The sequence below is a fragment of the Takifugu flavidus genome, chromosome 9 (genome assembly GCF_003711565.1).
Source record: "Takifugu flavidus isolate HTHZ2018 chromosome 9, ASM371156v2, whole genome shotgun sequence".
Classification (NCBI taxonomy): domain Eukaryota; kingdom Metazoa; phylum Chordata; class Actinopteri; order Tetraodontiformes; family Tetraodontidae; genus Takifugu; species Takifugu flavidus.
Window position 1 is genome coordinate 13,059,012 of NC_079528.1, and position 138,996 is coordinate 13,198,007.

A 138,996-nucleotide genomic window follows, 5' to 3' on the forward strand; every position below is an offset into this window, starting at 1 on the left:
CTTTATTCGCTCCCCTCCTTTTTTTAGCCATGACTTTTACAAAAACATGCAGTTCTGAAGGCTGGTACGGACGCCAGCCCCAAGTTAATGTCTGAAGTGGTGACGCACAAGACAAAGAAGCCTTAAAATGAGAAATCCCTGAACGACTATCGGCCTTTTACATGATTCATTCTCCACCTGCTTACCAGGAAGGCAATAGCAGCGTACATGTTGAGGTACTTCAGATAGAAGCAGAACAAGCACACGCCTTGTCCGAATGGCCAAACGTGTGTGAAGTAATAGTAGATCCTTAAAGGCAGAGAGAGGATGTGGACCAGATCTGCCAACGCCAAGTTGATCATGAAGATCACCGCTTTGGTGTTCTTCCTGGAGAGAGACAGGCAGTGGTGTGAGCCATGATGACAGGACTATTGTGGACCGGTTCTGGTGTTACCGGCTGCACCTGATGTGTCTGCAGAGCACCCAGAGCGCCGTGGCGTTGAGCAGAAGCCCCGGAATGAAGACCAGCAGATAGAAATAGGTGTACATCTTCTCAATACTTTGTTCCCAGTTGGTCAGGTTGTGTCCACATGGCGAGGAGGAGTTGGCCACAGGCCCCGCCCACTTGTCAGTCACAGTCATTTGGATTAACTCCGGTACCCAAAATACCTGAAAGAGACCCCCCAAAAAATGGCTTGAAGTGACGCAGTAGTTCTTTTAAAAGAAGGCAGATAGTCATGTGGTCTGTGATGGTTTGAATACAGCAGATGAGATCAAAGTGAGCTTCCAACTGTGCGACCGGTTTTAGAATTGTCCAGTTCTCACGTTTGTTTTTCAGTTTCTGTCCTTTTCGTTACTTCCCTTGTTCAGTGTCGCTTTTTACTGTCCCCATCTGCAGAGATGCCATCTGAGATAATATGTGACAGATAACAATGCCATTTATTTACATTTACTTGAAAGTGCCTGAACAGTCATTTTGGATGTCAGAGGCCCTCACAGCTCTCCGTCTTGCTCCACACGTGATATAGATGATCCTGATCCTGAGAGTGATCCTGTTGCTCAAGGATGGATTAAACTGGGATGTGTGCTTCTGTCTGGACACCCTCACCGCTCATTGCAATGTGTTCAGCCACTAATAAACTAAAGTTTAAATGAAGGCTAGAAGATCCAAACTGGCCACTTAGATGGTTTTATTAAGAAAAAAAGCTCTAACCCTGACAAAGCAAGTGCTGGTGAAGGATAAACAGCAGCCAGCGAGCTCAAGGCTGTCAAGCATCTTAAAAATAATGAAACATATAAGAAAATTTAGAAAAACACAAAATGATGTGCAGTTACGCTTGTGTTACACTCATTCCAGGGTGTAAGGTGCCTGCTGGGTATAATTGAGTGATGTGGGGCAACTAATGCTCAGATAATTTAGTGAACGAAACATGTGCTCTGACAGGAAATGTGAAAAGAAAGGCAGCCTATCTGTGCTGCATCAGCCTTCCTTTCCCCATCAAGATCAGACCGCACACATGCTTGACAGGGGAAAAAGGGGGCAGCGGCAGTTGTCGAGCCCTTTCCCTGCGACTCCCGTTGGCTGCTCAGCCCGCAGGCAGCCAACGGACTCCTTTGTTCTACCTGGGTCGCCTCTGATGTAATCTTTCCTGATTACACTTGAAATCCAACTCCCGAACACTTTTTAAGTGAACCGTTTCAAAAATTAGGAAAGGCAGTAAAGGAAGTAACATTGATTAAAGCAAATCAATAGGAATCATTGAGCTGGCAGATTTAAACCCTGCAGAATTCTCTCAGGAGCATTTCATGCAACACCAGTCGACAATGATGGACTGAGAAGCTACGCACAATTGCCAACTGTAAGATTATATCACACATGAGCAAAGAAGTCAATTACCTTGGATCAGAAGGACGATAGCCAGTCAAAACCAGAAGTGTCCAATAACATCCACATGCTTCAGCACACTTGTGGTCCTCTGTGTACAGATTGATGCAGACGGGTGTCCTTCCTCAGTTGCGCGCTCACTAATGCTTCTGTGTCACTTTAGCAGCACAGATGGAAGAAAATACTCGCCTCTTTGTGCATGGTTTCATGCCACTGATGCGGTTTCTCTTATTGTCGCTGGCGTTGGTGTGAAGAATCGAACGGGAAGCTCTGCCCTCATGCGTTTTTTTCTTATCTTTTCTTCTCTGCATCAGAGTTGCAAGAGCCACAAAAAAAAGCACAACCTCAATCTTGGGACATTAAGGGGGTACAGTAGCAGGCGGTTAACCATAATAATAAAACCAACCATAGAAATTAGAAATTTTGATGACACCTGTAGGAGCCTCTCTTTATTCTTGTCCCTTGGCTGATGTTTTTCATGCAGATGTTTGGAAATCAACACAAATGTGCATGTGTGTATAGTGGGAGTGGTAACCATGAAATGCGGAGTCCATCTGCTTCCTCAATTTGCTTTTCACTTCCGTATGCAGGTTTTTGTTTTGGTAATTTCTTTTACAAAATTCAATTTTAGCTGGTAATATTACAACACAGGTTGGCCTGTTTTCCCTCCACTGGCCCGTGATACCACAATGTCATTTCAACACATTTAGGAGCAGCAAGAATAAAAGCAAACATGGTGAATATAGAGAGCACCTGTGTTAAAGTTCTATATTGTGTTTGGTTGAACGCGTCTTCGTCCTTTTAGCCACTAGAGGTCAGCAGAGGCCAGGTTTTCCCACCAGCCTGAAGAGCAGAGTACTCCTTTAAGAGGGATATTGTGTCGTGTTGCTGTATTTCATGACATCCTTGACACAAACTGCTCAAAGGCTGAAGGCCGCATATTTTCGACACTCCTCTTATTTCCTGCCCTGCAGTATTTTACACCAGCAGGCTTCACTCCTCCACTCTCTGACCATGCTGATGTCTCCATGTCGCTGCTGCTGGAGGCACATGGTCACATCAATCACCCCAGAGGCCTCCGGGAGACCTCTTCCCCTTGTGCTATCCTCCCGTTGGTACGCATGTAGGTTTTACATAATCTCAAGTGCGGCCATGAATCTCTGACTGTGTACGTCTGCCTGAAAGAATGAATAAACATCTAGTCTTTCTATATCATATCTGTATATATAAGTGTGGTTCTCCTGTACAGCAAGAGCCTGCGGTATGTGTGCTCTGTACAGTAGCTCCAACGCTCACGCAGACAGAACACAAAGAGCCCACAAAAGGTCTGATAAATGTAAGAACATACAGAAGTGCTGCACCCACATCGGGTCCTGCAAGGCTTATGTTCTGAAACTGGAACCATATTGTCATGCACACACCCAGCCTGCTACCCCCAGAAAATGCTGACTAATGCTGCTGAGGTTTTGCTCTTTGACAGGCGTAGCGTGATGTTTTCAGTGTTCCCCTCTAATTCGGAGCGTTTGCATGTTGCTGTGAAAAAGCTTTGAGCAGATCTGCAGTCTAAAGCCAGATTAAGACAGAGGGACCTCATTCACAAGCAAACAATGGACCATTGCTGCAGTCATAATAAGCATTTGGCCTGTGACGCAGCAAACAGACCAATGTCCTCAACTGGATCAGCACTACCCACGGCTCCCAGAACAGCGGGACAGGACACGAACGCACCCGGAAGGATTCTAAAGACATTTAATGTCCTCACACTTTAACATCAGACACATTCACTTCAGCAGGACATAACGACGGGCCTCACTGCACATAACATCAATGTCTACAAAGGTTCTACCAAAGCCCAATTTTAAACAATTTGAATATACCAAAGTATTAAACACCAGTGTGCATTTGCATGTGCATGTGTGTGTGTGTGTCTGTTTCTCAGTCTCAATCCTGTTAGAGTCTTTTTAAGAGGCGTGGAGGCGTCTGCAGACAGTAAAAACAGGTGAGGGGTGTCTTGGGTCTCTGGTCCCGGAGCTGTTTCGTAACAAACACACAGATACATTCCGCTGCTCTCCAGTCGTGGAATAATCCAAAAAGCCCGGGCCTCACCTCTGGACTTTACTAATCTTCTGAGTTATGTGTTGGTGACTTCCAGACGCAAACAGCTGATTGCTGTTATTCACAGCTCCTTATTTGCCCCCAATGTCCATGTTTTTTAACCTTCTTGAGTCAGAACTGACTCTCGGACATCTTTGAGTCTTTCCCATTGCTAGCCAAAGCGTGCGTGTCTCTAGGAAGAGTGTTTGCTGCATCCTGGGTCTCCGTATCGCTACGGGGCATGCTCTCGGGACGGGAGCCGGTCCCTTTGCCTCCCAGGGTCAGGCTTTTTTGGAAGCTCTCTGAGGTGAAATAGTAAACCACCGGGTCCAGGCAGCAGTTGAGGGTGGCCAGGCACAGAGTGATGGGGTAAAGCGTTCGGGCAAAGCGCTCCACGCCGCAGCTAGCTAAGGCTTGCGTACGCACCAATGCGTAGAGGAAGAGGATGGAGTTGTACGGCACAAAGCAGATGATGAATATACCCAAATGAACCAAAATCATCCGCAGGACACGTCTTTTGCTGTCGCAGCCATGAGCGACGGCTACTGGACGCTGCAGAGTCCGCAGAACAAGTGAGGAACATACCAAGTTAGCCAGGAGGGGCAGGAGGAATCCGACAATCTGCGAAAGAATACAGAAAATTGTAAAAAAAATAGCTTAATAGAGTATCACAGCTGGGTCACCGTGACGACCCCCCTGGGAAATTAATGATCAAATAAATCACAATTAAAGTGCCTTTCTGGCTCTTCCAGATACCAAACCAGGATAACCTGATTCACCGGCTCACTCACCTCAATGAAAATGGTGATTTTGGACAAGTAGGTCCTCCAGGTGCTCTTAGAGAAGCCCTCAAAGCAGGTGGTAGCTGTGCTGGTACTATTAATGGTGGAGAAGAAGGTCACTGAAATCCCCCCTCCGACGATGGTCAACCACACGGCGGCACACACCAGCGCGGCGTTGCGCCGCGTGCGGATGGAGCGGGAGCGGAACGGGTAGACGATGGCCAGGAAGCGGTCCACGCTAATGCAAGTGAGGAAGAGCATGCTGCCGTAGATGTTTGTGATGAAGGCCGTTCCGGACACTTTGCACAGTCTATCTCCAAACGGCCAGTGGCGATTCACGTTATAGAAGACCTTGAACGGCAGCGTGAAAACAAAGACCAGGTCCGATAACGCCAAGTTAGTCATAAACATCGTGGTCTCGTTGCGCATCTTCATCCGAAAGCAGAACACGAAAAGCGCGGCACAGTTGGTGATCAGGCCCAAGACGAAGACCACGCTGTAAACCACCGAGTACAAGTTGTACTTGAAGGAGTCGTCGATGCCACAATCCTCCATCCCAGTCTCGTTGAGCACCAGACTAGCCATGGTTAGAACCCAGCGGAAACCAGTACAGCAAAGCCTTCCCCACAGCGTCCCGAGCCTCGTAGATGTCAGCAGGAGGTCGATTGTCTCCCGGTCATGACGCACAGACCTAAATGGCGGTGGAGGCGGTCAGGATTCACACCCGCAGAGCATCCTGTGGCGAGAAGAGGAAAAGCTCGCAATCACTTCCTCACTACAAACACTCGCACCTGCAGATCTTTGTAGCCCTGGCCTTTATGCACACAATGTCTCACGTAAGAGCCTTTAAGGCACATCTGTCACATCTGCCCCAGCGTGCGTGCAGCTGTGCTCCATGTGCCGAGGCCCAAACGCAGCTCACACACACGGAAGATTCATTTCAGAAGCAGTTAGGATGTATAGACGGCTGATTTACAGCGGGGTGAAGCAGGAAGCGTGCCAGTCGGGGACAAAAGCCGCTTAGTGCTGCCACCAAGGCCATATTTTAGATTCATTCACTTCGAATACACTGGCTTTGGAGCTCAATCCAGCCTCTGTTGTGCTCATTCAGACCACTTTTTACATAAAGTTTTCCACTTTCATTTGGGAGTAATCCAGAAAAACTGCAGCAGCAGACCTTCAAATATGCTAATCTCAGCTTGTGTTGTACACCAGAGAGTTACAGCTAATGTGTAGACTGTGTGTGTGTGTGTGTGTGCGCAGTCCATCAAGCCCGTTCTTTGCTAGCTACGGTGACATCTTTACTGTTTTCCCAGTAAAAGCATCACAATGCGCTCACTGTACCCATCGGCACCAAAAGTACGTGCACAGACCTCTGCACGTGCACACACAACTAGGCAAATATTTACATGTGCCAGTCCTAACAGACTGATATACACTGTAGGCGTCTGTGCATTGTGCCAGGACCTCTGAGAGTGCCGGCCTTCATAAGCAGCAGGCTCTTCTTGAGGCTGCGTCTCTGCTCTGAACAGAAACACGAACTGCGTCCATCAGCCTGGTTATAAAAGAGAGACACTTGAGAGAAGCATGTGTGGTTGCTTCCTGCTGAGGTGAGTCTGCGGTGCACGTGATGGATAGATTTCACGCTATGTTCGCGGACAGCTGCAGCTACAGTGTGTAGTCGCTGATAGAAACAGGCCTCCGGGACCCGCTGGTGCGAGTGGGTCGGGTTCAGACACACAGCGCACATCCAGCTGTTCTTTTCTCTCAAACATGGAGGAAGGAGACCAAAAGCGAGGAGGACGGGGGGGGGGGGGGGGGGACAGCCAGCCTGGCAGTGGACGCTGTCACGTCCTCAGCCATTCTTGAAGTTCTGGACTGTTGCTCAACTACCCCTGAAAAGTTTGGTTTAACCAGCACTTTATTTTTGACACCATGGGTTCAACATAAAATCAAATGATTTCAATTAACCTGTTAATAAAAGTGGTGCATTTAACCAGGACTAAAAATGAGACAATTTAAAAGAATAATTGCCATTAATCTGTCAAACTAATGCCCTGGTTTTAAGGAGCACTGCAGCCTTTAGGTGCTAATTAACCCGCAGTTAAACTTGGTCGGTCTTTGCATCTGTGGCAAAACCCAAACCAAGCCAAAACCAAACTCGAGTTGTATCATTTGGGGCATTTAGGTGCATGTCCACAGGAAGGACGAAAACGGCCGCAGCTTCTCTCCGAAGAGGACACAACGGATTTTTGTCGGCATAAAACAAATTCTTGTTGCGCGGACTTACTGGCATCGGAGTGGATGTTGACAGCTCCCCTCCGGATCCCTGACGTTTGTCAACCTGGCAACCCTGCAGCTGTCAAAGGAGGGGAAGAAAAACTCCGCTCACTTTGTTTCAGATGTCTCGGAACCGAACTCAGCATCAAGTGACGCAGAGCTGCTTTTCGGAGCGCTTTTTTTTTTCTTTCCAGCCCCGAATCCCGCAGTGCCTGGATCGGTGCCGTCCCAACTCCAATACTAATGGGAGAGCGCGGCGCATCCCTCGACGCATGCGCGTGCACGAGCGCGCGGCCTGGCCCTTGAGCAGGAAGCAAGACAATAGCGCCTCAGCGCGCACGGAAAGAGGGGGTCGGACGGACGTTTCAGGAGGACACAGCCAGGCTTGTCATCAGATGGAGGCTGATTGGTTGTAGTTGTTTGTTTCTGGAGCTTTTTTTGGGGGTGGGGGGGCAAAACATAGATAATAAATCTGTGTGGGTTAAAAACAAAAAGTGGTCCTCTGGATATGCAGCTGCTTGATTGGCCCCCAAAGTCCCTCAATTGATGTTGACAACAGTCAGAAATAAGGTCTGTGCTCGTAGTGCTTTTATTTTTAATGTTTGGGGCTGTTTTTCAATTTGTTATTTGACACTTAAAACACCTTTTAAAAGTGTACAGTGCTGGAAAAGTCAGGCAGAAGCCTGTAAACCCCCAGATTTGATATTCTCAAACAATATTTACAGTGTAAATGTTGCAGTTAATACAAGTACATGAATACATGTGTTTTCCTCAATATTTGGCGCATTCTTTTTAGCACTGTGCAACTCTGCGATTATAAAACACTCCCAATAACATTGAGAAGACTTTGTCCTCTTATTTTTACAACGCCACAGTTACAATGAGCCATTTTCCACCAGCACAATGCAGCTCTGGCTGATTTCGCCGATGTTTGACCTTTGAATAAATTGTAACTGTTTCATGATGTTTTGTTTTATACCAGCTGTTTAAATAATGTCCGCACATCGTGTACAACAGCTCCGTTACGGTAAACTGTCTGGAACTGCAGCAAAAAAGAGAGATAAACAAGAAAGTAGGATTGTGGACGTAATGGACCAGCAGCAACGTTTTACATCGATTCCAGCCGGTTCATAAACGGCACTGTGTTGGGGTTTTTCTTAAAATGCTGCCCGACACAGCAGGACATGAGCAGCTCAACACAATGAGATGCACAATGTCTCCCAATAACACAACCATCATGCTGTTGGACTGTCCTGACCCACTATTGTACAATACAATCTTCAAGTAGGAGGCAACCGAAAGATGTATTTTTAGAAAGGTGACAGGGTGTTGGACAAGTTCCCATTGTGTTCATGCTGGCACGGGCTGTGCACGCCCACGGGCGTGTGTATGTGGACGTGCACACACTTTGACCTTTACAGGGAGGATGTGAACTTGAGGGGCATGGGGGTAAGTCTCCCAGGTCAAACGCTCCACAATAGCAACAGGGAGTACAGGATATCCTGCTTACTGCTCTCTCTCTCTCTCTCACACACACACACATGCACACACACTCTCCAACATACGTGATCTAACCTTCATTAAATGGAGATGTATGGTCCCAGTTTTGGGCCCCAGCAGATGCTCGCTACCCCCAACACGTCTGGTGTTTGTTCATCAGTGATCAGCCATCAGTCCCACCGACTCCCAATGCTAGAGAGGATGTTTTTAAATAGATTTCCAGTGACATTTTTTTCAACAAGTGTGTTGTTTTGATGGGTTTATGTTCAATTCTCCTGGCTCGGTTGGAGGCTCTCCGTTGTTAAAGCATCACATTGACAGCTGGGCCGAGCTGCTCCGGTAGCAGCGCTTAACTTTCTGTTTCATATTAGAAATGACAGTTATGAATACACCTAAAATATTTCCATAACGTCTCTGACTGTATCATTTCACAACATTGTCATTACCAAGGCAACACTTTCATACTTTGATAGATCTATGCCGAAGCTTCCCCAATTCTCCAAAATGCTCTCTCTCTCTCTCTCTCTCTCTCTCTCTCTCTCTCTCTCTCACACACACACACACCACACATTCACACTCATTCACACACACACTCCTCCCTCCTTATTCTCTGTGTTTGGTAACGGTAACTAAGCTGTGCTGCCCTGCTGAAGGCTTTGTGTGTCACACCAACCAGAACAAAGACCCCATTACTGCCCCCCCCCCTTCAGCCCCTCCTTCCGGCTACACTCTTCTTCAACCCCTCTGCCCTGCCCTCCATTAATGCTACGATGAGTGTGTTTCCTTTGCTTTCCTCCGGTTTCCCTCGTCCATCCACTCATTCACAGGCTCCAGGAGAGTTTTTAGGGGTAGCCCCGTTGTGCCATACATACCACTGCCCTGACAACAGAGCTGGACAAAGGCAGCGTGGCGCCGCCGCCGAGGAGGCTTCAGCTCTATAAATATTATCGACCGATGTTATCAGGGCTGCAGGCCACAGGGTGTGTGTGTGCATGTTTAGAAGCGACCTTCTCCCCATCTCTGGTGTGGTCAGACCAGAGCTGTTCGATTAACGTGACTTGTGTGATCAGCAGAGAGAGCGAGATGGAGACAGAGATAGAGGGAGGGGGTGGAGAGAGAGAGAGAGAGTGAGGGGGGGGGGAGAGAGAGAAAATGAGGGAGAGGGGGAGAGAGAGAGAGAGAGAGAAAATGAGGGAGAGGGGGAGAGAGAGACATGGAGAGATAGGGCAGCTGTTTTCCCCACAGCACTTATGGCTGCAGCATGATCAGCCATGAGTGAACAGCCACTCTGAGATGATGGGGGGGGGGGGGGGGTCAGAGCGACCCCTGCCTGTGCAGACCAAGTTGTCGTTGCCCTGTGCGATGTAATCGGCCAGTGCTTCTCAGGTTTCGTTGCATGCAGTAAAGAGTCAGCTGTTGAACATTTGATCGCTTCGTTCCCAAACGTCGACTTTTGGAAAGGAAAAGTGTAGATTTGCAAATCCCAACAACCCTGGAACTGAGTTCCCTTCAGTTAGAAGTGGGAGTTTATGCTGGAGGATCAACAACTGTCAATCATGACATCAGAACAGCTTAATTTGCCGTGCAAGCGCATGCTGAATCACACACACACACACACACACACACACACACACACACACACACACACACACACACACACACACACACACACATTTATATAATAGTTAAATGTTGAGTGAACGTGGAGGGAAAAAGAGAACATGAATTTTGGGGTCGGTGCTACTGTAATAACAGACAATAATGAAACAAAGACAAATGTCATTGTTTGCACACAGGCCAGTATGTTTCTTGCTCTTCTCTTCTTAGATTAAAATCATATAGCCCATCTTCAGGTAGCTTCAAGATTACAAAACAAGATGTATTTCAGACTTTAGATTAGATTATTATAAATTTGTAAAAGAAATTGTGGTTTCAGTAAAAAAAAGAAGCGGGGGGGGGGGGGGGGGGGGGCACTTGAAACGACTGAACGTGAAAGATCAATGTGGTCAGAAAAACCATAAACTCACAGCGACACCGTGCGGACAAATGTACAACTACAGTATTGTTGTTGTGATTGCACCTGTTACTAAACCTGTAACTAAAGGCACACGTTTTAAAATGAGCATTTTCGTTCTCATTCATTGTACAGGAAATAAATATCTTTATCGAACAAGAGGAAAATATTTTAACAATCACACAAACACTGGCGAATGAATTTAAAACAGAGATGTCACCCAATCAGAGGTAATTCTTTATTGTAAGAGGCGGAACAGTGATGATTGTGTCCAATTAAAAGGTTATTTTGCTGGGATGGGCGGTATAAAACGGGAAATGGGCCAATTGGAACTTGCCTCCTTTACCCGAAGTTAAATCAGACTTGCCTTCAATTATCAGCCGGGAAAACATGAACAAACAAATAAATAAATGAATATCAGATAGGTTTTGGAGTACGAGATGGACGAGAAACTCTACAGACCAGCAGTGGGGAGAGTGAAGTCCATGAACGGCTTTGCTGTTGTTGACGCTGCTCTCACGGTTGCTGTTGTGGGCGCCCCCTGCTGGCCGTGGGTCGCCATTGTCTTTGTTGAGGACCGTGGTGACCCAGACTGGCGGAGAATGGCTGGATGTCGACTTAATAGACTAGATCTAGGAAAAGTGCCAAACCTTTTAGAGCTTCAGGGTTAGTGTTGAAGGGGGCCAACCTTTTTTACTTAAACTCTAATCTAGTCACTGTTAGGGTGGAGAATAATAATAGGGTGGAGCACTATAAATGTGTAAACGCTTATGTGCATAATGATGGTCGTGGATAGTAGACTGACCTGATCACACGAGCAGTGTGTGTGTGTGTGTGTGTGTGTGTGTGTGTGTGTGTGATGTCTGAAGACACTGAATAACTGTAAAACTGAGGACATGTTAGGTGTGTTGATGAATCATTTTCATTATAATAGCATTTCCTGAAGAAAACAAGGATATTTATACACTGGTCAGAGCTTTATGGTTGTTAATCTGTTTTTTAAATTTATTTTATTAATCCCAGAACAGGAACATGTGTCACTTTTAGGGAACAAATCATAAAGATACAGATGGCAAACTTCTGTTTAAAAAAGTAAAGATCTGCATCAAGGGCCGTGTGTGGCTCAGCTGCCTCCGTCAGGACGCCACTTGAATCCATTTGCGATGGACTTTCAGGCCACGCCGGCCGCTTGAGCTTTGCCTGAGAGGTTAATCAGGATCACATGTGACTTCACTGGAGGCTGGTCAGGTAGGGCAAAGGTCACGGGCTTCTCTAAAACGTGAATTTGTGACATTCAACGATGATCTATTCTCTGATCTGTATGTGCACCATGTAGAATATCTGATTGTAAGCTACCAGTGTGTGCTGTGGACAGTGGAGGAGAAGCATTGATTTCAAACATGTGTTGTTATTATAACACAGAAAATGCTGAAATAGAAGCTGCAATATTGAGGAAAAGCCACCATGACTGCATCATATCCTCTGTACTGAAGCTGATAAAATCTCTAATAAATAGGTCATTTTTGAGTTCCTTGTATTCTTTGGTTTGGGTTTGCATGAAAGGAACTGCTGCTTTACAGAATTCACACCTTACATTTTATTGGTATTGAAATAAACCGGTAAAGGAAGGTATGCTGATGTTTCCAAAAGGAAAGGTTCAGCCAGTGTATTTTATATTTAAACTATAAAAATATTCCATGACAGTTTGGCTGAAGTCTAATTTGATGTAAAACATATCCAAGTAATCCAAAAGTTACTTTTAAAAAAAGCCAGTGGCCCTTTTCATTACATACGGATGTTGGAACGAAAACACATTTTCATTCAGATTATTTGAACAGAAAGTTACATAATAATTTTTTTTTCAACATCAGTTGAGCTGTTTGTGATGTTTGCTTTTTAAAAACTGAATTCTTAAAATGTACATTTTCTTCAAAACAAGCATCTGTCAGAAATCCTTTTTCCTTTATCAAGAGAGCGATTTCCATTAGAGAAAATGAAAATCAATGCAACAAGTTTATGAAATGGTTACCAAAGACAAGGTTGTTTCACTCCATAACATATAGAAGTGAAACATATGATGACTGTTTAGTTTGGGAAAAGAAAAAAACATCATGTGAGCCAAGGTTCTACTGCAACCCCACCCCCCCTCCCCCCCTTTGGAGCGCACTGTAGCTGTCACCAATTACCCAGACCTGACCTGGGTGGGGAAACGCTGACGTACCCACAGATATGAGAGTGAGGGGAAAAGGGTGTCGGGTCAGCTCTGAGGTTATCTGAGACAAAAAAAACAGCCAGATTGTTAATGACAGCTTCACACCCTTCAGAACACGTCATTAGCTTCATTCCCTGGAGCGCCGTATCTTCTCATCACCTCTACAACTACACCACATGTCTCCCTTCTGTGGGCCATACCGCTCATTTACAGCATCCCTGTGCAAATACATTTAAAACCAAACATAATTACACTGAGATCACCGCCACTAAATGCCTGCACAAGAGCAGATCCAGGGGGAAACCAAGCAGAGGCCATAGAGGCCGCTTTTCCACATCAGTGAAACAGAACTCAAAGAGGTGACCTTGGACTTCCCAACTGTAGGTGCGGGTCGTATATATGCGCAGTGTCTGGTTAGTGTCTGCTATCAGTTATGCTGCAGGAGAGCGGTAAACAGTGGTACACCTCTATACACACATTGGACAGGAACACTAATGCTACAGGCCTGCGGACCTTTTCAGTGTGTTCACATACCACAGCGTGATCCTCTGGAGGGGTCACGTAAAGACACAATCTGATCGTGCGTCACGCATAAAACACTTTTCGTACGTCATTCGCAGAGAAAAAACAGACTTTGACTTGAGCTGGTTGGAACAAGGGGACAGAGCTGGTTGTGGGCCCCCAAAAATGATAAGTAGGCTACAAATGCATAATGAGCATTCATGATTAAATGTTTATTTTCCCTGAGAGAATGACGCACCATGTGACCACTCTGCTGTACGATTGTGCTTTAAGTTTAACTTCTATTATAATACATTACAACACCGGAAAACTTTAAGAATGTTTGTCATGTTTTTCCTCCTACAGAAATTATATTAAAACAAAAACTATATTCACACCATCTTTTTCTATTTTCATATTTTTGAAAAAGCTCCAGGGAGCCACTGGGGCGGCGCTAAAGAGCTGCATGCGGCTCTCGAGCGATTGCTGGAGCGACATTGTGCCGCCATGTTGGAGGTGAGGCGAATTTTCACTTAACTGACTTGAACACCAACTTTAGTGAACATGAAGATGACCTTTGCAGATAAAGGAGGCCCACTGGGGTGAATCGCAGTAACACGGGGGAGTTTTTACTGTTTTTATCTGCACACATCAGATCTGTGCAGTGTAGTTGGAAACTAGGAGGCACATGGTTAAGACCATTCGAGCCTAACTTGGCACGTAGCAATGCTGGGGTTTTATGAGATGCTTTAAAGCTGGATCAGAACATTTCTCAAGCCTAGGGAGAGGGTAGATCATGTGTGACTGCAGCTCTGACAGGTAGGAACTAGTTTTATATGCCAGGGGTCAAATCATCAAACAGAAAAAAGATCTGAGGGATGCAGAAACGACTGTACAACTATTTACTAAAAACTGAAGGATAGCGGGGGACCATTGTCTTTGAGGAAGAAATGAGGTCGGGATACAATCCTGAAGGATCGTGATCGGTGATCACTTCAAGGTTTGGTGAAATCAGATCATAGTAACCCAACAGTAGGCCTGAGGGCTGTGTTAAAGAGTGAACTCAAGAGCATTTCTGAAGGAACTGAAGGGACTAAACAGCTGTGGAGCCTTAAGAAACCACTAATCAGTGAGGCTAATCAGGGGGGAAAGGCTTGAATTTACTGGGGAGCATAAAGACCGGACTCAATGGAAGAAGGTCAGGTGATCTGATGAGTCCAGATTTACCCTCCTCCAGAGTGACGGGGGCATCGGGGTAAGAAGAGAGGCCAGCTGACGGGGGGCAGCTCTGATCTGGGGTTGCTCAGGTCCAGGAACATTATGGGCCTAAAGAATGAGATCAGCTGATGACAGGAAGAGACTGAATGACCAGGTTGCTCCATCAATGGACATTTTCTTCTTTATGGCACAAATATAGTCCAAGATGACAATGCCAGCATGCTGCATCACACTGTGGTTGTTCATGTAATTGTTCACATGCTATGTTTTCTCCCCCAAGGCGCTGACACGTTCATTATCCTGAGCACATGCACGTGGGTCCGTGTGCAGGAGGGATGTAAATGCGGCTTTTTCATTGAATAAACATGCGCTTGGATTAAATCAGACTTTTTCTCCATTTTTGTCACCCTCTGTCAGCTGAGTAATGACAAAGTAGGGGCTCATCTGGGATTTGAATCCGCGGGAGTAGAATTGAAAAAAAGAGCTAAATCTTCAGTAATGGCAAAAAGTCTAGTTGGACTCATGTTAGCTTTGGCATCTTGATGCACGTTGTCTCTGTCAAACAGGTGAATGAGGTCCAACAGTACAGAGTTGTAAAAAAAACCAAAACACACCAATCAGACCAAAATATGATGGGAATAATGTTGGTAAAATCTGAACTAAAAATCACTGAAGTTAAAGTAATAAATGATAAAACTGCAGTTGCTTTGTTGTACTCACGCACAGTGAAAACACTGATTTTGAGCTTTTGCACTGTAGTAAATGTGCAGAACTATTTTACTGGAGGGAAAATTACTGCAAAGTGTGAAAGAAACATGTTGGGAAGTGATTGTTATGCAGTAATAAATTGAAAAAACAAAAAAAAACAATAGCTATTTTATGTTTTTCAAATCTGAGTTATTGCTAAAAGGCTGATTATGATAAATGATTTATGCATTGCCTTAATGGTACTTTTGTTTTCATGCTTCCAGGCCAGATTAGATATGATGTCATGGTGTATGTGTGTGTGTGTGTGTGTGTGTGGTGTGTGTGCGCACGCGCACTGACACACACATGCATATTACACACTTATACACATGTTATTTTACTCTCTTTGTCTTGTTATGATTGCTCAAAAGACCAATAATTGATCTAAATGCCTTACTACAGTTGTGAGAAGAATTATTGTTGTTATTACTATTATCGTTTCAATGCTATAGTAAGTATAGTAAGTAGATTTAGAATGTTTAATCAAAAGGAATGTATGAGTGTTTGAACCAAGTATTGTAGCTGTTATGTTCCCAGCACTGGGAGGTATCATGTTCAAGGACACGAGGAAGTCGTAGAGATAGGAGGAGAAGGAATCATGAAGTTGTTTTGATACCAATGTTGTGTGAACCAAATAAAAGAGGAGAGCGAGCAGCAGACTGACGGAGTTGAGAGAGGAAGCTTGAACTGCTCGTCAGCTCTCCCTTGCAAGGCCTCCGGTTGTCTGTGTGGTTGATCTGAGTCTAGTAAACGAACAGCGCGGGTGACCAAACATCACCCTCACAAAAAATTGGTCCTTCGAGCCGGATCCCAAGACCTGGAGAGGAGCGCCGTGGGACGACTGAACGCCGAAGTCTGTGCACAGCCGGAGTCAAAAGGACGTCCGAAGTGAAAGACCTTTCATCACGAGCTGACGGAAGGCCGGTCTTCGTCCCTCCCAGGGCGACCATCTCCAGTGACGGGAAGAAGGCACTAAAACAACTCAGAAAGAAACCATAGCGACAACGGAGTGAGTATAAGACACAAAAAGCGCTACACAGAAAATACCGCGGTATTGCCTGCCTGGTCATCAGGAGAGAAGCAGAGGCAAGATACACCCGCCTCCTCGGAGGTAGAAGCCTGGTGTATACTCTCCTGATCGAGAACGATTGACTATAAGGCCACGGCAGGGGGGCTGAACTAGATATCCTGTATGGATTGAGGGTTGTTCAGTCGGGAGATCAGGCGTCTCCATTCAAATACATAAAAACTGATGAAATAAAGTGCAAACATGGGCAACCAACATTCCACAAAAGGTGCTGAATTCAAAAACCCAGCATCATGTAAACACATGGAAGACAAATATCCAGGTTCATGCTCATATGTTCAGCTGTGGATGACTAAGTTCGATTGGGATGGTAACTTAGACAGGCCAGGCAATATTATAAAATTAAAAGAAGTTACTATACTAACGGTACTGAAACCCAGCAAGTCCTCATGTGCGTTAATGGCAAGAAATGGGGCACTGTTAGAGGAGATTGGGTCCCAGTGGATCCAGCCACTCAACAACCATGGCAGCCTGGCAGCCAAGAACTAAATGACAGACTTGACAGACTGTACGAGCGCATGCGAACTACTTTTACCAGACGAGCTGACTACAGCGCCATTACGGCCACGAGACAAAAGACTGACGAAAGTTTTGAAGACTATAGCATGAGAATGAAAGATGTGTTCCGAAAAAATAGTGGAATTCCGTATGCGGAAGAACCAGAAGGCCCCTACCAACAGCAGTTAAAGCAAGCTATACATGGGGGATCAAAATCAGAGATAAAATCATGGGTAGAGAGACAATTAGTTGATTTCGGAACTTGTAACCTAAACCGCTATGAACAACATGCTATGCATGCTGAAAGACAATGCCAAAAAAGTAAGAATCAATCAACAGGCATGTTTTTCAATGCCAACCCTCTCCCAAGCCGAGGCCGCGGACGTGGGCGAGGCCGAGGCGGAAGGGGAGGAGGAGGCAACTCCCGTGAAAATGATCGGTGTCATTATTGTAAAAATTATGGACACTGGGAACGTGATTGCAAAAAGAAACAACGTGACCAGAGATACAATAGAGGACAGCAGCAAGGTTCTAATCCACCTCAACAATGACTAGAACCGGAAAAAGATGTCACAAAAATTAAAACAAATCAGGGCACAAAATTTGACCAATTTGAAAAAGATGACTTAGAAGATGTTTTAGACTTAGAAACCATCTTCCTGTTTGCTGAAGGCAAACCAGAAATACAACTGACCGTGTTAGGTAATTCTTTAACATTCTTAGTAGACACGGGTGCAGGTAAATCAGTAATTAGAGATCCAATAGCCCTGGCACCAACTTCTACACAGATTTTTGAGATCAGCAAATGGTCTCATAACCAAAGAAAGAATGTCAGTTCCTGTAGATGTTTGTGACCCTGTAAGTGGAATCACACTTAAAGCTCCTTTCGTGATCTCCACCACATGTCCCGTAAATCTATTAGGAAGAGATCTTATCTCTCAGCTTCAGTTGATGATTCGTACCACAGCCGAAGGGATGTGGTCTGTAGATAGAATGGTAAATCTGTGGGTAAGAGAAGGAGAGATGTGCAGTAAATTTTGGTCACTTGACATTCCTGAAAAGCAGCCCCCTCCATTCTCTGACCCAATCACTATGTTATATGGTAAAGCTCTGTCATACTTACAGCCTGAAGCCCAGCTCCACAATCAAGCTGTCCTGCATGTAACCATGCACGTGGAGCGCACTGGTGGATTCTGTAAATCAGACTCACACGGCACATCAAGCTATGCAGAGAAGTTTGCTAAACTCAAAGATCCACAAATGATTGTAATTATGCATCTATATGTGTGTGGTCAGACAGCTGTCTGCTCGGCAGGAAGCCTTTCCACCGAAGCAGCAGCGCTATTCAAAGTGTCAGGTTCTGTACCACATGTTTCTATTGCTAAACCGCTTAAGAAAAGATGGGAAGACTTGGGATGTGACGTAAAACACTGGAGCAGCCTGCCCTATAGGCCTAAGGGTGAGGTTGATTTTAATGATCAGTTCCAGGTGTGGCGTATTCCCCTTAAAACATGGTTGCTGACACATCCAGCAACGCACCTCACAGACCAGAGTTCATGAGAAGAAAACATCTTCCTCACGCAGGAGGAAGAGGAGAAGCTGAAAGAGCTTCCCCCTGAATTATGGTCGGAAGGACCTGCGGATGTAGGTCTTATAAAAGGAGCAGAACCTGTAAAAATAATTCCTAAATCAGATTATAGACCATTTCAGAGACAATATCCCCTTAAAACTGATGCACAGGAGGGTATTGTTCCGATATTTAACTCACTGCTTAAAGCAGGAGTCATCAGAGAGTGTCCTGAATCCCCTGTAAATACACCCCTATTTCCAGTAAGGAAGTCACCACCATCTACCGGCTGGCGGATGGTGCAGGACCTGCAAGCTGTAAACGCTGCAGTGGTCCCTAGGTCTCCTTTAGTCACAGATCCATACACTCTGCTGAATGACTTAAACCCTGAACATCAGTGGTACACGGTGATCGATGTATCCAATGCATTTTTCTCTGTACCAGTACATCCAGACAGCCAGTTTTGGTTTGCGTTTACGTTTCAAGGACGGAGGTACACCTGGACAAGGTTACCTCAGGGCTACTGTGAGAGTCCCACAATCTTTTCTCAGGTAATGATGTCATCATTAGCTAAGTTTAAACCTCCGTGTGGAAGTCAAATCCTCGTCTACGTGGATGACATCCTCATGGCGTCAAAAACAGAGGCAGATTGTTGGTCAGACACGCTAGCATTGCTACACTGGCTAGCCGCTCAAGGCCATAGATTAAGCAAAAGTAAACTGCAGCTGGTGAAGCAGAAAGTGATTTATCTGGGCCATGTTTTGACACATAATGGCAAAGCTATTCTCGAGTCGAGGAAAACAGCAGTGCTTGAAGCCCCAAAACCAAAAACAAAGAAGCATTTACACACACAAAGCAGGCCCTTGTAGGTGCTGGAGTGTTAAAGCTGCCAGACTATCAGAAGCCTTTTGAGCAGGTCGTAGATTGCAAAGGTAATTTTATGACTTCAGTTTTGTTGCAAAAACACGGAGATAAGAGGCAGCCAGTGGCCTATTACTCCCACAAGCTAGATCCCGTAGTTTGTGCACTCCCACCATGCGTTAAAGCAGTGGTGGCAGCATCTGAGGCAGTAAAAGCCTCCGCAGGAGTGGTGCTATATCATGAGCTAACTTTGCTAGTTCCACATGCAGTGTCAATACTGCTGCTACAAAGTAAGATAGCATTCCTGTCGCCCGCACGTCATCTTTCCTGCATGGCAGTGTTGCTGTCTCAGCCGAATCTGACGATTCGTCGCTGCACGACCTTAAACCCAGCAACGCTGCTACCCACCGCAGAAGAGGGACACCAGCACAACTGCTTGGATGAGGTCTCCACCAAGGTCCTGCCGCGACCAGATCTCAGTGATGTCGCGTTGACTACAGGACAGACACTCTTTGTGGATGGATCATCGAGAAAGGATGACTGTGGACGTACTAGAACTGCCTATGCAGTAGTCACAGCAACCGAGGTGGTGGAGGCGAAATCACTTCCCTCCTCCTATTCTGCTCAAGCTGCAGAACTCGTCGCACTCACACGTGCGTGTGAACTAAGCAAAGGACAAGATGTTACCATTTATACAGATAGTCAATATGCTTTTTCCACGCTGTTTGTGTTTGCTCAACAATGGAATTTAAGAGGGATGAAAACGTCGACCGGCAAACCGGTCATGCATGCAGAACTGTTAAAAAAGTTATTAGCTGCAGTACAGCAGCCACGCAAAATAGCTGTATGTAAATGCACTGCACACACTAACAACACAGACGCAGTCTCACAAGGCAATGCCTTTGCTGACAGAGCCGCAAAGGCTGCAGCAAATAACAACACACTTCTTGATAATGAGGAATCATTTAGCCTAGAACCTGCAGATAATGATATTCTAAAAGAAATGCAACAAAGTGCTCCAGGAAAAGAAAAGGCCACGTGGAAGAAGCGAGGAGCCAAACTGGATGACAAAGGACTGTTAACCATAGGAAACAACCAATCCTTCCCCGGAATATGCATAAATGGGCAGCATTAGTGAGCCATGGCCATGCCATGTCTCAACAGGAGGGATGGTACAGATGGTTAATGAACATTATTACACTATAGGATTTCATACATACTCAAAAAATTTTTGTTCACAATGTGCTATTTGTGTAAAACACAGCCCACAGGGAGCCCTTAAGGCCCCTGCAGGCACTACACCATTACCAAATCATCCATTTCACACAGTTTTTCTAGATTTTATTCAGCTAACACCATGTGAAGGTAAACAATATTGTCTAGTAGTGTTAGATGGATTTACTAGGTGGGTAGAAATCTTCCCCACAGCAAAAGCAGATGCACTGACAGTAGCAAAAGTCTTATGTAGAGAGATCATTCCCAGGTTTGGCATCCCGAAGGTCATCTGGAGCGACAATGGAAGCCATTTTGTAAATGAGATAGTGAAAACTGTAGGAGTAACTTTGGACATTGATTTGAAGAATCACTGCCGCATACCACCCTCAGAGTGCAGGGTTGGTTGAAAGAGTCAACGGTACTATTAAGACAGACTGAAGAAATGTATGGACGAGACAGGAAAGAACTGGATGTTTTGTCTCGACCTGGTGAAATTATGGATGCACATAACACCACACAAGAAAACAGGCATCACACCCTTTGAAGCATTATATGGGCGGCCTTATTGCCTACCATACTTTGCAACAACAAATGAGCTAAAACATGTTGAAGAAACAATAGCAGATTATCTGAAAAAAGTGTTACTCAACCGATGTGTGAATACAGTAAATGTTCTGCCTAGTCTTGTGTCTTCCACAGATTCCACCCCCCAGGAACCCATTCGACCGGGCGACTACGTGTGGGTGAAGAAGTTTGTGCGGAAGAGGTGGAACACGCCTAGATGGGAAGGTCCTTATCAAGTACAGCTGACCACAAAGACTGCAGTTCGAGTGGACGGGAAACTGTCGTGGATACACCTTTCCCATTGTAAAAAACAGAAAATTCTTCCAGGTGAAGGCGAGGGAGCAGTGGCGGACTCTCCGTAAACGGCTGACGGCCTGTATAGGTCAGCAAGCACCGCTGAACCCCGTCGGAACCTGTGAAGAGGATCTAAAAGGAAATGAAGTTGTTCTTCCTAATTGTGGTGAGTGCTGTGACGGCAGGGCTCGTGAGTTTTGGTCTTTGGAATTTCCGACAGGAGGGAGGTAATCAGGGACAGAAAGATGCTCTGAGACAGGATGAGAGCTACGCGCGCGCTAAACGCACCGTAGTTAGCCACTTAGAACATTCATGGTTAGAACAAAATCCAGAGTCCTCACACACTTACAGTTTGAATACATGGTGGCGCTATGCTAATTTCACAGCTCGGACACAGAATCATTCTCGTTGTTATGTTTGTTCTATGCTACCAGTTTCCGTGCATACACCGCGAGTAACTGCTGAACCGATGACAGGGAGTGTAGGACAGTGCTTTGTCCACATAGGGCTAAGCCGTGACACGAACTTCACACTCAAGTTGTTGGACGGAACGTGGTTCACTCGCAGCAACTGCACCCAAGAGCCACTACGGACAATGACAGGGAAAGCCAACAGATTCAGATTCCCTGTGCTAGGTGCAATAAATCACACATACTGTTATGCACGGAGTGGTGGTAGAGACTTAGGGTCATTACACAAGGATGTCTGTAAAGTTGTTTATACGTCATGCGCACTGGGAGTCAATCGTGATGTGAGGTTTAACACTCCAACTGGTCGGCCTTATCGGAGAACGTGTCTACAGCAAAATAAAAGTTCCGAACAGTGTGAACAGGAGTGTATTGATGACCCCCGGCACTTATGTGGTGCATATACCTTAGATGAAGCAACACAGAGGTGTCCAGAAGGTTATAACTGTACATGTAACTATCCCGCTTTCGCGCCAGGAGACAAAGGCACGCAATTAGTGGATAAGGGATGGTGGTTATGTGGACACAATGCGTATGCAGACCTACCAGCAAACTGGTCAGGAGTGTGTGCTCCAGTACACCTCAAGGATCACACAGTCATAATTTATGCTGCTAATGCTAGCTCTGCACCACAGTTGCGTTCCAGGAGAGATTTGAATGACGAGTTCAAACCACATGACTCAGTGTGGGGCACAGATGTACCACGAGAGTTTAAGCATTGGCCAACCGGAAATAAAGTGATCATGACACTCTTTCCGTGGCTAGGAATAGGAAAGAACATATTGAGATTGGAAACAGTTGAAATTATTACAGGTTGAAAGTATTTACTAATTTGACAAAAGTTGCTCTCACAGGAGTCAAGGAAGAAATGACAGCGCTAAGACTGATGACCATGCAGAATAGGATGGCCTTAGATCTCATAACGGCCCCCCAGGGAGGAGTTTGTGCAATGGTAGGAGATTACTGTTGTACGTTCATCCCAGAGAATGATGCGGACGGTCACCTGATAGATAGCGCATTGAGAAATTTAACTAAACTACAGAGAGCTATGATTGATGATGGTAGTCCCCCACCAGACTGGCTTACAGGGATGTTGTCAAGGTGGAGGGAACTGTTGTTCAAGATAGGAATGATGATAGGGATAGTGCTGCTAGTATTAGCCATACTAGCTTGCTGTGTAGTACCTCTTGTTCGGGGTTGCATTGGCCGGCTCGTGGGATCAGCTGTTACTAGTACTTTGCTGCAGGTGGAAGAACGATCTCTACTGGACAACGATGAAGAGGAATCAGAAGAAGAATGGACAAATGTGATGCAAGATGTAAATGAAATGTTTAAGATGTCTTAAGCTGTACACATGTTGAACTCTGAGTGTAGAAATGTGTTTCTAGGAAAATGACGTAATGCATTTAAATTTCATGAAATGAAATGATGTAATACTGACAATGAGAATCTAGACGCATTTAACGATAAACAGGAGGGAAATGTGAGAAGAATTATTGTTGTTATTACTATTATCGTTTCAATGCTATAGTAAGTATAGTAAGTAGATTTAGAATGTTTAATCAAAAGGAATGTATGAGTGTTTGAACCAAGTATTGTAGCTGTTATGTTCCCAGCACTGGGAGGTATCATGTTCAAGGACACGAGGAAGTCGTAGAGATAGGAGGAGAAGGAATCATGAAGTTGTTTTGATACCAATGTTGTGTGAACCAAATAAAAGAGGAGAGCGAGCAGCAGACTGACGGAGTTGAGAGAGGAAGCTTGAACTGCTCGTCGGCTCTCCCTTGCAAGGCCTCCGGTTGTCTGTGTGGTTGATCTGAGTCTAGTAAACGAACAGCGCGGGTGACCAAACATCACCCTCACACAGTTGAATCGTTCATCCCAATTTCCATCCGTCCATTTTCCATGACCGTATCCCATAGCGATAGGCTGGAGTCATCCCAGTTAAATAAGGGAATTGAGAGTAAACCACAACAATAATAACATGTGACGGCCCGCCCATGTGTCTTGTTTTGTTTACCCAGAGACTGGGTGGGTCGTCAGTGAGACTGGTTTCACCTGCGAGCTGGGAGAAGCCAGAGGGCATAAAAGGGGCGGTTCTCCTTAGTCTCTCTCTCTCTCTCTGGCTGGCCTGCTGCCACCATACCTCATGGCTGTCTCATCATTTTAGTTTGGGTTTGAATCCTTATTGCAGCACTCTCACATACACCCCTATCCAAACACACCTGCACTACATTACTGATTACAGATTCATCATCCTGTTTTCTCAAATTTCTTTGGGTTTCTTGATAAAAAAATATCCAGATAATTTGATCTTTCTGTGTGCTGATTCCCTCCTTTTGTTACAACTTTGAGCCAAGTTGTAACAAATGGGAGCTCGTCCGGGATTTTGAAAATCCTTGAAGAAATGGTTGTTAGTGTTTTCTTGGCAGTTGATGTTTTCCAGGTTTAAACACAAATGTTGGGAGTTTCGCATACCGTTGTTGATGGTTGGGTTACCCAGTTAGAGAGGTTTAGTGCTTTGTCCACTTATGGTTTTAGAAGTTTTTGGCCTGGTGTGCTTCAGGGCAGGCACTAGATGTTGGAGATACCTTTCCCAGTAGGTCTAAGGTGGTCTGGGTGACTAGACCTGTTGTTTGTTATTTTGGTGCACTAGTGTGGTTAGAGCATTTGTCTCAGGGACACTTCCAGGACTGTCAAGGTGGGCTGCCAGCGTGCTGGTTGCTTAACCGAGTCACTGGGCTTTGTGTTTAATCTTCCCACCACAACTTTTGCATGAAGTCTAGGGGTTGAGTTAGCTAGTTAGGTAGGTAGGTAGCTAGGGGAAAGTTGCTCCACATGTGACTGCATGTGACTGCTATTCAACCTGGTGACACCAGGTTGAATAGCTTGTTGTGTTGGTGGTGAAGGTGCTTAATTGCCTTTACGCCGGGCACAACTGTTGTTGGTTAGCATGCTAGACTTGGATTTTGGTTTGGTAAGTTTGTACGGTTTGAGAAATTCAGTGTACTAGCATTAGTGTTGTGGACATGGCTTCAGTAGATGAGTTTTTGCAGAATCCAAACTGGGAGTTATTAAAGACTCTCAAGAAAGAACAACTGTTAAAAGTTGCAGAGCATTTTGATGTGGAGTGCCCTAGGCCATCATGTAAAGACACCATATTGTCTACTTTAAAGGCAAACCTGGTGCAGCAGAAGGTTTTGCCTCAAGTAGAGGAGTTGAGCTCTGACATGCCTCCAGTAGTGGGTAGGTCTCTGGAACCTCAAACAGGTTTCTTAGCTTAGGGGGATGTGTCTAAATGTTTTGACTGTTCCTTTACTTAACTTCTGTCTTCAAATCTAATGCAGGGTGAGGTTTCACTTGGGGTGTGTCCAGAGCTGCATGTAGCAGCAATACAGGTGATCTTGGAAAATGACTCAGCCAGGACTCATGTGCGGGGCGGTTCACTTCCTACCCTTGAAGTGGCTACTAGGTCTGACACTGTGGAGGCCTGTAGTGGAAGGCATACAGACTCGGCAGTTCATCCAGTGGGGGTAGTCACTCGAGCTCAGAGCCGTTCTGGTTCTGAAACAGAGGGAAAAGACAAGCTGAGAAATTCTTCAAATGTACGTTTTCCATTACTTGACTCTTGTCTGTCACTCGCAATGAGTTGATACAGGAGCAGGAAGAGGACTCCTCCTTGCAAGAATTGTTTCATCAGGTCCGGTCAGGGTGAGTTGGAGAATACCGTTCAAGGGTATGCGAAAAGTGGGTACCCCAGGGGGATAATTTTGTTGGTGAACCCATTTTTCAGGTGGTAGTTCCAATTAAATTCAGAATGCAGTTTTGCAGACAGCTCATAATGCAGGGGCTGGACATTTAGGGGTAAGGAAAACATATGGTTAAGTGCTACGTTATTTCTACTGGCCCAGACTAAAAAGGGATGTGTCAGCTTACATTAAAACGTGTCATATATGTCAGATCACAGGTAAGCTGAACCAGTCCATCAAGCCATCTCCTTTGTGTCCGGTACAGGCAGACAGTCAGCCTTTTGAACGTCTGCTGATTAGCATGTATTTGCTAACAGTGATGTGCTTAAGTACACGCTATCCTGCCGCTTACCCTTTGCGCAACATCACCACAAAATCTGTTGTCAAAGCATTGTCCCAGTTCATTTCTGTATTCGGCATTCCAAAAGTCATTCAAAGTGATCAAGGGACAAATTTCACTTCACATATCTTTGCTGAAATTTTGAAACAGTTACATGTCAAACATGCTCCGTCTTCTCCACACCATCCTCAAAGCCAGGGAGCTATTGAGCGTTTTCATCAGACCCTGAAGTCCCTGTTACACTCTTATTGTTCAGAGCTTGACTGAGATTGGGAGGAGGGGTTGCCCTGGTTAATGATGGCTGCAAGAGGTTACTCAAGAAAGTACTGGGTTCAGCCCAAATGATTTGGTGTTTGGACACACAGTGCGGGGCCCGTTGGCTGTCCTGCATGATGATTGGAAAAAAACTTCTCCACCCACAAATTTGACAGATTATGTAAATGGGTTTAGAAGACGTTTGTATGAAGTGGGAAAATTGGCAAAAGCAAACTTGGAAAAGTCTCAGAGGAAAATGAAAGGGTTATTTGACCGTAGAGTAGAAAAGCGGGTCTTTAGCCCCGGTGACCAGGTGTTGGCACTTCTTCCTCTGGTGGGTTCTCCCTTTCAGGCGAAATTTGCAGGCCCTTATGCTGTTTTAAGGCAGAACTCTGATACATCATTGCAACGCCTGATCGTAGGAAGAAGTCACAGCTTTGCCATGTAAACCTGTTGAAACCTTATTACGCCCTTCCGTCTGTGTCTAGTGGTGCCATTCTGGACCTCTTCCTTATGGGGGGGGTGACGGCCCACCCATGTGTCTTGTTTTGTTTGTGGGTCGTCAGTGAGACTGGTTTCACCTGCGAGCTGGGAGGAGCCAGAGGGCATAAAAGGGGCGGTTCTCCTTAGTCTCTCGCTCTCTGGCTGGCCTGCTGCCACCATACCTCATGGCCGTCTCATCATTTTAGTTTGGGTTTGAATCCTTATTGCAGCACTCTCACATGCACCCCTATCCACCCACACCTGCACTACATTACTGATTACAGATTCATCCTGTTTTCTCACATTTCTTTGGGTTTCTTAATAAAAATATCCAGATAATTTGATCTTTCTGTGTGCTGATTCCCTCCTTTTGTTACAACTTTCAGCCAAGTTGTAACAAACCAAGAAAAGCAATTTCAACAACACTAACATTTTAAGGAGAACCATTTCACTTCTGCAATTGTTCACACTTCAGGTCTAAAAAACCCAAAATGAAATCAAATCAGCCATCTGGACACACATCGCGTCTGTAGGGAACCTGTTGTTGCATCTCTGGCCACAGACAAGAGCTCAAACACTCCTTAAATCACTCAGCATCATGTGATGTTAGTTGTTGGCTGCAAAATGCATTTGCGGTGCTCTGATAAGACTTATTGCTGCCCTTGTAGGAGTTGTTCATCCTGCACCTAATGCAGCGTCGAGCAATTAGTTCAACCATTGTACAGTGAGTCAGTGATGTTGCTTCAGACAAGAACCCAAGCGGAGAAGACGGCTGGTCTGTGTTGGTGCATAACAGCTTCTCTAAAGAGATTAACTTGCCACACAGCTGCCCACTTCCTCCATTTCCTCCACTCTGATTAACAGATTGCTCTTGTTTTCGCAACACAGTGGCAGGGTTAGACACTTCGTTGTGAAGTTGATGAGGATTAATGGACGGGGACGGTGTTAATGTAATGGAAGCCCTAAATGAGATGTAAGATGGTTGTGATGTTTCCAGTAATGATATTAGATTTAATGCAATTCTTTCTTTGACAGGACTCATTTCAACAGCCGTGCAACATGTGTGTGTTGGGTGTGTCTGTAATGATGTCCTGAGCCATTACCAAGAACTTGTTGGGCTCTGACCAGAAGAGCTTGTTTTCCTCCTCTGCTGATGCCTCCTCCTCCCACTGGTGCGACATCAACGGATGCTGCAGGAACAGAAGCATTTGCATTTGCATCAATTCAGCCGGAGAAGAATCAACGCCGAGGCCGGACTGCGCTGAGACCACAGCTCAAGTTAACCAGTAAGAAAACAGACACATGGAGTTTTTAGTGCTTTAAAGCTCGTTACTCTAGAATCTCTAGATCCGATCAGCTCTAATGTCACAGCCAGCCATCTTAAATGATGAAAGTGAGTTAAAGTAACTGAATTAAAGCGTCACAGATAAACCGGTTACAGGTTAGGCTGCTCACTGGCTGCATTTTCTACACTGTTTAGTTGAATTTTCTTAATTCCCGAGCGTGACTCTCAGTGCGTTCACCCTCACTGCTCATTATGTACCTGTTTCCTCTCGCATCTCTAGCAGTCCTGCTGCTAAATACGTATAGAATAACGTTGCCCAAGAGGGAAGAGACGCCAGACGGCCACAGAACTCAGCAGACTTCCCTTTCAGGATGCAGATTTTGCGTTGGTCTTGTAGCGCTGTTTCGCACTATTTTCTGCACATCTCCATGAAGGTGTTTGTGTATCAGCAGCAGTCGCCGCCGCTGCTGCAGATGCGGTTTGATGGCACACGTCAATGCGACCAACATCAGCCAGGACCATGCCACAGTCTGTCCCTCCATCGACGACTTCCGTAACCAGGTTTACTCCACCCTCTACTCCGTCATCATCGTGTTGGGCCTGGCTGGCAACGGCCTGGCCCTCGCGGCGCTCAGCAGGCCCCGGCGCCAGAGCTCGTCATTTTACATCTACTTGGTGAACCTGGCTGTGTCGGACCTGCTGTGCGTCATGATGCTGCCACTGCGAGTTGTCTACTACGTCAAGAAAGGCCAGTGGGATTATGGGGACGTGGTGTGTCGCCTGACCTCATACTCCCTTTATGTAAACCTCTACTGCAGCATTTACTTAATGACCGCCATGTCCATCTCACGCTTCTTGGCCATCGTCTTCCCGATGAAGAACATGCAGCTGGTGAAGGTGAAGTGCGCTCGCCGCGTGTGCGTGTGCATCTGGCTGTTTGTCTGTCTTTCAACCTCGCCGTTCCTCATGAATGGTCAGCATGTCGACAGCAGCACGAATAAAACCAAGTGCTTTGAGCCCCCCCAGGGTCAGGGACTGCACAAGCTGCTTGTGTTGAACTACTTGTCTCTGGTTCTAGGCTTTGCTCTTCCCTTCCTGGTGATTCTGCTCTGTTACGCAGCCATAATCTGGACGCTGCTTTCTCGGAAATACACTGTAAGACAGCAGCAGGGCATCGGCACCAAAGCTATTCGAATGATTGTCGTTATTTTACTGACCTTCTTCATCTGCTTCATGCCGTATCACGTGCAGCGCACCGTCCACCTGAGCTTCCTGTCCCGGGTGGACACCACATGCGCGGAGCGAACCACCATGCAGAAGTCTGTGGTGGTGACGCTGACCCTGGCTGCTGCCAACTCGTGCTTAGATCCGCTGCTGTACTTTTTTTCTAGCAAGAGTTTCCACACCTGCTCATCGTCCACGCGTCAGTCGTGGACCGATTGCACCAAGCAGACTACTTAACAGGCCATAACAGGCTCAGACGGCCACAATTTCTGCTTTTTCTTCTAAAATAATAGATATGTTGATATATTTTTTCTTTATTATTGTCATTATTATTATTTTGAACTAGTATTCTAGAACCATCAGTAATATGACATAATCGTCTTATCAAGCTAGCAGCACAAAGGCAAATGCATTATTTCTGTAATTCTTTGTCTTAAATACCATGTGTTGAAAATATGCAAATTTAGATGTATGAAATGTATGAACTGCTTGAATAAATAATATATGCCCTCAGTGTCCATCCTGGAAAGGTCACCAGTCTGTCAGAGGACACCAACCAAACACTCACATACTCACACCTAAAGGACAACTTGCAAACTCCAGATCGGGATGTTTGGCCCGAAACAGCTGCTGAATCTTTGATGTTCAAAAACTGATTCTTACACATTTTACAGGTTAGCAGCAACCTTATCTTTATACACGACACAATGCACTAGATGGCGCTGTACTGTATACCGTAGTTGAGCGCAGATATGCACGTGAGCATACATACACACACAGAAACACACACACCCAAACGAGGAAGTGAAGCAGATGACAGCTGATATCCGTTTTTTAAAGGATACCTATATAAATCATATATATATTATAAACATTACAAATGATTTTTTTTTAAAGTGCGCACAAAAAGAAATACTAAACAAAAAAGGCAGCACTGTAAAATAATTGACCTGAATATAAAAATGCCAAATTAATAAAACCTGCGTAATATAAGGATATGCTGGATATTATGACGTGCATCTATAAACAAGGACAAATCCTCGTTATCCTGTTCTCAGACCAAAACCTTTGAGGAATGACTGTTGATTGTGTCCCTACTGATTAGAACATAGAAAGGCACTGTATTACCACGTCATGAACAGATTATATCGAGCACATGATCGGCTGCATCCTCCGATTGCACAAAAAGAGGTTTGTTTTCTTCAGTGCAGCATCTCAGGGGCAACTTCTTGTTTATATATTTATATATTTATATGGCAGACAGGAAAAGAACAGACAGGAGTCAGAGAGGAAAGAACATCCGGAATAATAATATTGTTAAATGCAACTGAAATCAATGCAGAATCAGATCCTCCTCCCTTCCTGCCCTACTTTGGTGTCACTGTCTGAAAGTTGTGTTGCCAAGTTAAAAACCCTGTAAAGGAATTTGACCTTCCCTTTCATGAAATGACCCTGAGGTCCCTTTGGCCTACTTTTTACATCCGTCAGGTCAAAATTATAATTTCCTTATCTCCATTACTACCCATATGTAAGCAATTGGGATGCAGTTTGCTTTACGTCAGCAGAGGTTAATTCCATTAGAGGCTCCATCAGTTACAGAGCAAACAGGTCCCGGGTTTGAATCCCCTGGGGTTCAGTGGCTGAATCTCTGTATTGTCTTGACGTTTGTATCAAAATTTTCTTCAAAATTATCTACAAAGTTCTTAAAGACTTGAGACATTAAAGAGATCAGAGCAACCACAAATAGGAGATGAAGATATTTTCAGGCAAATTTTCTTCAAATGGGTCTTTTATTAACTGCTTCTGTCTGAATGTGGTGAAAGGACTCAGTATGTGGGAGGTGTATTGGTGATGGGGCTATCCTCCCAAATTATCACGCAGAATCAACACTCTCATTCTGGTTTAAGTGTTAAACACAGTCCCAAACAAACGGTGGATCAACAGGCTCCCGATGCAGAAAGGTCGGTGCACCGTGTCTGAAATCTCTCCCTGGAGCTGAGCCAGCAGCAGAGGTCCATCAGCACGGGTCTGGTAGTGTTGCCACTCCGATGGAGCCATTTAAAATTAGTCTGCCTCTCCGTCATCTTCCCTACTCATCACTTCACACTATTACTCCATGTTACATGAAAAAGTGACGCGCTGCTTGAATCCTCGTCTAGAATGAGTGTTTTAATGCAGTTCTACCAGCAGGGGTCGCTGTCCCTGCTGAGAATCCATCCTGAGGCGCCCACCAAGCAGCACAGACAGCGTGTTAGCAGCAGACTAAACCAGGATGATGCATCGCTTGCTCTTCCTCTCCCACCTCCTGCCTGCATCTCGTTTTGTCCTCCAGACCACGGACATGTTTCCATGTTGTTGCTGTATGCAGACTCAAGATGCATTCACAGCTTCATGCTTGTTGACTTCAGGGCAGTTATGAGGTCAAAATCTGTCCACTTGAATGCTGATAATAAAAATGCATTTTGATATGAAAGTCACCTTTGATTAACATTAGATGTAAATGTTATTGTTTTTAATTTTAATCATTGTTAATCATTTTTGTAAAGTACATTTACACTCCTGCACACAATATTCCTTCAGCTAATATCCATAGACCTTTGTCTGCCCCACTGTTGTTACCATAGGTACTACACAGACAAAGAAATTAATAAGGTTAAGAGCTTTGTTCTTTCTTTTTTTGAAGAAAGGTCTCTAAATACACGAAAAAAACAACCACGGACTTAAGCCCACATCTTTCACAAATATTGTTTGCATGTGAGTCCTAATAATCAACTAGTAATTAGTTATAAACACTGTTGATGATGAACATGCATTGTCATGTTGTGTGCATGTGTGTGTGTGTGCGCGTGTGTGTGTGTGTGTGTGTGTGTGTGTGTGGTGTGTGTGTGTGTGAGTGCATGCGTGCGTGCGTGCGTGTGTGTGTGTGTGTGTGTGTGTGTGTGTAGTGTTTGCACACTAGGTGGGTCGAGTGTCATCTGGGAGGACTCTGTGTGTGTGTGAGAGAGTGCGAAAGAGACATGCATACGAGTGTGTTGCATATGTCCATGAAATAAGAAACAGTTGATGTTTGACATGAAAAAAATAAATCTGAATCTAGATTTCCACCAAGAGGCTGTTTTCAATCTGCTATATATAAAATAGGGTTAACAAATCATCTCCTCTGTTTTGCATTTTACTGTTTCAACTGGAATCAGGAGGTTTATGTGGACACACTGGGTCTGGATTGTCCCAGTTCTGTTCACATATTTGGAGGGGAGAAAAGTCCCGAAATGTTGTCATCTGACCTAAGGGTAAGAGATTTTAAGATATCGTGCGCATACTCTTGTTAATTACCAATTCTAATTTGTTTACTTTTTAAAACTCTGAAATAAAGAACCTTTGTGGCTCTTGAATCATCTTTTATTTTTTCTTTTCCCCACCTTGAGACATTTAAGATTGTTTTTAATTCAAATTGAAGATTGTTTTTTTGACTTTTTATTGTTGTTTTGTGTTATTGTAAAATTGTATTATATGATTAACATAAATCATATAGACATCTTAATATCGGACAATTAATATTCAGAGCACCAAATGGGCAGCAACATCTCAGCATAGCAAACCCACTTTGTGTTTTCTATTATAACGCAATATCCATTTAATTACAGAGGACTGAAAAAGCTGCATGATGTTTTGAGTTAGTTATTAAAGAAAGAATCTTGTGTTTGACCATCCTTGTTATTAGACACACTACTACTGTTGTTGTTGTTCCAGTAATCATTTACTGTTTATTGTAGTGTCATCAGTCACGATGATACAGTAAAACATTGTTTTTTACACACCTTGCTTTCTAAGTAAGTGTGGTTGGGTTCAGTGATCTGTTTTGTCTCATCGTATACACAGTATTACAGTGATATTTCAGATATGTATGATTTCAGAAGTTAGGAACCGGGCGTCATACATATTCAGGAAAATTGTATTTTCTACTAATAATGTCATGAATAGTTGCATGTGACACATTCAAAGACCACAACCAGTTTCCATGTCGTTTATTTTCAGAGTGATTAGATCGGGATTAGAGAGGGTTCATGGAGGGTTTCATTAGACTGTGAAGGAGAGAATCTGCATAATCATTGTCTCGTGTCTCTTGTGCTATTTAACCCTGATCCCCAGCGTGGACGCAGGAAGCCAATTCAGAGGCAAATGCTTATTTTCTTCCACATTTCACCCAAAATAATTGTCTACTCACACAAAATCATCATCATCATCATCCTCCTCCTCCTCCTCCTCCTCCTCATCATCATCATCATCATCATCAACAGAGCCAATACGCTCAGCGCTGTTGTATCATCACCAACTCAAGTCTGAAATCATTTGATTCAAGTTCACCACCAGACGAGTTTTTAAGCACTTAAAATCCTCGGCAGTGACTAAGGAGTTTGAAATGCTCTACGTGTCGTCATCTGCTCTTTTGACATTAATTAAGCATAATTCTGAATTTGGAAATCAGCCAGCTGCTCCCACACCAGCCATGTTTGAGATGCTGATCGTTCCTCAGATCTGTGCAGGACTCACCTGCCGTCCGACACCTGTTCAGTGGCAATGAAATGTCTGCTACGATGTTTCTTTATCCTGACAGTCCACCAAGTTTGGGGCTGTTTTGTTGGCAGCCCTGCTGTTTGCACAGAGGGAGCTGTTGGATTTCACATGTGCTCCACAGGCAGCAAATCTATCCCAGATTTTTGGGAAGTGAACAGACATGGAGAGGAATGTGAAAACACTTTTCTAGTGACAAACTCTGAGCAGCTAAAACCCTGTAGAGTCTGGATAAGTTCACATAAAACAGATCCACCCATATATCCCAAAGACATCAATATCAGGTAGATACCAGCAATAAAGGTTTAAGTAAAGGGCAGATCTCCATCGCCCATCTAAGGGGTACCACAAAAAGGCTCATTTACTGTTCAGGATTTTCAATATTAAGAGTCCAGGTAAGAGATTTTTTTTTATTTTTATGAAAGAATATCCAATGTTGTTACCTTGAGAAATGTTTCTGAAAGAAATAAAATGGAAATGAGTAGCACAGGACACAGTTGAGGTTGGGGTTTAAGGTTTTGGGTTGAACTTTATTCGTGCTTGTGTGCTTATCTGAGGGATTTGGATCAGTGGGAAGGGGGAGCGGGTTCAAGACCCAACCCAGACAGGCAGAGGTACAGAAAGTCTTTTGGCCAAGTCAAAAGTCAAGTCAAAATTTCAACATACAGAAGATGATTCATAAAATCAGAAAGTGCCACCTGCCCCACAGTTTGAGCATTATTAAAAGGAAGGTAAAAGGAAAAGGTATGGGGGTTAAAAAAGAGGTTAGAGTTAGTGGTTGGGGTTAGAGTTAGAGTTAGGGTTTGGGGTTGGTGGAGGGAGAGGGAGAGGGGTTAAGGGTTGGGGTTGGGGTTGGGGTTAGGGTTAGCTGGAGCTGTCCTGATCCTGACCACTGTTTGGTATTTAATTTTTTTTTAATAACTTTTCTGTATTTTGCGTATAGAGTTCGACCGTCAAATGTACATTTGATTTAAGGTGGTGACCAGAATTATTATATAACCCTAACTCTAACCCTGATACTTGAAAGATCTGAAACATCAACCTTTTTTTTAACCTTCAAAACACTGTTTTATTTCATAATGTTCCCCAGACATGCAGATGGTTGCTCTATGCACAATTAGCCAATGGCATCAGTCTTTCTGTTGTCATCTTTTGAACTTGCAACTTGGGTCTGTTAAAGCAGTTGCACCACTTGTCTTTCTGGCACGGTGTCAGGATGTTTGCTGGGAACTTGACATTAATGTTCTCCCATGACTTCTGCAACTCAAGCCAAAGGTTTTTGTTTAACTGAATAATAGATCCTTGAGTTCCAGCAGATACCCTCTGTCACAGGTGGTTCCAGCAATAGTTAAGATGTTTATTTTAATAGCCGATTTAACAAAAATAACAAACCAAAATAACCTGAAACCTCTGAAATGTGCCAAGAATTCACATCCTGCCACACAACTATGGCCTTGGTAAAGGAAAAGATTCTCTGGATAACATCAGCAGTGAGTGTGTGTCCAGGTTTGAGGATTTCTATTTACCCACACCAAGGTCCACTCACATCAAAGCGCTGTGGACTTATCACATTATGGTACCTCATTATCATGTTTACAGCTTCCATCTTGCCTGTTTGGGGGAAGAGCCGCCCTCTCCCAGGAGCTCTATAACATCACCCATGAAAATAGATGAACCGTCTTCAGACTGGGATGAAATATGTGCATAGTCTGAATAATTTTTTTTAAATCTCAGTCTGATCCAACTTTGTGAATTATATCAAAACTATTTAACATGACCATATAGGTTCATACTGTATATTCTCCCAGAAGCATCTGGACATGATTCTGATAAATTAGGAGCTCCCTCTCCTTCTCCTCCCAGAATCAGGTCAAGCCATCAATCCTGATCCCTGACATCCAGGACACTCTGTGGTGGTACCTGGCAGTGTCCAGAGCACCATGATATCTCCAAATCCGTGCTGAACCAGGAACACTTGAGTGTCAGGAGTTTTATACCATCAGGACACTCTCAGAGTCTGGAGCTCTATGTTCTTACTAGGATACATCTGTGCAAACCATTGCTTACCCGCTGCCAGTCTGACCTTGATGTTCCACACAGCACCATATTCACCACATCACACAGAAGCCTTTTGTACTTTTTGGATTTGCTTAGTCCCTATAGTTGATAAAATAATCAAATGACCAAGAAAAGGTTTTTACATTCTAAATTAAATTTATTTCTTAAAAATAATCTAAATAAATAGCAACTTTAGCTGTAGCACACGTAGCACATGTAACTACATATAAAGTCTGACAGCTTATCCGTCCTGACTGGAAAAAGACAAATGACCTGCACTGAATAGCAATGTAGTGAGCTGTGGAGTTGGATTTAAAATGATACTAAAACTGAGAGGAGCCAAAAGAATCTCTGTCCTGAGTTACCAGGATGCAGTATAGCTGGAATCATCGCAGTCTGTCAATCATTAGATGGAAAATCATTCTGCTCAAGAAACAAAAACTCTCCCAGGAACAGCAAGCTGGTGTTGCTCTGGTCTTAATTTGACCTGCATCCAGTCAGTCAAAAGGTCAATTGCCCATAAACTGTGTAAATTTTGGCTATTATTCAATCTGAATATTACTTACGCTGCTCAACCCTCAGTGGACTGGTTTGGTATCGACCAATTGTTGGCCTCTTCACCCCATAAAAGACAGAATTTTAACTACCCTCTTAATGGTCCGTGTAACATTGAAACAACCCCGTTCCTTTCAAAGGCCAGACCCTCATTGGTGGGGACAGGGAGTCTATTGTCTCTGCAAGGACCAGGCAAGCTTTCCCAGGCATGCTGTATGAACTGATGCCACTCAGGCCTGGAGCATGCAGGAGGTAAATGGCTCCAAGTGGCAAATGTATTGTTGTTTTACTGAACTATGCCAGAACCTACTCAACATCAGAACCCTTCCAAGTAATGGATCATTAAAAAACTTGCTTCTGCAAGTTGGGGAAAGCACCCATGGGCACCATGTGGCCCAGAGGCATTTGCATTTTGTGGGATTTGTTTACTTGTTACATTTGGCATCTCTGTTCTTGTTAACCTTTAGCCAGAGTGATCTTAATATCCAGGATAATTTGGTTAAGTCACATAACCACAATCTTTGTGGGCGCATTGGAGCATTAATCCTTGTTAGCTTAATAAGTTGTCAGCATTTTGTGTCTGACCTCTTTCTTATTTGAATACCTCTGGGTTTACTGACTGTTTACCCATGTTACAAACCTGTTTTTGTGTAATCAAAATGTTTGTGAGTGTACATACAGTATCTTATTGTTGGATAAAACCAGTCTGAACATGGCGTACAATTGACAAAGATGACAGAGACATGTGGAGTGCTGGCCTGTGTATATTTGTGTGTTATTTAGGCACAGCCTAATTGCTCAGGAGGCTTTAAGCAAGAGAAACACTGCTCCAGGCTTGTGTGTGCTGTAGGTAAGAGGTCTCTGCAGCAGTTGAGTGGAGCAAGAAGATGCATACTTGTCTTGTTTTTACTCTTTTCACTCAGATGTCCATTGTGCTCCCTTCAGCCAATCACATGACACCGAGTGACAGACTACTCATCATGGTTGTCCTCGACCTTTCCAATCCCATCGTCACAAACACAGTCATTGGATCATGCACTCTTGCACACACAATGGATCGCTTGTTATCCCCATGAGCTGTGCAAGAAGCCATCCTTTTACAAAATTTGAGTTACTGAAGCTCTAACTCACCAGTCTTTGGCCTGGTAGACATAGCTGCAAAGGGTGACACAAATAATCTGATCATTCAGAATGTGCTTCGTCTCCTGAGGATCACAGCATCGTTGAGGTTTTTTTTGTGGGCAGACATTTACTAGCACTGTTCAGACTTTTAGTTCAATTGTAGGCTTAAAAATCTATTAGATCAGCTAAACTGGAATCTTCTATTCCAAGACTGGGGGCACAAAGTCTGAAAGTTTGATTTTAAAATAAAAAAATAAAGTAGAATAAAAACACACTATTCTTCAACACAGTAATGATTGCATAACATAAAAATACACCTAAAGCAAAAATTGTATGTTGAAGTTTCCACTGAGCTCACAGGAGGTGTGATGGCTGGTACCATAGAGACAAACAGGCTGGAAAACCAAACAAAAACTAGGTGAGTGAGATATACAACACTTCCTAGAGCTCTCAGAGATAGATTATAGTCCCTACATTTACATTTTATCATATGAAACATTGCAGTTTATATTGAAACTCTTTGCATCACAACAAAGAGTTTCAAAGAGTTCTCAGTCAGGATCTTCATCTTTTTTTAGTCTTTGATTCACGTGATTTAAAGTACAACTGTTTTTTTCTGACACAAAGCTGGGGGTGGGGAAAGGGTCGTCTGACAGGCAGGAACATCGCAAACCAGTGAAAATCAAAGGTAAACTTAACATTCCTTAGTTTACAGACAGTTTAGTCAGTAAACAGCCAGTTTTAGTTTACAAGCTGGAATAGCTGAAAATTAGACTTTCTTGTAATATTTATGGAAAAAAGAAGTACATTCTTAGTGTTTTGTCTGAACAAACATACAATCCATCATTATGTCCATTTTTTGCTGCACTATTAAGAAACAAAACAAGTTTTAATATAAATGCAAGAATCTACAAATGCAGCAGCTATGGTATGGATTCCATACTCTCACCTGTCAGCCAATAACATATTGATAATATCATATTGATAAATGTTTAATTTCAAAGCAATGGCTAGAACATAAAGCTGTACATAGACTGTGTACAGCTTTGTATACGACAGGCAAAAGGGAAAATTATATATATAGTATATATACTTATATATATGTATTTTAAAATCAGTTACTTTGCTGTCTAAATAAAATGAGCTGTTTCAGAGCTAAATTTCTTGTTCTAGTCGCCTCCTCTGCTTTTTTTGTCTTATCAGCTACTTCTTGTAATGCAGCTTAGAAATGAGGAAGTAACCACCTATCCTGACAGTCACATAAGACGTGCTGGAAACGGGGACAGGATCTTCACATATTGTTTCCCGTTATGGTGGGCTGGGAGTGTTTGTAGATTCCTCTCTCTTTGAGTCCATCCTTTAGGAGGATGCATTTGTTTAGGCTTATGAGAAAGTTCAAAATCACAGTCAGACTGTAACTGTTAGTGGAGTCATGCAAAAACACCAAAAGATGTAAAAACGTGAAAAAAACAAAAAAGGAGACCACTTGTGATCGGTGGCTCTAACTTTCCACCTTAATTACATAATTATATAGATATTTATTCCTAATGGACAGACAATGATTCTTGTGTAATCAATTGATTTTATGCTGTCACATTTTTACTGGAGTGTGTCCAAAGGAATAGGTACAAACATTTTCATTTCCCTCTGGGTTTGCCTATAAGATAGATATTATAATATTATTATACATGTTATTATAAATGTGCATTATGGTGATAGCCGTTACTTCAAATCATTCTTTATCCAGCTGTCCAACACAAAATGCTTGTGTGATTACCAAGAGATTGAAACAGACCAGGTTTTCTGAATTTGACCTGGAAGGAAATCCCAAATGTTCCTAACAATATACCATTTCTTCCGTCTCAGAACGAACCCTGTAGCCAAATTCAGCACAAACTGCAATTAAAAATCCACCTTCTTGGAAACTACACTTCACAAAAAGATGACAGTTATGAAACCTTCTCTGTCCTCTAAGTCAGCATGATCTGGATTCGATAAGCAGCTCATGCTCAACTGCAATTACAATAAAAATTGTGTGTGAAGGAACGCTGGATTTGTTTTCAAAAAGGGGGAAAAGGAGTTTACGTTATTTCTATTGTTACAATTTAGCCCAAGGCCCACAAGTTTTTAATCAGGTCACGCAAACTGATTCCAGCATCACCTCTGAACACAGAATATTCCCATCGGTGGGGGGAGTTGAGGTCTGTACCTCATTAAACCGGCCACAAGCAGACATTTTTACCACCCAGTGGCCTATTACTTCACCTGGTTACAGTTGTTCATTCTTAGGCTGAATCTGATCAATCAGGTCTTTTCCTTCTTCCAACTCTGCCTCCACGCCTGGATTACTGGATTGGGGGGGTGGAGGTTCCTTAACATAGCAGTGAGCAGTTTCTGTTCTTCATTTATGGCTGCGCCATTCAAACTGCCCTGTCTCTATCAAGTTTTAACACACTGGGCACACACACACACACGTCTGGTGTGTCCGTAATTAGTATCTAGGGGCATTGTAAACCCTAAATAATGGTGACATGTCAGGTTAATCATTACAAAGTAACTGAAACCCTCCAGCCACACTTACTACACAAACAAACTACCTGTCCTGGGAATGTCCTCTTGTTCTCGTGCTTGTTGCACAAGTTATGCATCTGTAGTCGTCCGGTTTGCTGGGTTCTGTTGTCTTCTGCTCCTGTGCTGGCTGCTACCCAGTTGGACTTATTGCTACTGTTTGTTCAACTGCAACAAACTGAAACTTTAAGTGTTGCCTCCTATTTTTTTTCATATCCAGTTCTACTTTTCTGGTCACTCCCAGAAGCTGCTGCAGGAGTCCAAGACTGGTGTGTTGGGCTTTGTTTTTGCAACCTTATTATTGGGAAAATTCTGTTGTTCCGCTCTTAATGGTGATTTCTTTTGAGGGTGCTGGTTTGTAAAAGGTTGGAAGGGTGGGATGTGTTTGGTTGTTGTTCAGCAGAGCCAGGACTAGGTCAGGTGAAAATGTCTTCCAGCATGATTCTAAACGAAACCGCAACATTCTTTAAACCTCCAGGCAGCTATATCCTGTAAATGTGCTCCATCCGTCCATGAAAAACTGCATGACAAATATGCAGCAGATGAAACACAATTCCCGATGGAGCACAGAAACAAAAAGGATGAGCACATGTGTTTAAAACATAATATACACGTATAAAACGGAGACTATCGTGGTTCCACATGACTGATATCTGGTATTGTCTCTGATGCAAGAATTGAAACACAAGCAACATTGTAGCAGGAAGGGCTGAGCTCCAGAAGAGCTCAGAGCTGTTTGTGACTGTGCAGAAGCTCCAAGCTCAAACCGTGGGCCTGTGACACATGCAGCCTTTAAAAATAAACCTGATTTCAAACTGCTGTTATGAGGATCCTCAAGTGTGAAGTCAAAATCACAAGATTGGTGTGTGAGATCACCATGGCAACGCGTGCTGACATCACAACCTGCAGGAAGACATCTTGTCACGTGACAACAGTGCTGCATGCTGAATTGTCTTTGATCCCCCCCCCCATTTTCAACTTTTTAAAGTTTTTTTAAAAGTTTTTTGATGCCTTTATGTCCGTGTTATTTTACGTGTTATGCATATACTGTATATCATCATAAATGCCAAAAGCACGTGAAATCGCACAAAAACAGCAAGCACATAATAAATCTTTAAAACAAAAACGAGAATATGAACACTCGATGGAGCAAACATCCCCTCAGCCACAGCGGCACAACAGTGTATTCATCTGTTTGTCTTTCCAGAATGTTTTCAGGCCGAGCAGAAAGGATGTGCAGTCATGGGACTGATGAAGAGGAGCTGAATTCTTTCATTCCTGTCTCTGCAGTTTCCTCCTGTGTGCTGTCATTTGATGTGTGTTTGGTGGTGGTCATGTTGGGGGGGTCATTGCCTGTAAATGATGTTCATTCAACATCACTCATTTGTTCATTCGGAACCCCTCAGGACATCTTCGTGGACCTCGGTGAGACTCCAACACACTTGCTCTAGCATTAACATGGCTTTGATAAATTAATGCACAAACTCTGAAACATCCATTTAAAAAAGAAGAAAAGAAAAAAAATTTGCAGACAGTCAAAGCATTTTGCAGATTCTGCACATTCTATTATCTTTGAGTGATTTAGGGAAATTGATTCTGAAGCCTGTTACTACAGGACATGAACCTCAGAGTCCGCGGCTGACTCTGCATTAGAACTGAGTTTTTGTTTTCACTAGACTGACTTGTGAGAGCGTTGAGAGCTGCCATGACAGTCTTGATTATTACTTGAGGACTCCAGAGGCAAGATGTCAAGTAATATGAACATGTCCATCGCATGAGACTATATTGCTTTGCAATATTTAAGTTTAATTTGACTGTATGTGTCATTCTACACCCTTTACAGTTTGTCAAACATATACCCACGGGCTACATCTGACCCACCGCCCACCAAACAATATGATATCATTTCTCTGTTATAACTGGCTCGGGCATCCTAGAATGTAATACACCAAACACCAGGTCAGTTTCAGTTAAATTTTAGCTAGGTTTCCTTGCCACAAGAAATGAACTTTCATCAAAGAATATACTATATAAGTGTACATTTTTCATTGTTACAAATACCATTGATTGCCAATGACAGAAATCTTTTCACTGCTAATGCTGCTGATATTAATGTCCTATTATGGTAGGTTATGCGTATATACATATGTACCTATATAGGAACCCATATGGAATCCAGGTAGTTTGCTAAATGTAAGCCGAACACCAGCTGTCATATAAACTGTCACAACACATTTTTATTCATATTATCTCCCTCTGATTGAGCATGCAGATATGTGTGCAGTCCAGGCTGTTAAGATGAATAATACCACAACCACATCAATAATGCGCCTGATTGTTTGGAGGCGCAGGTTAGCCTGGAAGAAGAATATTCTGCGTCACATGCTGAAGTGTAATGACCATGTAGAATTTTTTTTTAAATGGCACTAATGATACCAGCAATAGATACCTCCCAAAATAGAGCAAAGAATGGATGCCCTTATTCAATCTGCCCCCAAAAAAGCTCCATTCTTTGTGTGTGTGTGTGCGTGCGCGCGCGCGCGTGTGTGTGTGTGCGCGCGTGTGCGCCCAGTGTCACAAGCACTTTAAGAAGTGATTCAGTTGACCGTTTATATTTTAGTACCTGCAGTCACAATTCCAGTTTTGTACAGTCTTTATTTCTTTTGATCTTTGTATTAAAATCATCAATACATGTGACTAATTTACTATTTAATAATGGAGTAAAGTGTCTAGCTTTGTTATGACAGACAGACAGACAGACAGACAGACAGACAGACAGACAGACAGACAGACAGACAGACAGATAGATAGATAGATAGATAGATAGATAGATAGATAGATAGATAGATAGATAGATAGATAGATAGATAGATAGATAGATAGATGGATGTCCGGCTCTCTCATATGATTGGCTGTCACTGCAGCCTCGCGGCTCGCCGCTATAAAAGCTCGCGCTGCTTCTCGCAGGAAATTCAAAGGGAAAGCTGCCTCGCGGGACTCACTGAAGGCTTTGACCGCCGGATTCCACTAAACTAACTTGTATTTATTTGCTGAACGCCAAACCAATACGGGGGATAATCGGAATAGAACACACAAATTGCGACCTGGACATCGAATCGACCCGGTAAGTTTGAACGTCACGGATTTAAAGTAAATGTCTCAATTCAGTTTGAGTCCGTAAGTTAATTAGACTGCGCGCTTCACGCACCAGCGGCCGCAGCACATGACTGGAATCACTGCGCCTCTCGAAATCTCCTCTGCTTATTATATTTTAATGTTCGTGTCTCTTATAGACCGATAACTTGCTTCTTGGCGATTTTACTTTTTCTTTTGCGTTTTTGTTTGTTTGTTTATTTTCCTATTTATTTGAGGCTCACGGGATCGCTAGAGTCTATTATGATAAGGGTGTAGTCTTTGTTCTTACTACTGTTTTTAGGCAACAATGAGATGTCAGCCGACCCTCGACAATACAATACATTTTTGAATGATGATGATTATTTTTATTGTTGTTGTTATACGTAATGATAAGATAGTAATACATAATAACAAATACTGCATTCCATTTTTTTTAAAAAGACATGCTTGTCGGTTTTTCCCCATCTTCTTTGTACCTCATAATAAAATGGAAATGTTATTTTTCGTTAACTTTAAGTGTTTAAAGTTTGTTTGTTTTTGTTTTGTTTTGTTTTGTTTTGTTTAAAAAAAGCTGGGAATGGCTCATTTGTGCATCATTTGATAGTCTTTGGATTTTAATAAACCCAGCCTTGACCCTCAGGGTGCAATCAACGCTGCCCTGCAGTGACATGTTGTGCAGCAGCTCCATGGAGGACGCACCAAGAAGAGAATGAACACATCAATAACCTACAGGGTCATTTCATCCTGTAATGGATGTTGATTAGACGCTTTGAACCTTTTACCACAAGTGCGCTACACACTGGAGATCCGTGAAACACATCCATTCAGAAAGCTTTGGAAACTAAAAAACTGAACCGTGATCTCCATCTTATCTGCGCTGGAGCAGAGCATGTTCTGTTTCCCCAAACTGGACTTTGTGGATTAACAAGGATGTAACCTGAACATCTGCAAGCTCAAAATTTCCTTTTTCATCTATATAGGTTTGGACATTTAGGAACACTTGGTTTTATACTCAGGCTCCATTACATCATGCATTACACCCCTCTGAAAGTGCAATAACTTCATGTGGCATAAAACTATCACTCATCTGGGTGCACTCTGCCTCTCCCCCAAAGGCAGCTGGGATGAGCTCCAACTTGCCAGTCTTTATTTGTGCATTATCTCCTTTTAGCAGTGGACAGACTGGTGCCTCTTATTGTTGCAGAGTTCTACAAGACGTTATTGGCTTCTTTGAAGACATTTGCCTTCCAGTTTTCTCATGAGGGTCGATTTCTGATCAGATGGAAAGCATGTGAGGAGTTAAAAGGGGAAATTAGTTTCAGAGAGTTCAAATTATTCAGTATTTCTCAAAATAGATACATCTCGAAAGGGAAAAAACTTCTGGCTTCCAGCTCTTCTGATTTGTCTTCTGATTTTGTTTTTATTGCGTCCAGCCTCTCACCGGCAGAGCCAAAGATTTGTTAAAATTGGGATCAAAGCGGGTTTTTTTTGTTTGCGCTTTGTTCACCCATTCTTCGATCTTGAGGTGATCATCTGATGACAGGGACACCCTCTTTCCTAATCCTCTCGTCACCTCTGAGGAGTCTCTGGGACTCGTCTCCTCTCCGTCATTGCGTCTCAAACCGGGTTCCCTCCTATTATCTTTCTTTGAGTTTTCCCTTTCCTCAGATTGTGTAAATAAACAGTACACTACATCAACCTGTCAGTCACGGTAATCTTTTAACCTCCTTTCTCAGCGCATTGTTCCTGTCTCCACACTTTTTGTTGTTTTCAGTTCCACCCTCTCTTCCCGCACAAACATCCAATCTCCGACCGCCCTTACTGTCCTTTTTATGTCCGCTCTGCTGGCTGCCAAGTTTCCACCTCTGACTATCTAAGAACTTTGGTCATGTGAGCTGAAGTTTGTGGCAGTTTTTGAAGTTTAATCTCATATACTAAGCGGATCAGAGCTGTTAATACCCATCTTCTCAATCTGGTTAGACTAATCTGGATTAATGAGAAACTGTAATTCCTCCTCAAAAAATGACTTTTTAACTGAGTCAAGCAGAAACTACAATTACACTCGTAAATAATAATAATGTATGTCAGTGGCTTCAGGACACTGTGGTAAAATGTTGTCTTAATGTAACCAAAAGGAACTCAAGCGTAACCATCACGCTGCCGTTTGGAAGCCTTGCAATGGAAAGGAGTGAAAAAGCAACATTGTTTGACACAAAGGCATAATCCTGAGGATGTGTATGGACGACGGCCAAATTTTTCAAACTTTTTTTTCCTGTGATGCATGTGAGCTCATGCATGTGATGTTTCTTTGTGTGTGAACAGAGCAAGCCTCTGTTTTTGAGTCAGATAAAGCAATGGATGGCAATTTTTCAGCGTGCGCGCATGCATGTGTGTGTTGGGTTCAGCATGCTCGCTGGCCTAAAGTAGTTCACAGGTCTTTGCCTTCTCAAACTAGGTCTAAAAATACTCGAACCACACCGTCCATGCTGCTCTGATAAGACTTCCCTCAGTGTTCCTGTTATTTCTCTTGTGAGAAAGGGAAATTTGGCGTTTTCTTGGCTTTGAAAGATCAGTAGTATTCAGTTGCTTAAATATTATTTATTATAACATATTATACAGTACAATATCCAGACTTTCATTATGGTTACAAGTAGTCTGCTTGAGTTCCCGCTTGACCAGGTTTGAGGAAAATGGAACTTCCTGTTGTGTGATTGCTGCCGTCAGCAACCAAACGCCCTGAACCCCTGACTGTTGTGCTATGTTACTCTCTGACACGTATTCTATTTTTATTATTTCCTTCCCAGGCCGAGCCGCTTTGGACCAACACCAAGGAGAGTGTGTGCGACGAAGTGCGCATGACAGCCTGTAAGTGTGAGTTTTCTTGAACACTGGTGTGAGCTAGTGCCTGCGAACGGATTTTGGTGGCGGTGAGGAGGATGAAGGCCGTCGTTCTGCTGTGTCTGCTGCTGGCTGGCAATGCCACGGCGTCCCGGTTCGTCCGTGACTCCCAGGCTGTCGCTGAAGTTTCAGAACTCCCCAGAAATGATACTTCTGCGCCACCTCCACCACCACCACCACCCCAAATGCCAGCCGGGCCACGAGGCGCCTCCCCGCCTATGTGCTTGAAGCCCACAGAAATCAGGTACGCCTTCAAGTACGTGAACACCATCATCTCCTGCCTGATCTTTGTGGTGGGCATCATTGGCAACTCGACGCTGCTCAGGATCATATACAAGAACAAGTGCATGAGGAACGGGCCCAATGTCCTGATTGGCAGCCTGGCTCTGGGAGACCTGCTCTATATTATCATTGCCATCCCAATCAATGTGTTTAAGGTAAAAACGTTGATTTTCTTGTCTTTTTTGCATGTGTCTATATGAGACCGTCAACAGTAACTCTTGAAATGGTGGCGACGAAGTGAAAGACCACTTCAAAGGACTAATTTGCTCGAGACATTGCTGTGTTTGCCACATTGCAGCCTGGCTGGTGATTCCCGAGGTTGTCATCACCAAAGCATTGATTTAGTGTTGATTCATCCCTTCCAGATTTTCTCGCAAACGCAACACCCACCGTCCGATCCTCACGGCCCAAAAACATGCTCCGTACCAAAACAATTCCAGATGTCATGTCAAGTAGATGACATATGAAGATTTACAAATCTGGCACATATTGAGGATTCAGCCTCAGATTGTTCTTTGCTCTTTAAGTAGTGGTGCTGAATCATATTCCATTTTGAGATGTCAGATATGATCTTTGGGGATTCAGCTGATTTTTTATCTGACTTTTATCTAAAACTATTTCCTTGAACTCCACAAGCGGCCTTACTAATGAGCCCATTTCTGTTTTATTCAAGCTCATTTTTGAGTATTTCTCTATTAAAACACAGATGAGAGCCATAAGGTTGACGCCTGAGCCGTTTCAGAAGAAATAATGCCTTTGTTGTCTTCTACATGTTTACGCGAGGAGAAACATCCGGCTGGTTTGGGCGTTTGGGCGTCGCTGCCAAACGCACAATTGACATTTGAGCTGCGACTCTGTGGCAGTCAGAGAAACGTCTGAGGGCAAATGAGGAACGCTCTGGCTTTCTTCAAATGCCAATAAATAATCAAAGTGAAATGAAATTAACGAGGCAGTGCGAACCTGCCGGATTTGTTACATTACACACAGATCTTTTAGAAGCACAAAGAAGCTTGCAGTGATAAATGTTCTTTGATCACAACCCAATAATCTGCTTTTTTTCTCTTCCAAATGTTGCATCTGTCCATTTTGTTTTGGCTCAGTTGATCGCTGAGGACTGGCCTTTCGGAGTCTATGTGTGTAAGCTGATGCCGTTCATCCAGAAGGCCTCAGTGGGGATCACGGTGCTCAGCCTGTGCGCCCTCAGCATCGACCGGTACAGAAAAAGCCACCTTCGGGATCCCTGCAGAATGCAGCCTTGTCATGTGTGTTTGCTCCCATGTTGGTGTGCGCAGCTACCATGCGGTGACGTCGTGGAGCAGAGTGAAGGGGATGGGGATCCCCCTGTGGAAAGCAGTGGAGGTGACCCTGATATGGCTGGTCGCTGTGCTGTTTGCCGTCCCTGAAGCGCTGGCATTTGACATGCTGGAGATTCCATACAGAAGCAAAAAGCTGCGCGTGTGCCTGCTGCATCCAGAGCAGACCACCAGCTTCATGAAGGTAATTCCCTCACCTACTGTGACTAGAGCATTTGTGATGAGGCTATAAGTAAAAGCAATAGAATTAAAGGGACAGATTCCTATTACGCAACTGTTAAACATCAGTTTGAAGGGACGGATCGATTTGCGCCGCACATTATTTGATCGTTTTTGACATGTGGTCGGAAATGCCCATTGCACGGATTAGCAAGTGTTTCAAATGTGAAATACAGCTGAGTGGTTCAACACGAAGCAGAGGGCCCAGCCGGCAACAGTCACTCCTTCAGGATCGGGTTTCTCTCCCAAACTCCTCCAGCAAAAAAGCAAATCGAAAAATGATGATCAAGGATTGGAATCACGAAGAGCGGCACAAGAATTTTGACAGATATTTTTTATTTCACAAGGTTCAAAAGGAAACTCTGGTTGACAGTCAGAGTCACTCTCTTTGTTGTTATAAAGTCATTAGACATTCACTTAGTTGAAGGAAATGTGATTACCCAGAAAGGACTGAGCTGGGTTCAGATTCAAACCCACTCGTCTCATCTCATCCCGTGTTCCACTCTGATCAGCGTGTCCGGCCATAAACATCGCCGATGTTAACAAATCTTGTTTTAGAATATTAAAAAACTCATTTGACCTGTTCTGACATCTTGACTGGTTTAAAAGGAATCACATTGTTAATGCTTTTAACGACAACGTTTGATTTCCAGTTTGTGCGTCCAGTGAGATTTTTTGTTTCCCTTTTTGTTTTATTCTTTCCAGTTCTACCAGGATGTGAAAGACTGGTGGCTGTTTGGCTTCTATTTCTGTTTGCCCCTGGCGTGCACTGCATTCTTCTACACACTCATGTCCTGCGAGATGCTCAGCCGCAAAAAAGGCATGCGGATCGCTCTCAACGACCACATGAAACAGGTACGGGCGCCCAGTTCTGACCGCCCCGCGGATGCACGCCGGTGGCTCTTCAGCATGTTTCTGTGTTTGTCCAGCGGCGGGAAGTAGCCAAGACGGTCTTCTGCCTGGTGCTGATTTTCGCTCTCTGCTGGCTGCCACTTCATCTCAGTCGCATTCTGAAGAAAACAATCTACGATGAAAATGACCCCCACCGCTGTGAGCTACTTAGGTAGGCATGCGGATGCAGCGTGCAGCATGGACCATTGTCTTCTGTTGTGTGGGTCCTGCGGGGTTTATTATAAACTTTGTCCCTTTCCCTGCCAGCTTCCTGTTAGTGATGGATTACATTGGAATCAATATGGCTTCTCTAAACTCTTGCATCAACCCAATTGCCCTCTACTTTGTCAGTCAGAAGTTTAAAAACTGCTTCCAGGTAAAAAGGGCACACACCGGTGCTACAAATCTTCCCATGTTTTAAAAGTGTGTATAAATAGATCCATTCTCTCTCTCTCTGTGCTCAGTCGTGTCTGTGCTGCTGGTGCTACGGAACATCTCTCCTGAATGAACGAGGTTCAGTACGCTGGAAAGGCTCCTGTAATGGGAACGGGCTGGATCGCTCCAGTTCCCGCTCCAGTCAGAAGTTCACAAATTCGTCGTAAAACACCCCCATCACGCGCTCCGTCACTGAAACACATGCTCCCATCAGCCGACATCACCGAGCACATTAAACTTTCAACAGATGGACAAATGGAGGGAAGGAAAAGGTGGACGACAAAGAAATCAGTGTAGATGTAGAGGAGTGTGGATTTACGTGATAAATGCATTTATGTAAAGGGTTATTTACATGTAGATGGCATATGTAGTACATGTTTATATTCAGCCTTCCTGTTTCACACACTCCACAAAGTTGGACTCATTTTGTTGTCACATTTATTTCCCGAGAAGAGGTAAATCCTATTTTATACCAACTTTGTGGGCATCTGTGTATATGCAGTAGTGACGACTACCAGTTCAAGATTTAATACCTCACAGGAGAGAGATGGAGGCAAACTGTGACTCTGAAATATTCCACAAAACGCCTCAAAAGTATTTCTGTGGAACTGCGCAAGCAGGCGACAAATGATTCTCCGTCATGTCAACACAGAGCCCCGGTGCAGCCTCGTGTTCTGTGACCTCCCAGCAGAGATAAAACAACCCTCCATGTTGTACAGTAATGTAGAGAACACAGGACCAGAACTAAAGCCAGAAACCACTGCTGATTCCAGTCATATGGAGGGCAGCTGTCGACTGAAGGCAGCCAGACACCAGATGACTCTCCTGCATGTAACGTCATTATTAGCGTAATGGAAGTGCTTCCACATATAATATCTTTAACTCATCCTGTTCTGTGTAGCTGCTGTTTTCCTACACATGAGTATTAAGTGAGACAAGTACCGCTTCACACTGAGTGTACAACTACAAACTACAATGAAGTCATTGGATTGATGACGTCGCACTGTTAAAAGGAGAAATGCAGTTAAAATCCCAATCTGGTGCCTCAGCTCTGCGTGTCTGTGGCAGGCGGTGAGATAATCCAGGACGGAGAGGGAGTCCGGGGAGCCCCAGGATCCTCCCTGTGTGTTCTTTTTTCTCCCTTCCTCTTAGTCTTTACAAGACGAGACTGTCAGATGGAGAATTTTTAATGGGTAGTGAAGCACAACTTTTTTCCTTTTAACATGTAATGATGTGAAATTGCTCTGTATCAGGCTTTATGTGCAACAAAAGAAAATCTGTGCCACATTTTCATATGTAAAAAAGCAAATGCTGCACAGCCAAGATGGTTTTCAGAGACTGTGGGATTGGCTTTCCTTCTATATTTTTACATGTTTTCATTAAATACATATAATCCAGTTATAGTTCATATTTGTAACCAAAGACAGAGGTAAGCTAACGAAGGAGGTGACCCAGGCGTACATCCAAAAACTGGGAGAGATTAAATTTGCAGCCTTCTGAGCTGGATTTTGAACCGGCTCTACAGTAGCATCTAACCATCATTTACTGTACATGTGATTAATCCTGTGAGCAAACAAGAATGTTGCTCTGATTTGGTCAGATAACTGTGTTCAGAAGCGTGACTGCTTTGTTGTTTCAGAGGAGAGCTGTATGAGGATCTGTAGCTTGTGACATTTATGAGGAGGACTCATCAATAAGCTAAACCTGACTGACAAATGGCTAAACTCCCAGGTGGGAATCACATCCTGTTGGACCTGCAGTCAGGCAGCAGTGGGCAGTTGTTTCTAGGTCTTAGTCTGACCACTCACAGCTGTTTTGGCCAAATAAAGAGGTTTGGTAATATGGAGGCATTTTATTGTGATTAAACATGGAAACCAATGACACAAGCAGAGCCAATTCTATTTATATAATCCTGTTTTGTCTTAGTACATTGTAACAAACTTAAGTGGCTGCAAACCTTCAAACTTGGATGCCTTTCAGCAAGCTTTTTTGTGAAAGAGACCATAAAAATTGCTGTCCGCCACTGGATTTGCAACAGTGCTCAAAGCTGATCTGGAAACGTGTCACCCATAAAACGCTGGCACGTTTACAGCTATGCTGTTATTACATACTAGAAAGTCTAAGTATCTTATGGAGGGACCAATAAGCAAAGAGATGTCATAGTGAGGATAAAACGTAATGTGAATATGGTGACCTTGTATTTAAAATTACATCTATACTGTACTTATGTGCTTTAGAAAGGCCGTAATAAAGATGATTTTATAGCAATGATGGTTCTGGTCTGTGCAACATGAAAGTCAGAACAACTTACAACCCATATAGCTGCCTCACAAAGGGCATGTCCACTGTTGCGTTGGCGCCGGAAAGTTATAAAAGTGAGGAAGTTCAAGTTCTCTCTGCTTCTGCTGTTCTCCACTTTCCTTCTACAGTCCAAAAACATGCATGTTGGCTTATTTTTCACTCTAAAGTGCCCCTCGTGCGTGTGTGTGTATGTGTGAATGCTGTGTTGGACTGCTCAATTCAATTCAATTCAATTCAATCTTTATTTATACGGCACTTTTCATACCCTGGGTAGCACAAAGTGCCTCACAAAGGATAAAAACAACAAAGAGAAACAGGAAAATCAAGAAACAAGAGAATCAAGAAGAAAAAACCTGACCCTTTCACCCCCACATATATGCATACATGAGATATATAAGCACACACACTCACATACACACTCACACACAGATACAGACACACACATGCATACACACACTCAAACACACACCCGCACATACAAACAAGCTGAGACATGGCCGGGCACCGAGACCTGAGGCATGTTTAAGGTTCCTGTCTCTTCCCCATCAGCCAACCCCGTTATGATGGATGGATGGATGGATGGATGAGTAGGAGGGTGGGTGGATGGATGGGTGGGTGGGTGGGTGGATGGATGGATGATGGATGGATGGATGGATGGATGGATGGATGGATGGATGGATGGATGAGTAGGTGGGTGGGTGGATGGATGGATGGATGATGGATGGATGGATGGATGGATGGATGGATGGATGGATGGATGGATGGGGTGTGGATGGATGGATGGATGGGTGGATGAGTAGGTGGTGGATGGATGGGGTGTGGATGGATGGATGGATGGGTGGATGAGTAGGTGGGTGGATGGATGGGGTGTGGATGGATGGATGAGTAGGTGGGTGGGTGGATGGATGGATGGCTGGATGGGTGGATGAGTAGGTGGGTGGATGGATGGATGGATGGATGGGGTGTGGATGGATGGATGAGTAGGTGGGTGGGTGGATGGATGGATGGATGGCTGGATGGAAACCTGGTGAAACAGTCAGCTAACAGCCACACTGAACAGTGATGAAGTCTCTGGCTCTGTAAGCTGATCACGATGTTTATAAAGGATTATGAAGATGAAACTGATTTCTGGAATAAGGACTTTATTCCATCTGTGTTTGTTTCTTAAGAATGTTTGAGAGAAACTAAGGTCAACAAAGGTTCTGATCTTTAGTGATTGCTCATTTAGAGCGATCAGATCCAGGGTATAAACTCATCCAATGAATGTTTTGAGGGTTTTTTTTGGGGGGTCATTATTTACTCCATACTTCTGCGTATCATCTGATGTGTCAGTGATGCTGATGGAAAAAACTGATGCCGGAGTAGCAAGCAATATTATTTTCAGAGAGCTGGCGGAACAACGCCGCAAACTGGTTCTCATTATAGACAAATTGTGGGGAAAGAGGCTAGTTGAGAGTCACATGGGGGGAGGGGGGGGGGGGGGGGGGGGGGGGTTCTTCTGAGTGTCTGTCAACTGTGGCTCAGTAACATGAGCAGAAACAGCTCATGCAACGTAGGGATAGAACGCGGATTTGTTTTTAATTTACAATCCGCCTTTTACAAAATTCAGTTTTTCCTGGATACACATGAAGGAAAAGATCAGCTGTACTGTTGCAATTACACGCTCATCATCAGCCTCCTGGTGATGGTGGGTGGGGGCTAGGGATGGGGGGGTGCAGAGGCTGGTGTCCATCCTGCACTGACTGTGTTTGCCGACTGACCTAAGCTCAGCCTGCACATGTGAAAAGCATAAATCAGACTCAGAGATCACAGAGGAACCCCAGCGTGACATCTGTAACAGGAGCCGGGAAGGATGGAGGCGAAACACGCAGAAAGCAAAGCCTGGCGTGGAAGAGGATCAGCGTCGGGGTGTTCAGGACCATGGACGTTCTGCTGGGCGCCTGCAAAACAGGCCAAGGCTAAATATGTTCCTGTTGCTTTCTTAATCGTATTGGTCTTGCCAGCTTTGTCCCCCCGACACACACACACTACTTGCCCTCAACCTTTGTGTAGCTTTAAAGCCTTCTTTCATCTTCCAATCACTGAGATATCTCTCTGATTCATGCTTCTAGGAGCTCAGATAGTCGGAGCTTCATTGTCCGAGTGCGCTGCAGCTTCATCTTCAGCATCTCTGAGGCTTAAGATCTAACCAGGCTTGAGTCGTCAGGTTCTTCAGCTCCCTTTCGCCATTGCAACATTCGGAACAAGCGGCAGCATGTGGACGAGAGCGGAGCGGTTGTTCAATCCAGCAGGGCGAGCTGATTAATGCTGCACTGGCTCTGTGTGTGTGTGTGTGTGTGTGTGTGTGTGTGTGTGTGAGGGGGGGGGGGGGGGGCATGCTTGCAGCTGCATAGGGGGGTTAATCTCCAGTGATGATTCAAAGATCCTCATTTCCACCACACATGAGCCAACGGAGCCACGGCAACAGAGACCTTTAACACAGCTGCGTAATGTTCATTCTGTGGGGGCTCTTTTCAATAATCACCCCCACCGGGGTCCAAATCTCAGTCTTTTGGGATGCTCACGGAGGGATTGCTCCTGTTTTAATATGCAGCCTGTTGCCTAGCTGGGAGGACTGAGCAGACTGGAGTCAAGATGGGAAGAATTAAATGATGATCCTGATGAGAGTCGTCGCCTCGGTAGGGAATGAACACCCAGACGCCGTCACCGGTCCGGCTTGTCTTTGTTAAGAGCTTTTTTTCGGATCTCGCCAGCGTGCGGTCACAGCTGCCTCGGCGAACTTCAACGGGAGCAGCCAGATGACAGCACATACTGTAAATAAGCGCGCGTGTAAAGCTCTGATGTCATCAGATGTGAAGCTGTTGAAGGAAAAAAAATAGGCCACCTGCCGGGGATTTTTCTGGTTTCCTGCTTTGGTCAAATTCCAACAAGTTGGGAGGAAAATCTTGTTACTCTGCCCATTCAGTGGTTGCTTTTTATTGCCAATAACACATCAGTGCGTGTGTGTGTGTGTGTGTGTGGAAGGGGGGGGGGGACATGCTTGCAGCTGCATAAATTAGCCAAAGAGAGGATTTTCTGCCTGAGAAGATTTGGATGGATAGTGGGAATAAATCAAAGACATCATGTGATAACTGCAAGTGCGCTGAGGAACCAAGCGTGCTTTCATACCAGCACAATTCACACGATCATCTCATCCAGCTACACACAAAAGAAGCAGGACGGGTCATCAAAGGTGCATTTGGTGTCTTTAAATAATTCATTACTTGCTGCTAATTGTTTTGTTTGGGATGAATCTCAAGATCAGACCCCCCAAGAAGCTGATTTTTTAGGTTTATAACCAGATCTCCCACACACAGTCTTAAATAAATTAGCTTCTTCCATCAGTGCACAGAACTTTCATTGCTTGTTTTTAATCATGTTTTAACTGACAACATTAACCCCATTATTTACACCGTCTATCCTCAGTTTTCCTCTGGACTCCTGGCCAAGCACCAAGGCTCCACATTCCTCTACTAATAAGGATATTCTAGCTTCGGCCTCCTCCATAAACGACTTTTGAAGACACAGGCGAGCGCTTCACACATCTTGTTAACAGACATCGCAGCTCCGTCCGCTTAAACTCTTTAAATTTACTGTTAAAGGCTCGGAAGTTCAATAAGCACCGTTTGTTTTCAATCAGAAGAAGGAAAATAGTCTGATTATGATGTGGGGGCAACAACAACAGTCTTATACAACAGTCTTGAGTAACCACTTATCTTAAATTTGATTGGACAAGAGATGAGGGTCACACCACTTTACAGCTGCTGTTCTATTTACATTAACACGTTGCTAAAAATAACTTCCCAACTTAATATCTGGCCATCAGAAAAGGACAAAGACGACTCTTTGACACTGTTTTCATTTTCAACCTCACAAATGAGGAAAAGTAAAGACTCAAGCCAGAAGATGAACTCCCTCAGGACCGGCGCCTCATGGTTGGACCTAAGGTCAGGGGTGGTCGTTCAGTCTTAGCCCGCTATTTATCTTAAAGGCAAACATGTTAAGACACACACCTCAAATGCCACAGAAGTATTTAGCGTTTGCTTTTCGCTTTGTTCCCTCTGCTGTTTGTGAAGATCAGCCGTTCAGCCTGTATCATAGCAACGCTGCTGCTGTCTCAGGATTTCAGCAAAATGGTTTCAGGTGCATCGCTGCAACCTTCTGATGGCAGAGCGGATCAGGCTGATTTTTACTTCCCAGCCTCCCAGTAAACATGTCAATCACTCCCGATTAGGTGGGTGAAAGCAGATATGCAGTAATTTGTGATTTACTCCAGTCAGTCCCTCACTCTCTCACACAGACACACACACACACGGAGGTTCACTCTGTTTTGCATTTATTGCCACACCATTTATTGCATTCTGCAGCAAATACACAATAACAGCCATTAAATATACACACACTTTATTATTGTCTGTTTCTTCTGCTTGATAAAAATTAAATCCAGGAATGTGGAAAATAAGAGTAAACAAACTGCAAATGTTTGAACATTAAATTAAATGAAGAGGCATTAAACACAACTGTTGCAGTCATGAGTGCTCATATGATGTTTTTCATTCCATCGGCTGCTCCCGACACTCTTTGAACCCACTGACTTTCGTCTGCAAACACAAAAAAGCGTAATGAGGATTGGATCCGAGTCAATGTGAGCAGTGTTAGGGTAATCAGGCATACAGACACAACTTGCTATTTTATACTCCGCAAAAAGAAATTGTAGAAAATTATTCCAAAATTGGAAAATACGTTTTCATGTTTGAGATATAAATAAATGAGCAAACATCTGAAAAATCAGACTTCTGATGGCTGAGACGAGACTATGCAATCCTCAAGGAAGATGGCTGTAGTTTGACAAGTATTTCTACTGGCAGGGGTAAATCAATAACATCTGGAGCAGGACAGAAATCCAGCCTCATCAAACATTACCAGTAGAAATGAGAATGATGGCCAGAAATCCGGGAAGATTTAAAAGTTCAACATTCTACAGCAAGTTATTATCACTAAAGATTTAAACGGGCGTCAGACGCTGAAGGCCTCAGCTTTTAAATGACCGAAATTATTACATTTAAGAAAAAATGTAAGAACAAGAACAAAAGCTAGTTTGGGCGAGAAGAAAAAAAAATATTTTAAGTCCTATTTTAATATGATTAACTTTTTTTTTTTTTTTTTAAACTATCCCCTATTTCTGGAACTGTGGTCTAGAAATACAAAATGGATTAAACAAAGTTTCTCAGAAGAGCAGCACTTGAAATAGTTTAGCTTCTTCAACAACAATAGCTTCAGAATATTGGGCATGTGGGGAAAACTTATCTTTGCATATCTTTCCAACAAAAGTGTACGTTAATGTGCAAAAACCCCCCACAACGCACAAATATTCCTGCGTGAGGGTCTTTTTCTTTCCTCACGGAAATAGCGCAAACGTGTGTGCTGCCAAATATGCAGAGCGGCTTCTAGGTGAGGTCAGAGTTTGTCTCGTGAATGAGGCTGGGAAACGTACGGTGGAGCTCAACCAGCTCCATCTGAAAGGTTACTGATGTGTGTGTGGTGTGTGTGTGTGTCAGCTGCAGTGGATTACCGACGGGGTCAAAAATTACATTTCTGCGCTGTGTGAGCTCAGTGTGTTCAGTTTCTATCAGGAACTGCACAGCAGGGGGCTCAGTGGTTGGGACCTGCTCTTTAAAGGCTTGGCAACAGAAATTATCCCAAGTCTGAGATTCTTCGGCGTAGTTTGGCTGTCGTTGCCTCGTCCTTGCCTGTGAATGCACGGCCCTGTCCCCGATGCTGGACCTGAATCTGTTACTGAGGTTCCTGAATCTGATACTGCTGCACCTGAATCTGTTAAATGTGTTAAAAAAAAAAAGCCCAAACATTACAAACATGGCAACTCAGGCCCACCTAACAAATGATTATTTTGTTTGGGGGCCTAGATCACGTGCTGGACCGTACCATCATCACACACTACTGATGAGTTAACAGAGAGGGTGGAAATTGGTCGTGGCAGCACCATAGTGCATCATGGGATTTGTAGTGTAACAAGTGTAAGTACTATGAACTGACATTAATAATAGACATAAAAACTATCTTGTGAGTCAAAATAAAGCCCCATTCACACTGCAGGCAAATTCCAATTGTTGCTCAAATCTGATCTTGAAGCTCAAGTGCCTGCGCTGCTGTTTGCTAGTGCTAAAATCAGATTGCGTTGCATCTGCACTACAGGGCCGGATCTGGATTGGTTGTCGCGGTAATGACATCACCTTCGGCAGAGACACAGTATATCAACACGGTGGCGTGTGCAGTGAGTCAATGGACGTGCAAACAGGCTCGCTGATCCAGACTGCACGGGCAGACGCGTCCACACTGAAATCAGATTTTCACCAATCCAGACAGGACAGGAATCAGATTTGGAGCTGCAGTATGAACAGGGCTTAACTGTATAGTCTGAATATGGCCACTGGCCTTGATAAAACAAAAAACAATACAGCCTAAAAGACTAGATTGAGGAGAAAAGATTGATAAGATGACTGGTGCTAAGGATGGTTCTACAAGGTAGTGAATCAGAGTGTTTGGACTACCGGTATATTAAATGATGAAATGGGTTAACAAGGTGCTGATTCAATCAAACACGTCCGTCCTTCTTCAGGTTACCATTGACTACCCAGCTGGGGTCACTCATGACCTCACATACCTGTTATGAATCTTCCTTTGTAGAATTCCCCTTAGGCTTACCTCAAAGGTGTTGAGAACATGTTGACAAACTTCATGGAGATCACTCAGACCCTTCCTCAAGACTTCTGCTGCTGGGACGCCTCCTATAATGGGCGGCAGATGGTGTTAAGCAAAGCAAGAACAAAAATGAAATGAAGGAGAACGGATTGTTAGGTATTGCCACTTTTTTTTGAGATTTCAGCATGCTGCTCGCAAAGTATTGTGAAGCTTCGTGAGACTCTACAGTTTACATTGTTTTCTCAATCTTCCACCCAACCACATGAGCACATGGGAAACATATTTGCACACCAAAATTGAGATGACACGATCACAATTTCCTAAATGGTTTGCAAATGGTTTGAAAAGAGACTGAGGGCAGCAGAACAGAAATAAACACAGATGAATGTGTAAAATGTGTTTCTTCAGATGAAATGAAAGATAGTTGAATTTGTCTGCGTAGAAGCCATGAAGACACAAGTCAGACCCTCAGAGCTGAATAATAAAAAAAGTTTTCTGTACCAGAATGCAATGTGACCAAGTTTCATGGCTCTTTTGTTGTATTTTATATATTTATTTTGTTAAAAACAGAGTATTTCAATAAGTAGTTGAGTTATTTAATTGCCATTTTAACAGTGACAGCAACAACTATATCATTTTTGTTAAGGTCCACCTCTCAGTGATAAAAAGAACTATATCTACTTTAAAAAAAAGACTTAACAGGTTCAGAATATTAATTCCACAGCTGCTCAGATTTTTATCATCTTCAAGACTCATAAATAAACTTTACCACGCTATTAACACCCACGTTGAAGGAGCAGAAAACAAGATGATCAGCAGATTTTTGCATATCAACCTAGTTAAATCAACTCTGCGTAGATCAAAAAGAATGCCCAGTTATTTTACTTGGGAAAACCTGCATTTATATATGGCCAAAATATGCTTTCAATGCAACTAATTCTTGTCCTCTAAGGAGGATGCTGTTCCCCTTTTCTGCTCCTGGCTGCATTCTGGCAAACCTTGGTTGAAGGCTGGGCAATGAGCCAGGGAAGAACCCATTAAATTGATGCAGGTCCTGGGATTTAATCTAAGGGGAGTTGGAGCCTTGGCAAGGATCTCAGCTCTCTGGGTGCTTCTAATCACATAAAGAGATGTGTGTGCCATCAGTGTGTACTGAAAAAATGTGTGTGTTGTTCAACCATTTCAAACGGTTCTATGTTTTTAGGGTTTTTTTTTTTTTTGCAAGAACTGTCTGACATTTGCAACTGTACGCAAAACCAAACCAGGCACACAAAACAGGGAAAATGACATAATAAAGGTTTAAGAGCCATTCCTTACCTCTTGTCTGAATGCGGAAATTGATCTTGTTTTCAGACGGATGGGTGATAGTGTAGCCACAAAACTCTACATCCTCACTGCCAGAAAAAAGGAAGGGATACGAGCAGAAAATGTGATTATTATGGTCAGCGTTTTGCTGAGCATCGGTGTGGCTTCTTTTAGGCCAGCCCCCAACCATCAACCCACTGAAACTAATGACCTGAGACAAAAACTGCATCAGCACGTGAACGCTTTCTGACTTAAACATTATACTCAGAGTAACTTGATAACTGTAAGAAAAGAAAACGGTTTAAACATGGACATGTTGACTTAGTTTTGATGAGCATGCTGTGTGGAGGAAGGGCAAACAAAATACAACTACCGACTTCTTCATCACCATGTATCTGAGGGAGTTGCCCAGGGTATGATCTTCATCATGCATCACAAATGTCACACAGCCTTCATCAGCCCCATCAGCCTGGACCTAAAAGACAACACATCTATCTTAAACACACGATGCATTGCAAATACACCCATTAACTACTCGAGCTCAGAGCTAAATGAGTTTATTTATGTGTATAAGGCGCCCCCGGTTGGTAATCAGGAGAATAACTTATAGCAAGAGAAAAACAAATGAACAGGTAACGCTATACAGATTTCGGCAGATATAGATTTCTTCGTATTCTAACGCCACAAACAATGTTTCATTTAGGATTAAGAGCATTTAATGCAATCCTCCTTTTGCTTGCGTTGTTATTGTAACTGCTAGCTTCTGTGGCGTTAGCTCCCCACGCGAGAACTGTGTTAACATGCTGGTTTTAGCATTCAGTAAGTAGTTTAACAAATTAGTCTCACAACGAAAAGAGTATCAGATGTCAAAAAATCCCATTAAACAAACTGAATTTTGAATTTCTAACCATCTCTAGCACTGGTTTCGCCGTTCCTTCTTCAGCCATGCTTTCCAGTCCCGATTATGTCCTGGTGCATTTCGATCGGAGTAGTTGTCTGACAGGCAAAAGATGGCCGACCACGTTATCCATTGAACTTAGATGTACATCTATTGACATTATCAACATTACTCACATTTCACTACGGGATTAGTATAAGAATGATTTTTTTTTTAGCTTCTGTTAACTTTGATGGAAGTCGTTGCACTTGCTTGTGATTTTTTTGAGAAGAACTTTCTTACTGCCTGTAAGTCAAAAAGGAGATTTTTTTTAACCCACTCTAATCTGAAACCGTGGCGCTTCCAGGAAGTTGTGATGTAGTTCATAAAACGAAACTAGAGGGTGGCGGATTTTATCAAGAACTACATTTCCCAGAGTTCAGGGAGAGCGATGATTTGCAAAGCAGAAGTCACTCGAAAGGGATTAGCTATTTTGCTAGAAGAAGACATTCACATCCTGGAATTTGCGCTAAATGTGCAAATTTAAACCACACTGAGGTATCGTTGTCATATCACGCTACTAAAATTTGTAGTGTCAAAGCTAGAAACAAGTGCTGGAGTCGTCAAATGGTACGGTGTGATTTTATTATGTTAGCTCTGCATTTCGCAACATTATTTGCTAACTAGCTGGTTGTTTTCATTCGCTCAAGATACCCGATCAATGTTTTCTTAGCTAATCTCTTCGGCTTCTGTTCTTGCGACTTCCAAACATTAATTCTTCACCGCTATTGTGTTCATAACGTTGCTAGAATATTTCATCATTATTTCCTCCAGCTGACTAGTTTCCTCTTCCCCGAGGCCATTTGATTCCACCGTCACTATGTCACTCTTTTTTTGTTCTTGTGTTAACAACAGTCACTGAGCTGAAGTTCCAGCTGTTGCCATGGCAATTTTGTTTGCAGTGGTGGCCCGGGGCACCACCATCCTGGCAAAACATGCCTACTGTGGTGGAAACTTCTTAGAAGTAGCTGAACAGATTTTAGCTAAAATCCCATCAGAGAATAACAAATTGACCTACAGCCACGACAGGTAAGACATGTTGATAACCACACACTACAGACAGCCACGTGGATAGAATAATCTATTATTGGTATTATTATTACTACTATTATTATTATTAGAGCCTATTTGACTCTCTGATAATCACTTAAAAATATATATAAGTACTCACTCTTTTTATCCACATCACGCTAAACGATGATGTTGTTGACATCACTGATGTATTTTTAGAATCTGCAGAACCCTTAAAATAGAAAAGCGGATACATTTTTGCCGAGCCATGTTTTTAATAGTAATACTGTACATCAAATAGTAGACACCAACGGAGCATTTTTAAAGTGTTTATAGAGTAAACATTATAAAACATGCAGCTCTATTCAGAAGCACCGGTTATTACTCATCCCTGAATCAAAAAGCATTGTGAAAGATTAAATTTGTCATTTTTAATGTTAAGATCTCACAGAATGTAGACTATAACCACATTTGGATACAGTGTAAAGCCACTAAAAGCTGACTTGGTATATAATTATAATTTATATTGCCTATTGTTATTTAAATGTAGTGTCATTGCAAGTCATTATGTCAATATGTTTAAAGCAGTCCTCTCTCTTAAATTGGGTCAAAAGTAATAAGTTACAAAAAATGTTTATGAAAAACATTGAAAATTACTATAAGTGGCAAATAGTTCAGTTTAGTATGTATGAATGTGTGTGTATGTATGTATGTATGTATGTATGTATGTATGTATGTATATTACAAAATGATAAAACTTTTCTCCCTTTTATCTGTTGTGCTGACCTATTTTGTCTTTTTTGGTGTAGCTATCTTTTTCATTACATCTGCCATGACAGAATCATATACCTGTGTATTACTGACGATGTAAGTAAGCCCATCATGTAAGATTTCAATTAGTTATTTGTGATAATTTTGTTTGGTAAAGACTATTTTGTTGTTAGCTCTTGTGCCCCATCATATCTAACTTGATTAAACACCTAAAAATGAATATATCTGTATCTGAATATCATGAAGCACAAGTTAACATTCATGCGTACCAAAGGTTTGTTAAAGTTATTGTTATAAAGTTATTGGACAAGGATTTAGCGTAGACAACATTGAACTTATGTTTATGGACTTTTCTGTGGGTATGTTTCATATATTGTGCTTTGTACAATACATTTTAGGAGTTTGAAAGATCCCGTGCGTTCAGTTTCCTCAGCGAAGTCAAGCGGCGCTTCCAGACAACATACGGGTCGCGAGCACAGACAGCTCTGCCTTATGCCATGAACAGTGAGTTTTCATCGACACTGGCAGCTCAGATGGTGAGTGTGATGAAAGCCTGAGATTAAGCAATGTTGCCCAATGTTGTCTCATGCAGACTCTGCAACTGCCGTGTAGAAGAAACATTTTAACTGTAACAAGCTACGCCTGGATTCTTTCATGTGACCTTTTTAACTTCTCCGTAGAAACACCATTCTGACCCTCGTGGTTCCGATCGTCTTGCTGACACTCAATTGCAAGTTGATGACCTAAAGGGCATTATGGTCCGCAATATAGGTATTTAATGGAAGCTATATACTGTTTGTTGAAGTCTTTGGTTTGCTTGTTTTATTTTTTTTATTTTAATCTTGACAAGGATATTCTGTTTTAATATTCTTCAACAGTGCGTATCATTATGTTCATCTCATCAAAGTTCCTGTGTTTGGTTTTATCCTGGAATGTTGTTAGTTGACTCTTTTTTTTTCTTTTCCAGATTTAGTCGCTCAGAGGGGAGAAAAACTTGAATTGCTGATTGACAAAACGGACAATCTGGTCGACTCTGTGAGTTTAAGACTGTTCTCCCATGTTATAGTTGCATGTAAAAGAAAAAAAGGTTGAGGTTGAATGTTAAAAGCCACCCATCTCCGGTACTTTATGTCTCTTTGTACTGCATGTAGTCGGTCACATTTAAGACCACGAGTCGGAACCTGGCCCGAGCCATGTGTATGAAGAACCTCAAGCTGACGGTTGTCATCGCTCTGGTGTCTCTGGTGAGTGTGGTGGATGTTGGCAATCAGTGCTAACCTGAATGAATGAAAATGGCCATTGTAGCTTCCAGAGCGTGCTACTGCCTGATGTTGAAGTATGTACAATAATTTTAGCGTGGTTCCAAACTGGTTTCTCTGCTCATTACAGGTGATCTTGTACATTGTTGTGTCTGCTGCCTGTGGAGGCCTGAGCTGGCCCAGTTGTGTCAAATAGACGAAAGGAGAGGGGATAACAGAGGGAGGGGGACAGGAAAAAAGAAGAGGAGGATGCATCCACATACAACTCTGCCTGAGCATGGATACAAGATTCTCCCCTACCTTCGGCATCACCGACGAAAGAGACGTGCCGCCACTCCTCCTCCTGTCTCCTCCCCCCACCACGTCTTACTTCTTGTGCACATTGACTTGCCTTCTGGACAGGAACTCCCACCACATACCCACCCTAATGGCGGCATCTGTGTGGGTTTTACAGATGTGGCCTGCTCTTATATGTAACTCCATGCTCTGATGAGTGGCCTGTATCGTTTTCTGCCACTGTCATGCATCTACCTGTGTAAGTAATCCATTTATACCCAGAGGAGAATGCTATTCTACAGTACCTTAGTGAAAACATGCAAGCACACATGCTTTTCACCTAGAACTCACCCTGTATTTTGTCTTGCTCTCTGCTACATGACTAAGTTCATTTTGACCTATCTGATGCAGTAGAAGTGGTATTTGCCAAAGTTTATTGTTTCATTAAAATAGAATTTCCTCACAACAAATGTTCTTGGGAACATTCTGAAATATGCAGATTGTACAATTAATATGGAAAATGTAATCTATTCCTGATATAATTGGTCTTCTTTTGATCTCGCTGCATCATTCACCTCAATGGATTTGTCTCCTAACAACCTTTTCTTTTAATATGGGATGTTGTCTAGGTCCATGCGTCTTCTCCACAATGCACTTTTTTTGTATATATGTGTAGATTTATTTTCTTTCAGACAGTGTAATTATTTAAATATCATTGTACCTTCAAAATTGAAATAAAATCTAATGATGTATCATTGTCGTGCACACATGGGAAACCACTGTCACTGTGTTGGTCACCTCTTCTGGTTTATTTTAACCTTTTCACCTGAGGATCGTTGACTTGGTGGATTATTCTTTCATTAACTAGCACACTGTGACTGAGACGCCACCGCCCTGTGTCAAAGTTCAACATATATAACCCCTATAGGACATAATGGACTGGTCTCCAGTCAAACCAGTCGAACGTCACTGATGTGGGAGCCAGCAGGTGTGCACAATTGCTGATTAGGACCAGGCCAGATGCGCGATCCCGCTCTCTGCTCGCTCCCGCGTCAGGTAACGTTAAGCTCCATCAATTTACAACTTTAGTTTAAGTTGTATTAAAAACGACGAATACGAAGTATAATTACTTCTACTTAAAAAAAAATGTCTTCACGTTTTTAAACGTGATAAATGTTTAATTACGTTCCTGCTTTATTTGACTTTCAGGCGTGTAGTTGGGCAACATTTAAGCTAGCTTAACTGCGGTTTTCCTCTTATGTTTATCGACAATCAAGGATAATAGTTGATTAAATGTTGGCCTCAGTGGGCAGCTTGTTAATGTTTACCAACACTGGGTCACTGAGATTAGTAATTCTAAAATCCGATAAACCTTTCTTGGCTCTTTTACAGTCCATTTATGGACTTTAGAGAGTGTTTTCTTTGCTATTTGTGGCTCCCTACCGTTTCTAATAATAGCTGTAACGCTGAGGGGCCTCACAGATAATCTGCCCCATCAGATGAGGGGCAGCAGTTTTCATCAGAAAACTCTCTACCACGATCCCAGAGAGGACCAACAAAAAGAGGCTTCAATCTAAAAGGACAACTCTTTTCACCAGGGACACCTTCATAAAATCTGAGGAACTCCAAAGTTAAAACTGCTGAGTCAAAGCTTCATACTTTTAGACAGGGTCATATTTGGTGCATCAAACATGACCACAATGAATGAGATTTACTGAGGTCAACTAACAAACATCAAGCATCATTGACTCGCTGTTCCAAGCCATGCACATGAATGAAGGACGGGAACTAGTGAGGTTATTGTTCTAAACCGATATTTTGTAGAAATGGTGTGTCTTTGGTCCACTGGGAGGACCCTCAGCCTGTCCTTGTGCCCCGTTGGGGTGTGTTCGGCTGTCTGTGCTACTCTGTGCTACTCCTGACTGCAGCATTATTCACATATCCAGTAACCTGTACAGAGGAAGGAAAGATGTTTGGAAAAGATCTGCACAGTTAATAAAAAACCCCAAACCTTACCTTAAAAAGACCTCACTGTTATAACAACCTCCATTGATAATTGGTTTGTGTGCAGGTTTGAAAGATTTGAGGTATTTGCACATTGTCTCTCTTGTTGGATTATATTTAATTTGTTGTCTTGTAACGAGTATATAGAAAAAAAGATATTTACAAGCAGTGTTTACTGCTGCTAGTTTTACTATGCCCCTCACAAGCTTAATTGATATTTGGCTATTTGTGCTCCAGAGCATTCATTACTTCATGTCTGTAGTTAAAATGGTCCTGTAGTTTATAGGTCCAGAGGTTATAGATTATGCAGAAATAGCATAGGTCTTCTGGAGGTTATAGTCCGGTGTCGCTGCACTACTCCAGTGTCAGGATCAGGTGTCGACATCTTTGTGTAGTGCACGAGGCTGTGTCATCAGAGAGTGACAGTGGCAGAGGAGTCAAAAGCAACAGTGTAACTACAAAGTGCTGCAATTTTGTGCCATTTTCGGATGAGTCTCAGCTCATGTTCTTGATGAGGCGCAGGACTTTAATACTGCCGTTTTCTCCTGCATGTTGGCCTCCTGTCATTCCGCTCTACTTCTCACTTTTCGGTTAATACAAGGCGGTCTCACGAATCCCCAATAAAAGGAGGACTTTGGGTGCTAAGCAACAGTGAATGCTAACTCTGGAGTGGCAGGCCAGGGCCACTCCCCCAGTCCCAGGCCCAGCATAGATAAGGAAACGTGTTGCTTTCTGCCTTGCTTGCTTTGTAAACTCAGGAATAGAGCCCTGCACCGAGCAGAGTCCTCGAGGACCTTGACATGGGAGCGGCGTGCAGCCAGCCAGGTGTCTGATGTCGTGCACACAGGCTGACAGGAGCGACTGCTGATCCATGACCACAGTAGATTAAAGGGACTAAGGTAGAATATCTCAGGGTGAGGAATCAGATGCCTGCACACGAGGCTCTGTTACACTGCCTGTTATGTTACTGACGCTCCGTTGACTGTGAAACCGTGGGGGTAGGAGCAGGGCTGTCAGGCTAAAGCAGACTTGTGCAGCATTCCCTACAAGTCAGATGGATTTAGCGCTTCGAAAGAAAAGCAGAAATGGGTTTGTTGCTCGGGGCAAAATGAGCCGAGTGAACCTCCGGAAGAGTTCTGGCTCACTGCTACAGGAGACACCGCCGACTGTGGGGTTTTTTTAAACTCACTTTGTGTAGAAAATCATTTGTTTTAATTCATGCTTTTTTGGCAAAGGTAAGTGCAGAAACCTGCTTCTTTTTTTAAGTTCCTTTTGCCATTTAGGCACTATAGTTTGACAATATATTTTAATTAACGTTTGTTCTTTGACAGTTGTGACCTGTGGAGTTTTGCTGAAGCGGTTTAGAACACTGGATTTGATATTTAGATGTAAGAATTAGCATTAGGTTTTCTCTGGCAGCACTTATGATACCACGTTAGGTAACGTCACAAAGTCCTTGACGTTTGTAGGTTTTTTAGGGAAAGAAAGTGGCACGCAACTGTTGAATAAAGTAAGGGCTTATTTCTGCTCCTAAAAAATGAAATGCTGGATTCTATTTTGATGTGACTAAAACTAACTAGCTTTCATTTGTTTGCCCAAAGAATACAGTAGCCAAATGTTTGCCACTCAAAAATGTGAAGCCCGTAATGTGCTGCGTGATGTAAACTGGACCCTGTCGTCTCCGTTTAGGTATTTGGAAATCATGTGAACCGTAGGATGGGCAGCAGCTACTGTATTTGAGCCTCGTCACCATGCAAAGCTGTATTTTAGTTTAGCTGTATGGCTAAAAGACAAGATGCTAATTCAGTGTAAAAAACACAGCCTTTGATCCTCTTTACAGATGTTGCCAGTTCAGGAGTTTGCTGGATTTAGAGCGCATCTTATCGATTGTGAGACAAGTAGCCCAAGAAACATCAGAAATGTCTAATAAGACTTTCAACATCTCCATGAATCAAGTTGATTGCCCGCGTCCGTCGCTGCAGCTGGCCCTCGCATCTGATGACCATTACAGGGAGTTAATTTCCCCTTCGCCTGACTCGCCACACGACTGGACTTCAAGTCAGAGGGAAGTGGCCAACATGCAAGCGTGCCCTCTCAGCAAAGATTCCCCTGATGAGAACCTCAACCCCAGCCGCTCGCCGCAGGGAAACCTCCTCTGCAGTGTGAGCACAAACCTAAACCAAACCTTTATCGCCACACCTGTGGAGGGAACTCTGCACTTCTGGAATGCGAACTTGACCCCTGAGTGCAATCACGAGACGGGATTAGAGATAAAACAGGCTTTCCATAAGTACACGGACAATGGAAGAAATGGTAACACGATGTCTCCGGACTCAACCAGAGGTGAAGGCCTAGCGGGTTTCTGCGAGGCCTCTTGTAGAGGGTCTACCGGAAATGGGTGCTGCTCCCTGAGCTCTGAGGAAATGATAGTAAGGAGCAACAGTTTTGGTCTGGAGGACCGCTCTGCTTTGGTGGTGTCATCACTGGAGGATTCACCAATGTGTGTAGCTGCTGGCTGTCAAGTATTGGCTGCTGACTCTCCGTTGAGTGAGGGAGACAGTTCCCCAGGAAAGGTGAGTGAGGAGCAGACCGGCCACCCAAGTCTGGGTCTGACTTTCACTCAGGCAGAGCTCCCTACTGTGGAAAATGAAGTGGCAACAGAGGCTCCTGTAGATCTGCCCAGTGAGAAAGAATGTCTTTTCATGACCTTTGTCTGTGAACCCTCCCCTGTAGACCTTGGAAAAGGGGCTCAGTTTCCAAGTAAATCAGAGGTGCTTTGCCCCACATCAGTTACACCAGAACAAGGCAAGGCTGTCCTGCCCACTCCATCTGCTGAGGGCACTAATAATATATACACGTCTACTCCAATACAAGATGTAGATAACAAGACACCCAGCCTACCTTCCTTTTCAGGGTCTCCTGGATCTGGAAATGCTGCTCATCCCATTGAACAGCAGCGATTGTCTGCAGCATCCAAGCATGTATCTGATCAACTACCCCCTTCAGAAGGCAAGATCAGGAAACTGCAGCTTAAGAAATTTCCCAAAACAGACTTCAGCAATATAAAATCAAAGGTGGTAACAAGAAATTCACCCCAGATGAAAACAGGCCCAGTATCAGAATACAAAGCACCCAAATCTAATATGGACAACAAGCATGTTGAAGGAAGGAGAGGAGGAACCATCAGGATTAGTCCTGCCAAAGCGAGAGGCACCCCACTTGCATCTACTACCACTAAAACAATAAAGGATGCTCAGAAGGGGCAAGTGGCTTCCATTTGGATCTGAAAATAATGTCTCCATCTGGGCATTCGGCTCTGGAACAGGACAAGAATGGACCAGAGCTGCCTTGTCAAAGCCCAATTCAAGATAAGTATGCTTCAGCAGGCCAGTGCGGGAATGCACGCACGGAAACAGAACATTTAGTCCCGTGCCAAGCGGCAGATGCAGCAACACACCATGCTGGCAACCAGACCTGCCTCTCATCCCGAGAGAAATCCCCTGATGGGAGTGGCCAAACTGATCCCAGACCGACTCCGAAAAAGCATGTGTCAAACAAAATTGAGGACAGATCAGGCTCAGCGTTGGGTCGGATCAAGCCTTCATTCTTCAAGACACGGCTTCGCTGCTCTTCAGAGACATCCTCATCCTTATCGCGGCCACCTAAAGAGAAAAAGATTAATGTAAGACTCTCAAATAGCTTTTGCGTTCCTACCCCGACCAATCGTACAGACCTGACTGCTTCCCAGGATAAACAGGCCACGCGGGCTGAAGACAAAAAGGTACAGGAAAAGCTAAAAAGAGGAGCAAAGAAGATCAGCCTGTTTGTGAGTAGGAACCTGTTACTGTCTAAATTGAAATGATGGCTGACATGGTTTCACAGTTGCTCTTTTTGCAGGCAGCATCCAGCAAGTTGGCAAAGTTAAAATGGGATGAGAGTAAGACTAAACTCTGGGACCGGCCCTCTCCAAGGCCAACAAGAGAATCGCCCCATTTAAAAGCTCCAGCTGCCAGACCCAGAACAGTGACTCTCCCACCCAGAGAGAGGCAGACAACCCTGGGCACAGATGAAGGCAGGACCTCCAAACCTGTCACCGCCCCCCCGTCCCAGCAAAAGCCTTCAAGTAAGACTCAGCGTAGCATAGCAGCCTTAACTACTGTGCAAATATAGTCTGTTTTCTTGTTGAAGAGGTAAAAGGAGCTTCACATGTTACAGCATGTAATAACATGACTCGCTCTAAAAGTAAAGTTTTACTTAATCTGTATCTCAGCAGGGAAAATGTAAACCTGAATAAACAAACCACATACTTGCTTATGCATCTATATGTTGTTTGACCTGCTTTTAATTAAACAGAGAGATAATGATCGATATATTTGCTGTTATGGAACCAGCATTTAGTATTGGATTATATTTGGAAACAAGTAAAGTTGGAAAGCAATGTAGCTGACATGTGTTTTGTCTTTTGCACAGAACACGACAGCAAGTTTGTGGAAATAGGCAATATTTATGAGGCTTCTGGCCTCATAAATGCCTGACAAATGACTTATTGTACCAAGAATATTATACATGAGAACCAGATGGGTTTTGTTTGTTTTGTTGTTTGATTTTCGATGCCACGCACAAAACTTCTCTGCATAATGATTCAAGAAGACTAAAGTTGCACTTTGTGAGGCACCAGTGTCATCTTAATGTATTCATGTAGTAGTCCAAAACCAATGTTTTATATATTGGGTATCATTAAAATATTGAACTCTGCAAGGAAAAACTTTTGGGGGGGGTGGAGTGCATTTTCCAGATGGGTGGTTTTGTGCTTCAGCTCCTGTTGTGTCAGCTCATGAGTGTCTGTAGTGACTCGGTGTCCACAGTAGGGGGCGACATTGACCAGGGCCTCGAATCAACCAATGCCTTCGTGTCCATCAGGGGCAATAATGTTTACAGATTTCAGCTGGGGCTGTCAGGGCATAAAGAGCCGCCTCCCGCACTACTTTTCATATTGAGAGGACATTCTGATGTGCACGATTTGAAATTTTTTCAACCCTTTTCATTAGGAGTTTCAGCAGTGTTTTTAAAAGGACATCCAGCTTGAATCTTTTATTAGTAACTTTCCCTTGGTGTTTTACCAAAATGTGTAATATAACAGTTGTTTTAGATTCAGCATGTGTTTTTAGTAATATAAATGAAAAAAAAAAACAAGCACAAACAAAACGTGATATTGAAATACTCTCTCATAGTACCTGAATGTGCCAGCCATTACAGCACCTTAAATATGACCTCAAATATTTTGCTCTCTGCTTTATCCCAGGTAATCAGAAAGCAAAGGTAGGCTGGCAGCCGTCATTTGGAGCTACAAGTATTAAGCCCAAACTGAATGGATCCCTTCCTCCTCCGACTCCCACTCGCACCTCTATAATGGGCCTCCCTCGTACTCCTGCTTACAGACGCAAGACCCTGCAAGACGCTAAGCTGAGTGAAGGTATTCACAGTGTCCTTTTTAACAAAAGCTAAAATTTACAATGTAGATTATCTTCAGTAGCTACAGGCTTCATATGTGGTATGAAGTCAAGTGCGCAGCATGCTTTCCATGTCAGGACACATTAATTTAGTTTGAAGGGCACATCAGGGCAGAGGTGGGGAGGAGCCTGAGCTTTGAATGGTGACCTACTTCAGACCGAGGATGGCTTGAATCTCTCCCTCAAGAAATCTCCTGCAGGCAAAACCCATTTTAATTATGAAAAGAGTGCAGATTTAATGCACCAAACTCTGTGTTTGCTACCAATGTAGTGTACAGGTATTTCCATTTTTTTTATTTACACTTTTGGATGTTGAGCGTGTCTCTAAATGCCTTCACTAGCATGCACATCTATGATTGGCTGAAAGGACCTACTTTCCAATCGCCCCCCCGTTTTGGTTCTCATGGCAACCTGGTCTATTCCACTCTAGTTCACACAAAGTGTTGCCTGGGGGACAGTGTCCAGACATAAACAACAGCCAATGTCACTTGAACAGCAGAAAAGGAGCAGTCTCCCTATTTTCATCTTAGTTAAAAGCCAATGGCTGATTTTATGGGACTTCGAAGCTGCACTTGGACTGAATATCCAGCTCACCTGGTCCACAACTCTTCTTCTGTTACTCGGGACCACGCAGCATCCAGCTGTGATCTTACACTCTTGACATGCCTACTGATTGGTTCCTATCGATTTTGTATCATACCTTTGTTGGCTGCTATTAATGGAGAGGAGAAAATGCTTTGGAGAAGTAAGTGACTTTCAGAGATAATTCTTGTGCCTGGTTGACTGGTTCTGCTGTGATTTTGACCTAAAGTAGAAATTTGTCAGTAAAAATCTTTGTAAATTGGTTCTGATTTTGCCCCTTTGGCACAAAACATTAATGTGATTTACCAATTAGCAGAGGTGTGTTTGTGTATACATATACAGACACACACACATTTATATATTTTTTTCTTCAGCGGTTTCTGGTGGAGCTGGACAGAAACAAAACCCTTTAAAAACCGTTGTGCCAAAAGCGAGGAACTTAACAACGCCTTCAAAACACACTGGACAATGTAAGATCATCTCTGCGCACACGGAAACACTTTAATTTGATTTAAAGTGCAACAACCTTCCTAGTGTCAATGAAAACCCAGCCCCTATTTAATGTTTTCCTGTCTGTAACAGCTTCAACCCCGACATGCAAACCTGCTGTTCCTGTCAGCAAAGCAGCTTACAGTTCCACAGCCAGTCCCTGGAAAAGGACCAGTTCAGGGAGATTTACTGGGCTACCTTTTTGTGGGCATGGTAAGTTTTTATGCGTCTTACAGTATTTTTGTTACTCCTGATTCATTCATAAATACGAGCTGTAATACCCGGTGTTTTTTAAGCTTTATAAAGCAATGAGTTTGGTGTCAGACTATGTTGGGCTGCTGTGTGTTTGACACTTCAGATCTTGGTGTTTGTAACCTGTTTTCTAGTATTGTTCAGAACGCGGCTGTGCTGGGTCAGCTTGGGGAGAATAGATGGTTCTGTGAGAGCTGAGAACATACGTGTGCAGACCTGGGATACACAGTAGTGTAAATTCATATTTCTCAGTCACGTGAGGCACAGACGTCGCTAGGAGACGAATCACTGTCGGTTTGGGCTCCCAGTGTGTATTCAGCTCCTATTGGTGGGAGCTGCTGTTTGTCCCTCCCACTTCCTCTCTCCCCACTGCTGCTGATCCTGGCTCAGCCTCAGCGCTGCCACCATCCAGCTGGGGGATGCTGCTTTGCCCTTCAGTGAGAGATTCTTGTTTGTTGAATAGATGAATCCAGGCTTTACCAAGAGGATTAAGGGATTTTGACTTTATTTTTTTCCCCTGTCAGATCTGTGCCACAACACACCAGCCTAGATTTGAGAGCTGGAAGGACATTTTGACAACTGCTTTACTGGATGCTTTTGCTCTTGTTTTCTTTTAAGGCTTTCAGATCCATGACACACTTACTGCTTTTTTAGCATATTTGATTCAGTCCTTCTGTCATTTCAGCCATGGTGCACATGTAGACCATGCATTTTATAGACAGTTTTTAGTTTTAGCATTTGGACACTTTTTTCATCCTCCTTTTGATTTCTTTTCTTTCTAAATCTTTTAGCAGTTGTGCTTTGTTATTGAGAGATGTTATGGGCTCCAAAGCTTTCCCTCTCCAACATCCATGTGCGTCTAACGGCCAAAGGTTTGCTCCGCATTCAGCTGCTCTCTGGATGCAGGGAGAACACTGTGGTTTTTCAAACAGGTCTGTTATTTCTGTTTAAATTAATTCACGATTGCTTGGTGTAAATGCATATTAAATTTGTGACGATTCAAACCAAAGCTCGCAGCACTTTCCCTGCGGTGTTTCTGAGATCTATTTTTAGCACGAGATGTTTACTAGCTGGTGAAACCGGAGGTTCATCTTTCATTTTCCTCTGTCAGTCGCTAAAACGTTATCCAGGGAAGAAGCACTTGTTAAAACTTCCAATCTTCAATTTTGGATTTTTTTTCCCAGCTTTTGTCAGTTTTATTAATAATTAATTGTTTAACAGATTTGACAACGCCCTTTTATATACCTTTAAATCCTGTTATTTTGCTCTTCCACTTGACACCAAATATTTAAACCTGAACTGTTCCAGGGTTATTTTCACTCCTGGTCTCTAGGTTGAGTCTTCCTAGGAAAGTAGCACAAGCCTGTCATAATGGCCTACTTTCTCCTCTATACACAAACCTGAAGGATTTTTATGTTTGTTTATTTTAAAGGTTTTTAATTAAATACATAAACCAGGTTTTTCGTAGCAGTTGTGATTGATGCGTGTTTGAGATGAACGTTTCAGTAACTGTAATAAACAATCAGAACAAGTGGTTGATTGTGAGGGGTCTGGCCCCCTGTGCTATGGTGTGATGTCCCCTTGTCAAATACTGGTGACCAGTTCTTTCCAAGTGCTTGGTTTAAAAGTGCAAAGTCTTTCAGTCTGGGTGCTTTTATAAGAGAGCGGCAGCTTTATGACATGGGAGTCCAACTCATTCTGTCATAGAGCAAACAGAAAAAAACAACTTAATTTAAGAAGGTTATAGAGTTGTTTGTTAATAAGGAGAAATTAAACTGTGCAGGTTATGTATGCCTTTCATATTGAATGAGGAACTAGTCAACTGGTGACCTTTTTAAAGGACACGGATGGTAGCTATGGAAAAATAAACACAAAAGAAATATTGTCCTCTAGTTCCTTCTAATATGGACGTGTTTGCCTTACGTTCTTCTAGGATCTTTCCAGTATGGCCAAAAGACAGCAAATATTCGTTAAACGCAACAGCTTCATCAGGTTAATGATAATCTGGTTTTGTTAAGTGGACCAACGTGTGTCAAAGTATTTAAAACTCAGCAGAAAGACTCATTCTAACATATTTTATTGTATCTCTTTGTGCCACCAACAGGGGGCAGCTTGCTTTTTAGAAACCCCTTTGGTGCAACTTATTTAAAAGAAGTAGAATTTTTTATTTTATTTTTTCATTTAAAAAAAACAAACAGTGCTGCATAACATGAGTTAATGGCTAATCTGGCTGTTTGTTTCAAAAGTTTAAGAATAGTTTAATGATCAAGCTTTTAATCTTGAATGTTCTTCAGTAGTGAATCATCTCCACATGAGAATATTAAAATCAGTTGGGGTTGACCTTTGAATTTGTGTACTAATTAAAAGTAATGGTATACAAGTTTGATAGTGTGGTGTTAGCTGTACAATCAATCCACACTCTGTGTTATTTGGTGTGTGTCTTGAGGGTTGTGGTGTTTTACACTGAGCTATTTACATAATCTCTGGCACACAAAAGCAGCCTTTCAAAGCATCAGGAAAGACATGTTGTTGAGAGGAAATGCACTCTTGATTGGAACTATGACTAGGGAATCTAAATTTAACCTGAATATGCTCCAGGGTGTGTAGTTTATAAATAACCTGATAATACATTTCATGTCAAGTGTATTTCTCTCTTACTGCCATGTTTAAATAATCATGTAGTCCTGACCTCAACTAATCATGCTGTGGAAGGTTTTATTCTGAAGGCCTATAGAAATTTCCCACTTAAGATAGAAATGAATGCTATACATTAACAGCATTCCACGAATCACATTATCTTACATCCCATAAATAACGCTCTTAATTCATTTACACTATTGGCGTTTGTTCTACTCTTATTTAGCTCTAGCAGCAGCCACTCTGTCCACACTATGGCACAATTTCCACTAGTTGGTATTCCTAATATCTGTCACACTATCTCCACAGTAGTGTTGCGTAACACTTTGGACTCCCCTCAGGAACCGTGTTGGTTGAATTTAGCATCGTTGTTTGTGTGTCGAAACAAAGAATACATTGGAAATGTTACTGCTGTGGATGTATATACTGTATATAAAGCTATGCTGTAAATCCAAACTAGACATTTGTCCCTGAAGAGTCGAGTCTGAAGAGTATTTTAAATCATGTCTGAGGATTCTGACAGAGGGCAGCAGGGGGCTTCGTCACACCAGCTGATTGGACAGAATATTTCCATACCAGAAAAAGATCCAAGGCTTTTGATACCGGAGCTGCTTATAATTATGACTGTGGCAGTCCACGAGGTAGTAGAATGCTGCAGTCTGACCCGATACAGTGGCCATGGAGGGGGGTGTGATGACCCTCAGTGTCGTCACTACACTCAATTCTTGTTCTTTCACAGTGGACAAGAGCAAAGCCAAGGCCAGCTCACGGCAACAAACTCCTCAGCAGCCAGCGACGCTACCCAACCAGGCTAATGGACCTCCGGATGTGGTACCAGGGAGCGCGTCCAGCGGTCAGAAAAGGGCCCAGAGCATCCAGCAGGTCAAGGGGCTCCTGGCAGCAAGTAACTGCAGATTCGAGGCATTTGCTGTGGCCCTGCAGCACTGGATGGCAAAGGTTAGTGCCTGGCTTTTGTTTGTGTCAGGGAAAGCTGTTGACCCCGAAACCTATTTAACTAAACTTTATTCAGACTGAAACACAAACGGTGACCCCTGCTACCCAAACATCTGCCCAACACCCTCAACATCTGTTCATTGTACAAGGCGAACGCGTCTCTTAACGTGCACAGTAATAACAGGGGTGCACCATGTCCCACAAAGAGTAACCCAAGTGTATTTGGATTAAAGGAATTCATTTCACGTTAAAAATAACTGTTTGCATTTAAAGTTGCTTTTATAGTCAAGGAGGACTCTCAAAGGTTTGAGAGTTATGTTTGCTTAAGCTTGCCGTTTGCTTTGGATCTGTTTTATTAGCAGTGTCATCTGGTTGGCTGATTGTGGGAGTTTGATGCCCAGAGGGATTATTCCTCTCACGCTGCATCACCTTTCTGCAGAGCCCAACCTTCATTCTTGTTCAGCGAAACAAATGAAAATATGTATAGTGCAATGCAGTCAATAACAAATGAGGGCATTAATGCTGTTTACAGTCCCACATCATTGGAACTAGAGGCTCCCCACATAAATACACATAAATACATCATCACCCCTTTGCATTATATTTACAGTAGTAATATTGGAGATGATTAACTATGCATTAGTTCTGCTATACTCTTGGGCTCATTCTTTTGCTTATTTGGGTCATTTTATGCCACATACACACTAAACAATTCAGTGCAGTTTATTTCAGTTTGAATTGGTCAAAATGAAAAAGGGACCATCTAAAACTAATTGACAAGGCAGGATAAATGTTTGTATGTTAGGACGTGACACTTGTTGTTGTTCAACACTCATCGTATCCAAAAATATCATGAGGTCATCAGATTTCAACAGCTAACTGTCTGCTGACCTTGATCCTGCCCTTTTGGGAGAACTGATCAAGTGGCCTAATGTGCAGACAACATGTCCTGTAGGATTTTCCTGTGAGGTCGTTGGAAACTTTTATCCCTCTCCTGTTCTGTTGGACCTGTTCTGATGCTGTTGCATAAGCACCAGGAGCAAATGCATCTGAGCATCTGATGCTGACATTAAGGTGTTGCAGAGCAGAATAGCATGGTTCTGGAGCAATGCTTTCAGCTACCTAGTGTCCATCAGCCACATTGGTGTGTGTGTGTGAGAGAGAGATTATAACACACTTATTACTGCTGTTTGAGTCTGTCACTACCTATGTTGGTTTTGGTTTGAACGTCGCAGTAAGTTCCATGGTCCTGGTGGATTTTGCCGCAGCTAATTGAAAGCTGTGGTTGGCTCTGTTATTTGTTGCCTAACACTAATACAAGTGCATGTATTTATGTTTCCAGCATGTTGTGTAGAACAAGAAATCCATTTAATCCAACGTCAATAAAACCGATTCCTCAGGGCAAACATGAAACCTTTGGCTAGCAGAATGTTCGACGCACGGAGAAAGATGGATCCTGTATATTTATTTTCTCCCGAACAGCAGCACAGTAAATCACGTGACACCAGCGTGTGCATGACCGTAGAGTGGGATCCATACATGAGCTAAAGAGGTTGTGATCAGCTTCTCACTCCTTTTTATCATAAAACCTATTTAAATTGAAACTCATGGCCACATCAACAACTGAATGTCACTGAGAGGTGCAGTAACTTTAATGGGATTAAGAATTGCTGCCCAACCATTCTGGGATTAATTTAAAGCTTTTGAGCCCAGTCCATTATTATATACAGGTATTACACTATTTCTAGCCTCAGCAGACACCAGGCCAGTAGTAAATAAGGGATTTTAGAGTGAATTATTTCCCTTTCAGTCTCGGTGAGCTTTTCCAAAGTGTTGGACTTCAGCTGTGCTACTGCTCATAAGGTTGAAATTTTAGGTATTTTAATTATGCAGTCACGCATCTAATTTATTTGACAAGTGCTCCTCTGCTTTGGAAGTCATCCCTAAAACCTGCAGGAACTTGAGAGTTCATTCCAGATGTTGGAAAACATTACTAAGATATTTGTGTGACAGCAGTGTGGTCTGTTACTGATGGATATATGATGTCGTCATATAAACAAAGCCTGGAACATTTGTTAAAATCAACCAACAGCTTGTAGGATTGTAGGATTGTGGCCATCTTTAACGCACATATTTATTTAGTTGACAGTTGTGAAACACTGTGTCAGCGAGTCTTAAAACAGAACACAGATTATGTCAGCCTCACTCACTTTCAGATCCTGCTTTTTTACCCTATTAGTGGCCATTATCTGAGATATGAAAACCTTGTTTAAACATTTGGTAGAAAACATGAGGTTGTTTTGCATATCTGCACTGTGAAAAGGTTTATTATGATTAGTTTTAACCAGGAATGTAGGAAATAAAGCAGCGTGTTTCACTCTTATATTTCTCCTGACTGCAGTCAAAGAGACAAATGATGCAACTGATATGTTTTACTGGCATTTGTGGTGTTGGTGAAGAACAGAAGTCGTCATTGTGGAAACTGACTGAGGATTTCAACATGACACAGTTGAACTGGGTTTTGTAGTATAAATCCTGGTGTAGTTGTGTGGATGTGTGTGTGATCACTGGACTTGGACATACTCGGTCTCAGAAAATGATTCTTTCTGATTCTTTCACTTTCCTGAACAGTTTCTGAAGAAATCGACTTGATGGTAATGAAATGGTCATTGATCTTAATCCAGTCTGAAGTTATTCTACACCTCAGGTGGTATCACTAGAAAGGAAGGTGTCGAGGGATATTTAATCACGATTATTTCCTCTCCCCTGCTGGCTTCATCAACCTGCAGAAGGCAAAAACATCTAGAGTCAACAAACGGGGAACACCACCCTTCTGTGTGACGCACACACGCACATCAAACAAATGTCTCATTAGTCAGAAGGCAGGAACGCAATTGAATCATTTTGTAAGATATTACATCCAGCCCATGTCAGATCCTGAGGCAGCGGCGCAGCAGTGTGGGGGATGGGGATAATCAGCCCCTCCGTATATCCTCTGGGGAGGTCGCTGCATAGCACAAGTACTTCTCCATCAGCCTGACGTCTGACAGCTCCGTAATGTATCTGTTTGCTCCTCTCACTGGCTGGCTGTGGTGCTGGTCTTAAAGTGACCTCACCTCTGCGCTGCTTGCGCTGCAGCCCGCCCCTTTGTTTTTTTAGGTGTAATACGGTAATACACGCTGCAGTCAGTCACCACAGCCAGTGGAGCGGCTGTTTCAGTCCTGCCTCAGATGTAGTTAGAGCAGTCTGTGAAGAGGTGGTGGATCCACCTGGATTACCGTTTTCCCTGGAATTCTGCTCCCGGAACAGCTGTGGGGGCACTCCAACGTGCACGCCTCGCGCTGAGGCTGGATCATGGGCTGTACTGGGAGCAGAGAGTGTGTTAGCAGTCGCTGTGCTGGAGGGAAGGTAACTGTCTTCTATACTCTACGCTGTATTGATGTAAAGATACCGAACTGGAAAACAGTGCTATAGGATATGCTGATGTAAAGTGCTCACTCCTCTTTAACCTGCCTTACTTGATTACTTTGTGAGTAATGTCATCAGGCTGTATGATCAACAGATCCATCTGAAGGGGTCGGGGTATTGCTGCTGCATTGCAGCTCCCACTTCAGTAGAAAGCTGCATGTGAAGGAGCCCATCTGGCAGAAGATGTGGCAAAACTCAAGCCCGGAGTTGATATTCAAGTTTTCCTTAATCCACTTACGTCTTTCCCTTCATGTGCTATTCGTGTTTTTATATTTATCGTGCAAATATACTTTGCTCGAGGGAGGGAAACACATGGTTTGGTTCAGGTTACGTTTGCAATATTATTTGCTTTGTTTCTTTGCAGCATGACGATGCTGCAAAACAGTGTCGGGATCTGTCCCAGGAGCTTGTCAACCTGCGGGGAGAGCTGGGTAAGCTAGTTCGCCATGACCACACTTTCGTCTTCAACTCTACTCTTCGTTCTATCCCACAGTGGCCATTACATTTGACTTACCTACGTGTGTTTTCCATAGCAGCGCCATTTTTACATGGTGCTGCTATGAATTAGTTTAGTCTAACCATTTTCCTTTTATATATAAAGCACTTATAGTGTTCTTTTGTTCACCTCAGAGCTTTTTTCCATCACGTCATCACTTTGCTGGACAGTGAGACCTGGATGTCTAACAGGCTTGTATGTTGTGTAGAGGCTGTTGGGCTGACCTCTGGTCCCAACAAGAGCTGGGCTGAAATGCCACCCAGCCTGTGACCTTGTGAAGCTTGTGACACTTGAGCATGCTTAACATCCAGCCTGTCAACCAGCAGCCGCCCTCGTGCACAGCTTTTATCTCCCACTGAAGGCAGCAGCACTGTGGCTCCTCCCTCACAGCCTCGAGACTTCCACATGACTGCTCTTAGACCCTGAGTTGCATATCAGCCCCTACATACATTCTTCACATCAGGACGTCTGTAGGACCCACACTGTTTTACTAGACTATTAAATATGTGTTTGAGGTATTTGGAAATACCGATAACATTGTTTTTTGTGCAGAGTCAGTCATGTTTGCAATGATCTCACTCGTACATAAATATCAGTCCTGATGAAAACCACACCCAAACTCCTCTAAGATCGTCATCATCGTGACGTCATCATCTCTGTGCCATCTTTTCAAAAACAAAATGCAGCCGTCTAGCGAACCCCACACTGTGGAGCTGGATCTTCTATCACTCCATATTCTGTACATTGAATCATGTGTTTAACTGCAGGCAGCATTGAAGATACACACTAGTCGACTCTCTGAGCAGCACAACATTATTCCACTAATCACACTCTATTAACATGTAGAAAACAACAAATGTAGCCTCAATAATATAATAGAATTGCATCCAGAATGTTGTATAAGTATTGCCAACGAAAAGTAGTTAGAGCACTTACAAGCTCTGTAAACATTATTTAGCCTGTCAGGCTTCAAATATGTTTATGCAAACCACAATGTGAATTATTGGCATGAAACCGATCACGCATCACCACCTTTTCATTATGAAGAAGATATTACATATTGTCCATCTTTAAGTACAGCTTGTAAAATATAGCCGTAAAGATGCAAACCTGCCGTGTGATCCTCATCTTTGTCTGAGCTGGAGATGCTAAAAACAGCTCGTCATTGCTGGCTCTGACCACATTAACGTTACTCTGCACTACAGCTGCATAGTAGATTAGTAGGTTCTGATGTGCTGCCTCTGGCTGCCATGCACGAACTGCCAGGAAAATACAAGTACATCACAATGTGCTGAAACCTTTTACTGCTTTAATCATAACAGCTGAATCTAGAAGATCAGTTAATATTTCTGTTCAAGCACAATGAGGATTATTCGATGAGTCTGTTGCTTCTGTCCCTCTCAACCGTGCCAGTCAGTGTATTCTGGTCACTCATTTGCATCAAATCATCACAACTCAATAGACAAACTGTTTGGCCACAGAACCACACTTTTCCTCTTGTTTATTTTGTCAATAATTCCAGGACATATGGATATTTCCCCTAAACTAAAAACTGGCCTGTTGTTTTCATTATGCAGTTTGCTCCGTCCAGTCATCAGAACTTCTGGAGAAGGAGAAGGAAGAGCTGCAGGCTGCCCTGGAGGAGGCGCTGCAGAACGTGCAGGAGCAGCACCAGAAGGACCTGGTCCAGCTGGAACAGAGACTGCAGGCCTTCTATCAGGCCGAATGGGACAAAGTCCATCAGTCCTACCAAGAAGAAGCCGATAAGTGCAAGGGTCTAATGCAACAGCAGGTTTGTCCCATGGCAGTTTGACATTGTTGGTGTTCTGATGTACATTCATATTCAATATATTGTCTTTAGTTCATACTGTGCCTTTAAAATCTTTTGGAATTTTTAGATGTGTTTATGTTGCTTGTTTATTCTGAGCTTCAGAAAAAGTGACAGAAACTGATGTTTTTAAAGATGGTGGAGCTTAAAGACAAACATGAAGCCATGAAGCAGGAACAGGAGAAGGCTCATTCAGAACAGCTGGAGGGTTTAAAACGGCAGTATGAAATATCGCTAGAAGGTAACTTGGTCCTGTGGTGGATAGATTTATTTTTCATGTTTCACTTGAATTTTAAGGTCACAGACCTTTGTTATACAGTTTTACATGTTTTTAATATGTTAGAAATATTTCTGCATTCATATTTTTACCCTCTTTAGAGCTCAGCAAATCCTACAAACACCAGCTGCAGGATCTGGACAAAGATATGAGAGAAACTGAAGCTGCTTTATCTGTAAGTTGAACTTTACCAAACATTCCGAAGAATGAAGAGCAAAGGAATGAGCCTTTCTGTCCCTGCAGAGACAGATCGAAGAGCTGAATGTGCAGAACCAAGCTCTGCTGGAGAAGTTAAATTCAGAGGAGAACAGGAGGAAGTCCGCTGAAAAAAGTCAGGTACTCTTTTTGCTTACTATCCCTGAAAATGTATCTACTACGAGAGCAGATTTATAGCTGCAGCGACTACCAGGAGGATTCGTCTGTAAAATTCCGACTGTGAGGATTATCGGATCCTTGATCTTCTGACTCGTGGCTTTTCCCAACAGAGAGACTCCCACACACTGTACCTGGAACAGGAGTTGGACAGCCTCAAAGTGGTTCTGGATATCAAAAACCAACAGCTCCACCAGCAGGAGAAGAAGTTGATGGAACTGGAAAAGCTGGTAAGATGAGGCGCAGATGGAAACAACTGTTGTCCTCGACTGTCCTGATTCCGTTTTGTTTCTTTTCACTCCAGAAAGACAAAAATGTCAAGTTGGATGAGAGTCTTACGAAGGTCCAACAGGAGAATGAGCACCTCATAGCCCGCATGGACAGACACGCGGCACTCTCGAGGTAAGAGTCACCCTATAAATGTGTGTGTTGCTATGGAAACCAGAGTTTGAAGCGCCCCTCTGAGCCCTTTTCCAGCTGCTTTCATCTCATTCATGAAATTACTGCTGCACACGTTCTTTCCACTCCGAAGTGTTCCGTCTCTACGATGAATTCAGTCACTGAGGGTGACTTTACTGAATCACTCACATAATCACACGTTGTCAAACTTGGATTCACACAGAGCAGAAGCACAATAAAGGTCCCACACGTCTTCGTTTCACTCAGTCTTTGTTCCAAACTGCAGCGCTGATGTTTGTGGGAGCTCCTGTTTGTGTTAAAGGCAGTGAAGTGATTCCCAGGATTAACTGTTTTAAGATAACAGCTGGGTGTGAGTGAGTTTTTGTAAGAGCAGATGAACGTTGTTTCCCTCTAGCTGGTCTTATGAATCAGGTTTTTCTCAAATCTGTTGAACATCTGGGTGAACATGTGTTCTCGGTGCTCACCTGCTGTGCTGTTTGTGTAACAGACAACTGTCAACGGAACAAGCCGTGCTGCAGGAATCGCTCCAGAAGGAGTCAAAGGTCAACAAGCGGTTGTCGATGGAGAACGAGGAGCTCCTCTGGAAGCTTCACAACGGAGACTTGAGTAGCCCTCGCCGGACGTCCCCTACAGCCACAGCCTCAGCCTCCCCCTCTCATGCCTTCAGCCTCCAATCACCTCGCAGCTCTGGCGTCTTCTCCAGCCCTCCTCTGTCTCCCAGATAACCCAAGCCTCCTGCTCCCAGTAAGCAGATCTCTTCTTTGGAGCAGCTCCCCTCCTGGAGTTATGAGCCAAGTTTGTTTCCATTTCGGTTCCCTCGGGACTGGATGAACTCTGACCCTTTGCATACGGGGACGGGAGAGCGTAAAAGTTGCACAGACGCACTTGTTAAGCGCGGTCGCCTTGTTCTTTGCCTTTCATCTCTGCTGGCTCGGGTACGGAAAAGGAGAATCTCAGGACTTTGGAATGAATGAAAGCTTTTTTGTTAGTTTTCCATGTTGACAGAGGTGCATCTGCAGACATACTTGTGTACTACATGTCATTAAAATACTCATACTGTATACAGATGCTGGGGCTGCGCAGGGTTTCTGGACAGCCACGCAAAGTGAGATTAGCCAAGAGCTGAGGCGACTGTTCCTCACCACTTTATTTTATTTGAAATGTGTTTGAAATTTGGGATCACCTGAGACTGTTCTATGGTGACACATCGAGATTATACTCCTGTCTGCACGGCCTCTCTCTACTGTATCTTCAGAATTCCTTTCTTCTATTTCTAAAAGGGTTTAATTTAAAGGTGTTTTTATTTCACATCCGTGTTTTCATGGGACCAATCCAAGTGTGCGTGCACGTTGTTCGTCTTGTTGACCCGTTAATAGATCTTCCCAATTCAGCTTTAAAGTCAGAGTGTTTGCAAACCCAGAAGCTTTACAGTATTTGTGTGTAAGATGCTCCCCGTTGGAAGCATCTCCAAAAAGATGAATTTGTCTGGAACTGGTCTTTTGACCCCTGTTAGAAATATGCAATAAAGTCTTGTATCAAAACTTCTATATTAAACTTTTATTTTAAGATCCGTGTGAATTGATTAAAGCTCTGGGTCTCCGAGGAAATCGGAGGGCCGCAAAGCTTGAACTCCTCAGTGTTTGTGAGTGTCGGATTTAAATTAATCCAAGGAAATTTTCTAAAGATTCAGCAGTAACCTCAGCAGATGGAAAGTGCAGCAGCAGAGTCCTGGTCTGGGCGTCGATCACATTCCTCATACGGAGAGCATTAGGACGCCCACCTGGCACACAGCTGAGCCCCCGACCAGACTCCTTCTGATGCTGCAGAGCCTCAGCCAGCGGCTGCGCTCGCTCTGAAGATCAATATATGGATGTTGGATAGCTGAGAACTTTCAGTATTGACTGGATCTCCAGCTCAGTACCTGGGAATCAATTGATCAGGCTCAATCCTCACTCCATTAGGAGCACTTAATTTATTAACCTTTTTTAAAAATCGATTGATAAATGTGTCATTTCTGTGGAAAACATCACCTCTGGAAGGATTCACAAGCCTGCTATTAAATTTGTTCAGTAAAGTGATATAACGGTTCTGGTTGGATCCAGATGTTGCCTTTGGAGGAACTAAACCCTCAACAATAACCCTTTGTGTCCTGCCTTTGTAGCACTTAACTACTGTATATCGATGAGGAGGCGCTCCTGCCGCAGACAGAACTTTCCATTATCCAGAACTAACTTTAAAGTAGATAGTCTAAAAATACACCCTTTTTATCTACATGCATGTGGGTTTCTCATGTTGGAGGATCTCTCATCAAGCCAGCCGTCGTGCTCCTCAGAGGTTTTTGGGGACGATGTTGGTCGTCACGATTGTTTCACCGTGGCCGTTCTTGGCTCTGCAGATATAATTCCCAAAGTCGATGGTCTCCATGTCCTCGACGGTCAGGACGCTCTTGGACACTCGCGTCGTCTGGCCCGCGCCTCTCTTAACCAGCCTCCAGGAAGTGTGAGTTTGAACTGGGCGCTGGTCCTTCACAATAAGAGCACGAGTAAATGCTGAGCTCAATGTAAAGATAAACCAATTGCCTGGAGGTGCTTTGAGCCCAGTTCTGTGTTTACCTGACCAGGATAGATCCAGGAGAAGTTCATGTCCTCCTCTGGCTCCCCCAGAGCTGTGCAGGTTACATTGATATTGTCTCCACCTCTCACCGACTCTGGAGACACTTCAAGACTCACGTATGGAGGTCCACTAGGAACTGTCAGTGAGACGATAGCATTGTTAGCAGCTCTCTCTATTATTACTGGACAGCTGTGGATCTCTACCTTCCACGTAGAGCAGCTGATATTTGGTGGAGATCTGAGGGGTTCCCCTGGTCTCGGCCTTGCAGTAGAAGACCCCCTGATGCTCTTTGCTTGGATTCTGCAGCACAAATCCCTTGGTGGGGTCATAGGTCACCAGCGTGTTATTGGTTGAGATCTCCTCTGGGGGGACTTCCCTGTGCAGGGACACCTTGGCCTGGGGGTTGGTCACGCGACAGGGGACCACAGCAGGCTGGTTTGGCCGCAGGTAGATGATCTCAAAGTGGATGGCGGAGGGGACGAACAGGTTGTCATTGTCTGTTATGAGGGTCAGAAAGGTGTATGCTTCTGTTGCTGCTGGGATCTTTCTCAGGGATTAACCACAAATTGTGAATTACCTGAGAAGTAGATGTAGGACACATAGGTGCGTTCATGGTCCCTGTCACACTCCGAACCGTCACACACTATGACCCAGCAGCTGTAGGGACCCGTGTCAGCAGCAGAGGGCGACGTCAGGATCAGCTGACTGTATTTGTCAGTGTGTTTAATGCTGCAGGGGGGAGAAAGAAACACGGGAGATGTTCAGATCTTCAACGCCGGAGCAGAACAGCTGATGCCAGCGACCAGCACCTGAGGCGGGAATCGTTGAAGGTGTCCAGGTAAGGCGGGTAAGACCATCCGATGGAGTTGCCTTTGCAGCGCAGCTCGATGGGTTTCCCAGGAGCCATGGTTGCGGTCGGGCCCAGACGTATAAAGCGTCCCTTATCTAACACCTGGGTCAACAGGGACTGGCCTTTCACCGCCCCCTCCTTCACTTTCGGGTATCTTAGCTTCACCCGCTTTCCCCCTGGCCTGATGCGGTTGTCCCCAATGTCTTTTCTTCTCTTAAGTTGTTGTTGGCAGGAAGCTGATTACATGTAGCAACACAGAAAAGGAGGAAAACCATCTGTTGGGTTGGAACATGTAAAAGAAGTAACAGGATGGCCTGATCACTCTGACACCTGAAGATACCAGGCAACAGCACTGAAGCCATCCCTCCTGGGACCTGACCCTTCAACACCAATGCCATTTAAACACTGCTTTCCGCCCCAGTTATTAGTTTACTGAGCTCAAATAAACTGTAAAGTCTTTTAAAAGTGGCTTTGTCTGACACAGTCTAGTTGCTTTAATTTTCATGCTATTTTTAACATTAGTTCTTGTGAGTTCTGGTATGGCTCGAAAATCTCACCATGGATTGATCTGCAGGTTTTTTTTGCAAACATGCCGACATGTCGCTTTCACTCACCATGTTGGAGCTCCAGGCAGAGCAATGCCAGCAGGGAAAACATGATCCAGAGCTTCATCGTGCTCCTTCAGAGGATACTCTCTCTGCAAGGTCTGGCAAGTCAGGAGGTGAAGCGGGACAAAGCAAGTGAGACAGCCGTGCTGCTTTCCTGGAACTCTGCAGGCTCCAACCACCCAGAAGGGACTGCCAGCTCCATCCTACTCGCAGACTGAGAGCAAAAAGGGAAAATACATATTCTAGAGTTTACTCCTCCTTCCCAAGAAAGAGCAGAAACATGTACTCTAGAGCCCCCTGCTGGTGAATGTGTGAAGTCCACGTCGCAATGCTAACTCCCTGTTTCCACTGTTGAAACTAGAATATTCTAAATGTCATTTTTTTTAAAAAAAATATATCTTCATATGATTGCAAAATGAATGAGAAAAATAACAAACACTACTACAGGTACTTTTTTGTCTTTTTTATTTCTATTTAAAAGACATGTCAAAAAGGGAATCAGACCATTTCTTGAATTCCCAAACCTATATTAAACGTTCTTAAAAGCGCACTAAATAACAGGGGGGAAAAAACATACTGTGAGAATGTGAAAATGACAAAATACAAAATGTTTGAAAGGAGTTGCATGCATATAAAAATAACCATTCATTTCAGATTGTAACAGTTCAAGTCCAAGACACACCAACGTAAAGAAACAAGTCTAATTTTAAGTAAATTGGCCCCAAATTTTATTATAAGTATGACAATGATGATCTGACACCTACAAAAACCCCAAAGGTCAGATCCTATATGATAGGTTTAGTCCTGATGACACTTAGCGACCTTTTTATGATGCAGTTACATACACGTGTGTGTGTGTGTGTGTGTGTGTGTGTGAAGCAATTTTTCATGAAGCTCACCACTGACGTGACAGCATGTGTTACTATATTCTTTAATCCTTGTACCATTAATAGTAAACGATTGTGAGCTTGGAACAAAACACGAGGCGCTGCAGAGCACACGCCAAATTTTAACACTGTTTCAAATGTAAAAAAAATATGTGTTTTCCACTTCCTAAAATAAAACAAAGCCACATTTTCACAAGTGTTAAAGAGAATAATATGTCTACTATCTGCACGCTGTTATCTGGTTCGTCTCGGTGTTGTCAAAAGAAAAGCCTTGTGGCCTCTGAGATTTAGTTGCACCACACAGAGAGAGGCAGGTTCTGGCCTCTGTGGTATAATACTGACGGCGTCCTCGCAGAGTGAACGTGCTGGTCACTGAGGTCGCCCTTGCTCAGCTTGTACAAGGAGATAAGGCAGGTAGACGTACAGCTGCACATGTGTTGCCCTACAGTCCCAGGATGAGCTGGTCAATCTTTAACACTGACTGGTCTTTTCTGGACCCATGAAACGCTCCTGTTCCTTTCCCACAGCACGCCCGCTGCTTTTCTTGTCTCTGGGCTGCTCGCTGCGGCTGTTCGCAGGGCTCTGCAGCAGGCGCTGGCGCTCCACACTGTGCCACATGCCGTAACCAAAGTAGATGAGGAAGCCTGAGAAGAGAGCACGCGAACGAGAACAGAGTTGATGGGGGAAATATAAGAGTCTGTTTTTGTAAATTCCTGCTGGAACATGATTTTCTGTTGCTGCTGGAGTCGAATTTTAATTTCTTGATGGAGGGGGGCTGGAGCTGTGAAGCCAGTCGTGAAGTCTGGAATTGATTTCTCTATATACAAAGTCATCATAAACACACATTTCATAAAATTCTGCAGCCCCTTGGAGTGTTTTAAAAGAAGCAGAAACTCACCGACAGCCATCCACACAGAGAAACGGATCCAGGTGTCCCCACTCAGCTGAAACATCAGGTAAATATTGACTAATACGCTCAGAATGGGCAGATAGGGCAGGAGAGGAACCTGTGATTCGGAGGGAGGGGAGAGAGAAAGCACGTCGGTGTCATTCGAGAGTGTCAGACTCGGTGTAAAACCAGGTTTCTGCTGCCACCCACCATGAAAGAGACCTTCTTGCTGGTCTGAGGCTGCCTGCAGATCAGAAGGATGCAGCAGCTGAAGAGGAGGAGGCACAGGGACAGCAGCACCAGGGCCCACGCTTGTGCTCCAAGGATCGCGCTGATGTGGTACGTGGTGAGATAGCTGAGCGCACACACGATCACCACTGTGGCGAGGGGCGAAAGTTAACCCTCACATCTTTGCATGTTCAGGGACACCACAAAGAATTCGGTCACTGGCCTACCGAGCACGCAGATGGACATTTTCACCACGCCGGAGGAATGCTCGGACGGCGAGCTCGGAGGCTGCAGGACGGCTTGCAGGGTGGAGCTGCCGCCTTTGAGCATGTTAAGGTGGGACTCGGACTCCGTCAGGTCCGACTCCCCTCCCTCAGAGGTCAGGTATTCTCTCTCTCCAGGGCCTGCTCGCTGTTCAAGGGCTCCATCTGGCTGGTACCTGCCCGCCGGTCACACCAGGGTCACGAAAATACTGTTTACATGTGTGTTTACTTAACGCAAACCACGTTCAACGTCCAGCAGCTGAATTGTGCAGCAAGTAAAATCAAATAGGTTATAGCTGAATTGCCCCTTGATCTATATACATACCCAATAGCAAAAAAAAAACAAAAAACTACCAAAGTATCAATTTTCACCTCTAGAAGTAGCCCAGATATTTCCTGTAGCTGCGGTGGTGACGCAACAGGCGGAACTACAGCAGGATAGTTAAGAAAATCTATCACACTGAAAGCTTTCAGCCACCAAGGAGCTCCTTCACATTCATATAATAGAAGCTTTCATGGCTCTTACACAAGCAGCGTGACGCAACAGCGTGATGCAACAGCTTTGAGGCTAACGCTGACAGCCCGCGGTACCCCTGGACTCTATACTAGCATATAAGTCAGAGCTTATTAATGCATTCATTTATCAGCATGATTCTCTTTTTCTAATTAATGTATTTATTCTTTAAAGAATGTTTGGCAAATACAACAGGAAGAAACCTCTTAAATCCAAGGGGGAGCCACCAATATGTGTGTAGTGACTTTGAGGTTTCATGTTTCACTTATCTTTTCCTCACTGAATCAGGAAGGAGAGAATTTATCCAGTACATTTATAAACAACAGCTCTATCATGATGTGTCCTCATCTGGTCTGCATTTCTTCTGATTGAACATTAAACCTCAACCCTAAATTAGAATTGGACCCACCTTAGAATCAACACACACACAGCAACCAGTGAGTAGGCCAGCAGAGTCCCAATGGACATCATGTCAACCAGCGCCTTCAGGTCAAACAGGAAGGCCATGATGGCTGGAGCAGAGGAAAAAACAGTTACTACACTTCTTTGGAAAAGAACACACATTAACGCTAAGAGGAAACAGCAGGATTTTGCCAGATGCAGATTAAAAGCTCATGCAAGTTTTCATGGAAAAAGGCCCCGAACTGAAGGCGTCCCTGGTTTGACAGCTGGAATCGGCACCGTGCGGAGCGTCATTTGACGTGAGAGGCGCTGCGGTGCTTATCACATCACCACATTGGAACAGGAACAACAAAGAAAGCCCCCCTCACACGTTCTACCAGCTGTGCAGCGCACAGTCTGATTTCGGGGTCGACTGGTTGTTTTCATGTGTTGCTGCTTTTCCACCGACAGTGACAAGAACATTCAATTACAAAGCCCTTAAAACCCACTAAGTTAGAGTCTGCTTGCATTCCCGCCTGCTTCTAAAAGCTACAGCACCTCCCTGATATTCTTACCGTTCCGCCTGTCGATACCGCCCGACGCCGCCTCACAGTCGTTGGAAACGCCTACTCAGCTCAAATGCTGAGGTGTTTAAAGCAGACTCAAACACGGCTGCAGTGACGACACAGAGGAGCTTCTAACCCCGTCAACACCCCCACTAGGTTCACCAGGTGAGCGCCCAAACTAGTTAAAGCTGCGTGTACGCTGTGTGTCAAACCCTGACCTCTGCACCGGTGCAAGAGGAGCACAAATGTGGATTTTCCAGCTTTATAATGGGCGGAAACTCGTCAAACGCTGAGAATGTGAGGTGTTAGAAAATGCGAGATGCTGCCCTGAGGATCATGGGAGTCGCAGCAGACGCACCAACACCTGACTGAAGCTCACGTGGTTTCAGGTGTGATTGGTTGTCAAGGGACAGCAAGAAAACAACCATATCAGATCAAAACCCAAGTGCCTGGCTATCCACATGCTGCTGTAGGTCCCATCACCATGGTTACCATGCAGTCACCACCACCACCACATGCATTCACAAGCTAATCACGGGCCGACGGCTGACTCCATCAGAGGCGATCGCTGGTCCCAGGATCTTACCCGCTGTGGTACCCGCCGCCATTGTGGCAGCCACCGGAGACTGGCGCTTACTCACTTTGGACATAAATTTGAACAGAATGCCATCTCGTGCCATGGCAAAGAGAATGCGCGGCAGAGGGAACATGCAGCCCAGTAGGCTGGAGAGAAGAAGTTTCATGGTTAAGTTCAGGCCACAGTGGAAAACAAACATACATGACACCAGCGCAACTGTGAAAGGACCAGAACTTTCAAGGTCGTCAACGAGTCAATTATAGGTTAAAGCGGGGGTGCCCGGACTTAGGCCATCGTGGGCCAGAGTCGGGCCGGGTTTTGTGTCATACCAGGAAGAAAGAGCTTCCTCCAAGCAACAGAGGATCCCAGTTGAAGCGACGTCTACCTGGTAGGACAGAAAACCCGGCTCAACTGCAGCCCTTGAGGACTGGATTTGGACCCCCCTGGAAGTGACAGTGGGTCAAATTTCAGCAGGAAAAAAGGGAACTGTTGACTATTGGGGCTTTTGACTGGTTCTTTCACGGGTGACTGGTGGATCAGCAGGAGCACTGGACCCTCCCCGGCTCTCACCTGCAACTAAACCGGAGGTCATAGTGGCAATGAGAGGGGTCTTCGTCTTTGGATTGATTTGGGCTAAGGCTTTGAAAAGCACCCCATCCTCTGCCATAGCAAAGATTACACGAGGCATTGGAAAAATGGAGCCCAGCAGACTGAATGAGACAGCAGAGACATGCGAGACAAAGAATTAATCAATACACACACACACAAAACCACTTTACAGAGCGCGATCAGTCGCCTGTCATGCTGGTATCATCGTCTCTCACTGATAATCCACTATTAAAGCAGCTTTCAGAGGCCATGGCGTTAACAGTCCACTCTTCTTTTGTTTGTTTAAGAGTATCTCATGACATGATTTGGTTTTGTGTTGTTGTTGACCTGTACCATCCAGACCTAATCTGATGCAGGTTGGTTAGCGACTGTTAAACCAGGCTATTCTGACCGAAGGTGAAAGAATGATACAGCAAACCATCAGGGAAGAGAGGCAGAATTACCACATCGCACCAGTACAACACACTTAAACCATTAACGCAACATCATTGGTGAGGCTATAGGACAAAGACATGCGGCTTGTCTGAAATTAGGATTAAGTTCTGTGGCCCCCAGTAAATGACAAATCAATCCAATAACAAGACACAGGGGCGTGAGGCCATACTTTAACTATCAAGGTCATTCTAGAAGCATAAAAATATAAATGTTTTTACCTGGCGGACAGGGCGCACAGTGACCCTGCAGCCACCACGTATTTAGCAGGGCCCCAGCCCACATATTCAAAGGCCATGGGCAGGGGGCTCTTCTCATCCAGCAGGTAGTAGGGCATCATCAGCGTGAGGGCGGCCGACACCCCGAAGTACGCCAGGAAGCACATGGTCAAGGACACCACGATGCCAATGGGAATGGCCTTCTGAGGGTTCTTCACCTCTTCACCTGACACACACACACACACACAGCTTAAAAACAAACACCTTGAACACGACATCTGAATAAAGTATGCATCCAGTTCCCTCACCTGTGGTGGCGATGCAGTCAAAGCCCACGAAGGCGTAGAAGCAGGTGGCAGCGCCAGCTAACGTCCCGCTGAAGCCATACGGCATGAACCCCCCAGCGCCATAATCACTGCTTACGTTGGTCAACGCCGACAAGTTCCTGAAACACAAAAGATTGAAGCTCACTAAAATCCCGAGTGTGATGTTAAAGCAGCGTTTTTGCTGGGTGGGAAAAATCACCTTGTTTCCCTGGTAACGTTTATAAGCGACTCTTCGGTTATCGTCCAGTTTTCTATGTCCCCTTTAACAAACCCTGAGATGATGACGAACAGGAGGACGAGCACGTTGACCGAGGTGAAGACCTTGTTGACGGATGCTGACTCCTTCACCCCAAATGACAAAAGTCCTGTGAGGGGAAAACAGAACTCACTGACGTACTGCCAAGCTTGAACGCCACGCTCCTTTAATGATCCGGTACCCCACTGATCTGGATTGTGGAAATACCCACAAAAGGTGTCAGACCTCAACATCTTGGGAATATCTGCCTTTCCTACAGTGTTGATTAATATTCTGTTTAGAGCTTTGATGAACACCATCCTGAAGAAACACCAGGATCAGAGTGTCTCTGGAACACTGACATAACAGGCCACTGACAGAGTTCCCAGTCTCAACTTAAGCAGTGAAGGAGAGCAGAATGTCTGGACCGTCATCAGCCCGACCACAGGATATTAGTACGCACTAATGATCCGTGTCTCTGTGGCCTCAGGCTGAGTGTGACTACGAGAGAGAAGCAGGATGTTTCTGACCCAAAAAAAGGAAAAAGAAAACTCCCCCAAGTGGATTCCTGGAGTCTTCAGACTGTCAGGACACACAATATGCACCAACTCTCACCGGAGAGCAGCAGGATGAGGCAGACGGCGAAGAAGTCGGGGTACTGGGCCAGGCCAGGCCAGTTCATGCTGAAGTAGGTTTTGCAGAATTTCTCTATGTGTCCACCGATCATTTCATCAAAGGTGCCGCTCCAGGCCCTGGCAACCGAGGAGGTACCTGAGACAGAGCCGCAGTGGGTATCTCCGAAAATACGCACGACCCCAAAACTGGCCCCAACTCACCAATCACGTAGGACAGAATGAGGTTCCACCCGGTGATGAAGGCCCAGATCTCCCCCACAGTCACGTAGCTGTACAGGTAAGCAGAGCCGGTCTTGGGAACGCGCGCCCCAAACTCGGCGTAACACAGGCCGGCCATGACAGAGGCCAAAGCCGCGATCAAGAAGGAGATGACGATACTGGGGCCGGAGTCACCCTTCGCCACCTCGCCAGCTAACACATATACTCCAGCGCCCAGAGTGCTGCCCACTCCCAGGGCGATGAGGTCGACGGTTCCCAGGCAACGGCACAGCTTGGAGTCTTCAAGGCTACTCAGGTCCACCACTTTCCTCCGTACTAGCGACCGGCCGAACGACACAACCTGCTCCAACATACTGGCACCTGCAAAGAGACGGCATATTGAACCTGCTTGGACAAACAGTCGGGACCAGCCGACCACTGAGATTTGAGGGTTTCACAACAATATAGTTAAGATTTATACACAAAGTACTTCAGTTCTCTTGAAATATGGTAAGAAACAAAGGAGAATGGTGTTAAAATACAAACAGATTCATGTCAGTTTGGGGTACAAATTTGGTGTGTGGTTTTTTTCAGAACTCCTCCTTTTATGTCAAGGACAAAAAGGCAAATGATGTGGGACAAAGAGTATGTTTGTATGTGATCGTGACCATACTGTACAGACTTAATAACAGGATGTCCCTTAAAACTAAACAAGCCAGACCAGCCACTTAGCTCAGAGTACCTCTCCAATCGGACACTAATCTGCATTTTACACTTGTTAGTCAGTGCACACATGGTTTATAGTTTGTTGGGTTAGCAGAAATTGCACATTATGACACTGAACAAGGAAACAGACAAACAGAATGAGACAACAGATGTTTAGGCAGCTTCACATGCAGTTCATAGTCTCATCCTCTGCTGTGCTGTACCCTCTGTAATCTACAACCGGTCCAAATGTGCCATTATGTGTTAATATGGGACATATGTTAATCCCAGTGATGATGTAAAACAGTAATCAAAGAGCTGCATTCATAAATGCATATGGCTAAGTGCCATAAATCCACAGCTATAACAGCCTTCTTTGTTTTCACTGTCTATTGATTCTATGCTCAAATTGATGCTATATTATTCTTATAAAAGGGGCCTCAAATTTTCCCCCATTAACATTTTCTGGTGAAGGCTTGTTCACCGAACATAAACTGATACAGGCTGTAAATTTATACTGACGAGCATTCAAAAATGCATTAATGTCGATTTAAGCGTGACGTTTTATATCAAGAGAAAGATGAAGATCAAGAGTTTGGATTCTGGCAGCTCATTAACATCACTATAGAGGCTGTTTTACAGCATTCCAAGAGTGTAAGAAAAGCCCAAACTTTGGAGAGCAAAATCCAATCTACTAACTTACATTAAGTTTTGTTTTTTGGGGTTGTTTTTGCAAAGATTCGCATGCACATGGGTTGAAACAGTATTTTAACCACAATCACCACTGTGCTCAGTTTCCAAAACTGTTTAAACAAGCAGTTTTTTGCATATTTAGTTACTTTTGTATGCGAGTTACACACCTACCTGTGAGAGTAACGCTGTCTGTATATGATGGTCCAGGTTAGCAGATAAAGGCGTCGGAAGAGTTGCTGTTCCTACCAGCTGCTTTCAGCAGAGAGCCACACCTGATCAGCCGCACATGAAGCACAGGTAACAGTCGGATTTAATCCCAAAAACTGCTGCCCGTCCTTTAACGCTGCGCTTGGCGCTTGTTCATATGCTGGTATGTAGCCTGCAGAGCACACCTCCCCTCAGTATTTCATCTGCCCACACTTTCCCCCTCCACTCAGCCTCCAGTCCCTCCCCCCAGCCACCAGGAGAGTCATGTCCCTGTGAAAAAGGGGGAAAATGGGAGGAGCAGTCTCAATGGAATGAGGGTCAGGTTGTGGGTGGTGTTTCACCTCAGTGCTCCAGGTTTGACCGAAGATCTGCAGAGAGAACCCTCCGCGAATTAGAGAGACAAGAATTGAAGAAATTGTTTCAAAATAATAAAAATTTCAGTGACTTTGGAGTCATTTGTAGTGGTTACGCAGGGCAGGTAACCATCACAGATGATTACTGACTGCTGATAAATGGTTGGGCAACTAGCGCTGACAAATATTGAGGCAGACACTTGTGTTTGCTCAGTGCAGCCCTCAAGTGTGCTGCTAAAAGCCTGGTGCTGATTGGTCAGTGAAGGGTGGACAAGCTACAGTGGAGGGCTTTTGTCCATCTAATGGATGACAGGTATTGCTCAATGCACCCCAAGCTATTGGACCCATGAACGTTTCAAAATCAACAGTACAGTTCACTGTAGGTTGCCCAGAGGGGAAAGAAATAACGGTTTTGATCTCCCAGAGGAGAAAAGTCACATATAGTTCTGCACCTTCAACAAGGATGGCTGCAGTAGCGGAGGGGTTTTTATGCCAGCACTGGTTTCCATCCAGTGGGAAGGTGGCAGCTGGCCCCCAGAGCCACTGACCTGTTCATAGATCAGAGGCTGGTTGGTGTGACAACAGCCGCCTTTCTCTGTTTGTCTCAGAGCCCAGCAGCCAAGTATCATTCTCCATCGTCACCTGAAAAAATGTTGGCTGTAGATGCCGATTAGCTGACCAGCATGCTGATGAGGAGACCTTTTATTTGAGGACAGGAGGAAGAGACCTGGCCAGCGGGGTTACATATGTGCACGCACAATACAAAAAAATAAAATTGCTTCTGTAACATATGCTAAACTCACCAATGTACTTAATATGCACATTTCTAGGGTGTCCATTTAGGATTAAAAACCACAATAATCCCACAATCACCTCTGAGTCTTGAAAAACTCCTGCCCTTTAGAAGCTGTTTTTCACACATACGTAGACACTGTAACCATGGAAAGAGTGAAACGGCTCCGGGTATAGCTCTATGTTGACATGAGCTAATTCTGTCAGGCCAATTGAATGCATTTGCCCTCCAATGGCTGAGTGACCCAGGTTCAAAAACGCAGATATAGTCAACAGATTGAGTGGTGTTTACCTTGCAGACACCGGGACTTCACGCTCCAGTTAACATCGGTATCACCAGGAAATGTTAGAGTGATCAATTAGTGATAAGGGTGGTGACAGCTTTGAGTAAAATCAAGGTGGCAACAGAGGCCACAGATAACTTGGGGTGAAAAAAGCAGCAGTTGGTGTAGAATAAATAACAATTAAATGAACCATATAAAAGTTTAATGTCGAAGGGATAATGTCTAAAAACCAAGTTATTAGTTGTCGAGTTATCCAAGGCTCAAAAATATCCCATGGTTTAAAAGTTCAATTTAATGTAAAGACCGAAAGCCGGTTATTATTACATGTTAAGAAGAGTCTGGGTACGGACGGGCGAAGAGAATACTGTTGTTCGAGTGACCTAATACTTTCATTATTAGCTTGGAGGAAACTGCTATCCATAAATTTGTGCACTCTCTTTCTTTGCTACTACAAATAATTCCAATCATTTGGGACTGCTGTGAAATGAATTTCCAGGGCAAATATTTCTAAAGCACCTCTTTGAGTATTACTTTTATAAGAAATCTTTCATAGGTGTGTGAGTGAAGTACACGGCCATACTGCCTGTAAAGGTTGGATTCCGCAGTTTTAATACCGTTTTGTATGTTCTTCCTGACACAGAGCAGAAGCGAGTGTGCAGCAGGTCTGCCAGGTGTTAATAAGTCAATCCCTTCTGCTCCAGTGGAGAACCTGCTCTGCAGAGTTCCTCTATCACTGAAGGTAGCAATACCTTCCAATGCCCTCCAATGTGTTATAAATGTGTCAGTATAATTATTCTAATCATTACATGTGAAGAATCTTACATCTCTGCTTGACTGGTTTATAGTAAATGTATATTAATTCAAATCAGCATTTCAATGTCTATTCTTTAACCTTTTAATAATCTAGTGTCTGCCGTCTAAAACGTAACGAACTGTAGAGATGCATTTTTAGAGTCTCATTGTGACTTTGTACACTTAAGAGTTAAATATTTACATACTCTGTCCTTCATACGCTATAATGTTCCAAAAATGTTGCTGCACTTTTGCAGTTTAAAGACTTGTCGTTAATCATTTCGGTTTATGTGCTGTTTTAGGGTTCTTCGCTTGTGTTCCATTAATTCTGCCCTGCAGAAACCTGCTGTGAAACATGGTACCGGGCGGACCTTAGGACCCGGCGGCGCAGCCACAGGCTGAGTCAACGCAGCAGCGGAACCAGCGAACATTATGGGCACCGACACCTGGACGCTACTGGCTAATTTACATATTTAATATTCTCAAAAAATAAAACCAAACACATTATAATAGCACTAGACACATGTCCTGTCGACAGGTGTACTGGGGCAGGGTCTGAAATCCAAAGAGTGCGGTTCGTCTGTCTGCTGATGGAGCACATCCGAGTTCCAAAGGTAACCGCGGCACTGATAGCGGTGATTTAATCACTCTGTCGCCGCTTGCACGTCCACATTCCTGCGGCGTCACCTCGTAATGAGCTGAGATGTAACTGATGTGTTTAAATAAGCACTTAGGTTTGCTTAACGGGTGGGAATCTCGTCAGCCACGTAGTCAGTCCTCCTGGAGCCGCGTTCGGGAACAGTGTGTGTTTATCAGTGCAGAGATCACATGAGCACACCTGGGATCACCGCTGCGATGAAGGGGAGGCCCTTTCATGTCGCTCTTCCTCTTCCCTCCTTCAGGTTGAGAAAGTCAGGCTGCTCGACCGAGTGTCCCCCAGGAGGAGCAGGGTGGGCACGCTGTACCTGACAGCCACACACACCATCTTTGTGGAGGAGGAGGCTGAAGTGCGCAGTGAAACATGGGTAGGCACCCAAGCAAGGGCCAGAAACTAAACACTGGGATTGCAGATAACACACATTCAGATGTTTTGGCCTTAAAGGAGCTTGTGTTTCATGCAGGATTTGTGGTCACATTTCAAAAGAAATGCAATAAAAGCACAATATTTACCCCCCCACCCCCACCAGGTTCTGCACAGTCTGGTGTCTTCTGTAGAGAAACAGTCTCCCACGGCCTCAGGATTTCCTCTGATCCTGCACTGCAAGAACTTTCAGAGTCTCCATCTGATCGTAGCTCAAGAGCAGGACTGTCAGGATGTTCTTCTCTCCTTGCAGCGCCTCTCCCAGCCAGGTAAGTTGGGATTTCAGGCCAGAACCAAAGCTGAACGGTTTCCTGGATGTTGCCGGATGGTGATGTGTTTCCCGCTGCTGCCTGGCTTTGCTGTCTGATTTTCAGAAAGGTACGAGGAGCTGTACTGCTTCTCCTTTAACTCCAACACTGACGAGCAGGAGCGGCGACGCGAATGGGCCCTGTTGGACGTCATGGCTGATTACACCAGAATGGGACTCCCCAACTCCCTGTGGAAACTCTCTTCTGTCAATCAGCAGTACAAGGCGGGTGCACCCAGGCCAGAAGGGCTGTGCTACGGCCACGTGAGCTCAGCCAAACTAAGAATTTGGTGTTGTCGTTCACAGGTGAGCGACACGTACCCAGCAGACCTCTTCGTTCCCCAGTCTGCCACCCCTCCGGTCATCGTTGGCAGCTCCAAGTTCAGAAGCAGAGGCCGATTCCCTACTCTGTCGTACTACTCCAAGAGAAATCACGTATGTCGGCGGCTCTTCTCGTCCCTCTTCTAACCTCATCTCGATTCTCTGATCAAGGATTATAGCAATGCTGACCAGGTTTGACCTAGATTTAAGTCACTTGATGATCGGCGTAGACCTGACAACACATATGCAAAAGCAGTTATTGGGTAGATAAACTTCAAACCATCGTGGATGTTGACTTTTGCCAAACGTACGGCTCAAATCCCAGACGTGCGCACAAAAACGGAGGCCCAGTTAAAAGTTGGACCCAATAAAATAGTCCTGAATTTCTCCTACAGTGGGCCTGCAGGCTCAGCAAGACCAAATGTTAATTGGTGTTTTGCCCCCTGACATGTTTTTAATTATCACATCGAGCCGTTTTGCCAAGTAAGGGTTTATTAAGATTTTTTTTTATTATTATAGGTTCTCTAATGCAAAACAAGCAGAAGCCACACGTGCGAACAGCTGAGATGCTAATAAAACAAAACCGAAAATGGTCCCACAGGGAGATGTCAAGAAGATATTAAAAATAAGGCGAAACATTCCTAATGTGTATTATTAATCACTGGCTGGACAGCTGGGAGTGCTTTATGAATGCAAGGTCAGCTTCCCAGGCTTTAGGGCCGAGTGTGGAGCCCAGAGCATCAGGAGGGAGAATCGCACGAGGAGTTTTGACCTTTTCCCTTCTGTCTAATAAATGCAAGAATGCAGCTGATTGAGATGAAATTATACTCCTCTGCCACGATGTTTCATTTTCGTAATAATGCGGCTGAATTGACAAACATCACTGAGTGGCGCTTTGTTCTCCCAGGCCGCCATCTGCCGCAGCAGTCAGCCGCTGTCTGGTTTCAGCGCTCGCTGCTTGGAGGATGAACAGATGCTGGAGGCCATCTTGAGGTCCAATCCCCACAGTGACTTCCTGTATGTGGTGGACACCAGGCCCAAGGTCAGACCTTTGTGCCTAAGGAACTGTGAAAAACAGCCGTACAGTATGTTTCTGTATATTCAGGTGGGCTTTATGTTTTCAAACTGCTCCCTGTCAGCTGGATCTGCACACAGCAAACGCCTCGGAAACACGCCGGCTATGTGCTTGTGGACGAGCATCAGCGTTGCGTAACATGCTTGACCTTTAAATTACTCAGCTTCTCCTGTAAAATGTGTTCCGCCGGTCTTTTCTAGCTGAACGCATTCGCAAACCGGGCTGCAGGAAAGGGCTATGAAAACGAAGACAACTACGCCAACATTAAATTCCAGTTCATCGGCATTGAGAACATCCACGTCATGAGGAACAGCCAGCAGAAAATGTTGGAAGGTAAAATGCCTCGTCACAAAAATGATTCCTCGCGTTGTGTGTTGTGCGTTCATCGCGCCGGAGCGTGTGAAAAGAGCCGCGTGTTTTCTGCGTGTCATTCGAGTCCAACGCTTCTCCACTTTACCAGAGCGGTGCAGGACCCCATGCTGCCCCTGTGGCTTTCGTGTGCACTCATGCAGACAGGACGCTGCTGCAGTCGGGCCCAGATGAGCCCACAGGAGATTTTCTGAGTATTGTGCAGGGGTGCTGCTCTTAGAAGACTCCGCATCCATCTGGGTCTTATTTGAGTTATTTCGGTTTCCTGCAGTGGGCAGTCCAGGACCGTATTCCCCAAAGAAAGACTGAGGGCATGAGAATGATGTGATTTAAAGTCTGAAACTGTTCTTAGCAGCGATAGCCTTCCCCAGCAGTGCGGGGGGGGGGGCTTTAGAACTGCTGCAGACGGCACCTGCCGTTCAGACTGAGTGGAAATGAAACCTGTGGTTTCCCTCCTACATTTATGCTCAGTGGAAGTTTGTCCTACAAAGAGGTTTAAGAGAATCCGATGAACCCGTTCACCCTCTCGCTGGCCCGTCGGCAGCCACAGCGAAGACCACCGCTGTCAGCATCCTAACGAGACGGCCAAAATTATGAACGTCTCCATGATTAACTGTCCCAAGAGAGTAAAAACTTTCTGGTCCCCTTGTGAGCTTGTAAATATTTACCTTGAACCACCCCCCCTCCCAAAAAAAAATAGAAAAATAAACTTTGGATGCAGTTTTATGAGACAAACAGAATGTAAATGGAGCCGTTGGCCAGCTTGTATGAGCCATGTTTATCTAATAGCAGTGCTGACACGTTTATATTCAGCAGGTATTGCGAAATTTACCGTATTGTAGCCCGTGAGCCTACTACTGATTGAAATTAGAGTCTGTTTTCTTAAACCAGACACAGATTCCTTGTGAACTCATTGTGATAATTATTTGGGCCTTGAAAGGGAATGTGAAATTTAATATAGTCGAGTTTTGATGGACGCCGGTTGCTTCCTGCCAGTGATGCAGCTGTGTTGTGGTTGCAGTCTGTGAGCTGCGCTCCCCCTCCATGACTGATTTCCTGGAAGGTCTGGAGAGCTCAGGCTGGCTGAAGCACATCAAAGCGGTCTTGGATGCAGGCATCTTCATCGCCAAGGTCAGTGTGGAGGGTTAATCCCTGCTGTCTGCCTCACGCTTACACGCAATATTAGCTTAGATGCGTCTCTGTGTGTGTTTACAATCATAGTGAGCACAGGCATCCTCATGTGGACATGGGTGTGAATATAATAATGATATAATAACAAATAGTCAAGTGTACGAAACTCTTGTTGCCTAAAAAGGGTCAGCAAAACCAGAACAGTGTTTAATGCAGCTTTTAAGTTTGTAGATTTAGAACTGCCCATGCATTTTCAAAAGAACCAACTCTCTTTCTGTCTCTTTCTGGTGGCGTGCGTGTGCAGGCTGTTGCGGAGGAGGGGGTCAGCGTCTTGGTTCACTGTTCCGATGGTTGGGATCGTACTGCACAGGTTTGCTCCGTGGCCAGCCTGCTGCTGGATCCGTACTACAGGACGCTCAGAGGATTTATGGTACCTGCTGCCTGAACTCCCCCTGCTGTAATGTTGTTTCTCACTCACCGCCCCGCGCTGCGCTGTACCGTGATGCTGAATCTCTTCTACACTTGGGGGTGATGCTGTACTGCTATCTGTGCAACGCTGTTTTTAAACATTATCCAGTCTGGGCAATGAGTTTAGATGCCGTTCTTTAATCCAAAGCTTTTGAGGAGGTCAGCTTGGAATCCAGCAAGAATTACTGCGGAATATTAATGTCATAGTTTGCTTTGGGGAATTTCCCCCTAAAATACACTCGGAGATAAAGTGACCGCACACGGAGGGTGAAGGGGTTCAGTTATTCTGCAGGATTTAGCTGGAGACAGGGCTAAACTTTTAATCAGGACAGCAAAACCCTCCTCCATACTGACCGTCTGGGTGCATTTTCATGGCTAGACTGTTCTGTGCTCTCAGGTTCTCATTGAGAAAGACTGGATCTCATTTGGGCACAAGTTCACGCACAGGTTTGATTCTATAAAATCTACCTAGGATGCACGATTGATGCTAACTGTGCTAACAGAGCTAACTGTGCCCGGTCCTGTGCAGATGCAACCACCTGGCTGGAGACCCCAAGGAGGTTTCGCCCGTCATCGATCAGGTGTTGGAATGCACGTGGCAGCTCATGGAGCAGTTCCCCTGCGCTTTCGAGTTCAACGAGAGGTTCCTCATCACCATTCACAGCCACATCTACTCCTGCCAGTACGGCAACTTCATTGGCAACAACCAGCGCGAGAGGAGACAGTTGGGGTGAGCGTGACAGCATCAGGCACATCAGTCCTCAGACTTCTGCTCTGATCTACTGTTGTTGAGATGTCGAGACGTTGCTAAGATCAAGACGTCCACTCTTTTTTTGTGATGGTATTTCTGCCCATTCCTGACTGCAGCTCTGTGTTTTCAGAGTGTGTGAGAGGACTCACTCTTTATGGAGTCATCTTTATGCTCATCAGACGGACTACTTGAACCCTCTTTACCGACCCAGACACAGCCAGACCCAGGGGGCGCTCCGGCCATCTACCGCCCCCCACTGTTTCAAGTAGGTAATCACAAGAAGGGCCAATATGGAGTTGAAACTGTTGCCATGTCTGTGTTCCCTGTTGTAAATCATCCCCAGCGTCATCAAAGGAAGAAGCAGTGTTTGAAATTCCTGTTTCGCGTGCAGGTTTTGGAGAGGGTTGTACAACCGCTTCGACAGAGGGATGCATCCTCGGCAGTCTGTAGAGGACTACCTGAGCGCCATCAAAGAAGAGACGCAGCAGTTGGAAGAACAGCTGGCCTCCCACAAGCTGGTAAGACAAAATTAAATAAGAAGAAAAAGTGTTTTTGCCCTGATCGTGCAAATCTGTCGCCTTAGAGAATAGCTCAACTGGAGCAGGAGAAGGGAAGCAGGAGCGTCATCTTTGATAAGAGCCCCACAGCATGGGCCCCCGGCAACAACCTCAGTATGGCCAACACCCCACAGGACTATTATGGGGGCTTCATCACCAGCAGTCCCTGTCAGGCTAGAGGGCCAGACAGTGGTCTGATAGTCCTCCCAGAGGATGGACACCAGCTGTCTGAAACCTGCCTCTCAAACAGCAGCGACCAGGAATCAGGGATTGCAGACCTGAGTTGTCGCTCGCCCGTCAGCGAGGACAGCGCCAGGGATCAGGACTCTGACGAGGCTGCCTACTCGGCTTCTTAATCACATGTAGCACGCGGAGAAAGACCTCTAAACACACCTCCATCGGGTAACCTGGATCTTAGCGTTCCTCTCAGGTTCCACAAATAATTTTGCACTTTGATTTTTGTGTGGTGTCATGTGTGACTGTCCCTTTGTCACGCGAGTAGCTGAGAATCGTGTACTGTTGCTGTTCACATTCGATGTTTTGTACCAGAAATAACATGTATGACATTAATTCTAAAAATATTGTAAGCTGGATTTTGTTTACTGCAATGATTTTGTTTTCAGTGTAAGAACTGACAAGTAGTAGGTGTATGTGCGCACTTAACATTCAAGAATGTTCCCAGGAAGCAGTTTTAAGACGAAAATATAACAATAATTGCTCACCAAGTAGGGTTTAATTCAGCAGGGAAGAGGATGTTTACTTTTTATCATGATCTTTCACGGAAAATTGCAACGCACACTAGAGATTTGAAAAGTAATGCAAAAATAATTGGCAGAAAACAAAATAAAAGCAAAAACAAAATATATAAAAGAAATCAGATTGGAAATTCAATAGTTATTCTTACTTACAGGAATATTATGTCTGTCTGGCCCTAAGGAACCATAATTTTGAAAATAAGAACTGTTCTGGTCCAAGATGATGATCATTAGGCCTGAACCTCCCTCAGCACATCAGTGACCTCTGCTGGTACCCAAAGGTATTACAATAACTGACTAAGGAGGCTTCAGTGAGCACATCAGACAAAAAAAGATTAAAGTATTCAGGAGCATACAGACACAAACCTGTTTTGGACAGTAGATAATGGTGCACACACTAGTGGCATACAACATTTTAGATGCACTTAAAAGAATAGTTTAATAAAGCACGTGATGTGTTTTTGTTGCCGCATGTTATTTGTTTTTTAGATCAGAAAGTCTTCAATTTAGATCCTGTATGAGAAGAGAGAGCTTTAGTGTACTGAGTATTTAATTAAATTTTAAAAATTGCTTGTTTTTTTTTAAATCTACAGAAGATACAATTAGGACTGATATATTTAAAGAAAGCAGGGAAACGCGACATCTTTGCTCCTGCAGTTAGTCTGGTTTCTGCTGAAAGTGCAGTCAGACATCACCCGTATTCACTGACTCCATCAGCCGGATGAAGCTTGGTCCTGTCAGATTTTGCAGTATTTGGCATTATTGCAGCAGAGCGTGCACACCCTGACCACCTGAGAATCCATCCCAGCGTAATTCACACACAATGTGTGTGACAATGGAGGAGGAACGTCTGCTTAGACGGGTTTGGTTGAGAAAGAGATGGGAGCCAACGCCACTGGTGCCGCACTAATGTTGCACATACTGTGAGACCCCCAGAACAACTAAGAGGGCAATTTTACATTCCTGCCTTATTTTCACTTTGCCTGAGCTTTGAACAGCTGTGACTTTGATTCTTATCGTATCCGTGGTGCTTCTATGAACCGAACTGACTGCTTGGTTTTGTGTGGTCTCACGTGCAGAACTGCGTATCTACTCACACCTGAGGATGGAGCCTCAGTGAGGATTTCTCTGTAGCATTTTGGGTTTAAATCAAATAAATCCATAACATGGAAGTGTTTTTTTTTCTTTGCTCTACGGTGCTAGTTTCTGTTCTAGCTGCGTTTCTTACGATGCTTCTGTGAGATGGCATGTTTATGGGTTTGATCCAGTTTCCTCCCACAGTCCAAAAGCACATTAGGTTGATGAGAGGCTCTAAATTTCTCCCGTGTGTGTGTGTGTTTCCTGTGATGGACTGATGACCAGTCCAGGGTGCTGAGGTAGACTCCAGCATGCCTCACCATCCTGATGAATAAGCAGTGGTGAACAGAAAATGGATGGCCCCCAATCAAGCTAATGTGTTTGTAATGGTTTTGGACTGTGGGAGGAAAATGGGCCTGGAGCCTGGAGGAGACACAGGAACACAGAGCTGGAATCAAGGCCTCTGTCCTGGTGATGAAGAATCTGTGTTTTGCTTTCAATTACAAGCATCTACAGGAGAATAATGTGTAATTTCTAATATTATAGCCAGTGGATGATGTCATATTCACACTCATTAGCTCTTGTATTTAAGGCGATGAGAAGCAAAAAATGCATAATTAATGCTTGATGATTATTTGGATCCACAAGGTTCATTTTCACAGCAACTCTATTTTCTCTTTCAATCATCCGCCTCCTCAGTCCTGACTTGTTGCTGTTCAGTGATTCAGATTTCATCATCTCATGAAAACTTTTCCTTTTTGCTCTTCAAATCTCCAACTTTGTCTGTTGCAGTCGGTCCAAATCCCTAAAACTTGCTGCACTAATTCGAAGAGAAGACGTTTGCATCTGAAGTCCGAACAAACAAACAAAGAGAGGCTGCCACATGGCCTCTGCAGGATAGCTGCACTGATGATGATGATGATGATGATGATGATGATGATGATGATGATGATGATGATGATGATGATGATGATGATCCAGATAACAGTATCTATATTTCTTCATTTCCAATCAGAAACTCCTGAGATTTGTAGAGTGAATGGGAATTTGTCCTAAACATCAGCCAGTCCACCTGATTAGGCTGCTATTTTAATTTTTGCTCTTTAATTTAAGTCTTCTGCCTTTGACTGCATGTGAAAGATGAGCAAACTAGTTTTTTCTGCCTTCCAAAGGCGATGAGATGTTTTCCTGGAGAAGATTGTAATGTTCCCACAAATTTCCAAGGGTTCCCCTCAGCGTTTACGGCCGCGTCGATCCGAGAAAGTCCTGACAGTTAATTTCTCCAGAGGACGGAATCGTTTTCTTCGTTTCATCTTCCTCTTTCTGCTGCTGGAGAATCTGCACAGACGTCGGACAACAAATCACGCTGCAGCTCCTGCTGAGGTGTGCGTGCTCCAGTTTACACGGAGTCGTAAAGATGCAACAGCAGCCGAGTTCTGCTGAGTCCAAAGGCTCCCATTCTTCCTCAGAAAAGCACTCACTTTGCCAAAGTGATCAATTTATTTCCTTCAATTAGCATAAAATGTATTGATCACTTTATTGATTATAGAACATAGATTAATATGTAAAGAGTGTTTAGCTTAGGTTCTTGTTTGTGTGTGTGTGTGTGTGTGTGTGTGTGTGTGTGTGTGTGTGTGTTGTGTGGTGTGTGTGTGTTGTGTGTGTGTGTGTGTGTGTGTGTGTGTGTGTGTTACTGGGTATCAAGATTCTCATTCCACTAGCAAAGTGAAGACATTTCTGGGAAGTAAGGACATATTGGCTGGTCCTCACAACTTCAAAGGACTGTTTGAAGGTTAAGACCTGGGTTTAAAACAGGTTAAATTTGTGTTGAGGTTTGGGGTCAGGGGTCAGGGGTTAGTTGGGATGTTTGGTAAGAGAGCTGGGCAATGTGGACTGTGTGTGTGTAGCTGCTCCAACCTCACCTGCCTGAGGGTTTTCACCAGTGTACAGTTGCTCCGCCTCCCTCCCCCTGTAGATAAACTACTTCCTGGTCCTCAGCCTCCCCAGTGTTCGTCCTTTCCTTCACGTCTGTCTCGGTGTCGAATCAGAGACAAAAAAAAGAATCGGATTAAACACAATGACATGTTACTCGTGTACAAGATATCAACTGCTGTTTTACACACTAACTTTATTTCCCCTCTATTTTTCTCCTCTATCTCTTTCCTGGTGTACAAAAGGACTAATGCAACATTTTCTACAGACCGTCTGTGTTCCAGCCGATCGGTGCGTCTCTGCCGTGTCTTTGTGCACAGACGGCTGCAGGAACCAGGTGTGGGAGGCCACAGCTGAGCCCTCCGGATAATTTTAGCCATGTGATAAAAAGGGAATTACAGTACAACCTCTGGAGCTGATGAAGTCGGCTGATGCCAAATTACCAGAACGCGCGACGGTTGGATGGTTTCCCTGGTAACCTCGGGGAAATTAGCAACTCTCGGCGCACGAACCCTCTCAGAAACAGCACTGGCAAGGTCACGAGAAAAATGACCTTTCATTTTTTTAGGTTTATCGAGGACACGTTAGGTTTGGAACAGCACAGCTGACATAAGAGAACCTGAACTTGTGCCTCTGTCTCCAGCTGTGGTTCCACAGCACAGATGTTTCTGCACCTGTCAGACACTAAAACCCGCTCAGGCCTCAACCCCCCCGCCGATGGATTTAAAGTTTTTCTATAGTATTTTTTTTACAGCGTGCCGACTCACAGCTGTGGCCGCTTTAATGTCCCGGTGCTTCATTTATCCCGACCACAAAGGCAACACGCTCGCTGCCACGTCTTCGGAAGGGTTCATCCGCCTGTCAGGAAGGTGCGGATACTAAAAGAAAACATTACTGATTTTTTGTATCCTCTTTTTTCTGCTTTTTTTTACAGTGCTCCATATCACATCTTTATAAACATGTGCCTGATTCCAGACAGGTGGCAGGAAATCTGCTGCAATTGTGAGTTTAAATGATGTTGGAAAGGCAATAATAAGAAAGAGAAGCCCATCAGAGGGTGGAGAATTGCAAAGGGGAGTTGGTGAAATGTTTGGTGATGTGTTTAATCACTAGTGATGAAGGGAAAAACACCAGCGGTGCACATTTGATGCTACCACAGATCTGTGATTGAGTGCTGAACATGGAGTCGCTGCAATTTCATAAAAGACCTTTCAGGGCAACCGATCAGAGCCCCCGTAATGGGCACCTCGCCTTTCTTTTTTTCCCCCTCCCTCACAACATCCTTCTTCTGCCGCGCACGGCTTGTTGCCGAGGTAACAGGCCAAGACTACTTTAGTATTTCCAGCGTTGTTTCTTGATTTAACTCACAGTGACATGTGACAGACAACAGCGCCGCTGCACCAGTGTTTCAGGTGTTTCCTCCCCGGATACATCGGCAGATTCGACAGCAGCCATGGAGCTAATCTGTGAGACCAGGACTGCGTCACAGGACACACACACACACACACACACACACACGACACAACAAAGTGATGAGACAGTCTGTAGCACGCTGAAATGGACACTTTCTCTACAGCTCTCTCTAAGATTGGTGTAAACTGACATACTGTAGTCATCCAGCAGAGGTGTGTAGGTGTGTGTAGGTGCGTGTCTGTGTGCGTGCGTGTGTGTGTGTTCTCCCATCATATCTGCTTTTTGATTTGCTTGTTTATGTTTTTCGGACTGAAAAGGTGAAAAGGAAGGGTTAACGTTACAGATTAGGACAGATTAGACCTACTCAGCCTTTGACTAATCATATCAATGATGAGTGAGTTTGCATATTTGTGCGCACTAATCACATTAAGTGTGATTTTTAATCACAGTGATGATGGAGGGGATCTTGTTTCAGCCCCACACACACACACACACACACACACACTCTCTCTCTCTGTTAACAGCTCCACACATTCTGACTCCAGCCATGCACGAGGCTGCTTCCGAAGGAGCGAAGATATTCGCCTCGACCTCTCAGCCTGTATTGTTTACATTCCAGTGCGTTGATGGGATCAATAATCAGCGTCGCTCACTGGGCTCAACGGAGACGCACTCTGTCATTCCAGTGGGCTGAATGTGATGTAACGACCAGCAATATCCAGTTGCTGTAAGAGTGTGTAACTCAGAAGTTCGCTGTGACGCCAACACACACACAGACACAGACACACACACACACACAGATGCAAACACACTCACACAGATGCAAACACACTCACACATGCAGAATAAAGGAAGACTGATGGACATTTTGTCTGTCCTGTCCTCGGTGTCCTTCCTGTTCCTCCCCCGGTCTTTTATACCTGCTTTTGTTGTGGTTGATTACACACCTGAGGGTCACCATCACCCAGATGACCTCATCGATCACCTGTCACAGCCGTGGATCAATGAAGCAGCGTTCTAAAGCACGGCGAAGGAAGATGGTGCCTGCTCGATAACAGTCTGACCCCTGACCACGGGTCTGTCTTCATCTGTGTGTGTGTGTATGTGTGTGTGCCTCTGAAATCAGCTTATTATTCATCATCTCTCCTTGATGCTCTTCAACACTAACTTAGAAAGCAGACACTGAATGAATGACGAGGATTGACTTCTTCTTCTACTAATACTGATATTTTTTTTAAGTTGCAGACTTTATGTTATGAGTGCGTGTCCGATCTGTTTGGCTCGTCAGGCTCGGACGAGTCAAAGAACCCGGAATGGTCGATTCCAAACATGCCACATCTCTATTCTCGTGCGTGTGTATTCGTATTCTGAGGGAGGAGGCTTCCGGAGCTCGCTGCCTTTAGGACCCTGTGCGTCTCCTTAGCCTTTGTAGATTCGGTGTGGAGACGAGGGAGACCGAGATGTGCTCCTTTATCACGAATCATATCGAGCTTCGGAAGCGTCTGCGGGAGGAGGGACGCTGAACGGGGTCATCTGATCCAGGGTCTTCTCCACCGCTGCTCCTTTGCTTTCCTTTTTTTTGGAAAAAACAAATTTTATTTAATTTGATTCATTCATATATTTTTTTTAACATTATATAATTCAGTGTTTCCGATGAAATGTGGGGCACGATGGCAGCCCGTGCGTTGGGGGTGCGTGTGTGCAGCTGTCTGGGACTATGATTTATCAGCTCTGCTCTCATGACAGACGCGCACTCCTTCAGCCGAGCGCGCTCATCTCGCTTTAACTTTCACGCATCTTCGACGATTCCAGCCGCCGCGGGTACTTTCCGCACTTGAGGTGAGTCTGTTTTAAATCAACCCCCCCCCCCACCACCACCACCACCACCCCCTCCGTCACCCCCGACCCCTCAGACACAAAGGAGACCTTTATCATCATTTATTAAATCCAAAATCGTCGGTGAGAGAGCTGTGGGATATTGTCGCTTTTGGTCCAGTTGCTTCTTTCCTTCATTTAAATCATTTGATCATGGGTGGGAAATGAGATGCGCCTATTAATCTTGATATTTATTTTGGGGGGAAGACAATAATCCCGGTGAGTGGTGGCGTGGGACGTGTCGGAGAATACTAATTCCGCGCGTCTCCGTCGCTGCGCTTCTCTCCATCGTTTTAACCGCATTTGAGCGGAATCCCCCTGAAACTGCTGATGGATGGAATGCCTCTGTTAGACACGTACGCACCCACTGACACGTCCCTGGGTTAAACAGGTCTTCCATTTATCCCTGCCATCCTGTGTGTAGGTGTTGCAGCAGCCATGTGGAGACGGGAGAGCGCTCCTCTTCTCATCTGCCTGCTGGCGCTCGCAGCTCTCTGGAAAACCAGGTGAGTCCCCTGACCGGGCGGGGAGACGCCTTGGGCCGTCGATACGCGCGACCATCGCCATCCACTGTTTTCTAGAGCGCCACCGGGGGTCTGTGTCAAGTTCGTACCCTGGCTGGCTCATTATCACGGCACACAGGAGATTCCATTTAGCGCCCTCGGTTTCTTCAGCATATGTCGGGAGGGGCCCTCGCAGCTCAAGTGCAATTTCTGGAAGCTTTTCCAATTGTGCCTTACTTGACGGTGGGATTCCCACAGACCAGAGGCAAGATTTTCAGCCATCATTGACAACAAAGCATCAGCCTGTTTGCAGCCGCCACCTGGCAGCTTTGCGGCTTTAAATAGAACAATGTGTACAGTAAATGTCCCAAAACAGAGAAGAAATGAGCTGAAAGGTCTGCTGTGCATCCGCGTCCTGTTTGAGACGCTCAGGTGTAAAGTTTAGTCCGTCTGAGAGCTCACATGATAGAAGACAGGCAGGCAATGGGAGCGAGTGCAGCCAATGTTGCAAACACAATTTAAATAAGGCCAGTGAATCCCTTCCAGGCTCCACCACGTCCCCACTGACTCGTCTCGGACGGACAAACGTCCACCCATCTATCACTCGGCTTGGCTAAACATGTCAGAGGAGGAAAAAAAGAAAGGGAATTCATTCAATTCCACCGTTTCGGGCTTCGCTTAGCCTGGCTGACTGATTAACAGCAGCCCGTAACTGAGGAGACATTGCTGCTGTCTTATCACAAACATCTGTTTTTCTTTTTTCATACTGAACCTATTTAAAATTCCTAGTGATTGAAAACTTATTAAACAATACTGGCAAAGCCAGAACATTTCTGAGGGCATCACATCGCCTCGTGAGTGGTACAGGCCACTATTTTATCCTGGAAAGGTTTGGGAACGTTGACGCTCTCAGCCAGCATTAATGATCAGACCAGCAGACACAAGATGAGACAAAGCGGATTTGTAGGTGCGCAGGATCAGAAGCCGGGGAGCCTCCCGGATGAGAGATGCAACGTTTTCTAATAAGACAAGTTGAGTCGGCCTGGATTGGAGGCGTTTGACCCCGTGACCTGAGCGCAGCGTGAGTTTGTTCCCGTTTGACTTGCGGTGTTGAAAACGACATGCGCTGTGGGACGTGTACGTTTATGTCTTCGAAGAGACGTCCGCCCAGGAACCTCAAATGGCTTCAGTTCAGTTCTGCCCACATGGAGAGGAACACGAACGACGCTCAGTCACGGCGCCATTCCTCATCCACCAATCAGAGGACACCATGTTTAGCTCTGCTCTTTACATTAACAATGTAACAGATGAGTACGCATGAATGAACCATGACCATATAGTTTAGACACCAAAACACCAGCTCATCTGTTGTTGTTTATCTTAATATTGCTCTAATCAGCTGCTGTGCTCAACAAGTCGTGTTTGCAGGATCCCAGCAGCCAGAACCAACAGTGAGTACTAGTGTAGAAGCAGTGTGAGGTGAGCAGCCACCACGCAATGGAAACCTGCAATTACGCGCTCAGAATAAAGCGCACGCTTTGTCTGGGTTCATGATAATTGCTTGATGGCGATTGCGGGAGAGCCGTATCCATACGGCACAAGTGTTGATCTACATCACGCTGAGCCGCTCTGATGTACAGTATATGTTTGGGAAATACTACTGATGTCATCGTCAAGGACACCGAACATGACAGATTCCTGATGTGGTTAGCAGGGCGCTGTATTAAAGGCTTTCTTTAATTAAAGGGGGGGAAACCATAAAAGAAAATATGAAAAATAATACATTTTCTACATGTCCTGCTTCACATGAATGTTTTTTTTTTTTGCATTGATCACATTTGCATATTTAGTTGCGTTCTCCAATATCAGATAGCTTCACATATGTGCTTTGAACTGGGTCAGGTTGGCTTTACGCAGGTCTGCATGTGTGAATGTCAATATTAACGCCACGCCGGTCCTGAGCTGACCACGGAGTTACTGTGTGTCCAGGTCAGTGAGCGCCGACGCCGCGTCCGACGCCTTCAATACTAACATCACCCTGTTCACGCGGATCCTGGACAGCCTGCTGGACGGATACGACAACCGTCTGCGGCCCGGTCTCGGAGGTAGGTCACCTGTGTGTGTACTGTACAGCTTACACCCTTAAACTTCCTCTCCGGGCGTCCCTTTTGAATGAATCTGAATGGAGCCAACAGACTCCAGCTAACCTCTGGTAGCAGTTTCCCCAAAGAATTATGTGACAAAGACACTGTGCAGAACATCTGGGTTATATAACATTTGCTCCACTTCAGTCAGACGGGCCACAGTTGCAGATGGGCTTCTTGGAATCCGACAGGGAGAATGCCAGATATTTGTTAGATATTTGTGCAATTGCACGAATAAACTGCAGCTGTGAGTTGTTGTTTGGTATCGACGTTGGCAAAAGGTCAGTGTCGGGCTCCCCTCATAGATACATCACACCTAAATATTTGGAATAATTAGTATATTGGTGCTAAAATTCTTAAATCTGACTAATCGCTTTGATGGATGAATACACAATGCATTCATTTTAGCAGTCCTAATGTATATATGTACAGTATATAATATGTAAGGCACCGCCCCCTCCATAGCATGTCAGGGTGTTTAGTCCCAGCAGATTCCCACAATGTCAAAGTGACGACAAGTTGAGTTCTTTAAGGTTACAGCCCAGTCCTATATTTGGGTCAGATCAATCTCAGCTTCACAAACACACAACACTATTTACACACGTGCGAGAGAGGTGAGAGGTCACCGGGGTCGTTTGGGGAATCATGTGCAGAAAAGGTGGAAAAGGTCTGAGAAAGGTGTCTCGGTGTGAGTTTGAATGTTGAGAGAACATCAGATCTTTGTGAAACGTACCAGCCTAAAAACTGAAACTCGTCAGCAACGACCGTCTTTGGCTGTAAACAGACGTCCTGCTACATCTCAGGTCCCTCGTCAGAGGACATTTTGTGCGTTGATGGAATTCCCATCCTCTCCCTGAACGCGCTGCCGTGCTTCCTCCTCTCTCCTCACACCTCCTATCAACCTACATATTTGGCATCTCTTTTCCAGCTGGCCCCTCACCCCAAAGCGTAGCTTCTCCCTCAGGATTTGGTGCCATTTGAAATTATAATTCCTGGGGCCATCAGCCCAGCTCAGGCTCCACCATATGGGGACAGACCTTTCATTTGGCAGGGCTCATGCTGCACAATCGAACCTGTCGTGAGTCCTTCTAGCGGCTAGAAAAGGGTTGTTGCGCAAACATGGAGGAACCGTCAGAATTAAAAACAAATAAAGAAATAAATAGGTTCTTCTTTGCACACATTCTTCACAAGCACACAAATATATGGGCCGGTTTTGCTGCAGATTTCTTCTCTTCCGTTGAATTGTTTCCTTGCAAACAAGAAGTTAAAAATAACATTAAGACAATAAAAGGTTAAACATGGACACTATGTTCCTTCTGTGTTATTAAATTCCATCAAGTGAGCACTGTGGGATTCATCAAATTGATTAAGAGAAGATTATTGGAGATGATATAATCAAATTTAAAAGGACGGGACAGTTGAAGGTAGATAACCCCGAATGTCGCCCAGGTGGTGCCAGGAGATTTTTACTGCTTTGAAATAATTCACATAAAATATAATACAGCCACTTTAATCAGATCAGCTGCATGTACACGTGAATACAGAGGCAAATCTCCACGTATTACTGAAATAGTGTAGTGTGTAGGTGTAACGGGCCTCTTAAGGTGGATTAATTCCCTAATGAATACTTGTTAATGAAGTAGCGCTTCTATTAATCAAAGCAGTTAAAAACAGATGAATGTCGCAGTAATTCTTTCATTCATATTTTATATTGGTCGACTGTTACTTTAAGTGTCTGTTTTAAAAGTGTTCCCTCTTAAAGGGAACGTAGTGCTGTTGTATTGAAGCCACAACGAGCTGGTCCCTCCTCATTTACTCCAACTACCTAACGAATGAATAGTTATTTTATTAATTGACTATTTGCTTCTCTTGTTGATTATTCTTGTATAAGAACTGTGAAAACCTTTCAGATTTCAAACATGACACTGTTGTTAAAGGGGAGTTTTGGTTACAGCTGATGTTCAAACATCTTCTTTATGTTGCTACATGTTAGCATCCTTTAGAGCGTGGTGTCCTCTGGTCAAACGGATAAATGTTACACGTTTCTGCTCTCTGAGATGTGACGTAAAGTGACATAATTTGTTCGTTCTATATGGTGTGTCTTTGAATGATCAAGTGAGTGTCGGTGCTCATGCATCCAGAAGAATCGTGCTAGCCCTGCTAACTGCACGTGGACATTACACACGACATTTTGCATACAACTGGAAAAGCACACATGTTACTAAGAAAATATACAACGCTTTGATCGATAGACAAATTGGGATTGCCTCGTGGAAATTTCATGGTTCTGTATTTGCCCCAGTCTGACATCATGTCCGTGTTGATGCCCTTTAACGCTGCTCAGGCTGGTCAGATTTAAGATGACATTTGGGCAGTTTCACAGGGGGAAGCGCTGCCCCCTAACACAGGCAGGTTTCATCTGGCTAGTTAACCATGGTTCACCAGGCCCATCTGTAGCACATGATTCAGATTATATGTGAAAGCACATGTTTAGGACTGTTCAGAATAAATTAACTTTTGTCTGCGCACCTATAAATAGCTGTTGTAACCTCCTCGGGCATTAAAGGCACTGTGGCTATTTTTAACTGGTAAACATGTATGCTTTTGTCCTGAGGGATGTGCTTTTTGAGGTTTGCTTCTGCACTAATGTATCATTTATACTAAAGGAATCCTCTTTACATGTGAATGTAGTGCACCCATTCTATTCTGTTCTGTTCTATTCTGCTGCAGGGTGTTCTATCTAATCTGTGAACTTTTACCTCTACTGTAAACACGCAATTCATTTGTTACAGCGTCACAATGTGCACGTAATGCACTGAATTGCAACACAGAAATAGTAGCTGTTCACTTCCAGCATTGCTGGACAACAAAAACACACAATTAAAATAAAATGGCAAAAAAAAGAAGCTTCAGCTGTTATTTTATGGAGGTGCTGATATGATAAACGAGACCCTCCCAATGAGCTGAAGACACAATACTGCCGAGTGCGCAAGCGAACGTGCGCGTAGTCTAAGTGGCTGTTTAGTATAAATGCTTCTTCTTCTTCATTTGCTGAGGTGATTGTCTGAAATAAAGCCAACTAATGAAGCTCTCTGTGAGCCACAGTCCTTGCAGCAGCTCTGTTCAGTGCTGCGCTCTTGTCTTGCTAAATGGATTGCACCTATTACCCTGCGACCCGCCACCACCTCTCCATTTACATAACCTCATGAATAAGAAAGCATTTTCATAACATGTTTTGGTAGCGCTACACAAATGGCGGCGGGCGCCGCCATGCATGCGGGTGTTTTAGCGGAATAATGATCGCTTTAGATTGTAAGTTTGGGGCCGTTGGCTTTGTAGTCCAGATTGTAGTAGAGTTAAACGTGAAAGCTTTTTGAATTGACCGAGAGCGAGGGCTCGAGCTTCAGTAATTATTGAAAGAGACAGAGTGTAGAGAAGCAAATAGGCCTGATGCAGCAGTGCCGAAGCAGTAGTGCATCATCGCTTGAATAGGAAGCACGTTGAGGCTTTGCTCCTCGTCTGTCACATCAGTATGAACATTTAGGACAAATTTTGCACGCTTAAAATCATAGCTGGCTTGTCTTTGGGGCTGACTAGTTTTAGATTTGTCTCAAGATGACTGAGGCGGTGGTTTTAAGTCGTCTGTTAAAAGGTCGTTTCCAAACGATGCCAGATTTTTCTCGCTTTCTCATTCACGGGGTGACTGCTGGATTTGTGGTCGCGGCGGCGGTGTGGAGACGCTGTCGACGAGAGCTCAACTGGTGCGTCTGTTTTCTGACGGCGAGTCGATAAGTGGCTGTTTTCCACGGCGTCGGGAATGATCCGCGGAGTGAATATTGAAGCAGAAGGGGAACGGCTGCGTGCGGATGTGTGTCTTTGTCTACTCAAGACTGGATGGAACACCGGCAGGGCATCATCAGTCACACTTCCAGGATCCCAACCTGTCCACTTAGGAAGCAGTAATGACTCTGAATCAATCTCACCTGCTGGTGTGTAAATGGGACGGACAACAGGCGGAAATGAGAGGCGATCATCAAGACAACCGCTATTAAGGCTTTTGTTCGGAGCCCTCACAACTAGTGGTAGCATGAGGTGGTATCGGCTGCCCACAGAAGTGGCCAGATGGTTTGCAAAGGCTCCCAGCACAGAGCCAAGGTTGTGGAGGAGATACCAGGATGCAGAGAAGCACCTCCAGGAGAGCTGGAGGGGGCTGCAGCAGCAGCAGGACCACGGTCTGCTCTGTCCTCTTCTGCAGGCGTCCCCTAATAGCCCAAATCATTTGTTTTCCAAAGATGAGAGCAGGTTCAGTGGGGGGAGTGTGTCAGCAGTCCACACGTCAAATATGAGCTGAGTGGTGCCCTGATCCAGGGCTGGGAGGAGATCTCCCAGGAGACCATCCGTCCTCTCATCAAGAGCTGGTCTGGGTGGTGTAGGAAGTGCATAGAGGCAGGCGCATGGAGCAGCATCAGGAGTTGTCTTGAGGAACCTCCCTGATGCTGGATCAGCCTGTCATCTCATGGTTCCCCTTTGATTTGGGGTCTGTTTCTGAATCCCGTCCTCTCTTGCTGGTTCTTATATTAATTTGTTCCCAATGTACACAGTCCGTAACATTTCCAGCCGATCACCCAAATTGATCTTGTTTTGTTCGATGGCTGGATGAGAGCAAATATGCTTCAGCTCAGGGAAATAAATGCAAACACAAGCGTGTTTTAAAGTTCAACAACCTCCATTAACGGAGGAGAAACCAGATCTTTCTCTCTGTCCAAGTGCCTGTTGGGCAGAGTTCTGCTCTCTCCGAGTGCTTTTCTAGTTTTAAATAAGCCTCTCAAAATTGTGCAGACAATATTATGTATTCTGTAGTTAAGTTGCATTTTATAATATTAAAAATGTACACAGTGTATATGTATTTATACATATCGTAGCCTATGATGACTATCCTCATGTGAATGATAAAATGTGATAGATATAATCCAACAAAATACATACGGTATTAAATATACTGTAGAAATCTAAGCTATATTTGCTCGCATGGGTCTTTGTTTCATTTCTAAGTGCTGCTTATTTTGCAGACAGGATAACGGAGGTGAAGACTAACATCTACGTCACCAGCTTTGGACCAGTCTCAGACACAGACATGGTGAGAGCAGATATGAAATGTGCTTTTTTCCTTCACCAACATCTGTTTTATCAACCCAGGGGAGATTCTCAACGCTCCAAAAGATCCTGGATCCTCCCCGTTCGACTTACAGGAAAAAAAAGTGCTTTCTTTGCTTTATTTTTAGTCTCATTGCAGCTTTCCCCCCCTCTGTCGTAATTGCATCATCTCTCCGGGTCTCTCCCCACGCCGCCGTACTGAAGTGGGCCGGGTTTTCCACCCGGCAGCACAATGTCTATTCATCTGACAACTTTCATCTTATAAATGATTTAAAACGTCCTCTTGTTATTCCAGCCACATCTTTGTTTATCCTGGGATCCCCTGTTTATCATGCTGAAGCTTTGCGCCCACCTTCACGTCGTGTCATCAGCGACTGTTAAAGAGCCATTTTCCGAGTGATTGAACCCTTCGTGTAACCGTTATGATGCTTGGAACTCGGCGCGGCGGATCTGTAACCTGGAGCCGCTCGGCTGAACATAAAGCACCATCTCGGCCATCGAATAATGAATTATTCAAGGTAGAAAAACCCATTCCAGGCCGGCACTAATATTAGACAAGTGTAGCGTTGTTGCCTTGGCCTGATAAACGGATGGACGGACAGACGGAACCGCCTTCGCTCGTCATGACCACAACCTGAGGAATCTTGAGAATTAAACGAGAACGTCGACATTCACGGGATCTATATTCCTCTTCAGAGGCAGGAAATGATTTGTATTTGCTGAACATATTTGTTCAGTTGAATCTGAGCAGGTGACATTTTCCAGGTCTGGAACGATCCAAACGACTGCGCAACCTGGTCGCTAAGGTGTGTACCGTTATATATGCACCAATCAGGAATCATTAACGTGCAAAAAACCTGCAACAGTGGCCTAAACATACCGGAAGAAGTGGAAAATACAGGAATTTATTTTCGTTTTTACGCGTTAGGACAGCTGAAGACGCTCCTCTGCAGCTCAGGAGTGTCTGTGTGGAGCAGCGGAAAGTCTGTTTCCAGCATCAATCGAGTTTACACGGCAGGTTTCGCCATTGACCTTTAACCTGTCTTCATCTGTGCTGTCAGGGATTTGAGGTGCAGTTTGGGATTTACTGCCATCATAACCTGCCGTCGCCACGACAACCCCAGTGAGGAAAGCCATTAGATTTGGTTTCAGGGAACAGTTTCTGTGTCTCAACATGTAAATGTCAGAGTCCCTTCAGCTGTGACACACACACACACACGCACGCACACACACACACACACACACACACACACACTGTAGGAGCTCATCTGTCATCCACACTTGCTATATGTGATTCACACGGATAAACACACTCACACCTACACATGAGTCAGTGCTTTCCGCCCTGAATCTGTCTTTGGGTTTGGTTTCCTCGAACAAAAATGGGATTTTGGGTCAAAAGGTTGTCACGTTCTACAAGTCGGTTTAGGAGGACTTGCTCCGGAGTCACGGAGGTTTTAAAGTGGCAGCTCAAGTCACCTGTGAAGGGCTTTCAACACAGGAGCGGGACACTCAGAGTCCTTAAAAGGGTTTCTTTTTGAGTGAATTAAAGCAAAATCATGTTCCGTCCCGCAGGAGTACACCATCGATGTGTTCTTCCGCCAAAGCTGGAAGGACGAGAGGTTGAAATTTAACGGTCCGATGAATATTCTGCCCCTCAACAACCTGATGGCAAGTAAAATCTGGACTCCGGACACCTTCTTCCATAACGGGAAGAAATCCGTGGCCCATAACATGACCATGCCCAATAAGCTGCTGCGGATCCAAGATGATGGGACGCTCCTGTACACCATGAGGTAATCCGAGGCCACGTGGAGCGTCTGACAGACTGTTGTCCCTGTGTTCTGTGTGCTCAGATGCATTTAATGGAGTAGTTTAGGTAAACATCCACAGCTGGGTGTCCAACAGCCATGCAGAATAAGCCAATCACCAGCGTTACGATCTGGCCACACACACACACACACACACACACACACACACAAACCTTGGGATTTCTGCTGCTCTCTGCAGGACCTGTTTACTTCTCTCTGCTGTTGACAGTTAAGATGAATAAATTTTGTTTCAAGGCATTACAGATGGGAAGAGTCTTGAATAGTGCATGAGGCTTGTGAGTTCTTTTTATTTTCCTCTCTTCTTTTGTCTGTCGTCGTTGTCTCTTTAGAGCGTGCCTAATCTGTGCTGTTTACTTTTCATGCATTTGCAAAGTCTCCTTCATTTTCTGTGGATTGGATGCAGGTTAACTGTGCATGCAGAGTGCCCAATGCATCTGGAGGATTTCCCCATGGACTTTCATTCCTGCCCGCTAAAATTTGGCAGCTGTGAGTAACTCTGATGATAATAGCGCCCCAGGCGTCTTTAATTAAAATGCTTTTCTTTCCTGCTTCTCCTCACTCTCGGGCACACGCCCTCAGACTGAGTGCACGCACGGACGGCACCAAAAAGATCAGTGTTTTTGGTTGTTGTGTTGTTTTTTTTTTTAAAAAAAAAAGAAAAAATCTGCCGCAGTGACAGGAGTGACAGGTGAAGGAATGGGTGGAAATGTCAGTGGAAACAACTGGGGAAAGGATTTTTTTCAACTCATCCAAATATATTATTTTCAATTGAAAGTGATTTGACTCAACACTTGATTGCTGTGGCTTTTTTTGCGTTTACATTTGGATGACGGTTTCTTTTTCTTTGGTTTGCATTATACTGCTTTTTGATGTCTAGCGACTGACGGCCATCAGAGCGTCAGTACTGCTGGGTCATGTCTGAAATGCCTTGACTTTTCTTCTTTTCTTGTTCCTGTTCAGCTCTTTGATATTGTGACCTACAGGATTTCCTATTAACCTGTGGCATAATGCGAGCGGCGAAATATATATTTTTTTATTTTTGTATTGAAGGGGGACAAATTTCGTCAGGAATTCCCAGGTTAGCGGGCTTTCAAATTGACTCGTCAGGGTCTGCTGAGGCAGATGCCACTGTGTGTCCGCTGCTTTGTTGCTGCTTTCCAATTTCCAACCACACAACGACCAAGATGCCCCCCCCCCCACTGAAATAAATTCTCCAACAAAAAAGTCATCAATAGTTGCAGCTGCCCCACATTTATCCTCTGTGGACTCATGTTATTCTCCCTTTTTTTTTAGACGCCTACACAATCTCAGAAGTGACTTATTCTTGGACCCGGAATGCGTCTGACTCTGTGGTGGTGGAAGGAGAGAGCTCCCGTCTCAACCAGTATGATCTGCTGGGACAGACGGTCGGACAGGAAACCATCAAATCGAGCACAGGTGAGATGTCGAGAGCTTGGAAACAGGTTAAAGTGGAACTGAATCCTTCATCACTCCCACTTTTAAAGGAACAAGCTAATTCAATTCCTCTTTAAATTCGATTTTAAAGGACCAAATTAAAGGTTTTTTCCTCACTGGTTGGCACACACATTTAAAGTTGGTTTTTAACCTTTCAGACACACACTTTCCTATACTTCTATCTTTGTGAAGGCTTCCATAGACATAATACATTCACCAGCTCCCTACCAGGTCTTAACCCTCAAACAGTCCTATGAAGTTGACCAGCCAAAATGTCCTCAGTTCCCAAATTTGTCCTCACTTTGCTAGTAGAGTGCATATTTTGGTGCTCGGTGTATAGCAAGTACAAGAACACGCACACGTGTGTGTTATCGCAGTTGTTTTGGGGAGGAACTGAAACGGTGTGCTTGTTTGGAGAATGCTAACTCCTCCACCTCCTACGTGTTGACGGAGGCGGCTACAGGTTGCCATGAAAATGCTCTCTGAGGTTTGGCTTTAAAAATGCAGACAAAACATTTGTCCCCAGTTCAGCTTCTCTTTTCATTCGTTATTTGCTTGTGCAAAAAAAATGCACTGGGAGGCCAACGACAAAAATCACTCCTGAAGAGGTTTTATCATCGCGGTAAATTACCTGCATGTGTTTGCATTTTGCTTCTGCTGCTGCTTCCACAACTATGGAGGCTTCTGATGCCTGCCTGCCCACAGCTCCCAACAACGCTGTTGGGGGCTGAGGGACGAAAAAACCCACCCTCGCGCACCTTGAGTGGGTGATTACAGATGACTGAAGGGGATCAGCCCTGCGTCCATGCATTCTTTTTAGGTAAATCTGGCACATGGCTGTATAAAAGGCTGCAAAATAGATGCCGTTCCAGACGTGGAGGGAGAGCATCTGTCGGGTGCAGCTGTCAGAGACACTAAAAGAGGAGCTGCATGAGAAGAGAAGAGCCGCTGTGTTCTTCAGTGATTTGTCTGTCTTACATTGGTGTCCAAAGACTGTCGCTCCAATCATCTGTAAAGCATAAAATGACAAAGACAATTTGTGTTCAGTGCCTGGAGAGTGAATATCACAGTTGATACTAAACGTGAGGGATTTCACTGTGGAGGATCCAGAGACACAAGAGTTTGAAGCCGCTAATTGAGTGATTTGAAACAGCGAATTGACTGTTGCGAATAGTTTTAGCATTGTTCCACCAACTAATGGAGCTCGATTGCAGATAATTTGTTTGTTTTGTTTCCTAAACGTGTGCTACCAGTTAATTATAAAAGGAACGATTTTACAAACAACCATTTCTGCTTTAACACGGTGAATTTTTAATGAAACGAGTAATATGTCACGAAACAATTCCACATTCCTGTGAAGCTCGGAAGCTTTGCTCTGTCTGAGGCTCGTGCAGAAACAAATGTGCTCCTCATCCACAACAATCAGTCGCCACATGTCGCTTATTTAATCCCAACTCTTTAAAAGGGGCGTTGTTCACAAGGCGAATGCAGACAATAAAATGATGATACGTGCATTTGACGTACCGCTGTAGTGTAAAGGAGAGCGATAACAAGGCCTAAAAATAGACCTAACACATTTCATGCAAACAACACAGGAAATGAGGCCAAAATGTGCATGCAGGATTCATGCATTTCTACGTGTGCAACAAGAGGGTGAGGAAGGAGAGGGAAAACCGCTCAAAAGCCCAGACGCATGCGGTGGCAAATACATTTGCAAGGTCTGATGGACAGCATCATGTTAGCTTAGCTGCATCATAAATCAGAGCTGGCAGCCGTTTTCTCTTTCAGTGCCAAGAGAGATGTCCATAGCCTGGATGATCACTGATAAGTCCTCATTACACTTAGCTCTCGAGTTATCACTGTCCCTGTGTGTGTGTGAGTGTGTGTGTGCAGCTGCAGAATGAGTTGATGTGCTAAATTAATTAACAAAAAGGTAGTTAAATATTCTGTATCCCAGATGCAGAACATGCAGAGTAAGATTAGCGTGCCAAGTGTCGGTCTGCCTGCCTAAAAAAACTCCCCGCGGTTATCATTTAGCAGCATGGGGCATCTCCCCTGTGACTCCATTTCTCTGTCAAGGGAATTTCTGCTTCAGTTTCATTGAATAAGAACATATTTTCATGGATCAAAAGCTTCTATCTAGTTTAAGTGGTGTGTGATGCCTTGGTGGGAGGAAGAATGCCTGCCAGTAACTGTTTCTCTTGTTTAGCTAGTCACTCCACATGATCTGATTGGCTGACTTAAAATTAATCATTCATTGCTCGTGTGTCAGTGTTTGATGTAGCGTACTTGCAAACTAGGTCATTTGGCACGAATGAATGTGCTCTCGGGCGTCACAGGGACGGACATCTTGTATTAGCTTCTGATCGTACCGACGCACGCTTACCAAAATCCCACCGTTACGTTCCTTAAATGCGTTTGTCACAATTGTGTTTGGTCGCTCGTTACCAAAGAGCAACAGTGCACCGGTCTGCCATGCATACGTTACAGCAGCATCGTCACAGAGTTTACTTGCAGGGTTGTCCATTTCCATCAGAGCTTCCTGAGCCGAACTGTTCTGAAATGACACTGTAGGTTTTTATCAAAGGAGAAGGTTCACATGAAACACATGAGACTTCCATTGCATAGAGCTGCAGCGTGACAGAACTGTTAAACCAGTGTTTCCTGCACTCGTCTTTGGCTTAATTGCTAATATGTTAATGCGGGCATTATAAGTCTTTGCATGTGTTAGTGAAAATCTAATAAAAACCTTGTTAGCTAAAGTCTATTTAAAAAAAAAAATCATAATAGAAAACTGAAAAGCCCCTCATATGTAGTATGTTAGTACTCCCTCTTCAATACAGCAACGAGGGGCTTATTAAAGAAAGGTTCAGTCACACCTGTCCTGATGCATCCACCTCATGTTTTCACAACATCACAGCTGCAACACAAAGCTAAAATGCGTTCTTCCAGATTCTGGGATCTAAGCGATGTCGTGTCCTTGGATGTGTGCTTTTGTGTGTGCTGCATAAGAGCAAATGAGTCCTCTAAAAACTGCTAGAATACCGGCGATACATCTACAGCGGAATAAGAAGGCGATGAAAAAACCTTTTGGGATTAATTCTCTGAATTCGCATCCCTCCCCCTTCTTCCTGTTGCTGAAAAGGACTTTCCCCTCGCCAGTGTGTATCCAGGCCTTCCTCTCAGAATCACAGCAAATGAGCTATGTTTCTCCATTCTGTTGCCATGGGTAACACACTTTGCCCCCCCACCCCCCTTCTCATGTCTAATCTTGGCTTCTCTTTAAGATATCTTCGGTTTGGAAGGCTTGCCTGCCACTGCAGCACTGGCACAGTTTCCCGTCTTTCTCAGATATTGGGGCTTTGCAGGATCTCTGGGACACCAGAGCTCCTGTTGCTCTGTTTCGGTGATCTAATATGCTGCTTTAATAATCCTCACTTCTCGCACAATCTTTTGTGCGAAATTGTGTGCGAAAGGCATGTTGGTGGTTTCTCGTGCTAATGAGCAGAGGACGCCTGCAGATAAGACATTTATTTATATTATATATATATATTTAAAGAGGCAAAAATCTGAAATCTCGCATTTAAATTAAAGTTTAAGATCGTGTAGACAATACATGAACTAATTAGCTCTTGGTTGAAGTGACAGCCAGGAATTTCCCACCATGCTGTGGGAGTTAACGTCTGTGGAAAATAACATCTGCAGCGCTTGAATCTAAAGTCGGCAGCCGTCTGGATCTCGTGACACTGTTGCTTTTTGACTGACGTGTGAATGACACTGATTGTGTGCAGTTGAATATTTAGGAGGAGGGAAAAACAAAATTGGAGAAGAAGGAGAGAAAAAAAAGAATAATACTGTCATATCTGACAGGCAGAAATTAAGTGGAGGTATTTTGGGACGGGGTGCAGAGATGGCAAAAAAACAGGAAAAGACGCAACCCGGTGTCGGAGTTTGCATGAAGTGGTCGTTTGAGTGACAGCTGTGCTGCTCTGTTAACTGACCCTGGATGGTTCCTCCATAGGTGAATACACCGTGATGACGGCTCATTTCCATCTGAAGAGGAAGATCGGCTACTTTGTCATCCAGACGTACCTCCCGTGCATCATGACAGTCATTCTCTCCCAAGTGTCTTTCTGGCTGAACAGAGAATCGGTGCCGGCGAGGACTGTGTTTGGTGAGCAAGGCCGCCATTTCGTGCAAAATGTGCTTAGCGGACCAGATTAATATTAGTGTATTACTGTATGTCATGATCCTATTCCCATTAATGACATGTTTCGATGGGGTTTTCCATCAAAACACAGAAAACAGCAGCGTAGTTTACTCCACTGGGTTAACCAGCAGTTGTCACGGCGTTGGGGGGGGGTGCTGGAGTCTCCCAGGTCACTGGAACCCTGGACCGTCCATCACAGGGCACCCACACGCTTAAACTAGGGGTGATTTAGAATCTACCCTATGGACTAAAAACAATGTGCAAACTCCACTGTGAGGTGACTTCATATGTTTCTATTCTTACTCACGAGGTTTTCGGGGCTTCTGACCTGGTAACAAACTCTGCTGTGAACTGTTGGGTTGGGCTTGGAGAAGAGACCAGAGAAAGAGACCTTCCAGAAGCACATCCGTACTCTGTCTATGAGGGTGGGGCAGAAATGGGACTTAAAAAAGCGACTTTTTTAACAGCTGTGCGAACTTGTGTTTTTTCCCAGGTGTAACAACTGTTCTGACGATGACAACACTGAGTATAAGTGCGAGGAACTCCCTTCCTAAGGTGGCCTACGCCACTGCCATGGACTGGTTCATCGCCGTCTGCTACGCCTTTGTCTTCTCTGCCTTGATTGAGTTTGCCACCGTCAATTATTTCACGAAGCGCGGCTGGGCCTGGGATGGAAAAAGTGTGGTGATTGACAAGGTAATGGGAGCGAAAGCTGGGCTTCACTTCCAGAGAGCACTCCTTAGTTTAGCTACTGTGTGGAAATGTCTGTAGGACAGAAACACAGTGTTAAACACAGGCTAAAAATAGAAAACTAAATGGATGCATTAGCTTTTTTAGCTATTTCATATATGGTATGAATTAAGTAACTGGGATATTTGGTATTTCTGGCTGGATATAAACTCCAGCATTATCTAAAAATCCAAATCTATGATGTCTGCCTATTTAAAATAAAACAGTATCAATGGATAAACTGCTAGGAGGAAGGTGTAAAATGCTAACATGTCAGATTGGGGACTGAAATACAGCAACATGTGGATAATTTAGATAAGGTATTGGTTAAAAGCTGAATCCTGCTGCATCTGGAGCCCTTTGAGTCCTATTTACCTGAGACAAACCAAACTGTGGAGCAAAGGTAGCTCAGACAGCAGTGGTGCCTTCACAGTGTGCCAGACAGAGAAAGGTAAACAGTTCAAAAGCACACACTTTTATGTACTTACATTACGTATTGACCAAAGAACTAAAATGGAGTCTGTTTCTTACAGAAAAAAGAGCGTTCTTCTGTCATAAAGAAGAATAACGCCTACGCTGTAGCGGTGGCCAACTATGCCCCCAACATCAACAAGGACTCCAGCACGCTGCCAACGATTGCAAAGGCTGGAGCGGCCGACCCGAACAAGGCCAAGGCAGAGGGAAAAGCTCCGGAGAACAAGAAGACGTTCAACAGCGTCAGCAAAATTGACAGGATGTCACGGATTTTGTTTCCGGTTCTCTTTGGCAGCTTCAACCTGGTCTACTGGGCCACTTATCTGAACAGAGAACCTGTTATAAAGGATATGGTTCCCTCTAATTAGATGCTTTTTTTCTGGTCTGGAGACAAAGAGATGAACCAAATACCTCCAGCAACTGTCTACACCTTTGCAGAGTGACGTCCTGGACTACAGCGTGATCCTCTATCTCCGCCTGTTTTCTACGCCATCTACAGCACTTTTGAGAAGCTCGGCTTTTGTAAATGTGTATGTAAACTTACAAACATGGTTCCATGGTGACATATTGTGTGATTAGTTCAGTTAGAGTGCGTACCTGCAGTTCCAGTTTACGACCACTGTACATATGATTAAAACGTGAACAGGTTCATTTTCTTTTGAGGTTACTTCTGTGTTGGATTTGCTATGTCTTAAGCCCACTCGATATTACCGTCTGTATTATGCTTTGGCTCAGAAGAGATTGATTATTTCATGACACTTTCTTCCTTTGCCATCATTGAACAGCGTGTCTATTTATTTTGTGTTGAAGCCAATGCAAACACACATTTGTGCGATGTTGTAGTGTTGCTTTATTGTCAGGGCTGGTATGGGGCTGAAGTTCTTTTTGTTGTTATTGGTGGGCTGTGTGGACGTGTTGAAGCGTGCCAGTGATACATTTTTTTAGTTCCTTGTTTTGTTATCAATGATTTGAGCTGCTTTGCAATGAGAGATTCAAGGGAGGGACACAATTACGTCCTGTGTGCATGGTTCTTTATTTATTCACCCATCTTTTAGTAGCTGCCACTTTTTCCTTGCAGTCTATCCCAGCAGTCAGCAGGTGAGAGGCGGGAATACTCCCCAGACAGAGCAGCAGTCCATCACAGGACACACACACACAGTCAGTCTCAGAGCTCTAAAACCGCCCTACATACCTGAGTCAAAGTTTTATCTTATTCATTAATTATGCTTTAACTCGGCACTGAATTGCCGGTGGTTATAAAACAGATTAAGAATCTCTTTGGTACAATCTGTGTTTCTGTGGAGATAAAACATGTTCGGCCCCATATCAGTACCCTAATATGATATTCGAGTTATTTTTGCTTCATATAAGTGATATGATTTTGACTCACATCAATATTTTACCTTACTTTACCTTTATTAGAACACTGACTTAAGCTTTGCATGGAATAAAATCTAGAAATCTGTTTAATTTGTTTGTTTTTTTTAGCAGTTATTTTGTCAGATATACTGTACAGTATATTTACTTTAAAATTCAGATTTTCTCCAAAACCCTTTTAAAACCGTATGCACACCAGATAAAGTGATTGTTCATAATGTATGCCTGAGTCAGTGTGCAGTTTCTAATAAAACATATCATTTAAATTCTTTAATTCTTGGCTGTGCATGTTTCTGAGTTTAGCCAGACACAAGCGGGGAGAAGCAGCTCAGCCCTCCGAGGTCCTGCAATGATGTGATGCTGTCGGGCACGGCCATCACACGTGCACAAGCCCATGAAGAGCCGCGTGCAGGCCTGTGAGCAGGGTTGTGAGGCTCGCTGAAGTTTCATTTTCTGGCTGGATCATTTCATCGAGCGCTGCGCTTGCACACTCCCCATGAAGACTCTTCCTCTCTGAGCAGCCATCTTCCCAATCCACTCTGGGAGTGACACGTATCCAACCTGTCAGTTGTGCTTACATGCCTGTCTGGAAATGCTATAATTGAAAAAATCTCATAAATGATTTTCAAAGCTCCAGGTTGGGGCACTTTGGAGTGCATTGAGAAGTAGAAGAGTGCATATTTGTATAATGTCCATATGAAATTGCATCTGGTTTTTTTTTAAAGAAAAAAGTTGAATTATTTCAACAGATTAGATGGCGTCATTGAAAAGACAGTCAGTTATTTCACATAAAAACCAAAACACACAGCCAAAGCGAGTCATGCAGACAGACAGACAGACAGACAGACAGACAGACAGACAGACAGACAGACAGACAGACAGACAGACAGACAGACAGACAGACAGACAGACAGAGCCAGTATAATAAACATGTGCAGTCAGGAGGATATTTGATTTTTGCAGATGTTAAAGAATGTCCATATGTGGGAAGTTAGATCCTCTTTTAAAAGGAGGGGGGTGCTTTGTGTTTCATCTGTGCAATCTTCATTTATAAAACTCTCCCAAAAGATGATTACATGACAGGCAGAAACTGAGGCTAATACAGGCTTATTATCTCTGGGTGCACAAAGGAGAGAAGCCGTAATCTTTTACTCGAGCATTGCCAGTGCAAAAGACAGCTTCGTCGTCATAGCAACTGATGTCCATTTTTATCCTTCTTCTGACAGATCGAGGAGGTGGGACTCCAAAAATAAAAAATAAAAAAAATCCAAAGATACCAGAGTCAGTAAAAACTGTGGTTCTTATACATTGTCAGTATCCCTTCAAATCCTATTTTGCAACAATGATATTTAATGAAGCTAATATTGTATGCGGTGATTTAGAAAATGTAATTTATAAAAGCTACACTGGTACAACTGATTGTAAAAGTGTGGCATTATGATTCGCCGGTTTGAGTGAAAGCAGACTCACAGATTATTACATGACACGGGCTATCGTCGCGTTTCTGCTTCGGAAAGTAAACACCATTTCCCAGAAGTCTTTGCAAATGACGTATTACCCAAAATGTCAGCTGCCTAGCAGTTTACACGCCGGGTTTTTACGGGTCTTTTTCTCTTTACATTTTTTGTTTAATTATTTTGCCGTGGCACAAGCGCACCATGACTCTGTTAACATGACGGTGTAACATTTTTAATTCGATATCGATTTGTAGCTGGCATGCTAAATAGCTAGCTAACACGAGTTACTGTTTATCCTTCACCCCTTGAGAGGGACGTGACATCTGTTTTCTTAACCATGTCGCTTTTTTTAGTGAAAGGGTTGTGCGAAACGCATGCAAAGCGTGTCTTCCAACTGAAAATCCACAGGAGAAAAATGCACGACTCTAGCATGGTCTACACACTGATCAGACATCGCTGGAGGAAAAGGTTACCTGTGGTGTCCAGCCGCCGGATGATCAGCACACAGACCAAGGTGACAACCCCGCAGAGCTTTGCAGCGTTGTTTAAAAGATACATCACACATTTCTTTAACATTTGGTCGCATTTGGGGTAGAAAATGGGGGCGTCTTTGTCCTTTGAACTATTTTTTCCAGATAAGCACTTCAGTCACATGCAAAAGTAAAACAAACGTTAAAATAACAAATTCATTTCCATCCATTCTTATTTTTTTAAGGAATCCATCGACCTCTCCAAGTTTCCTGTGGACAAAATCAGGAATTTTTCCATTATTGCACACATTGACCACGGGAAAAGCACTCTGGCAGACAGACTGTTGGAAATGACAGGTGTGTTTTCATCCTTGTTCAAATCACACTTTCAAAATAACATCATTCAGAAGTAAAAGGAGGCGTAAACAAGTATGTGCATATAACATCTAGATCACTATTTTGTGATAAGTGTTTTATTAACTGCAGGTGCTATAGCAAAGACTGACAAGAACAAACAGGTGTTGGACAAGCTTCAGGTGGAGCGAGAGAGGGGGATAACCGTGAAAGCCCAGACAGCCTCGCTGTTTTACAGCCACCATGGTCAACAGTATCTGCTGAACCTCATTGATACGCCGGTAAGAATACAGTGTTTGAGTGTTTTACAGTTTGACTCTCAAAGTAAGAACCAAGGAGCATTTCCCCATGACGATGTGGCAACTGTACGTCATATTGTCCTTTTAAAGTGTTTCATTCTGGTCCTGGCAAATGTTGAATTGAAGTTTGAGGCATATTCTCTTCTGCTGAACCCACCTCCACAGCCTCCTGTGTGTAGCTTCAGTGCATTGATTAATCCCTAAACATCAATGGATCTCAAGGTTTTGGAATGTTTTAATTTTCCAGGGTCACGTGGACTTCAGTTATGAAGTATCTCGATCAATTTCTGCGTGTCAAGGTGTTCTTTTGATCGTCGATGCAAATCAGGTAGAGGCTTTTCTAAACCCGCTTGTCTCAATGAATTATTGGGAGTTGTGTGCACGCATGCTGCTGAGGTGCTCTGGGCAATATTTTGTGGTTGTTTTTTTTTAAGGGAATTCAAGCACAGACAGTGGCCAACTTCTACCTGGCTTTTGAAGCTCAGCTGGCAATCATCCCTGTCATTAACAAGGTAAAAAAAAGACCCATTACTGGTCATTTACAGTTATTCATAGCTAAATTGTGATGTCTCCCATAGATTGACCTGAGAAATGCTGATCCAGAAAGAGTGGAGTCACAGATTGAAAAGGTCTTTGATATTCCACGTGAGGAGTGCATTCGAGTGAGTTGAAGCTCTTGTTCGCTGTTTTTTTTACCCCCTGCGTCACTTCTTTTTGTCTCCATATTGAAGCCTAAACTTGTTCCAGATATCAGCCAAACTTGGAACCAATGTGGAGACGGTTCTAAAAGCAGTTGTAGACCGAATCCCCCCGTAAGAACCGTCATTTACATTTCTTAAAAATGGAGAAATTCGGCACACACAATTGGAACTAATGATCCCCCCCCCATCCCGTCTTTGGATCCTCAGGCCGCTGGCGTGCCCCAATGACCCCTTTAAAGCCCTGGTGTTTGACTCCAGCTTTGACCACTACAGAGGAGTGGTGACCAACGTCGCTCTGTTCGGAGGTCAGGTCAAAAAAGGGGACAGGATCGTGTCGGCCCATCACAGCAAAACCTACGAGGTCAACGAGCTGGGGCTCCTCCGACCAGATGAGCACCCAACACAGAGGCTGTAAGTGTCCATCTGCCGCCTCTGTTGCGGCTCCTACCAGCTAAAAAATAATCATAAAATTGGAAAACGCACAACAGACTTTATTTTTATTTATTTGTGGAAACACAGTCTGACTTCTGTGCTCTTTCATTGACTCATTTTGGAATTAGATGGAGCTCATATTTTTAAGGTCACTCAGGCCAGAACACACTGTGAAATATTCTTGTCTAAACAAAGAGGGCTGATTTTATTCACTAGGTCTTTTTAAACCTATTTTTATGTGGTCTACTGCAACATGACTGTAATAGACTTTTACAAGACTGGTTTTGCAGTGGTTTCACATCTGTTTCGGGCATTCTCCTGCAGTTGTCGCATGGATTTTATTTAACACAAATGCCTTTTTTAATGTCTTTTGTGCAGCTATGCAGGCCAAGTGGGCTACATAATAGCAGGGATGAAGGACGTGAAAGAGGCTCAGATTGGTGACACGCTTCACCTCCAGGATCAGCCAGTGGAAGCTCTTCCCGGCTTCAAACCTGCCAAAGCCATGGTGTTTGCTGGTTAGAGATTATCTCCTCTCACGTCAGAAAACATTGTAACGATTTGAATTTGAAAGTTCTGTTCAAGTCATCCCGTAACAGAGCACATGAAGCTCCTCCATTGTGGTGTTTCACTAGTGGGACATTAAGTGCAGTCAAAGCTTTCCGTGTAAATGAACAGTAATGTTGGAGCCCTGATGTGCACTCTGTCTTTTGTGTTTCTGGCCTTCAGGCATGTATCCAATGGACCAGTCAGAGTACCCAGGCCTCCGCAGCGCCATTGAGAGACTGACCCTGAATGACTCAAGTGTCACTGTGCAAAGAGACAGCAGTCTGGCCCTGGGAGCAGGCTGGAGGTGGGGACCAAATAGACTCGTGCAACAAACAAGCACATACGCATTAGTGACAAATCAAAAGAAAAATGCAAAAGTCCTGCTAAACCGGTCAAAACTCTTGGGGGCTTGGCTTTTTGCAGTTAGGTCGCCAAATGCAGACGAAGCAGCTAAATGGAGCATTTCTCTTTTTGTTTTTTTTCCTCAAACTTGGGCGGTGCTCGAACGCACCGCTCAGAAAGAGTTTATCATTTTGTGTCGGCCCAGATGGTGAAAGTAGGATTCTGCCGAGTGATTTACATGACTTGGTATAAACCTGCAGTGGGAGCGCAGTGAATCTTCATCTGCTATTGAGCTTTTCCCAAATGAGTTCTTTGTAATTAAAAGCAATCTAACACTGGAGTGGCCTTCTGAACTGCCCTGTTCCCTGCAGGCTGGGCTTTCTGGGCCTTCTCCATATGGAGGTGTTCAATCAGAGGCTGGAGCAAGAACACAACGCCTCTGTTATAGTGACGGCGCCCACCGTGCCCTACAAGGCCATCCTCTCCTCAGCCAAACTCATTAAGGTAACAGCCAGACTTTCATTTCAGCCCAAAAAAAAAAGGAAGTGAATTGAAGGAATGATAAATGGCTCTTTAGTATTATTGAGGGGATCACTGATTAAAGATAATTCTCTAATCCTGTTGGCAGAAATGTAACATTTAATCTGGTTTTAATTAAGTGTAATCAAGTCCAGTTTGTAAACACAAGGGTGGCGACTTTAATTGAAACATTTTCACTTTCAAAATAAATGCTTTGCCTTTGTCCCCGTGTCTCTTTGCAGGAACATGGCAGTGAAGAGATCACCATTGTAAACCCCGCTCAGTTCCCAGATAGAGGGGTTGTGTCTGAGTATTTGGAGCCAGTGGTACTGGGAACCATTCTGACTCCAGATTCCTATACTGGAAAGATTATGAGCCTGTGTCTGGTAAGAGCAGCGCGATGTGAAGGACAAGCTGTTGTCAGAATGCTGTTTAGGTTCAATTCTCATGGCGCTTTGTATTTTACATATTCAATAATTACATTTTGTTGCTTATATTTTTTTCTGTTGGTCTGGAGCCAAAGAGAAGCCAGACAAGAACACTGGTCACAGCCTGTTTATTAGATAATTGCCTCTCTTCATTTCCACCCTGAATAATTGTCTTACCTGGATTGTTGAGATTGTGCTGGAGGTTAAAATGATTGTGTGTGTGTGTGCGTGTCGGTGTGTGTTTTGAATAGAGCCGAAGAGCCGTCCAAAAGAACATGGTGTACATAGATGACCAGCGTGTTATGATGAAGTATCTCTTCCCATTAAATGAAATTGTTGTGGATTTCTATGACCAGCTTAAGTCTCTGTCCTCTGGATACGCAAGGTAACCTTTCAGCAGCGGTTCACCTCTCACTACACATAAAGTAGAGCCAAACACACATTTCTTAGCCATGTCTGTGTTGACTTCCTTTACTACATTACAACTCTGGGCTGTTGGCCTGTGTGAGCCAATGGTTTCAGGCTAATCACTCACACACACACACACACACACACACACTTCCAGATTCAGACCCAGGAATTCAAGCCCAAAATGTGTTTAAAGAAACATTGTTATTCTTCATTTTCTTTTCATCTCTGAAATCATTGGAGTTCTTGATCCTCCGCAGCTTTGATTATGAGAATGCTGGCTACCAGACTGCTGAGCTGATCAAGATGGACATTCTGCTGAATGGAAACCCGGTGGAGGAACTCGCCACTGTTGTGCACAGGTAGTGTGTTTCAGAATTTTATGTTCCTTCTATTGGTTATTTTTCTGAAAATATGCACACTTTTTGACGGTTTGATTGTAAACATGGGTAATCCTCCAATCACAGCACAAAATCTAACACTGACTGCACTGCCATTCATAGTCCATTCACCCAAAAATACAATATACTGACTGACAAAGATGGTTTTGTAGTGGTTTTTGCACAGCTATATATGAAGTTTATATTTAACATTAATAGTTCTTTGGGTCCCTTTTGCTTTATATTTGGTTTTGACTTTATTTTGTGATGTCTGGAGATGTTCTGAACACTTTACGATGCAGCTGCACTTCTACAGTCTTTAATGACGGTTGAAAATAAGTAAACCTCTACTGCCACCTACTGCATGAGTATAAATAAAAAGGTTGTCGATATTATCTCCTAATGTGGTAAATAGAAGACTGTGGGACTTTCCTTCCCTCATTCTCTCCCATACATCGTTGAATTACACAATCACTATAAAACATGCAACATACTAGGAATGCCGCAATATCAAACACTAGGATAAGGAAAATGACATCAGAAGGTTATTATCTAATAAAAATAGTAAAACATACAGCTGAAGGGGTTTAGTGCCATCACATATTTCATAATGGACTGATTGCAATTAAGACGTTAAGGACAGGTTTTTAGTGTGTTTTTCTACATGTACTGTGTTATAAACGTATTTGTAAATCTTCTGCTGTGAGAATTGATCACATTCCAGAACTATTTCTTAATCGATTAGTAAAGATGATGGTGAGATTTGTAATGCATGGCTGAGATGATAACTGGCTTTCTCAAAAGTACCTGCAGGACGGTTCTGATGGTATTTGTCTTTACAGGAACCGGGCGTACAGCACAGGGAAATCCATGTGTGAGCGGCTCAAAGATACCATTCCAAGACAAATGTTTGAGATCGCTGTACAAGCAGCCATTGGAAGCAAAATAATTGCAAGAGAAACGTAAGTCCGTTAACATTAAGAGGTTTCATGAATGACGCGTTCATGGTCACATGTATTATAATGTAAGTATAAATGTGTCCAGATGTATTCATTCAGTCTTCTTCTCTTTCAGGATTAAGGCATACAGAAAAAATGTTCTTGCTAAATGTGTAAGTACAAAACTGTCTGATCAACAGTGTGTTCAGGTGCATTACACACAACAGCATAAACCCTGTGTCTGTGTTGGCAGTATGGAGGCGATATAACGCGCAAGATGAAGCTTCTGAAGAAGCAGGCTGAGGGCAAAAAGAAGATGAGGCTAATCGGCAGGGTGGAAGTTCCCAAAGACGCTTTCATTAATGTTCTCAAGCGGAAAGACAAATAGATCGGCTGTCTTATTTTATGCTAATGTCATTATGATCTGCAGCTCTTCCTAAAAAAAAAGGGGTATTGTAGCTGCAGTGTGCTGTGATTTTGCTGATTCACTGTCAAAATTGCATATATTAAAAATAAGCTTTAACTTGGTTACAGTTCTTAGCATGGCAACGCTTGTGTTATTATATTTTAGTTCCACTTCAGTTATCTAAAACCTGGATTAGTGTTTGAAATATGCTAAAGAGAAACTTTATCAACAATTTTAATCCTCACATACTCTTTGATTTCTTGCTAGGACAGAAAGATTAGTGGGTTTGAAAAATTGAATATTTCAATTTTCATCTTTTGTCATTACGCATTAATTGTATACACATTAAATTTGGATAGCTAATGTAATAATTGTACTTACCAAATCAAAATAAATGTATTTGGTGAGCTTCCAGCTTGTAAATAAATTAAAATCTTTCAAGATTTAGATTCTCTTGTCAAAGAGGTTTTCCTTAATCCGTTTCACCAGCAGATGACAGCAGAAGTTAAACGCATCAATTCAGAGCGGAATTCCTTTTAAAAATATATGTTTTTATATTAATCTTACAATGATCATTTTACTGTTTTTCTTTTGACCAGGAGGTGGTATATGATATATGATATGACGTATTCAAGCAATTATTCAAAACTTCCCCAACATTCGGTAAAAATAAAGGATATTTTAATTAGTGATGGCTCGTGTTACAAAATTATAAATAGGCTGTGACGCATGTCATATACATTTGTAATAGTGCAGTAGAAAGGAGATTTCCCCTTTATGTGCATGAACTTTGACCAGTCGTGAAACGCCAAAGGCGTATGTGAGTGTTTTTGGTCCTTCCTTCCATCCGTAGTTGCAACGCGGAAGTAATATGAATGATCAGAGCGTTTGTATTTTTTATATTAATTGCGGCCATATATATAATTTCAAAAGCGGCTTTCTGATTTGCAGGTCATTCGGTCATAGGTCATTTTACGCTCTGACCCTCTACTGTAAATCTTGGGACTCATCTTGCTAGCATAGCAGCTTCACTTAATTGCATCGATTATAGTCATCCGGCAAAATGAAAGTCCGCACGTCTGTTTTTGCAACACTCATTTTAATGTTAGAAGTGATTGGTATTGCTCTTTTTCTTCGAGGGTTTTTCCCTGTGCCTATCAAGTCTTCCCTGGCGTCCAAGAATAGCCTGTCGGATCTCCCAGCAGAGCCGCTCTCAGGTGAGCTCGAACCATCACCTGCTCTCACGTTTGTTAACATCACCACTGTAATCTGTCACCCACAAAAACAGCAGCACATCAGTTAATTCAAGACTCAATTCAAGACTGTCACCCGCTAACATCCACGAAATCGTTGCTTTATTTACAGGAAGTTCCCCGAACACAACTCGCCTCCCCCATCCACTTTTTAAAAGGGTGGTCATCATGCTGGTGGACGCCCTACGAGAGGACTTCTTATTTGGGCCAAATGGTGGCACGTTTATGCCTTACACCAGGCATGTGGTGGAAAGAAGCTCATCCTACAGCTTTGTGGCCAAAGCCAGACCTCCAACTGTAACAATGCCAAGAATCAAGGTAAGTTGGGTGCACTGGCACAGACCTGCACACGTTACGACTAGTTTATAATATTTCCAAAGGCTATTATCTGTCAGGACTGCCTGGTTTGGGATTTCCTGTTTGTGGCAAGTTGTGATTGCTTGTTTTATAGTTAAGTATATATAAGTGATTAGCCAGAATGTTGCATACATTTTGTTATATCTCAATAATGATATTTAATATGAAAGTTTTCAACCTACAGCTGTGTTAGGAGTTGATGACAATGGTCACAATAAGATAATTGGTTATAAGTGATGTTGCTTGTGATCTGCCAAGAAAAGCCAAGAAAGAATTACTGTAATTATTGTTTGTCCGTGTACGTGATGCACTTGAAGCCTGGGGGCGGAGGCCGTCACATTCTTTTTTTGTGATAGATAGATTTTATGAAGATGGTGTTTGGCTGGAAAGTGTGGCTGATCCATCAATGCTGTTGCCGGGCAGTGCCGAGGAAATGGTGGTTATATGACGCTTGGTAAAGTGTTGGGAGGCAGGTGCTGATAGATAAATAGACTCCTACTTTTGTTTTCAGCAATTGGTCAGAAATCTAAATGTGGTCAGGAAGGAGAACCAGATTTTCTCACCAGTGAGGCCTTGTTTGAAAGAGTTGATGAGGAGTGGAAATCTGGCAGTCTGCCTGAATCTTCTCTCATGTCTTCTCAGTTTGCATTATTTACATTGTATTGCTTGTGTTCACCTTGAAACAGTGACAGGTTTTCCAGGATGTGTGTAGTGGCATGTTTGCATGCCTGGGCTGATCAGTATATGATCATACTTATTAATCCTTTTCATTTCAAACAATGAAATGACATAAAATTAGCA

General features: G+C 44.0%; 14 protein-coding genes across 32 annotated transcripts in view; 9 read left to right on the plus strand and 5 right to left on the minus strand.

Annotated features, from left to right (window-relative positions):
* The window catches only part of p2ry10 (P2Y receptor family member 10), a 4,494-nt gene extending 1,048 nt beyond the window's left edge, over positions 1-3,446 (minus strand). Inside the window, exons 1-5 of one of the 5 annotated variants that reach the window (XM_057042856.1) lie at positions 2,271-3,446; positions 1,877-2,169; positions 805-886; positions 443-648; positions 186-366 (exon numbers count right to left, since the gene is read on the minus strand). In XM_057042856.1, the coding sequence (XP_056898836.1) occupies positions 186-366; positions 443-621 (360 nt within the window). In that variant the 5' untranslated portion in view covers positions 622-648; positions 805-886; positions 1,877-2,169; positions 2,271-3,446. Of the gene's footprint in view, positions 1-185; positions 367-442; positions 2,170-2,270 lie in introns of all 5 variants that reach the window. The other 4 variants (XM_057042855.1, XM_057042852.1, XM_057042854.1 and 1 more) reach the window with 4 other exon arrangements.
* Positions 3,447-3,595: 149 nt separating this feature from the next.
* lpar4 (lysophosphatidic acid receptor 4) lies at positions 3,596-7,656 on the minus strand. The gene is made up of 3 exons (XM_057042857.1): positions 7,031-7,656; positions 4,750-5,476; positions 3,596-4,579 (listed from the first exon to the last, which is right to left on the minus strand). The coding sequence occupies exons 2-3, from the start codon at positions 5,323-5,325 to the stop codon at positions 4,091-4,093; spliced, it is 1,065 nt and encodes a 354-aa protein (XP_056898837.1). The 5' UTR covers positions 5,326-5,476; positions 7,031-7,656; the 3' UTR covers positions 3,596-4,090.
* Positions 7,657-25,117: 17,461 nt separating this feature from the next.
* On the plus strand, positions 25,118-29,619 carry cysltr1 (cysteinyl leukotriene receptor 1). 7 transcript variants are annotated; one of them, XM_057043756.1, is made up of 4 exons: positions 25,118-25,370; positions 27,628-27,878; positions 28,330-29,032; positions 29,129-29,619. In XM_057043756.1, the coding sequence occupies exons 3-4, from the start codon at positions 28,361-28,363 to the stop codon at positions 29,336-29,338; spliced, it is 882 nt and encodes a 293-aa protein (XP_056899736.1). In that variant the 5' UTR covers positions 25,118-25,370; positions 27,628-27,878; positions 28,330-28,360; the 3' UTR covers positions 29,339-29,619. The 7 variants fall into 7 exon arrangements, with proteins under 7 accessions (XP_056899736.1, XP_056899730.1, XP_056899735.1 ...); XM_057043750.1 differs by having other exon boundaries at positions 28,330-29,619; XM_057043755.1 differs by having other exon boundaries at positions 25,133-25,476; positions 28,312-29,619.
* A 13,319-nt stretch (positions 29,620-42,938) lies between these two features.
* LOC130531431 (endothelin receptor type B-like) lies at positions 42,939-51,417 on the plus strand. The gene is made up of 8 exons (XM_057043447.1): positions 42,939-43,100; positions 45,916-46,446; positions 47,392-47,504; positions 47,584-47,788; positions 48,529-48,678; positions 48,753-48,886; positions 48,982-49,090; positions 49,179-51,417. Exons 2-8 carry the CDS (start codon positions 46,048-46,050, stop codon positions 49,314-49,316), a joined length of 1,248 nt encoding a protein of 415 aa, XP_056899427.1. The 5' UTR covers positions 42,939-43,100; positions 45,916-46,047; the 3' UTR covers positions 49,317-51,417.
* A 4,400-nt stretch (positions 51,418-55,817) lies between these two features.
* Positions 55,818-60,516, minus strand: polr1d (RNA polymerase I and III subunit D). Its single transcript, XM_057042362.1, has 5 exons — positions 60,423-60,516; positions 59,892-59,989; positions 59,527-59,603; positions 58,213-58,295; positions 55,818-56,090 (listed from the first exon to the last, which is right to left on the minus strand). Exons 1-5 carry the CDS (start codon positions 60,459-60,461, stop codon positions 56,043-56,045), a joined length of 345 nt encoding a protein of 114 aa, XP_056898342.1. The 5' UTR covers positions 60,462-60,516; the 3' UTR covers positions 55,818-56,042.
* Positions 60,517-60,805: 289 nt separating this feature from the next.
* sybl1 (synaptobrevin-like 1) lies at positions 60,806-64,535 on the plus strand. 2 transcript variants are annotated; one of them, XM_057042361.1, is made up of 8 exons: positions 60,806-60,949; positions 61,307-61,480; positions 62,272-62,329; positions 62,632-62,769; positions 62,914-63,004; positions 63,201-63,268; positions 63,385-63,477; positions 63,623-64,535. In XM_057042361.1, exons 2-8 carry the CDS (start codon positions 61,335-61,337, stop codon positions 63,686-63,688), a joined length of 660 nt encoding a protein of 219 aa, XP_056898341.1. In that variant the 5' UTR covers positions 60,806-60,949; positions 61,307-61,334; the 3' UTR covers positions 63,689-64,535. The 2 variants fall into 2 exon arrangements, with proteins under 2 accessions (XP_056898341.1, XP_056898340.1); XM_057042360.1 differs by having other exon boundaries at positions 60,819-61,021.
* Positions 64,536-64,707: 172 nt separating this feature from the next.
* On the plus strand, positions 64,708-69,059 carry LOC130530850 (uncharacterized). Of its 4 annotated transcripts, none has more exons than XM_057042358.1 (2): positions 64,708-64,824; positions 67,613-69,059. In XM_057042358.1, the coding sequence occupies exon 2, from the start codon at positions 67,692-67,694 to the stop codon at positions 69,057-69,059; it is 1,368 nt and encodes a 455-aa protein (XP_056898338.1). In that variant the 5' UTR covers positions 64,708-64,824; positions 67,613-67,691. The 4 variants fall into 4 exon arrangements, with proteins under 4 accessions (XP_056898338.1, XP_056898335.1, XP_056898336.1 ...); XM_057042355.1 differs by lacking the exon at positions 64,708-64,824 and adding an exon at positions 66,468-67,007; XM_057042356.1 differs by lacking the exon at positions 64,708-64,824 and adding an exon at positions 66,468-66,940.
* A 5-nt stretch (positions 69,060-69,064) lies between these two features.
* On the plus strand, positions 69,065-84,623 carry mtus1a (microtubule associated tumor suppressor 1a). Of its 3 annotated transcripts, XM_057042347.1 has the most exons (14): positions 69,065-69,598; positions 69,670-69,895; positions 71,075-71,245; positions 72,239-72,334; positions 72,447-72,566; positions 75,982-76,199; positions 80,029-80,095; positions 81,738-81,952; positions 82,124-82,229; positions 82,367-82,440; positions 82,509-82,601; positions 82,751-82,867; positions 82,942-83,039; positions 83,545-84,623. In XM_057042347.1, exons 1-14 carry the CDS (start codon positions 69,065-69,067, stop codon positions 83,780-83,782), a joined length of 2,373 nt encoding a protein of 790 aa, XP_056898327.1. In that variant the 3' UTR covers positions 83,783-84,623. The 3 variants fall into 3 exon arrangements, with proteins under 3 accessions (XP_056898327.1, XP_056898328.1, XP_056898329.1); XM_057042348.1 differs by lacking the exons at positions 69,065-69,598; positions 69,670-69,895; positions 71,075-71,245 and adding an exon at positions 71,378-72,027; XM_057042349.1 differs by lacking the exons at positions 69,065-69,598; positions 69,670-69,895; positions 71,075-71,245; positions 72,239-72,334; positions 72,447-72,566 and adding an exon at positions 72,964-73,537.
* A 376-nt stretch (positions 84,624-84,999) lies between these two features.
* On the minus strand, positions 85,000-87,325 carry pdgfrl (platelet-derived growth factor receptor-like). The gene is made up of 6 exons (XM_057042359.1): positions 87,135-87,325; positions 86,480-86,756; positions 86,248-86,399; positions 85,874-86,167; positions 85,670-85,806; positions 85,000-85,580 (listed from the first exon to the last, which is right to left on the minus strand). The coding sequence occupies exons 1-6, from the start codon at positions 87,190-87,192 to the stop codon at positions 85,386-85,388; spliced, it is 1,113 nt and encodes a 370-aa protein (XP_056898339.1). The 5' UTR covers positions 87,193-87,325; the 3' UTR covers positions 85,000-85,385.
* slc7a2 (solute carrier family 7 member 2) lies at positions 87,202-95,917 on the minus strand. 3 transcript variants are annotated; one of them, XM_057042351.1, is made up of 13 exons: positions 95,656-95,916; positions 94,090-94,467; positions 93,869-94,024; positions 93,218-93,383; positions 93,001-93,137; positions 92,696-92,918; positions 92,004-92,143; positions 90,319-90,421; positions 89,360-89,571; positions 89,115-89,281; positions 88,914-89,022; positions 88,440-88,659; positions 87,202-87,342 (listed from the first exon to the last, which is right to left on the minus strand). In XM_057042351.1, exons 2-12 carry the CDS (start codon positions 94,457-94,459, stop codon positions 88,487-88,489), a joined length of 1,956 nt encoding a protein of 651 aa, XP_056898331.1. In that variant the 5' UTR covers positions 94,460-94,467; positions 95,656-95,916; the 3' UTR covers positions 87,202-87,342; positions 88,440-88,486. The 3 variants fall into 3 exon arrangements, with proteins under 3 accessions (XP_056898331.1, XP_056898333.1, XP_056898330.1); XM_057042353.1 differs by lacking the exons at positions 87,202-87,342; positions 92,004-92,143 and adding an exon at positions 91,443-91,579 and having other exon boundaries at positions 87,577-88,659; positions 95,656-95,917; XM_057042350.1 differs by lacking the exon at positions 87,202-87,342 and having other exon boundaries at positions 87,577-88,659.
* Positions 95,918-98,281: 2,364 nt separating this feature from the next.
* On the plus strand, positions 98,282-105,899 carry mtmr7a (myotubularin related protein 7a). Its single transcript, XM_057042354.1, has 14 exons — positions 98,282-98,526; positions 98,815-98,937; positions 99,100-99,262; positions 99,368-99,525; positions 99,607-99,735; positions 100,529-100,663; positions 100,897-101,029; positions 102,087-102,196; positions 102,501-102,626; positions 103,062-103,111; positions 103,194-103,394; positions 103,546-103,680; positions 103,807-103,933; positions 103,999-105,899. Exons 1-14 carry the CDS (start codon positions 98,503-98,505, stop codon positions 104,326-104,328), a joined length of 1,944 nt encoding a protein of 647 aa, XP_056898334.1. The 5' UTR covers positions 98,282-98,502; the 3' UTR covers positions 104,329-105,899.
* A 4,621-nt stretch (positions 105,900-110,520) lies between these two features.
* LOC130531372 (gamma-aminobutyric acid receptor subunit alpha-2-like) lies at positions 110,521-129,176 on the plus strand. Its single transcript, XM_057043351.1, has 10 exons — positions 110,521-110,988; positions 111,449-111,530; positions 113,517-113,632; positions 118,741-118,808; positions 120,401-120,621; positions 121,061-121,143; positions 121,951-122,094; positions 126,134-126,286; positions 126,816-127,018; positions 127,585-129,176. Exons 2-10 carry the CDS (start codon positions 111,463-111,465, stop codon positions 127,891-127,893), a joined length of 1,365 nt encoding a protein of 454 aa, XP_056899331.1. The 5' UTR covers positions 110,521-110,988; positions 111,449-111,462; the 3' UTR covers positions 127,894-129,176.
* A 1,266-nt stretch (positions 129,177-130,442) lies between these two features.
* guf1 (GTP binding elongation factor GUF1) lies at positions 130,443-137,034 on the plus strand. Its single transcript, XM_057043142.1, has 17 exons — positions 130,443-130,873; positions 131,075-131,186; positions 131,316-131,464; positions 131,730-131,810; positions 131,917-131,994; positions 132,061-132,144; positions 132,230-132,294; positions 132,391-132,594; positions 132,994-133,133; positions 133,345-133,468; positions 133,878-134,010; positions 134,268-134,411; positions 134,705-134,838; positions 135,122-135,223; positions 136,084-136,203; positions 136,316-136,352; positions 136,433-137,034. Exons 1-17 carry the CDS (start codon positions 130,697-130,699, stop codon positions 136,565-136,567), a joined length of 2,019 nt encoding a protein of 672 aa, XP_056899122.1. The 5' UTR covers positions 130,443-130,696; the 3' UTR covers positions 136,568-137,034.
* A 391-nt stretch (positions 137,035-137,425) lies between these two features.
* pigg (phosphatidylinositol glycan anchor biosynthesis class G) overlaps positions 137,426-138,996 on the plus strand; it is a 32,055-nt gene continuing 30,484 nt past the window's right edge. Inside the window, exons 1-2 of the mRNA XM_057043141.1 lie at positions 137,426-137,802; positions 137,951-138,156. Coding sequence (XP_056899121.1) covers positions 137,649-137,802; positions 137,951-138,156 — 360 coding nt within the window. The 5' untranslated portion in view covers positions 137,426-137,648. The remainder of the gene's footprint in view (positions 137,803-137,950; positions 138,157-138,996) is intronic.

Coding starts and splice junctions, on each gene's coding strand:
- lpar4 (XM_057042857.1), bottom strand. CDS start 5,325: ATGGCTAGTCTGGTGCTCAACGAGACTGGGATGGAGGATTGTGGCATC. Junction 4,580..4,749: donor AAATCACCATTTTCATTGAG/GTGAGTGAGCCG, acceptor ATTCTTTCGCAG/ATTGTCGGATTCCTCCTGCC.
- mtus1a (XM_057042347.1), top strand. CDS start 69,065: ATGTCTCCATCTGGGCATTCGGCTCTGGAACAGGACAAGAATGGACCA. Junction 72,335..72,446: donor TTCAAAACACACTGGACAAT/GTAAGATCATCT, acceptor TGTCTGTAACAG/CTTCAACCCCGACATGCAAA. Junction 72,567..75,981: donor GCTACCTTTTTGTGGGCATG/GTAAGTTTTTAT, acceptor GTTCTTTCACAG/TGGACAAGAGCAAAGCCAAG.
- cysltr1 (XM_057043750.1), top strand. CDS start 28,361: ATGGCACACGTCAATGCGACCAACATCAGCCAGGACCATGCCACAGTC.
- polr1d (XM_057042362.1), bottom strand. CDS start 60,461: ATGGCTGAAGAAGGAACGGCGAAACCAGTGCTAGAGATG. Junction 59,604..59,891: donor AGATACATGGTGATGAAGAA/GTCGGTAGTTGT, acceptor TTTTTCTGGCAG/TGAGGATGTAGAGTTTTGTG. Junction 58,296..59,526: donor TTTCCGCATTCAGACAAGAG/GTAAGGAATGGC, acceptor CGCCCATTATAG/GAGGCGTCCCAGCAGCAGAA.
- mtmr7a (XM_057042354.1), top strand. CDS start 98,503: ATGGAGCACATCCGAGTTCCAAAG. Junction 99,526..99,606: donor CTGTCAATCAGCAGTACAAG/GCGGGTGCACCC, acceptor TGTCGTTCACAG/GTGAGCGACACGTACCCAGC. Junction 100,664..100,896: donor TGGTGGACACCAGGCCCAAG/GTCAGACCTTTG, acceptor GGTCTTTTCTAG/CTGAACGCATTCGCAAACCG.
- sybl1 (XM_057042361.1), top strand. CDS start 61,335: ATGGCAATTTTGTTTGCAGTGGTGGCCCGGGGCACCACCATCCTGGCA. Junction 62,770..62,913: donor CGACACTGGCAGCTCAGATG/GTGAGTGTGATG, acceptor ACTTCTCCGTAG/AAACACCATTCTGACCCTCG. Junction 63,269..63,384: donor CGGACAATCTGGTCGACTCT/GTGAGTTTAAGA, acceptor TACTGCATGTAG/TCGGTCACATTTAAGACCAC.
- pdgfrl (XM_057042359.1), bottom strand. CDS start 87,192: ATGAAGCTCTGGATCATGTTTTCCCTGCTGGCATTGCTCTGCCTGGAG. Junction 86,400..86,479: donor TTCAACGATTCCCGCCTCAG/GTGCTGGTCGCT, acceptor TCCCCCCTGCAG/CATTAAACACACTGACAAAT. Junction 86,168..86,247: donor GTCCTACATCTACTTCTCAG/GTAATTCACAAT, acceptor CCCTCATAACAG/ACAATGACAACCTGTTCGTC.
- guf1 (XM_057043142.1), top strand. CDS start 130,697: ATGTCGCTTTTTTTAGTGAAAGGGTTGTGCGAAACGCATGCAAAGCGT. Junction 133,134..133,344: donor CAAAGCCATGGTGTTTGCTG/GTTAGAGATTAT, acceptor TCTGGCCTTCAG/GCATGTATCCAATGGACCAG. Junction 136,204..136,315: donor AAAATAATTGCAAGAGAAAC/GTAAGTCCGTTA, acceptor CTTCTCTTTCAG/GATTAAGGCATACAGAAAAA.
- LOC130531431 (XM_057043447.1), top strand. CDS start 46,048: ATGAAGGCCGTCGTTCTGCTGTGTCTGCTGCTGGCTGGCAATGCCACG. Junction 47,505..47,583: donor TGCGCCCTCAGCATCGACCG/GTACAGAAAAAG, acceptor TGGTGTGCGCAG/CTACCATGCGGTGACGTCGT. Junction 47,789..48,528: donor AGACCACCAGCTTCATGAAG/GTAATTCCCTCA, acceptor TATTCTTTCCAG/TTCTACCAGGATGTGAAAGA.
- slc7a2 (XM_057042351.1), bottom strand. CDS start 94,459: ATGTTGGAGCAGGTTGTGTCGTTCGGCCGGTCGCTAGTACGGAGGAAA. Junction 90,422..92,003: donor GACCTCCGGTTTAGTTGCAG/GTGAGAGCCGGG, acceptor CCTCTGCTCCAG/CCATCATGGCCTTCCTGTTT. Junction 89,023..89,114: donor GCAAGAAGGTCTCTTTCATG/GTGGGTGGCAGC, acceptor TCCGAATCACAG/GTTCCTCTCCTGCCCTATCT.
- LOC130531372 (XM_057043351.1), top strand. CDS start 111,463: ATGTGGAGACGGGAGAGCGCTCCTCTTCTCATCTGCCTGCTGGCGCTC. Junction 111,531..113,516: donor GCAGCTCTCTGGAAAACCAG/GTGAGTCCCCTG, acceptor CTGTGTGTCCAG/GTCAGTGAGCGCCGACGCCG. Junction 120,622..121,060: donor ACGCTCCTGTACACCATGAG/GTAATCCGAGGC, acceptor GATTGGATGCAG/GTTAACTGTGCATGCAGAGT.